General features: G+C 54.6%; 2 protein-coding genes and 1 pseudogene across 4 annotated transcripts in view; 1 reads left to right on the top strand and 2 right to left on the bottom strand.

The window, feature by feature from the left end:
* The window catches only part of LOC139001923 (ovarian cancer G-protein coupled receptor 1-like), a 17,125-nt gene extending 7,839 nt beyond the window's left edge, over positions 1–9,286 (bottom strand). Inside the window, exon 1 of one of the 2 annotated variants that reach the window (XM_070403428.1) lies at positions 9,261–9,286. The gene's annotated coding sequence lies outside the window, so the exon portion shown is untranslated. Of the gene's footprint in view, positions 1–1,733; positions 1,811–9,260 lie in introns of those variants that run through there. The other variant, XM_070403431.1, reaches the window with a different exon arrangement.
* Positions 9,287–22,702: 13,416 nt separating this feature from the next.
* On the bottom strand, positions 22,703–129,287 carry LOC139010408 (protein Daple-like). 2 transcript variants are annotated; one of them, XM_070414820.1, is made up of 30 exons: positions 129,143–129,287; positions 128,249–128,349; positions 121,772–121,880; positions 87,195–87,264; positions 77,207–77,265; positions 76,334–76,417; positions 73,761–73,901; positions 73,205–73,389; positions 72,392–72,473; positions 71,899–72,057; positions 68,036–68,182; positions 67,037–67,181; positions 64,034–64,218; positions 60,664–60,801; positions 58,291–59,331; positions 55,567–55,694; positions 54,231–54,372; positions 53,242–53,424; positions 52,085–52,246; positions 50,368–50,645; positions 49,556–49,699; positions 47,528–47,714; positions 45,684–45,829; positions 42,787–42,876; positions 41,199–41,437; positions 36,243–36,431; positions 33,602–33,673; positions 32,522–32,590; positions 31,346–31,632; positions 22,703–25,401 (listed from the first exon to the last, which is right to left on the bottom strand). In XM_070414820.1, the coding sequence occupies exons 1-30, from the start codon at positions 129,254–129,256 to the stop codon at positions 24,391–24,393; spliced, it is 6,087 nt and encodes a 2,028-aa protein (XP_070270921.1). In that variant the 5' UTR covers positions 129,257–129,287; the 3' UTR covers positions 22,703–24,390. The 2 variants fall into 2 exon arrangements, with proteins under 2 accessions (XP_070270921.1, XP_070270930.1); XM_070414829.1 differs by lacking the exons at positions 87,195–87,264; positions 121,772–121,880; positions 128,249–128,349; positions 129,143–129,287 and adding an exon at positions 82,219–82,301.
* On the top strand, positions 121,901–123,652 carry LOC139008058 (V-type proton ATPase subunit D pseudogene; annotated as a pseudogene).
* Positions 129,288–136,342: the final 7,055 nt, after the last annotated feature.

Raw genomic sequence — 136,342 nt, 5'->3', positions numbered from 1 at the left:
GGTACATGGATAGATGGATTGGTGAGTGGGTAGATAGATAGATGAATGGGCTGGTAGATGGGTAGATGGCTGGGGTGGGGGTGGTTGAGGTTGGGTGCTGGGACAGTGGGGTTTTCATTTATAGAAACAGAAAGGTGACAAGGAGGAATGACTGTAGCCTTGTTTCCAGCCTGGCACCTGCTCAAGCTGCCTGAGCTGCTCAGAGGGTCCTGCTCTTCTGCCCAGGCCTTGTCACAGCCAGTCCTCCCTTCCACCGGTGCCTGAGGACAGACAGACACCACCCTACGCTTAGTTTCGACCCCAGGTGGAAACTACACCTTGCCCGGAGCGTCCCTTCTCTACCCGGTCTCCATAGGAATCTTACCCCTCAAAAATCAACACACAGCGGATGCAAAAGTGTTCTGTAAGCGAAAAGATGCAGATGGGACAGAAGAGCCAACCCCTACCCTCCGAGAGCCCTCCACCTGCTAGGCACCTCTCTTCCAATGCCATTCTCACCTGTGCCCATTTTACAGATGAAGAAAACACAACTGAGGCTGGGAGAGGGATGAGCCAACCTGCTCAGGATTCCACAGTTACCAGAACTCGGGCTGGCCCGCATTGTCCTTTACGCCACGCTCTCTTCCTGTTTGTCTTTATGGGCACTGAGCAGCCACCCTCCTCCTCCAGGCCTCGCCAGGCTCCGGTCCTTATAGCTGCCACCAGAAGGACCACCAGGCTTGGTCCCAGGCTAGCCCCTGTGCCTGGAGGATGCTCTGCCAGGTCACCCATCCCCTCAGCACCCATTGAAGAAAACCTGTGTGTCCAGTCGTGCTCCCCCAAGTGGAGGGGGCGGGGCAAAGAACCAGAGCAAGGAGCTACGGCATCTATTCACACAGTTATCATCCAGCTCCGAAGTAGACATCACACACGGGCAACCCAACACCTACAAGCAAACCTGTAGACAAAAGCACATCAGCATAGAGGGGTCTCTGAGGACTTTAATGACCAAGAGAATGTAAGCCCCGAACGGAAGGAAGGGCCCTTTGACACAGGTAAGGACCGCTTGCACGTTCCAAGCCATGCGGGAGCAGGGCTGGCACATAAACATGATCTAGCCGGTCGCTTCCACGGGGTGCACACGGGCACACAGATCACCGCTCACCGTGCCAGGGTGGCCCTGCTCGCGGGAGCCCTGAGCCCACAGAGCAGGGAGTTTCCTGCAGACCCAGCTTCTCTTCCTTTCTCTGCTCCAACCTCCACATTCTTTCAACAAGGTTGTTTCATTTCCTACAAGTGCCTGACGCAGAGGCTGTTGATATTTCCCTCTGGGGCGGGAGTAGAACGCAGGCAGCATTTTTCCTTAGCCCCCACCGCTCCCCCAGGTAGCCTCACCCCAGCAACAACAAGGCAGACTCTCATTTCTAAAGCCTCGGAACTGTTTCCAAGCTCAACCCCATCTGGGCTCACGAGGCTCGGACGGGCCTGGCGCCGCCAACCCATTTCACAGAACCCGAAGCCCAGAGAGGCTACAACACAGTCGCTCAAGTTCATACAGCAAGTCAGGGCGGTCTGAATCCAGAATCCAGGCACCGAGGCACCAACTCCCTGCCTTTAAGCTCTTCTGACCACAAACCACAGCAAGAGATGCCCTTGACCTTGTAACCCAGCACACACATTCTACACACACATACACACACACACACACGCACACGCATGCACCCAGACACGAACTTCCCCAACGCAGTACTTACCCTACCGTCTGCGACGCCCTCTGATCAGGTCTCTTCTGTTTTGTTTCTCTAAATGCAGGTCATGAGCTACCAAATTGATTTCCTGACCCTCGAAGGCTGACTGACCCCACCTGCTCAGCCTCCAGACCCCAGGGAGGCGACGGCCTCAGCCAGGTGAGGGGCAGGCAGAGCGTGGCAGCGACAGGAAGCTGTCCCAGCGGGATCCTGGGTCCTCTGTGTCTTGCTGAGCTCTGCTCTCAAACTTCCAACAGCTGGGCTTTTTTCTGCGGCTCCGAGAAGGTCGGGGAGGAGCCGCAAAAGCACCTCGGGGCCTGGTGGAGCCCCCCCAGGCCGCCACCAGGACCCACACTCGCCCTCCAGGGATTTCCTGCAGACCACGCCTCCCAGCTCCCGGCTAGAAAACCCCAGCTGGAGGCTGCCCCTTCCGGAGCTGAGGCAGAATCATGTGTCAGGCTGGCGGTGGCCCAGGAACACTTGCCAGCCACAGGACCAGGGCGACGGGACTACTCCCTCCACCTGCTCGGCCTGCTTCCCACACACCCCAGAGGCAGGGAGCAACCTTGGGGTGGGGGGGAGGGTGTTAAGCCAGAATTAGGGAAAGGGGACCTTGGGGGCTGGGGGGCATGCAGAAGTGGCTGCACTAATTCTACCCATCAACCCCCTTTGAGCACCTCCGGGATCCCAGGAGAGGAGCCCTGCGCCAGGGGTCCTCACTGAGCCGCCCAGGTGACTAGCGCAGACCTGGGACCCCAGCGAGAACAACCGGACAACGAGGCAAGGATGGGGCCAGCTGACTGTTTCCACTCCCGCGCCCAGGATGTCACTCTCCAGCCACCAGCAACCAACATCTGGGTCAGTGGGTCTCACGTACCTTAGAGAATACTTGGGAGCTCATAACAAATAATACCAATGCCGGGCCCCACCCCAGGCGAAGGAAACCACACTCGCTGGAGATGCGGTGCCGGCACCGCTGTTTGAAAAGCTCTCTGGGCAACTCGGCGGGCAGCCAAGTGCAGAGGCACCGGGTCTGCGCTGGAGGCCGGCTGGGTCCTGTGGTTCAGACCAGCGGAGCGAGCGCATTGGAGCAGGGCCCTGGGCCACCAGTGGGGCAGTGTTGATGTTTTTAAACAGCTCGGGCCCCGGGTGGGGAGCAAGCACAGGGCTGGGCATCATGAGGGCTCTGGCTCTCGGGAGCATCTGCTAAGCTCTCCCAGCAGAGCAGCTCCACGGGCCCCTGGAGGCTCCCTGGCCCAGCCGCCTCCTCCTTCAGGTGGGGAAACTCGGGCCCTGCCAGGCAAAAGCTCTCGATCAGGGTCTTAGAGCCAAACCACGGAGCGGTGATTCTAGGACCCCGCTGACCACGTCAGAGCCACACTATTTTGGCGTGACCTCCTCCCTCCTTGGACGCTGCTGGTAGGATACGTTGCTGGAGCCAGGAAGCCCACGCCCACCATGCCCGGGAGGGTGTCCCTGAGGATGTTCGTGCCCCTGGCTCTGCTCCGTGATTGTGGGACTCGTCTCCTCCAGAGAGCAAATCACGCTCGTCCTGTCGGGGGCTGTACTGGCAGGGGTCCCAGGAACCCCCCTCTGCGGGGCCTGGGCCCTCTCCAACGGTCTCCTACGTTAGTTACCGAGAAGGCTGCGCCTTGCTATGGGGGGTCGGTTCACACAGACCAAGCGCCATTTCTGAGTTGCGGAAGCGTGGCTGGCTCTCCCCTTCCCAGACGAAAGGACGGTGGGTGAGGAGTGCAGGATCCTCCCAGAACATACGGCCAAAGAGAGCACCCCTGGCTCTGCCTACAGGCAGCCCAGCCACCTGGACATGTGCACACAGGCCGTCTGTGCCGGGAAGACACGGCTGACACGGTGCCCGCCCCCTCCCCCAGGACTCCCAGGCTGCCCAGGGTGCCCCACCTCATCTGGGATGGGAAGCCTTTCTCTCTCTCTCCGGGGCCAGGGACCCCCTTTCCCTCCCCACTGGACCTCTGGGACTGCAGATGGGAGGAAGCTGGCTTCAGCTTTAGTCACATCGCTGAGCCCACGTCCTCTGTGAAATGCCACTCAGGGACAGGAAGGACAGCCTGCGCTGTGACCTACTCTGGTGCTACGATTTCATCTTTGAACGAGAAACCGTGATGACACCGAGCGTCAAGCTGTGGCCTGAGGGGCCTAGAGACCCATAACCTCGATCCTCACAAACCTCTCCAAGTTAACCTGCAGCTGAGCCAAAGTAGTGAGTCTAATCAAAACGTGGCCTCCAGAGAAGCCTGGTTCACCTCCCCCATTCAAACTCCCGGCCCGAAGCCCAAAGTGCCAGAACCTTGGAGCCGTGCTGAACAGAGAAGGGCATGTAGTGAAGGGTGAGAATGTGCAAGCCCTGTGTGTGTGTGTGTGGGGGGGGGGGGGGGGGGGGGCGGTGACCTCATGGGGGCTGCCAGGGCCTGCCGCGGTGGCTCCTCCCATCCTGGAAAGACAGAAGGGCCGAAACTGGGCCAGGCCCACCCCCTGAGTTCCTTTCCCATCTCTCTCGGCCCCAGTGCCTGCCGACCCCACTGGATGACAGACCAGAGGCTTGCCTGAACCCTGGATGTCCGGCCTGCCCCCAACATGAATATTCCTCCAGGAACCTGGGCTGAGGGGGGGTGAAATGTTCTGGAGGCTCGTGTGAGGGCAACAGGGCCCCCAGCCAGAAAGGCACTCATGGGCCCCCAGCGGTCCAGGCAGTCCCGGCGTCACCAGAGGGAGGACTCTGGAGTCTGCCCTGAGCTGGTGGCACCCAGCAAGGCCTTGGCACAGGGCAGGAACCCCGTGGTCAGGGATGGAGGTTAAAAGCAGAGGCTCTGGGCCGGACGGAGGAGGTTGAGATCCTGAGCTGTCACTGTCTGGCTATGTGACCTTCACAAGGCACCTTCCTGGCCAATCAATGGGCTTCTGTGAGGACCCGAGAGATGAGATCTGACAAGGGCCTGGCATGTAGTAGGTTCCTGATCCGTGTTAGTGAGGATGCAGTGACGCTGAGGATGGTGGTGGTGGCAGCATCGATCCCTCAGGCTAGAAGGTCCGCCCCGCAGTCTGATTCACCCTGGGAAAGGGTGGGCAGGCCAACTGGGTAGGATGCTTGTTACAGCGCATTGCCTATTCCCCACGGCTACGCTGCTGACTTGGGGCTGGTGGGGGTAAAGGCCTTGGAGGAGCCTCGAGGGCTCTGGTAAGCACCAGAAGTGTCTGTCAGGAGCCATCGCTGTTGGCCTGTAGGGACCTTCACTGACTTGCGTCTTGAAGGCGCCTTGGGCCTTACACTTTAGCCAGGTTTGCATCAGAGGAGCTGATACCAGGCGCTGCACTGTTGCAGGTGCAGAAGTGCCCAGGTGCGAATGAAGATGCCGAAAGGACCGAGAGGAGGAGCGGCAGGGATCCTCCCAGAGGGCCTGGCGCCGCGGCCCCGAGCGGCTTTGGATCAGGAAGTGCAGTCACTGCCATTCGGAGCACGTGCTCTGTACCACGCCCCGTGCTGAGCACCCTCCCGCCGTTTCCCGTTTGCACCCTCGCATCTGCCGGTGAGGCAGGGTTATCCTGGTGTTACAGGCCAGGCTGCTGAGACTCTGAGAGCACCAGCCGCCTGCCCGGGTCACAGAGCTCGGAAACAGCAGGACTGCTTGGCTCCAAAGACAGGGTTCTTGGCTACTTTATGAGTTTCCCGTTGCTGCTGGAGCAAATGACCACAGACCTAATAATGGCTTAAGACAACGCAGATTTCTTCTCTGTGGTGGTCAAAGGTCTGCCGTGGATCTCATGGGGCTAACGTCAAAGCGTTGGCAGAGCTGCCTTCCTTCTGGGGGGCGGAGGGGAAATGGACTTGCTTATCTTTCCTGGCTTCTCAGGGCTCCTGGCATTCTTTGGCTTGTGGCCCCGACGTCTTCAACGCCAGCAGTGCGGCACTGAGTGCGTCCCACCTCCCTCTGCGCCCACGGTCACATCTCTGACTCTGGCCCTCCTGCCCCCTCTTCCACTTTTAAGGACCCTGTGATCACACTGGCTGAGCGGCCGAGCTGCGATTCAAGTCAGGGTCTGAATTCACTGTGTTTTAATAATTACCAATGCGATGCATGGGACTTTATACAATGACTTGTTCATGCCCATCTTCCCCTCCAAACGGTAGGTTCCATCAGGAGGAAGGACCTGGGTCTGTTCTCTGCCAAAACAAATGCACAACAAAAATGTGCTGGATGTTTGAATCAGTAAATGAACCTAAACTCCATTCGCTTCTGCAGCCCAGGTACAGAAGGCCAGGGTGAGGAGCTAAGGAACTGGGGGAGACAGGATATGGGATGAGGCCACAGGAAGAAGGTTGGCTTTGGCTCTGAGGGCGTGGGTGGGTAGCTATGTATGGAAAGGCATTACCATGGAAGCTTCTGCTGAAAGAGAGACTTTGGGGAGTCTGTGGTCTGTCTAAGGAGAGCTGCTTGGGGCATCATCCTTCCTGTTCTGATACAGAAAGCACAAAGCACAGGCCAGAAGGTTGCCATGGTGACCGCAGGCCTGCTTCCCCACCTGCTTGCCTTCCCACCAGGAGTGCTCCCACCCATCAATTAATAACCTAATAACGTATGACAACAGTCACTCCAACCACCCAGGCAGCAGTCCTCAAAAAACAAACAGACTTCTTCAGGGGCCTAAGCTACACAGATGCTCGCTAGACTCAGCCTGGGCCACCTGCTATAACCTAGCTTTCTGAATCCAGATTCCTCTCTCCCCGGCTTCTCTCTCTTGTTTTAAAGGCATGGGTTTGGCAGAGCTGGGGACTGAAGCCGCAGGGGTTCCAGGGAAACAGACACGAGCGAAGGCACCATGTAGGATGCCTGCACCCTCAGCCCTGCAAGGCCTAGAGAACCTGATTCCCACCCAAACAGGCTCTGTGATAAGGCCCCAGGCAGGGCCAATCGTACGTCTGCTGGTCTTCTAGCAAAGATGGCTTAATTTGTTACACCACGGCACATAGGGGAAAAAAGCAAAAGGGAAGACTTTCAAGTTTTGGTAGATTTAAGATGTTTGGAAACTGATGCTCTTTTCACTGGGAGATGGGTTCTAAGACCGCCCCCTCCCCCCCTTGAATCTAGGTGGGCTCTGTGACTATGTGACTGGAAGAATAAAGTCGAGGCCACACTGTGCCAGCTGCTGAGTCCAGGTCAGAAATGACTGGGAGCTCCCACCTCCTGTCTCTTGGGATGTTGCTCTTAAAAACTTAGGTGCCCTGATGGGAGGAGGCCCTAGTGGCCTCTGAGAGAGGCCCACATGGAGAGGAACCTAGACCCTGGCCAACAGCCCCCGCTGAGCCAGGATCAACTGGTTTACCACATGTTGTGTGATCTTGGAGAAAGATCCCCAGCCACAGCTGGGCCCTCTCAGCTGATGTTGCAAGGAGCAGAGATAAGCCATCCTCACCAAACCCTGCCCAAATCACAGATTCATGAGCAAAATAGATGAGGACTATTATTTTAACCTCCTAAAGTGGTTTTTTATGCAGTAATAGATAACTGGAACATAAGGATTATTTTTTCTCCAAAATCACTTAAGGGCTTATCATGAGTGATGTAGTCATTCATAAGGTTATTTTATTTTAATTTTTGTAAAGTATCTGCTTTTATTTATTTTAGAGAAAGAGAGGAAGAGGGAGAGATAGACACATGAATGAGAAACATCATCAACTGGCTGCCTCCTGCACGCAGTTTCCTACTGGGGATCGAGCCGGAAACCCAGGCATATACCCTGACCAGGTATCGAACTGGCGACCTTCTGGTACATGGGTCGACACTCAACCACTGAGCCACACCGGCCTGGCGATTTAAATTTTTATAACAACTTTGTGAGGTGGGTATAATAATCTCCCTTTCCCCCATGAGATACTCAGAGGTAAGGTATCTTGTTTGAGATAGAAAGGATGAAACCAGTTTCCACTCTTTGTTTTCTGTTAGACGAGTCTTCTCTCCATAGAGTGCACTGTACCCAGAAGGCGGCAGCATAATGGAAACATCAAGAACTCTCATAGCTAACTTTTAGGGGTCACTGCAAGGCTTTTAAAGTATCTGCATGATGTCATGACCATCCTAGGAAGCAGGCTCTACTCTCATGCCCATTTCACAGAAGGTGACACTGAGGCTTAAGAAGAGGGCAGGTGATGATCTCCAGTTAGTATCTCTAATAAGTGGAAGAGCCAAGATTTGGACCCAAGCCCTCCAGTTCTGGAACTGAGCTCTCAACAGATGCGCTGGTCCATGCAGTCTAGTGCAGCCGCATTGCTCCAGCCCCGCTTCCTCTGGGACACGCAGTCCTTGCCCCTCCTGCCTCCTTTTGGAGGCTGAAGCGGGGAGGGCAGGGTTAAGCAAAGCATAACCATGTCATCTCAGATTTGAATAGTTCAAACCAGTCTCACTCCTTTTGCCCTCGCGAGCCCGCTGTGAGGTGGCCAAGCTAGTATTTATCTCCATTTACCGAGGCTCAGCCACAGCAAGTGACCTGCCCAAAGCCACTGGCTCCAAGTCAGCGGTCTCTCCTTTGCCCACCCCTGATCGCAAAGAGGCTTGCTGTGCCTTTCACACCGCATCGCTGTGTTCCACTTAGGGGGCCTGCCAACCAGGGACCCCAGCGGCCAATCACAGTCCAGCTTTGTCCTCCTCCGCCTGCTCCCCCCCCCCTACCCCCGCTGACAGCCGCCCGCCTACTAAGGGGGAACGCACAGGTGTAGGGGGCAGGAAAGGAAATGTGTCACCTGTGCCGTGCGTGGACTCTGGGGAATGAAGGGCTGGAAGTAATTACCAGGCGGCCACGGAGCCAGCCGAGGGGGTGGCTGCTAAACCAGGCAGCAACCGCAGCAGACACCCGGCCCAGAAGAGGAACAGGGACGCGCCGGCGGGCGCTGGGCAGACACCAGGCGGGCCTTTCCGCTGCCGCTGCCGCGTCTGCTCGCCTCCCGGTGCTCCGGGCGCGCCCGCACTTGGCGCCACCGCCCCGCTCGGGCACACGCACACGCACACGCGGCCACTCCCGCACCTGGCCGCCCCCTCCGCCCGCGCACGCACACGTGGGGGCCACGTGCTTGCACCCTCACCGCGCGCTCCCGGGCCGCGCCGGGGAAGGCACAGAGCTGGCTACCGGTGCCGGGATCCGGCGGTCGCCCTCAAGCGGTTTCCGGGGACCCAGACAAGGGGAAAAGGACTGACTTTGGGGAGTCATACCCGTGCGGCGAGGGGCCGGCCACAATCACCCCGCTGGCCGCCCGTAGACCGCGCCCCTCCTACGGCCCGCGCAGCAAGCAGGTGGGCGCTGCGTCCTTGGCGCCTGGCGGAGGTGGCCTGGGGCGCGGGCCGGTCCGTTTCCGGCCAGGCCTTTCTGTTCCTTGGACGATACGGCCACGTTGTGCTCCCATTCACCGCATCCCTCCCCCATCCCCTCCTCCAGTTCTGCGCACCCAGCCTTGCCCTTCCACGCCATGGCTGGGCGCCTGCCCTGAGAAACCCCGGAAGTGCAGACCTGTCCTGGAGGTACAGCGCTTCCATCCTGTCCCCGGGACGGCTCTGGAGCTGCTGGGTGAGCTCAGACTGGGCCTGGCTGCGAAGGGAGGGCCCGGGGTCCTTCCCCAGCCACATCCAGAACCCCTCGGTGAGAAGCTGGGAGGAGAGTGCACGAAGCAGCCCTTCTATACCCTTTCCCTCCGAGGCCTCAGCGTCAGCACACCGGTAGCCACTCAGTGAAGGCCCCTCCTGTTGCTGCTCAGGCTCTCTCCAACTCTCCGACCTCAGCAGGGGGCAGTTTGCTGCCTGCTGGATCCCTGGTGCCTCCCAGGGCCCGAGCATGCCGTGGCAGGGGTGGCATGGACAGCACAGAGGACCCCTGCTGGTGCTGTTGATAATTCAAGGAGGCCTAAGGGTCCTCTGCCCCACTGGCTCACAGACAACAAGAACGATATTCACAGCTCACAGTTTTTGAGTCAGGCACCGTTCCAAGCACTTCAATGCATGAACTCATTGGAGCTTCGCCACTTTGTGAGATGCTATTATTACCCGCGTTGTACCCAAACGGGAATGAGGCACAGAGAGGTCAAGGAACTTGCCCAAAGTCACACAGATTCAAACCCAGGCAGGCGAGTCTACAGCCATCACCACCACCGGCTTCCTCTCTCAAGCCATCAGCACCTCCCGCTCTCTCACACCTGCATACCTTAACCTGCGTCCCTCTCCACCAGAACACCTTCTGAGCGCCTGCCCCAGTTTGAAGACGAGAAAGTCATTTCCCCTATGGAGCCTATTGTTTGCCCAGGCAACTTGTGCGGAGCCCCCTGGGTGCTCCCTGGACTCCCTTCCCAGCATTCTTTGCACTGCCCACTGAGGTCACTGTTCCACAGCGGTCTCTCTCAAGCATGCATGGTCTTCCTTCCTGCCCAGGGCCTGGCTCAGAGCAGGGTGCCCCCTCCTGTCTGTGAAGGGAGTATCTGGGGCCGGGCTCTGCAGGAGCTGGTGCGGTTGGTTGTCAGGAGAGATTCTCCGGGGTTAGGATGGAGGGCAGCTGGAGTGACGCAGGGGAGGTAAAGGCAGAGAGCTACGTCTCACTTTCTGCTAGCTCCTCGGGGCGGCTCAATGCCCCACACTGTCTGACTGGGCCCCTAGGCGAGTGTCTGGAAGGAAATGGACAGTGGGCAGAAGGCAGAAGATACCCGGGCCGGGGGAGGCAGAGGGAGCCAGCAGGCAGGTGGCAGAGGCTGGAATTTTGCTTTTCCTGCTGGGCACACGCCCGGCAACCTCCCAGCAGGCTCTGCTCTGCTCTGGGGCTGGACCAACCTCTTCTGCTGGTCCTCATTTTGAAATGTCTCCTTCTTGCAAAACCCTCACAAATGGCGTTTCTCAGGTTAACAATCCATGCCACAGAGATGCACACCTGCTTTATAAAAACTGCTAAACTGAAAGCAGCTGATAAGAGTTTGGCTTTGAACGTCAGAGTGCCTGAGTTTGAATCCCGCCTCCGCTACCTACTCGTAGGGTGACCTGGACGAGTCCCTAACCCTCGGTGCCGGGTTCCTCGTGTGAGAAACCGGGACACAGCTTCAAAAGTCGGCTGAGATGACTGCCTGAGTTAAATAAAGCCTCAGCTCAACACCCAGCACACAGTAGGGTCAATGGATGTTAGCTGTTATTGTGACTGTCTGCTCCAAATACCCTCTTTATCTATGGCTCGTATCTTGGTAGTGTTTACTGTCCTCAGTGCTCTTTTCATCCCAACCAGCAGTGTTATTCTCTTCCTTGCACAGGTCAGGACACAGGGTCAGTGAATTGTCTCAACGCCGCTGAGTTCTGAGCACCTGGGCCAGGACTTGCACGGAGTCCTGGCTGGAAGCTGCTTCCTGTGGGGGTCATGGCCCCTCACCCTACGCCCCCGGGAAGAGCAGGCGTTTGAAAGCCCAGCGTCATCAGTTGCCAGGTGCAGAGTTCTGACTCTCAGGTACGGTGCCTGCCGTGGAGACGGCTGATTACAAAGTGAATCCTGCCAGGGCGGCCACATGACACAGTCCCCGGGGAGGGGGACACTGCGCAGTACTTGGTGACCCTGTCTCCCTGCCTCTCTCTCCCTTTTTAAAAATGTTTTATTGATTTTTAGAGAGAGAAGATGAAGAGGGAGAGATAGAAACATCGCTGAGAGATCCCCTCTACTGGGGATCGAGCCTGCAACCCGGGCATGTGCCCTGACTGGGAACCAAACCAGTGACCCCTTGGTTCCCGCGTCAACACCCAACCACTGAGCCACACCAGCTGGGCCCTGCCTCTCTTTTTGTAGCTCAGTCTCTTTACAGATGTCCAAGGATACCTAGAAGCTTTCACAGTCTAAATCAGTGGTTCTCAACCTTCCTAATGCCGCGACCCTTTATACATTCCTCATGTTGTGGTGACCCCCAATTTCATTGTTACAAATTGAACATAATTAAAGCATAGTGATTAATCACAAAAACAATATGTAATTATATATGTGTTTTCCGATGGTCTTAGGCGACCCCTGTGAAAGGGTCGTTCGACCCCCAAAGGGGTCGCGACCCACAGGTTGAGAACCGCTGGTCTAAATGTTCTTCAATTAAAACAAGCACCGTTTTGATTTACGCTTCACTCTTCAGAGACAGAACAGCACGGCGCCTGTACCAGTTACAGATCGGAATTGGCCCGTGGGTACAGGCTTGGCGCCTCTGGCTGCGCTTTCCCTATGAAAATGTGAGATTTGGAGAAGCAAAGAGATTCACTTCATTGCTGTGTTTCTTGGTGTCACAATGTCCAATCCTTGGCAGGGGCAGCAAATTTGTTGTTTTGTAAACAAAACCAAGCATTGGCCTTATACACAGCACACAGCTCTCTCAGTTAAAATGAAGCACAAATTGCTTTCCAGAACCTTCCTAGAGAATGGCAAATTATGGCCCAGGCTCATGGAATGCTGATTTGAGACGCTGCTAATAACTGTCTTTCTTACCCACAAAAAAATCACCTCCCACACCGGCCGGGCTCCAGACTCGCGGTCAGGATTTCTCCGTACACAGCGTCAGTGGCATTGATGTCATTCCTTCTCTTCCAGGCTCTCGGGGGTTGCAGCCTTGGCATTTGTCTTTTCCCAGAGCCAAGCCCAGGGAGGCACAGGGCAGGTGCTCAGAAACAGCAGCGATGGCTGGACCAGAGAGGTTGTGGCCCCAGGCCAGCGTGTGCCGAGGACTCGATATGGGCCCCTTCAGGTGCGCTCTTCACCCTTCTCCACCCCACTCGAGCACTTACATCACGGCTCCCCTTGCCATCTGGCCTCTGTTGGGGTTGGCCAACGGGAAGCACTCACTGGGATCAGAGGATGGAGGGTAGTGGGGTCCGGGGAGTACTTATCCACCTGCCAGGCGTCTTCAGGGTGGCTGCCTCCCTTTACGGAAGTCGCCAGCTCCTGTCACAGTCCCTTTCCTGCACTGCCCTCCCCCCTCCTTCCTCCTGTGTTGGTTCCTTTAAGCGTCACCTTGAAAACCATCCCTGTGTTAACCTCTCCTCAGTCGCCCTGCTTGCCTGTGCCTCTGCTTCCTGTCAAGACGCCCCTGCGATAGAAGCAGAGGCACCAGCGAGTCTTCGCTGCACACTCACATTCATGGAGCAATGCATGCAGATTTTAGAGGGCTCACAGATGATCTACTTTAAAAAAAAATCACCGACTTCCCAGTTCATTCTTCCAGTTAGCACAGCTGGCCAGCCTCAGAGGAAATCTCTTTATCCCCCCCGAACAGCAGAATGAGTCCCTACTTCCTCTCTGGGCTCCAGAGCCAGCTCCTCTCGGTCCCTGCTCAGCCCGCACCTCCTCCTGCAGGCTGCCCTGTGCTCCTGATTCCTGCGGGCAGCTCTCCCGCTGAGAAATACTCGCCACTGCAGAGCCCAGCACCTCCCTGGCCAGTTTCAGGCACAGAGAAATTGTTTTGTCTGAGAACAAGTTCTGGCATCAGCCACAGTGCAGCAGGCTGGGGCCTGAGCTGATTAATCAGACGACCTGAGTAAGACGTTTCCCCTCCCATAAGGACACTGGGAGGCAGGAAGCTCTGCGGCTGGTGGGGAGTCAGCTGGAGCCCAGGTGAAGCCTGGGCATCTCTGGAGAGCTGGGGAACCCATGCGGCATCCCTGACTGGATGTCAGACTCCTGGAGGAGGCCTTCAGGCTAGGCTTGCTCAGGGTGAGACAGTTGGGAGGGGGGTAGCATCTGAACATCTGGCTTTGAATCTCAGATGTTCTTTCTGGTTGTTAGAGCTCTGGCAAGTCATGTAGCCTCCCTGAGACTCAGTTTCTTCTTCTTTAAAATGGGGTTAATAATGAAGGCCAGTGTAAGAGTCATATATATAAAAGCCTAATATGCAAAGTGTCCCCACAGGAGTTTGACCGACCTGGAGTTCAATTGCTTGCTATGATGTGCGCTGACCACCAGGGGGCGGCACGGAATGAAGGAAGGCCCCTGCCGGCAGCCAGCAGCCACTAAGGACCCTACCCATGCACAAATTTCGTGCACTGGGCCTCTAGTGAAATATAAATGTGCTCTCAAGAAATCAGGCGGACATCTATGCACTGCCCTCTCCCCAGGAGCAGGTGCAAAGGGAGCAGGTCAGGCTGGGAAGATACAAAAGGGGGCTTGGCCGACTGAGGTAGGGTGGGCTAGGCTGGGGCTGTTCACCCAGTCTTGACCAGCCTCTGCCTTGGTTTCCCTGCTTATGGAGAATGGACCGAATCCTGGTGCTTTACACTGACTGTGTGACCTCAGACAGTTACATGACCTTTCTATGTCTCAGTTTTCTCATCTGTGAAATGGGGATAATAAATGTATCTCACAGGGACGTGGTGAGTGTTCGATGAGTTAGTGAGTATTAAACTCTTAGAACTACTCCGGGGAGTGCGCAACCAACACTGGGCACCCTCTTCATCCAGGGCCGGTTGAAGGCTTGTGTGTGCCCCTCTGGCTCAGTATACTACAGGCTTTTGTGATGGCGAGCTGGGAAATGGCATTCACTTTCTTCGATGTGCATTATAAGATTTGCCTCCTACGGGACTCATATGACCTGGCTGTGTGGGTGCCGGGTGAGGCCAGGGTGGGTCTGAGTGGTCTGGCACCCAGGACTCTGCCTGGAGCCCCTAGAGAGAAGCCCTGGAGGCTCCCTGCATACGCCTGGGGCCTCTGATGGGGTGTGGGTAGTAGGATGGTGAGAAAGAATGGGAATGGGAGAGGACTGGCAAAGAACTGTAACCTGGACAGGGCCCTCGCCAGAGATCTCGGTGAATCCCCGCTCTGTGCTGGGCCTCAGACCTCGCCTGGCCTCCAGGCTGCCAGCTGGTGTCATGGGGGTGATAATGGTGCCAGAGAGGCAGCGTCCCTCGGAACCAGACTGCCTAGGTTCACATCCCAGCTCTGCCACTTGCCAACGCGCTTCCCCTCTCAGCGCCTCACCTGTACCGCGAGGATGACAGCGTGGCACCTGCCTCAAGAGAGCCGTGTGATGTGTGAGAACAGTGCTGGCCCAGAGTAAATTCTCAGTGCATGCCAGCTTATTAACATGCGGACAGCACCAGGCCCTCTGATACCAGGGACAGCCGTGGTGGTAGCCAGAATAATGCCCCCCGCCCCTCCAGCTGTGCATGTTCTAACCCAGGAACCCGTGAATATGTTGCCTTGCAGACACAAGGGACTTAGCAGGCGTGGCTGTGGATCTGGAGTTGGGGAGACGGTCCTGGGTTACCCAGGTGGGCCCACACTCCTCACCAGGCTGAAAGCGGCTGGCAGGAGAGGGAGGGCATCAGAGATGCAGGCTGGGGGAGACGCGGCCGCTGCGGCTTCGTAGACCGGAGTTGGCCACGAGCCCAGAAATGCTGGCAGCTTCTAGAAGCTGAAAAGGCAACGAAATGGATTTTCTCTCCACTTCTGAGCTCCAGGATCGCAAGAGAATAGATGTGCACTGTTTTAAGCCACTGAGTTCGTGGTAATTTGTTACAGAGCAACAGGGAACTCATCCAGCCGCCAAGACCCCACACAGCTGCCTCCTGGCAGGAAGTGCCATGTTGAGTCACTCCCCAGGAGCTATCGAGTCACTGCGGTGTCACCCGTGCTGCTTGCCCTGTGGAGGTGTAGGGACACACCGGACCATGGAGCCGAATGTTCCCTGGGCATAGGCACTGCCAGAGATGGAATATGCAGGAGCAGGAGAGCTCAGGATGGGCTTAGCTGGTTGAAGCTGGACCCTCGGCAGGGCGTTGAAGAATGGAGGGTGTGGGGTTTGGACGGGGAGGAGGAGGAGGAGGAAGGAAAGACAGTGCTGGAAGGGCTCAGTGGGGCCAATGCCTGCGCTCTAGTCCCTGTGGGAGGTACCTGGGCAGTGAACTGAGTAAGATAGACCTGGTGGTGGTTATGGAGCTGACCCTCTGGAGTGGAAGCCAATATGCCATTGCAATAACACATGACGAGTGTTACAGCAGAAGTGCAGCGTAAGGGGGGCACATCAGGATGGGCTTCCTGGAGGAAGTGGCCCTTCAGGTGACACAAAATAGACTGAAGGTTTGTTTTGTACCACTTTGAGCTCCGGTGGCACGTAGCACTCAGCAGGTGCTGACAGGTGGGGATTTAATCACATAGTTTGTTATTCCCTGTCCAATTCCCTCTGAGTCCATTTCCTTACACTAAGGAGAAAGTCTCACTTGGGCACTAGTATGTGCTGAGCGCCAGCTTAATTCTTGCTCATCTCCCCTTGTATCCTAGAGGCTGGTCTGCAGGCAACAGGTGTTCATTAAAATTTAATAACACGGCTTGGTTTTCTATGTTTTCTTGTTTAATTACCGCCCTTCTGTGGCAGGGGGTACTGAGTTGCCACTTATGGGAGTGGGACACAATTACCGTTTAAATGTAAGTGAACTTGCCCTGGCTGGGTGGCTCAGTTGGTTGGAGCATCATCCTGTCCACCAAAAGGTTGCAGGTTTGATTCCCAGTCAGGGCACATAGGTAGGCTGTGGGTTCCATCCCTGGTCGGGGTACAAATGTAAGGCAAATGATGAATGTTTCTCTCTCACATTGATGGTCTCTTTCTCTCTCTCTCAAGTTATAAAAAAAATATCGTCAGGTGAGGATTAGACGTGTGTGTGTGTGAACTGAAGTGTAATAGAACCGTGACTGTACGTGTGGAGGTTCTTCCTCTTGCCCTGGAATTGACCACTGGGCCCAGTTGTGGACAAAGAGGCACTGAGTGCCCCTCAGCAACGGGCCTGATCTCTCCCTTAGGACGTCCACGGCCTAATCCCCACCCCCGGCACACACTCTCCATAGTGGGGAAGGCGAGTGGGAACTGGGTCAGAAGGCAAGCTGAGCGGCTGTGAGGTCTGAGAACCCGCACAGAGCTGGGGGTGGGGCGCTGCGAGGGGAGAGGGGCTGGTTAGACAGGGGCCGAGCTAGTCTGCTCAGTGTGCCTTCCTGGACAGGAAGAAAAGAAAGCTGGAGAGAGGCAGGAGCCAGCCAGGGAACAGTGAGTGGCCTGCACACTCTCCCCTTGTCATGCAGGGTGGTGTGGCTAGGTGGATATGGAGGAGAGGAGCTGAGCACCTCGGAGGGCTGCCTGGTGGAGGCAGGAGCTCAGGGGACATGGAAGAGATGGTGCTGGAGTCACAGCTCCCACATCAGGAGTCTAGACAGCAGGGAAGCCTCAAGGGAGCCACACAGTGGGCATCAGGGCTGGCCAGAGAGAAGAGAGGATCAGCAGTGTAAGGCCCACAGGGGTGGCAGGCTGCATAAGGGGACATGCGTCCCGTCTCTTTCCCTTCTCTGTGGCATGGGGGCTATTCTGAGCTAAAGGCTATGGAGACCCTGTGGGCTCAAGAGAAACATCTGCCTCCCCCTTAACTACCTAGAAGAATTTGAATTCGGGGCCTTGCCCATAATAGGAGTTATCACCAGAAATAACTCTTTTTTTGGTGACCTATCTCTGGGGCAAGGCAAACTATGAGTTACTGAGCATCTGTTCTTATCATCCTGCAATGAACTTTCCCTCTGAAGCCCCAAGGCACCTCAGCTCATTCTTAACTCAGAACGTCATACATACCTCATTTCCCTTCCTGTCTTTGAGCCCCTCATGGATGCGAGGTCTCTGACTCGCTCATGGACGTGGGGTTCCCATGCACACATATGAAACTAAATGTGGTTATTCTCTCTTGTGAATCTGTCTGGTGCCGATTTAATTATTAGGCCAGTTAAAGAACCTAGGAAGGGGAAGGAAAATGCCTTCCTCCCCCACATATGTAATAAAATGAAGTTTGAATGGCGGAGTTTTTGAAACTCTGATTTAGAAGGGAAAACTAGGATTACCACAGCAATTACAATACTCTGACCACAGCTATGATTGGAGGAGGAGGACGAGGAGGAGGGAGGGACCACACTGTGGGAGCCCAAAGTTCAAAAGCTCCTGATCAGGAGGAGGCAGTCAGGGTGGCCTTCCTGAAAGAGGAGACATCTCACCGGAAACCTGCAAGGGAACTAGGAGGTACCTTGGGAATGCTCCCGGGGGTGGTGTGCATGGTGCAGTGGCTGAAGGAGCCCTCTGAACAGTGTAGGTGCGGGCTGAAGCCCAGCAGAGGGCCCATGCGCTGAGAGAAGGAAGGGATGAACTGGGACAGTTAAAGGAGATAATTCGGGATAAGTACCAGGACCAGCAGACAGTCAGTGGATAGCAGTTTGCCCCCCCCCCCCCCGCCCCTCCCCACCCCTGAGCAGGATGACATTCCCCAGCCAGCCGGACTGGTGCCACTGAGGCCAGGAGAGCCCCCCTGGGTGCGTCCTGGGCTCCTCCCAGGTGGGCCTTACCTTTAGGCAGGTGCGGGCACGTCCCCAGGGAACCCGGACAGTGTTGGACTTTTGAGATGTGCCCCGCCCCAGGCACCCTGGGCAGGGCAGCCCCCTCTGGCTTGCTGTGTCCCCAAGTGCCACCCACGTGCCGGAAGGTCCCTGGCATGATAGGGCCCGACCTCCCCGGCCTTCCGTCCTCCACTCGCCGCCAAGCCCTCTCTCGCAGACTGAATTTCCACTTTCCAGCTGCGGTTAGTGTTGGGGAGCGGGCCTCGCAGAAGGCCCGTGGTCCCTCCGCCCCGCGTCCGCCGCTGTCACCCCCTACACCCCCGCCCCCGCTGCCTGCCCCGCTGTCCCGGCCTCGGTCCGAGCTGCCCGGAGGGCGCACTCACCTCTCCCAGGTCCCGGTGCAGGAAGCGGGCGGAGGACGGTCCCACCGGCTGAGCCAGGGCCGGGCCGGGCCGGCAGGAGGGGAGGGACGCGGCGCGGCTGCGGCGAGGGCACCGCGGGGCGTGGTGCGGAGGGGCCCGCGGCCGCCGCCACCGCAGGCCGCGGAGGGGCGGAGGCTGGGCGCGCGCCCGCGGGCGCGGAGCAGCTGCCCCCCGGGCCGCGGGAGGACGCGGCTGCCAGGAGGGCTCCGGAGGGCCATCGCTCTCCCGCGGGGGCACGGAGGGGCCGGACGTGTCCTCGGGGGTCTCGGGGGCGGGGCGATGGGGACGCAGGTGGCCGGTGTTGCCTCTGCAGCGAAGCGGCTGCGTGAACCCCACCTCAGGGGGCTGGGCCAGAAAACAGAGCTAGGAACGGGAATGCCATTTCTCAGCCCTGCTAGGACGCCCCCTCCACCCCCCCCCCCCGCCCCCGCACGTGTCAGCCCTGCCAGGACCCTCCCCTCCAGGCTCCTGCCCGCCTTCCCGTTGTCCACTCTGCCCCACTCTGCCCCACGCTGCAGATGGGAGGTGATGGTTTCCCAGGCCCCTCTTTCCGCTCTACCCCCTGCGAAAGGTCAAGGAGGAAGGAGGGCAGGGGAGAGAAGCCTGGGCATTTTCCAGCCTCCAGCCCCAGCCCAGGGGGCCTCTCTGTGCCGGTGTGTGTGTGGGGGGGGGGGGGGGGGGCGGGGGGTGGTCACTGCGCCCCCACATGCCAGCAGGGACCAGGAGGGCCAGCTGCTCTGCTCTGGACATGCACCTTCTCCTTTGGCCACTTCTTCCTTGTCCCTTCCCTTTCAGCCCAGCCCTCCCCCTGCTGTGCTGGAGCCACCCTGTGCTGGCTTGTGAGAGCCCATCCGTGTTTCCAGAGATTGGAAAGCCAGGTGTTAAACACAGCCATCATTAAAAATGAACTTACATAAGCCTGCGATTAAATAATTTATATTAAAAACAAAGGTAACAAGTACTCAGAACCTGCCACTTGTAATCGCTGGACCAGTACCCATGCTCTTGGGGTTGTCGAGGCCTACTGTACCTGCGTGGAGGTGATATGAGATCGCGTTTCACACCTGCACATCTCTTCCCATCTCCGGGGTTAGGGACTTCATGTTGGCAGCTTGAAATCGCTTGTGGGGAACATATTTACACCATAGGAACTGGCACGTTACCAAACCAGGGCTTGGTTTGTTTACTTCAGTGTCTGCTGCCTCCAGACGAGAAAGTGATGGGGGAAATGTTAAAAGTAAAGATTAAACTTAGAAGTGTGTCTTGGGTGAATATTGTTTTTTAAATATATTTTTATTGATTTCAGAGAGGAAGGGAGGAGATAGAAACATCAACGACGAGAGAGAATCACTGATCGGCTGCCTCCTACACGCTCCCCACTGGGGATTGAGCCTGCAACCTGGGCATGTATGTGCCCTTGACCTGAATAGAACCTAGGACCCTTCAGTCCACAGGCTGACGCTCTATCCACTGAGCAACCCAGCTAGGGCTTGGGTGAATATTAATGTATGTAAATTGTACCTCTAGTTTAAAAAATGTCTGTAGCCATTCCAATGTGAGTATATTACAAGAAATTGAGAGACGTGGGCTGGCATTCAGAAAAGGACTGATTGAGTGGTCACTCACATCATTAACAAATGAGTGAGGTTCTCACAGACACCTCCAGCTTGCTTTACTTGCCAACATAAAAGAAAACAGCATCCAGCATTCACGTTGGAACCACTCTCATCTGTCAGTCGAGGGCAAGCATAGGTGGGCTATCAATACACCTGTTTGGAAAATCAATGAGAGCTTTCTAAGGGAATCGATGGGCTGTGTGCATACATGTGTATATACATGTGTATGTATGTGTGTGTGCATACAGATAAACATATTCCCTCCTCTCCCTCTGGTTGGTTGATAAACATTTGGCTGGATGCCTCCTTCCCAAGGTTTGTGCGACGTTTTCTAATTTTCTCACTTTGCTGTTCTCCCAGGGAGAGCCCCTCTGGTGCCACAGGTGACCCCACCCTCTCTGCAGGCAGACCTCGGCCCTGAGCTGTCACTTGGATGTTTCCCACCCCCCAGATCACACAGCTCCCAGGCCAGGGTAGAGGTGGGGCCCTGGAGCTCCACGGGCCACGGTTTGGGTGCCCCCTCAGCAACGGGACCCCGTGGTATTGCCCAGGGGGGCCCACCACCTGGGTTGGCTGGGTATGTGAGCGAGACATCAGAGCTGGAAGCAGCTGAGGGAGTGATGGATAGGACACGGGGAAGAGAGAGGGGGGTGCCCAACATGGTCTGGGGGAGGGGACAGAGGTGATGAGAGGAGGTGCACAGAGGCTTTGGTGGGGAGGATGGTGAACCATGTGCTGAGCATTTTGAGTTGGAGGTGTCTCGGGACATCCAAGCTGGGAACAGACCTGAAGGTTCCCAGGAGAGGCTGGGGCTAGAGGTGTTTGGAGCCTTCGGGAAGGTTGCAATGAAAGCTGTGGGTGTGTACGAGCTTGTCTCAGGCTGGAGGGGTCGGGGGTGATAGAGGGCTGGGTGCACCCTGAAGTGACCCATGGAGAAGCTAGACCGCAAAGAAATGCTGTAGCTAGTGTGGAGGCTGAGGGAGGGGAGGTTCAAAAAGGAAGGTCACCCAGGGTGAATGCCGAGAGGTGCCATGGGGCCGAGAAGTTGTGGGAGGCAGGCAGACCAGTTGGCAAGCTCCTGCCAAAACCCAGGGACAGGGGTGTCGGGGGGACCTGGGATGAGAACAGTCAGCTAAGATGGGCGGGCAGATTCCAGACCCATTCCCAGGTTCAGGGGAGCTATCACCTGTGGGAAGTGGAGAGAGGAGGCGTCCAGCCTGCACCACCAGCTTTTGGCTTCTGTGATTGACAGCTGGTGTCCTTGGGGAAGTAGGGAGCCCAGAGGAGCCAGGGAGAGTGGAGGAAGCCTGCAGCCCGGGCAGAAGGTCTAAGGCAGCCAACCTCAGGCCTGAAGCTCAGCAGTGGTCAGTGCTAGGGGAGCAGGTGGGTCAGCCCTGCACAGGGGCCTGGAGGGAGCTGCCTCCACGGTGGAACCCGGGAGTGAGCACACAGGAGCGTTCAGTGAGTGTTTGTGGAAGGCATGAGTGAGTGACAGAGCAACTGGCAAGTGTGAGCCCTGAAGAGCTGTCCCAGACGGGCGAGCATCAGGAAACAGAGGCTGAGAGCTCTGAGGGGTGACTGGCCAGTGTCAGATCCTGCAAAAGCCAAAGGCACAGGGGAGGCCTGCAGGTGCCGCTGCTCAGTTTGGCTCCAGGCATTGGGGAGGGCAGCTCGCTGAGTGGGCGGCTCCCACCGCTGCAGGACCTCGGGAAAGAAGGGGAAAGGAGGCGAGAGGAGGCACCTTCCAGGAGAGGTTTGGTGAGGAAGGCAGGGGGCATGCAAGCGGCAGCTGGACAGAACACCATTAGAAGACTGGGTCAGGTGGGGATATTTACATGCCGGCCTCCCTTCCTCCCTCATCTGCCTCTTCCTAGTCGAGTAGCCTTGGAAAAATCCAAAGGATCACTTTATTTTTTCTGCATGGCACACATTTTAAATGTTATTGTACTTTCTACACAACCATTGAATACTGCTGGGCTCTAGTCTAGAGCTTTGGATTGTAAGGGTGAAGGTATATAGTTCGCAATTTACGTTTAGGGGCTGCCCACGGAAAGCAGCGACTGATAACCTAGTTACAAAAACCCATTCAGGACTGAGCCAGGGTCCTTGGTTGCTGTCAGCAATTGGTCCTTGATCAGCCTGTACCAGGACAAACAGCAACACGATCGGTTAAAAAATCTGGCTCTTGACCATTGATGATGAGTCACAGGCAGGAAACCTGGCTGGTTGCTGCAGCTCACGTCCACCATCTAGAGCCAAACAGTGGACCGGAAAAGCCTAGAGGCACGATGGTTATTTCATGTCTCCAACCCTTTCTCCAACCCACCTTCTGGATGCTTCCCTCTCGAACAGAGCAAAGGATCACTTTAAGCTAAGCTCCCGCTATGATCTAAATCCTGTATCTAAATGGGATCCAACTTATAGGAACGTAAACACAAGCCTGGAAAATAGGAAACTGTCGCTTTCCCATTCTCTGACCTCAGGCAAAGGGAGCTGGTGGATTCCAGGGGCTGAGGAGACTGGGGGGCTGCGCTGCCAGTGACGAGTGGTGAGGAAAACTAGGACTCAGTTTTACAACATCTCATTTTATTACAAACCCGTCCTTGTGTCCCAGAATCAATGGCTATTTAATACACAACCCAAAGCACTCCGAAAACCGACCATGTTAACATTCCCATTTCTTTCTCAGGACTTTAGCTCAAAAGGAAAAAAATCTTTATAAAACCCCAATCACCAAGTTGGTACATCCCAGGAAGAGCACCTTAGTAAACAACAGGGAACGAAATGTGTCAGGAACCCGGCCAAATGCACACAGCAGCAGGGGAGATGCCCGATGGGAGAGAATGACTCCCCGTGGGATATAAATATAGGGCGTCCCCCCAAAATGTAGAGGCCAGACTCCCGATGGAAATGAATGATTCCCATTGGAACACAAACACACTTTAACAGCTGATAACTCACCTAATTCCCTTTTCAGGTTTAATTTATTTGAAGCAATGGGTGAAGCCAGACTAAGCTTTCAACAAAAAGAACTTACCCACCAGACTTTTTAGGGGGATACATAAAGGATGAAGTTTACGGTACAAAACCGGTAACAGTCGAGGAATCGAGGGCAGGTATTGAGAGAAGGAGCACAAACACCGAACGAAATGGTTCTCGATGTTGGTGATTCCTCTGCGTCACAGCGGTTGTGGTCCAGGCACCGCTGCCCGTTTCGTACCGTAAACTTCTATCTTTTATGTGAGTCTAGGGGGTAAGTTATCTTTGTTTAGAGCTTAGCCTGGCTTCACCCATTATTTCGAATGTTAACCTGAAAAGAAGTGAAAATTGAGTTATCAGCTGTTAGTGCGTACATTTTTTTTTGGGGGGGGGGGGGGATATCCTGTAGATCCCCATCAAAGAATATATATATATTTCATGAGTGTGTACACATATATGTAATATATTAAAGAAATTTGGTTTCTACCACAGAAATTATTCAGAAATAAATCAACGTCTCACCCTCGATGGGGGGACACTGGGGCGCTGCAGCCACTTTCCAAATCAGGCTGCACTTGCCTCTCGCGCCCCCCGCCCCCCGCCCGTACACACTATGTACACTTGCTGGGAGGGGGTGGGCAAGGCTTCTCTCTACCCACCCCGAGGCCGGGCAGACCCAGTGTTTATAGATAAGTGAGCAGGGAGGCAGGTCCTGGTGTGAAGGCAAAGCCTGAGGCCACCTTGGCCCAGTGGCGAAGTACATGGGGCCCTAGGCCTGGCTCGGCAGCGCCCTGGATTAACAGTGAGCCTGACTCTAGGGTCCACCCAGGGCCTCCAGGTCTTTGTAGTTTGGCCGGTCTGGGCTCCTCCTAGGATCATCTGGCTTCTGGGAGAGGGAGTAGAGTTTCCGGACCAGGGCTCAGCCCTGAGAGCATGTGTGCATCTGCTCACCGTCACACGCACACTTTCATGGAGGTCAAACTGCAAACAAGTGTTCTAAGGGGCACGCTCACATAGTGTCTGCCTCGGGGAAGTCGGTCTGTCATTGCAGTGTGAGCGTCCCCAGGCCAAAGTGGATTTGTTCAAAAGATACGAGTGGCTGGAGGGTCAGACACGTGTCCCACACCTTGGCACAGCATTCTCACTAACAGAACACATGGAAGAGGCACACGGGGACCCCTTTCCTCATTCTACAGCCCTCTCCTGGCACCACAGGCGGACAGGAGAGGCGGCCACGGTCAGTAGTTTTAAGGCTCGGGCTATGGGGCCAGGAGACAGTCACACACAGCCGTATTCGTACCACACAGTCTGCTGGTCCCCGCCCGGCTCTGGGGACGCCGGCATGCTTTTTGAGTTGTTCCCACGACTCAAGTCCTCAGGGGCCCGGCTGGTGCGGGGAGCCAAGTCGGGAGACCTGCCCGGGCTCTTGGCAGGGAGCCCCTCTCTGTGGGCCTGTCCTGGGGCCCCGTCACCCTCTGAGAGGCTGAGCCCCACCCGGACAGGCGCGATGGTGGCCACTTCCCCTGAGTGTTGGGGGGTTGGGGGCCTAGTCCTGACAGCTGGGGCTGGAGTTGGTGAGCGGTGGTGGGGCTGAGAGTTGCTGCCACCACCGCCTCCAGTGGCAATGGCTGGGGCCGTGGCGGACTGTGGCAGGGGAGCCAGCCTCTCCTCCTTTGGGGGAGCCAGTGAGAAGCGCCTCATGTCCAGTGGTCGGCTTCGGGGACCCAGGGCCTGAAAGGAGCCACCAGCCTTTCCCACAAGTGGGGTCTTCTCCCGGGCCAGGCTGTGGGAGCTGAGGGGTATGGAGCTTTGTGGGGTGTGGCTGCCTGTTTCTCTGCCCCCTGAGGCCTCAGAACCCCCCGGCTTCAGAGGACAGTCCTGTTTGGAGGCCTCTGGCCCGCTGGCTCGAAGCAGGTCAGCTGAGGCCAGGCTGAAGGCCCTGCTCAGGGACGCGCTCCGGCTGGCAGGTGAGTGGGAGGTTGGGGGCATTGTGGCCTGCCGGGGTCTGCCCAGAGAAAGGCTCTGGGGAGGCTGGGCCGGCCTCAGGGGGGCACTGGGTGGGGTCTCAGCGTTGGCAGGTCTCAAGTTGGGCTTCACATACTGTCCCGGCTTTAGCAGCTTCCCCTCCGAGGTGCTGACGGCCATCTTGAGAGTGGGGGCCACCAAGCTGGTGGGCATCCTGGCCCCTTCTCTCCTGGCGGGTGGGCCTGGCTGGCCTCCGATGGCTGGGAGGTCATTGGCCTTTCTGAAGTAGTCACTTAGCAGGTCATCCCGGCAACCAGGAGGGTCCTATAGAGAAGAGAGGAAGAACTGAGAGGCAGGAGTGAAGGCCAGGAGGGTCCTTGGAGGTCAGGGGTCGCTGTGATGGTGAGGGCAAAACCAACCCCACCCCCAAGCAGCACGGCTGTACTGTCTTACAGAAGCTGCAGAGGTTCAAGACTGAGAGACCACAGAGGTTAAAAAAAAAATTAAAAATCTTGAGATTCAGTGCCCTCTACTGGAAAATTATAAATAGACCTCTTCAGAGATAAATGCATAAGCAAAGGAGGACAGCAAATACCATGGAGAACCACAGCAATGAGGATGACTAGAAAGAAAATGAAAAGTCCCCAGAAAGCAGGCTGGAACACATGGAAATATGTGATATAAATAACAGAGATTTCAAGATTAAGGTTCTGAAAATACTCAATGAGATGCGAGAAAATACCAACAGGCAATTCAGTGCACTCAGAAAACGAATCAATGAACAAAATGCGTACTTTACCAAAGAGATGGAAACATCAGAAAAGAACCAATCAGAAATCCAGGAAATGAAGCATGCAATTAAGGAGATTAAAAGCGAACTACTGAGCACAGAAAACAGAACCAAACAGAGGAAAGAATTAGTGATATTGAAGACAGGAATCAAGAAATGATGAAGAAAGAAGGAGAGAAGAGACCCAAGCATAAAGAAAAATGAAAAAGCTCCGGATACCTATCTGACTCCATCAGAAAAAGCAGCATTAGAATTACAGGCATTCGGAGGAGGCAAGAGGGAACATGGAATGGAGAGCCTATCCAAACAAACAGTGGACGAGAACGTCCCAAATCTATGGGAAGAACTAGATCCTCGAATCCAAGAAGCACACAGAACACCTAGTTACCTCAATCCAAAGAGGCCCTCTCCAAGGCCCTTGGTATTGAAGCTGTCAAGAATTAACGACAAAGAAAAATTCTCAAAGAGGCCAGGGAAAAAAAGGAAGTGACCTACAAAGGAAAACCCATCAGAATTTCATCTGACTTCTCAGTAGGAACTCTACAGGCCTGAAGAGAGTAGACCAAATATTCAAGGGCTTGAAAGAGAGAAATTACCAGCCACGAGTAATATGTCCAGCAAAATCATCCTTTAAATATGAAGGAGAAATAAAGATGTTCCCAGACATAAAGAAGCTGGGGGATTTTATCACCAGAAAACCCCCACTGCAAGAAATACTCAAGGGACTTATTCTACCTGAAACAAAGAACATAAGGGATTAATTTGTGACAACAAAAACATAAAAGGGGAGGGGGAAAGGTCTGAACTGGCAAAGGAAGATGAAAATCAGATGCACTCAAAAGAACAAAAACTACGTTATATATGCAACTTCATTTTTTTATAAACCTAATGATAACCACACACAAAAATCCCCAAACTAGGACATACAGCTTAAAAAAAGAGGAAACCGAGGAAAGATGAATGGAATACCACCAAAAAAACCCAAATAGAAATATAAAGGAAAAGAATCAAGGGAGCAGAGCTACCAGGAAACAAAATATAAAATGGCTATAGGAAATCCTCATACATCAATAATTACCCTAAATGTAAATAGTCCAAATTCACCAAGAGGAACAGAATAGCAGAGTGGATCCCAAAACAAAACCCAACCATATGTCACCTACAAGAGGCCCATCTAAGCTACAAAGACAAAGGTAAATTCAAAGTAAAAGGGTGGAAAATTATTCTCCAAGCAAACAAGATCCACAGAAAAGCAGGTGTATCCATACTTATATCTGAAAAAATATATTTCAAGGTAACAAGAGACAAAGATGGACACTTTAATGATAAAGGTAACATTACATCAAGAAAACGTAACACTTCTTAATATATATGCATTCAACCAGGAAACACCGAAATATGTAAGACAACTACTCACAGAACTAAAGGGAGAAACAGATCAAAAGACAATCATAGTTGGAGGACCTTAATACTCCATTGATAGCTCTAGACAGATCAACCAAACAGAAAATCAATAAATAAATATCGGCCTTGCCCTAGCTGGTTTGGCTCAGTAGAGCATCAGCATGCAGACTGAAGGGTTCCATTTTCCATTCTGGTCAAGGGCACATGCCCAGGTTGCGAGCTCGATCCCTAGTAGGGAGTGTGCAGGAGGAAGCCGATCAATGATTCTCTCTCATCATTGATGTTCCTATTTCTCTCTTCCTCTCCCTTCCTCTCTGAAATCAATAAAAATATTTTTTTAAAAGAAATATTGACCTTAAGTGAAACACTAGACAAAGGGACATAATTGACATTTATAGAACCGTTCATCACAGAACATCAGATTACACATTTTTCTCCAGCGGACATGGAACATTCTCAAGGTTAGACCACATACTGGTCACAAAACTAGCATCAACAAATCATGAAATTGAAATTATACCAAGCATATTCTCTGACCACACTGCCTTGAAATTAGAAATCAAACTCACAAACAGCCTTAGCCAGTTTGGTTCGGTAGATAGAGCGTCGGCCTGCAGACTCAAGGGTTCTGGGTTTAATTCCTGGCAAGGGCAATGCCCAGGTTGCCAGCTCGATCCCCAGTGTGGGCATGCGGGAGGCAGCCCATAAATGATTCTCTCTCATCACTGACGTTTCTCTCTCTCTCTTCCTCACCCTTCCTCTCTGAAGTCACTAAAAAAAAATATATATATTTTTAAAGCCTCACAAATACATGAAGATTAAACATACTACTAAAAAATGACTGGGGCAATGAAGAAATAAAAGATGAGAACAAAATATATAAAGAGACAAATGAGAATAACAATATACCATATCAAAACGTCTGGGATGCAGCAAAAGCAGTAATACACTCCATTATCATATGATCTTATCAATAGTTGCAGGAAAAAGCATTGGCTCAGATACAACATCCATTTATGATTAAAACGCTCAATATAACAGGAATAGAAGGACAGTACCTAAACATAATAAAAGCCATATGTGACAAACCCTCAGCTAATATCATACTCAATGGTGAAAAACCAAAAGCTTTTCTAAGATCAGGAACAAGACAAGAATGTCCACGCTCTCCACAAGGACATGTGCTGGAAGTCCTAGCCACAGCAATAAGGCAAGAGAAAGAAAGAAACGGCATCCAAACAGGGAAGGAAGAAGTCAAACTGTCACTTTTTGTGGATGACATGAAAACCCTAAAAACTCCACCAAAAAACTGTTAGAAACAATAAACAAATACAGTCAAGTTGCAGGATACAAAACCAAGGTGCAAAAATCCATTGCCTTCCTGTATATTAACAACAAAACTTCAGAAAAAGAAATGAAAAAAAACAAACAAAAACAATTCCTTTCGCAATTGCAACCTTTCTCTTGATCTGAGAAAGGCGGTGGTGGGCACGAGCGAGGCGGGCCCCCAAGGGGAGTGCAAGGCTGAGCCCTGGGTGGCCACCTGCCACTGTTTCCTTCATGCTGCTTCTCCGGCTGAGCAGGTGCCCGGCTGGGCTTCCCTGGCCAGAGAACCAGTGTCCTTTCCCACCACGCTGGGCAGGCAGAGTCAGAAGCCCAGGCCTGACCCTGCTCTGGTAACTGCAGCCCGCGGCCAGCACCTCCCGGCCTGGAGGGGCCTCGTGGTGTCTCCTGAGGTGAAGGGCCACGAGAAGAGGCAAGGAGGGGAGAGCACGCGGAAGATGAGTCAGCGTTCACCGGGGGAAGGAGGCAGGCCACGGCCGCTAGACCTGTGTCAGGCGGCGTCAGCAACCCAGGAGCCACCTGCACTTGCCAACAGCTCCTGGCCCGTGAAGACATCTGGACACTCAACCTGAGAGACACCCTCTGCTGCTTTACGTGCTAGTTAGGAGTCACACATCCCGGGCGTTCGTACAGTAACAGGGACCACTTACCAACTGCTTCCCAGGGGCCAGGCACGATGCTAGAAACCACAGGTATAATTGGGAAAGAACAGAACAAAGACAACCCCCCAACTCATTCAATTCTCAAAGCAACCTTGCAAGGCTGTATTAAAACAACCTTTCAGCCCTAACCGGTTTGGCTCAGTGGATAGAGCATCGGCCTGCGGACTGAAAGGTCCCAGGTTCGATTTTGATCAAGGGCATGTACCTGGGTTGCGGGCACATCCCCAGTGGGAGGTGTATAGGAGGCAGCTGATCAATGTTTCTCTCTCATTGATGTTTCTGGCTCTCTATCCCTCCCCCTTCCTCTCTGTAAAAAATCAATAAAAAATTATTTAAAAAACAAAACAAAACAAAACAAACAAAAAAACAACAACCTTTCATAGGCAAGGTAATTGAGGACAGAGGTTCAGCAGGTCCCGCATCTAGAGAGTGGCAGATGGGGGATTCGAGCCCACAGCTGTCCGACTCTGCAGCCGTCTCCTCTCTGATCCTTTCTAAATCTTTGACACCCACCTGCATGAGTCCACCCTCTCTGGCCACTCACTGGGCCCCTCTCAGGACACCCCCTCCACCCCCTCCCAGCCAACCACACTCGGGGAGCGGAGGTGTTGAGTGCGGGCACTGTCGTGACTACCACTTCCTTCAGGCCTGCTCAGGGGAGGGGGGGGCGTCAGGTTAGTTGGGGGGCACATGGGGGACACGCTGTGGAGGAAGGTGGAGTGGATCTCAGGAGCTAAGCATCAGCTTCCACAACCAACTCCTGCAGTGAGGTTGTTTGGGACCCATTTAGGCTGAAAAGATAGGGCATTGTCTGGGAAGCTGGTCATAATGCAGATTCTAGGGGAGCCCCACCCCGGAGCTCCTGGGGTCCAGCCTGTGTCCAGGCAGCCCAGGGGAGCATGACACCCGCACGAGTTTGAGAACCTCAGCATCGGGCTGTGAACTTAGTGAGGCAGGGCTTTTGTTTCTCTCCAGCCCCTGGCATAGTGCTTTGCAGATAGAAACAGAAATGACGGGAGGGCAGAGGCCATGCATATACTTCCTTTCAGGGCCCACCACCAGACTAGGCACCTAGCAAGTATGTGATGAAACTTGCTGATGAGCTGGTTTACTTGGTGTCTTTGAGAGCAGGCATCATGCGTGCTGCCTAAAACATAGTCCTGCTCAATAAATATCGACTGAACAAATAGTCTGTATTTGCCGACTCACTGGGCTCTACTAAAGCAGGCCATAGGATTTACTATGTGGCCAGAAAAAGTTCAACTGTGTAAGTTTAAGGGGAACGAGACAGAATTACCGGAGCCCTACAATCCTCCGAGGCTCTCAACTGTAACTTCAGCCGTGCAGGGACCCAACAGCTCGTGCAGGAAGTCAGACAGACTACAAGGCGCACGAGCAGCGTCAGGAACGCTACCCCGAGACACGAGGGTTTCCTCCTGCCGCTGCCGCTCAGGGCCAGAGCTGCAGAGCAGCACTCAACCAGCTCGCGCTGCGGGCCAGCTCCTGCTCGCCACTCTGGCCTGTGAGCGAAGGATGGTTTTCACATTTTTAAATGATTAAAAACTTTCATGGATAGACGCCTTGGCCCGCCACCTGCCCCAGCGGCAGAGTGGAGTTTGCAGCAGAGACTGCACGGCCTGAAACGTTTACCATCTGGTCCTTCCCCGAGAAACCTCTGCCAGTGAAGAGTCAGAGTCAGCGGGTGCTCCGAGCTCTGCCACACTCCGAGCGGGAGAGCCTAACTCTGCACGTGGGCGCCGGCCCCCCCTGCAGGGATGCTCCAGGGGGTGGGCAAACACCTCCCACCCTCCTGCTGGCATTACGTTTCCACCGCTCACGTCAGATGGAGAAAACAGCCTCCTGGGTCTGGGCTGGCGGCCAGCGCATGGCCATTTTCTGGCTAGGGGTTATGCTCCCCCATCTAAGCCAGCTCTGCAGCCAGGCTGGGCGGCCCCCGGCCCCATCCCTCTCTGTGACTTCGCTGTCAAGGTCTCTGCCTCTGGTGCTCATCCATCTGAGGGGAGCGAGGGAAGGGGGAGCGAGGGAAGAGAGAGCTCCAGTCACTCACAGCGGTGGGGGAGCCCCGGTTGCTTTCCTCCAGGAACTCCTCCAGGGTGACCATCTCCCTGCTCGGGGAGGCGCAGGGCCGCACCCAGGCCTGGGGCTGGGCCACACCCCTCTTCTGGATGCACTCCGGGGGGAGAGGCCCGTTCCGGGGTGGCGGGTACTCCTGGCGGCTGAGGGCAGTGCGTCCTGGGGCGCTGGCATCGCGGGGCAGAGTGGCTGTGTCCCTGCTGGGGATGAGGTCCTCACTGCTGAAGCTCTCGGGCCTGCGGTGGAGCGGGTCGGAGGAGCCTGGTGTCAGGGCGAGGGGACACAGAGGGACACGCATCAGTCTCCCACTCTCGCTCGCCTGCCTCCCGTGGGCTCCGTGCTGCCTGCAGCTCACGGAACAGAGCCCTGCCCGGGAACCCAGGGCACACTTCTCCCAGGCTGGCACTGTGGATGTCAAGGACATTCTGGAATTCTTTAGAAGTTCACACTGGCATTTTCAAACAAAATAACTTGGGAAAGAAGTGGAAAGCTTCTGCTAAAGCTTAATTTATCAACAGCTGTAAGGCACTGCACTAGACAGCTCTTGAAACAGTGTAGAGCAGTGATGGCGAACCTTTTGAGCTCGGCGTGTCAGCATTTTGAAAAACCCTAACTTAACTCTGGTGCCGTGTCACATATAGAAATTTTTTGATATTTGCAACCGTAGTAAAACAAAGATTTATATTTTTGATATTTATTTTATATATTTAAATGCCATTTAACAAAGAAAAATCAACCAAAAAGATGAGTTCACGTGTCATAGGTTCGCCATCACTGGTGTAGACAGACTGTATTCTGCACCATTAAACAAACTGTGAACACTATAAAGGAACCAGTCACCCCGTGTCCTCTGACCCCTGTGGACGTAACCACTGGTGTCACCCCCATCCGGAAGCTGAAGGAGCTCAGACTCGGAGGATGGGTGGCTCGCCAAGTGCCCGGAGCTGGTCAGTGGAGAAGGGATTTGAACCCAAATCTGTTAAAACTCCCAGGCCTAAGCTGCAAACGGAATGACGTGGCCCTATGAATGCAAACGCATCATGCTTCCAAGAAGCTTGCTAACTGTATTTTTTAAGTTACACAAATAATACCAGCTCAGAGCGGAGATCCAAGTGCACTGAAAAGTGCCCAGCAGGGAAGGCCGACTTACCCTTCAGGCTGAGAGGTGAGCTGTCACTGGACGCATTCCTGCTGCTCTCTAAGCTGCTTGGCCGGGACCCTGAGGGAAATGGCAACGCTTAACTGAAGGGCTGATGACCAGTCTAACCCAGACTAAACCATCCGATTGGACAACAACTGCATCACAAAGCGACTCTGCCGCGGTCCAGGGGAAGCCCCTGGGAGGACAGACCCTGGGATTCCCGACGCTCCCCGAGGGGTCCAGCCTCACCGAGTGCTAGGCCCGTGCACAGAGGGCAGTGGGCCGTGCAGAACGGCAACTTGTAACATCTCTGTCTGTGAGGTCTGGGCTGTGACCTCACACAATTTTGTTAACAAAGGAAATCTCATGCAGACCCCCAGTACAGATTAAAGAAGGGCCGTTCTGGGAAAGGGAACGATTGGGGGGTTGGGGGGAAGCCCACCCTTGCTGCCGCATCGATCTTTCCGGAACACACGTGGGAACACTGTGCCTAGACCAGCACAGGGCCCCCTGGTGAGAGCGGGGGCTAGGACACGCAGTGTGTGCACGTCCACATGTGTACAATGACGTATGTGCCCGAGCAGGTGCTGGGACCCTCAGGACGGAAGGAAGTGCTCGCTTTTTGAGAAGGCTGGTATCGCTTCGGCGGAAACTTCCACTAGGCCTCAGTCAGAGGCCAGTGTTTCTAACACTTTCTAAGGTGAGATTTACCACTGGGAGCTGCTCTGGGCACTAAAATCCAGGTGAGGACAGTCGAGCTCCCTGCAATCAGTGCCGTCTGCAGGGGTCACTAGGCCTCCCTTCAAGCCAGGGGAGTCAGAGCCTCCAGGAGTAGGACACGTGATAGGTAGTGAGTTCCCCATCACAGGAGGGATGTAAGCAGGAGCCGCATGCTTCCGCCCCTAGGGGAGGCAGGGAAGGAGTGTTGAGGAGCTGTGGGTCCTCTGTTCCCACTCCAGCATAACACCTCCACTTTCACCTCCTTTGTGTGTGGGACTTGCACACACGACTTAGCTTGAAGGAAAAGCACAGTTGATGGAAACAGGTCTGAGAACCCAGGCTGAAGGGCACCACGCACCGCCCACTCACCGTGCTGCTGCCTGTGGTTGGCGAACTCGAGCTCCAGGGACCGCTCACAGAGGCTGTCATCTGAGTGATAGCCTGCGGAGAACGTACAGCTGTGAGTCAGGGGACCTGGAACATCCAGGGGGAACCTGGGCCTCTTGCCAGACGCCCACCTCTGACGCTGGCCCAGCCCCTGCGTTGTGTCCAGCTCCTGGAGGAGGGAGGGACGTGTGGACTGTGCCCTTAGGACCTGCCTGTACTCTCTCTCCCCCTATTTCTCCTGCCGACACAGCCTCATACTCCGGACTCTATTTGACTCAACATTAAATCATGCTTCTGCAGGCGCAATGCCTGGGACTCCGAATGAAAGCAGCAGCGTCCTGGCCTAAGGGCAATGCAGCAAAAGCAGCTGAGACTCAGTATCCCGGGAACCCCTCCCACCCTCCAGGGCCAGCTGCACCAGAAGCAGAGGGCCTTGTCTCTCGGGGGGCTGGAAGAAGGAAAAGGAAAGAACCCACCACCGGAGGGAGGATGCGGATTCCCTAGAGACTGAGCCCTGAACCGGCAGCTCCTCACCAGAAACAGTCCGGAACCCAAGGGCCACCAGTCACTGCTCTTTCCTGAGAAGGACTAAGCTGCCCTGTGCCTCAAGCTTGCTAGATTCTTGCTGACAGCAGCCCTGGGTTCCCTCCAAATGACACCAGGGTCTCCCCTTTGCCACAGTTCTACGTCCACCTGAGCGTGAGCACTGGGCTGCCAGGGAGTCGCTGTGGGCAGTGCTGGGTGTGCGGTGTGACAGGCCCTCGGGCAGGCTCCGCAGGATCTGAACAGGTGTGGGCTCTGGCTCAGGGTGGGATCCAGGCTGAGACAGCCCGTGGTCAGCCTGGAGGGCCAGGCCTGGAGCCACACTGGCCGCTGGAAATCCGACAGGACGTGGTGCTCCCGGCTCCTGCTCGAGCCTGAGGGACGGAGGCCGTCTGCTGACTGCCCACCCGGACCCCGGAGCATGCTGCCCGGCCGGCACACGGCACAGCTCCCCTGACGCCCAACAGTAAGTGGCTGCCCTCTGTGTCCGGCCAGGAGTGCAGAAGGGCTGCCTGGCTGCCCAGTGCTCACTCGACTCAGATTCTGAGGGTGTTTCTGATTTGTAAACAAGGGGCCAGGCCCTGAAGCCGACCCAGGCAGCCCTGAGGGCAGGGACCGTCTTTGCTCGGCTTGTCAAACCAGGGTTATGCATGCCATAGCGTCCCGGGTGCAGTGGATGGTACAATCATGAAAAACAATAACCTTTTCTCGTCAATTTCTAACACGCCGGGCCATCATTGTCAGCTCATTCTGCTGTATTCAGATATTTCCATCTCTAAGCTATGAGCTGCATCTCTTTTTCAGTGTTGTGTTATTTTCCCTTTCTGTTAACACCTTTCGTACCGCTCACAAGTTTTCTCGTGTTTCGCGCGCCATCTGTTATGGACCTTAGATGTCAACACACTGTTGTCCATACCGAATGAAGCGATCTCATTGGTGGAAACTGTGCAGGTCAATCTACGAAAAACTATATAATTGCACGAACCCATAAAGCATTGCAGTTACCCTGTATTTTAGTCATTCGAATAGTCTTCGTCTTCAAGTTCCTGGCACTTTTAGAAAATGTTTTATGCAGTACCATACGTTAAAAAAGTACTAGGAGCTTTAATTTGTTTAATTGTTTTTGTAAATAAAAATGTTATAATTATTGAAAAACACCACCTAAAGTGCATTATGACCTGTAGTTATGATGGTTTAAATAACGTGCAGTTTGCCCAAAACCGTGCGGTCCCTGGCGTATCTCTTAGAGATTTCTATGTGGTATGAAATGTGTTAAGTATTTAAAATTTCCAAGTGCTCTCCCCTCGAATGCTCCTTTTTATAGCGTCCTGCTGGTTTCACGAAGGCGTGCAACTTCGCTTGCTCTGATGCTAATGACGGGCATTTCAAAACGTATGTCTCTGCCTAGTGACCGCTGACTCTGCTGCTCTCACATCCGTTTGCCTCTGGTGTTGCGGGCTCTCCTCAGGTGTCGGGGTCCTGAACTCTCACGGGCCTCACCTGGCAAGATGTGACCCGACTGCTCTGCTGGGAATGTCTCCCGCTAATCAGATGCCTTGAAGGATTGTATTAGCACATCTAAGGTGCGGACGCCATGGCTACTGACATCCTGGGAGACATCCAACCTGTCAATCCTTCCCCGAACCCCCTTGCTTTTCAGTTAGGACACCTGCCCTCCACTCTACCAACCGACCTCCAGTTCAGAGACCCTGTCAAGCCTCCTCCCAGGAGAATAAACTTCCAACGTTGCCGGATTTTAGCCCAAGCTCTGGTTCACCTCCGTTCGGGAGCTACTTGGTGCCACCGATTCCGAGCAGTGGTGGTGGGTTCTAGGGCTTTCCTGTGAGCGGCTTAGGCCCAGGCCTCCAGAGGGTGGAGCTATCCGCCAAAGCCACACCGCCATGGGGAGAGCTGAGGTCTGAACCTGTGTCTGAGGGAGGCCAAGCCTGTCCACAGCTTCACCAACCTGCTGACCACTTCTCAGTCTGAGAGGCCCCCCTGCCCCTGAGAGCCAGGCTCTTCGGGAAGGACCCCGGCCCAGAAGCTCATCCCTCTCGGTTCTAAGGGACACGTGACTCACCTTGGGTGCGGCCTGGGTGCCGGGAGATGGGGGTGGAGCTGGAAGGAGCTGTAGTGACGGCTGAGGATGAACAGGCCCGGGAGCCAAGCTCTGACGGCCAGGGCTTGGTGGCTGGCTCAGCGGAGGCATCCGTGCGGTCAAGGCTGCCTCCGTGTGGCGACCCTCGCTTTGGTACTAGGTCCCTAGGGCCTGGGGCAGAGGAGGACAGTGAGTACTGGGCTGCAACATCCCATGCCAAGGTGGGGTGATCACACCGAGGCCTAGAAGCAGCTGCAGCAGGGCACACGGAGCACAGGGACAAAAGCTGGGCTGCGCGCCTCACGGGCTGTGGTCCGAACGGGAGGGCCTGAGCTGGAGGCCCCGGGAGGCCGGCCCTTGCTCTAACCATAGATCACAGTTCGAGCCCCAGCAGCTGGGAGAAAATACTAGTAAAGGGCCAACTCAAGAGGCTCAACGAAACGCTGCTAAAAGTCCAACACATTAGGGACTGGGCCCACCTGCTGAGTAACACTGCCACTCAAATCCCTGATTTAAAAAGACCCTGACTGATGTCTGCTCAGGGCCACTGGAGACCTGTGGCCTGGGCCCTCAAGGCCCAGGATGTGCACCCTTGTGATCTGAGAAAGGTGTTTATTGCCACCCTAACCACCATCTGTTTAAGAAGGCTTCATCACCGCTAGGAAGATTTTTACCTTGTATTTTGCACTTTTCTGCAATCTCTGAATTTTCTACCGTGAACATACTAATATACTCTTGTCAAAGTTAAATAAAATCCTAATTTAAAAAAACAAACACTGGGGAAAAATACCTAAAAGATCTTCAACAACCTCTTAGCAGGAAAGGGGATGGGCTCTCCACATACAAGTGAAAAGTTAATGTGGGTGCAGCTCTAGAAGCATCGGGACAAGGCTGTTTTGCACGGCGTCCCGCTCCAGGCCGCCCAAGGGCGTGGACCCAGGGCCATGTCTGCTGTCGGGATTCTGACCCGTCTCCACTCGCCCAGGACCTGACCCCCGACCCTCAGCCACTCAATGTCTGGACTCACGGTCACGTGTGAAGCACCCAAGTCCTACGACTTCAAACCAAGGGAACTTTTGGATTCTGAAAGGTCACCTTGATGAGAAGCAAGATTCAAGGCGGGTGGAATGAATCGGACAGGCAGCCACTGCATGAAGTGAACATGAGGAGCAGAGGAGAGGCGGAGATGAGCCAACAGCAGCAATGGCAGAGAAACCACACATTTCCAACAGCATGCTGGGAAGACAGGCAGACCAGGACGTGGCCGCCCTGGAACCAGAGCAGGTGCACAAGACGAAATCAGTGCCACATCAACTGACTGAACAGTGCGGCAGTCACGGATTTACGTTGGTGATTACCTTGTTTCCATGGCGATACTGGTTTCCCATTTATAGTACCGATAATCATCTTTCCTTTTAAAATAAAGTTAAATGGAAACCGGGAGTCGATTCAAGGGGAGATATATAAGCGATCACAGAGGTGATACAGACATGGCAAACGCATGGAGATGGTACAAGGATGGCTGAAGACAGAGAGCAAGGCAGTAGCTAAAGGCCCCTGTGGACCAGCGCTCCCGGCTCCCGGCTGACTGGGAGCTGATGTTCTGTCTGTCCACTGCTGCCCTCACAACAGCATCCAAGATGTCAGAGGACCGTAGCTCGGCCCTAAAACGGCACTCCGGCCTGAACCCTGGCTCAGCAACATCCATCCAATTATTCAAAATGCTTGAGTGCAGCAATAAATTCTTCAGAACATGGAACACATCTAAAAAGGGACTTATCTGCACAAGCCAACCATCCCTGCTCCGACAAGGGAAGTGGGGAAAAGGGCAGCGGTTTTAAATGCAGCTGCTTAAAAATAAGTCTTTACAGAGGCCGTACGTTTTAGGAAGCATAGCGACAGCTGATCAGTTCTGCGTGACACACGGCATGACATACAAGCCTGCAGGTGCGGGAGCGGGCAGCACTCGGCCAGGGACTCACTGGGCAGGGCATCCTGGCCACGGGCCTGTGCGTGGCTGTCCCGAGGCTCCCCTAACACTGCGCTGCGCTGGAGTACCGTCCAGAGGGTGTCACAACTCATCTTCTCTTTTGAAATCAGAATCCACGTTGGTTGTTTTAAACTTGGCTTGGAATTGGGTCAGGAGGAGGGGTCCACTATGGGGCATCTGGCCTTTAGGTACTGTTTTTTGTTTGTTTGTTTGAATTTCAGAAATGAAGGAGGGCACATGATGAAGACACTGATGAAGGGAAAGGATTAGAAATCTCCAATTTCTGAGAAAGGGAGAGGGTAGTTAGAGGCGGGTGGGATGTCAGAGGAGGACCAGAACCGCAGGCGTTTAGAGAAAGCCGGGTGGGCTGTTGGAGACTTGTCTTTGTCCTTGCTTTTGCTTCTCAAAAAGGGGCTCTTTTTGCACCGAGTTGCTAAATTGTTATCCCCCGGATAACCCAAGAGAGAAAGGGAAAAAAAACAAAAACAGCAATAAATGAAATGAACGATAACAAATGACGCTACATTAGCTGAACGTACTTGGGAATCAGAATCCTGTCCAGCCAGGAGAGGTGGGAACAACGCCCACAGCACAACCTGAATCAGGACTCGGTGAATCTTTTAGGCTCTGACTCCATTTAGTTAATTCAGTGGCACCCTGTGCCAATGCTTTACTTAGCACGTGAGAAGTCTATATTGCTCTAGGAGCTGATGTGTTAGACCATTTTTCAATTTCAATGTGTTAAATTATTAAACAAGGATGTTTATTAATTTAGGACCTGGCATTTCTTATTCATCCATTTTAATGACAGGTTCCTGACAACGTGGCTCCCACACAACTAACTCCTGCTCCTGTTCAAAGACCTTGGGACACTTAATGGTATGTTCCTGGCTGGCGGTAATGAAATAGCCTGAGTCAACTCTTCACTAATAATTCTCGTACATCTAAATAACCTCTTCTAGCAGGATGAGTTTGAAGGTAATGAAAACACCCTTTTGATACCAAAACACCCTCTCCACCAAGAATTATTCCCATTTAGACCCCTACGCATCCTCTACTCTAAACCTCCCCTTCATGGTCTTTAAATTACAGTCTGACCAGAGCAGACAATTGGTCTTTCTGAGCATGTCATGTACATGAACGTAACTGATTCACCCGATTTCTGATTGAGGATTCAAGTCCATTGAGGAACCTCGGTTACTTCTTTCCCCACAGCGCCACCTGCTGACCACAGCTCCCACCACAGGATAAGGACCCACTACACAATGCTGGGGCCCCAGGCGGGTTCAGCATCTTCAGGGACCAAAGCAGCTTGAAGTGCAGGCAGTGCTCACAGGGGTTAAAGTTCAGGCCCCGTATCCGTCAGACCCGGGTTCGGATCCCAGCTCCAACACTTACTCTCTGGGCCAGTGCTTAACCCTGGCAAACCTCACTTTCCCAGCTCTGAACAGGGACAGGAATGGTGCCGACCTCACCCGGCAGTTAGAACCAAAGGCGATAGATAGAGCAGGTCAACTACCTAAAGGGTGCTGAGCCCAGGAAGCACCATTGCACGGCTGCCGTTACTCATATTTACCACTGACCTGCCCATTCATGGACCCCAACGACAGTTTGGATCAGTCAAGCATTTTTTTCTCTGAAAGGTTTGCCAACTCCATTAGGCTGATTATAGTCATTAAGCCAGTTTAGACAATAACACAAGTTGAGGTGATAAATGTCACAACATGTAAGGAGCCAGTATGAAAGCTTCATTATCGTTTACCTGCACGTGAGCTTTGGACCTAATTCACCTGCTGTGAAGACTGGGGATGCAAGCACTAGTCCCCAGACAGTGGGCATGCGTGTGCACACCTCATTTTAGCCTCTCCAGTGACACACCGGGACTTGAAGTGGTGACTGCCACCCGGAGAGGCTTGTGCACACGTCACACTCAGAAGGCGGCTTGGCACAGGCCCTGGGCCCTGTCAGCTACTGTCACGCCAGCCGCTGAGAGCACATGAGTCTCAGGCACGGCCCTGGTCCTCAGAAAGCCCGAGTGTCCTTCATAAAATTTACTTTCTCAGGGGGCTTGTTGGGCAGGTTTATAGGTAAGTAATGTACACAGTGATATTTAAAAGTGAATTTGAAAACGAAACCACATTTAAGACGATGACTTTGTTTAATTAATTGTAAGATGCACATTTTCACCCCCAAACCTTACATCTCTGAAGTCAGGATGCAGCTTTGAGCATCTCTCGCATCACTGTCGGCTAGGTGACAATTCTGACAAAATCGTCACTGCCACCACCCATTCATTTCCTTTCTATGAGCACACAGTCCTACAGCTTACAACTGCCAGCCTCTTAGATCCGATGAAACATATGCAGCACATCAACTAGAAACCCATTTAGGAACCTCTGGCTCACTCGGACCACAGCCCTAAATGTCCAGGTACAGCGCCCCCTGGTGGGAGGACTCAAGGCCAGGAAGGCGGGAGAAGAGAACCGCACCTGCTTTTCAGAGGGGCCGAAAGCTCAGCCCCGAGGCCGTGCTGAAGACCTTGCACGTGTCCATTCCGTGTTAAATGCACCGGGATCTCCCTCCGGAAATGGCTTCTCCCAGGCCCAGCAGATACAAGGACACCCCAAAACTTACCCTCTGGGGCTCTCTCTGCGGTAACTGTATGGAGATCCGCTCTGGACATTCCAGGACCCACCACCTGTATGTGATGGGCGGGGCTTCTCGTGCTAAAGGAACTAAATTGTTCTGGGACGAAACTGCCACAACACGGACGTGGGTTTATATTTTCTACTTGGCTGTTCACATACCTAATGGGGGAGCACACCCCCTTCAGGCGCCTACACACGTGTGCACACCCAGCACGCCATCTCGTTGGTGCTGCCCTGTCCACGAGGGAGACCTGAGGGCCTCCCCTTCATTTCCCGCCTGCAGCCAGGTCACCCTCCTACCTTTTCCCACAGGCACACTGTGGGCGTCTCGCTCTTCCACCCAGTTCGAGCATGATGGCGTGGCCTCCGGGGGCTCCGGCTGCGACTTTGGAGGCTGAGCAGCACTGGGCGAGGCCGGGTCTGAGGACTCCAGCGGCCAGGGAGGGCTGTCTGTGGTTGACTTCGGTCGTTCTCTGGGACCCTCTTTCTTTGGTTTGATTAATTTGACTAAGGCTTTGGCTCCAATCCAGTGGTTTTTCCTATTAGAAATAGATTTTTAGGACACAGCCAACCCTCACTGCCCTTCCGGTAGGTCACTGGGTGCGCTGACACAAGCTGGGATTGCCATCACCAGCCAGGGAAGTGGCCGTTAATTTGGGGTTCAGAAGGTTGGCGCTCTTCGCCAGCACCACGATCATTGGATGTGGGGCTCAGGGGTGGAACACAGTTTGCGGCTGTGGTAGGGACGGTAGAAGCGTTCATCGTGGCAGGAACCCCCACTAGCCTCTCGGGAAACTGAACTTCAAATACAGCTCTCAGCTCCCGATCGCTGTAAAGTGCAGGAAGAGGTGCTGTGCTGATCTATGTTTGTTGGCACTTTCCATCAAAATGCCGTTTTCAGGAAGAGTCAGGGACCTCCTCATTTTTAGCCAGAGTTAATAACGGGTGACATGGACTGGCAGACTTTGCCCATTCCCGGTATTGAGGAGTCTGGGTGAGGGGGAACAGGGCAGGGCAGAGTGGGCCACTTGAATTAAAAACAGTGAAGTTAAAGGGTAATACACTGCAGCTAACCAGAAACGGAGGCATTCTAATGTAACAAGAAGAACCACACGTGGGTTCTAATCCTGGCTCTGCCACAGAACAGCACCGTGCTTACACAAACGGTTTAATTTCCCCATCGATGCCTCATCTCCCTGTCAACAGAAGGATCAGGCGGAAGGTGGGAAATTCTGTGCTTCTGTGATGCCAACAGAGAGGCCTTGCAGGATTCATGGTGATATGACCGCAAGGCTGGGCTGGGGCAGGACACTCTGAAGGCCCAGCTCCTGGGGCTCAGGCCCGTGTCAGGGAAGCCCTGCTGCACGGAGGAGGCCGGCAGCCTCAGGGACCGAGCCGCCCACCACCGGGGCTGCTGCTCTGCAGAAGGGGACGTGTTTGTGAACCACCCTGGGGTCCAGAGACTCCAGAGGAAGGTAGGGAAGACCAAGAGGTTCCTGTGACAGAAGACTATGGGTGCTGGCCCAGGAGTCCGGCCCACGCTTCCTTCCCAAAACAGAAACATGGCGTTCTAGGTCCTGAAACCTGGAGAAACAGCCTGATAGTCCTGCTTTAGTGGCTCTAAACCACAGACTCTCTGCCCCTTCAACAGGACATGGCAGCGGGCCTTCGCCATCCCTCATAGGATAACGCTGAGTATGGACGGCGGGACCGAAAGAAACTCTAAATTCTTTCAGTGCTGGGAGACCTGAGCACAGCGGACCTGCCATAGAGGGGAAGGTGCGGGCCCAACTAACTGGCCACTGCGCTAGATGCTACAGCTTTCCCCACTCGTGAAAGAGCAAGCTTTCCGTTCTGTGCTTAAGTTACTGCCATTAAATCAACTCACTTCTTGGGAGCAGGATCATAGAACTTGTACTGATCCATGATTTTTTCTTCCAGTTTTTCCTTTTGTCTTTGCAAGGCATTTAATTTGTCTCTGTAAATAGAAAAGAAAGAAAAAACAATTTGGTTTTTTAAAATAAAACATCGGCCCAACCTGGCACCTGGCCCAGAAGGGCCGGCATTTTTCTGGGACTCGGACATCACAGTGCTCATGACGGTCATGATCGCCGAGGGGGAATATGGGGATGGAAGCACGTGACGTGGGTCCGGGAACCTAACACGTAGAGGAGACCTGCTGTAGCACCGAGGATCAGGCTGAACGTCATTTTAGGAGAACAAACCCCCAACCACCTGAAACTCAAGCTCGGAGACCCGGAGGACTTTCCGGCCAGCTCAACTCGGGATGTTGGGCACTCCGGCCCGGCACAGGGCAAGGCTAGCTCCTGCGGGTACAGATGAGCGATACCTTTAGTGGTGGGGAGAGGGCTGCCCTCAGGGAGGTAGATGGGCATTAAGGTTAAAAGAGTCAGTTTAGCCCTAACCGGTTTGGCTCAGTGGATAGAGCGTCAGCCTGCGGACTGAAGGGTCCCAGGTTCGATTCCCGCCAAGGGCACATGCCTGGGTTGAGGGCTCGTTCCCCAGTGGGGAGTGTGCAGGAGGCAGCTGATCGATGTTTTTAACTATCCCTCTCCCTTCCTCTTTGTAGAAAATCAATAAAATATATATATTTTTTAAAAAGTCAGTTTAGCAAAGTCAGACCTCTGACCTCGGCCCGTTCCAATGCTGGGTTTCTGGTAATACTGCCACGGAAGCGAACTCAAAGCCTTCCGGGGGCCGACAGAGAAGATAAGGAGCAAAGCGGGCCTGGAAGGACCAGAGGGAGCGGTGGGGCCTGCGGCACGGCTGAGCGCAGGGTGCCTCGTGGGACTGAACGCAGGCCCTGCACACCGAGCGCTGCTTTAGATGTGGTGGAACTTCTGAACACTTTTCCAGAAGGTTCCAGAAACCCAGGTTGTGAAGCAAAAAATCTCATTTCTGTTGGCAATCAGTTCACATTTTCACAAACACAGAAAGGACCAGAGACACCTCTTAACCCTGGGGCTGCTGGAGGGCACCCCTGCTCACTGGGAGAGGGAGCCTGGCCTTCCTGAAACAGACCGCACAGCATGCTTTGGTTTTCCCTTGTCCCAGAGTGGGGGGACAAGCGCCCTCCACTGGCCGCCAGCTCCTGTCCTGTTCCTCGTGGACTTTGTGGCCCTGACAGCTCAGATCCTGGATTCCTGGCTTGAAAATGAGTCGTCCTCCAATCGAGGCAGCTGCTCAGGCTCCTTCGGCCATGAAGCTGCCGAGGTCCCACCTAACACCAGGGCTTTCCCAAGAGTTTATCATGAAGTGAGGAGCCCATGAAAAGTGATGGCTCGCAAACCGCTAGGCCCTGACCACCCTGCTCTGCTCCCAGTGCCCTTGGCGCTGTTCTTCTAGTCTGTGTTGTTCTCTTCCCACAATCGTGCTGCTGGGCCTTATGCTAGAGCGCTTTCCTGTCTGGCTCTGACCAACCCTCCACTCCAGGCGCACAAACTCACGGAGGGCAGGCACCACCCTCCCAGGACCGGGGAAGACTCCGCTTGGAGCAGGCTCAGCAAGCCTGCCATCTCCCTGGCCTCCTGCAGACCTGTCTAATGCAAAACCATCATCAGATCACCCGCTGGGTACCAGGCCCTGACCCTTCTAGTTGGTACCTGCCCAACCTCTGCTGGTAATTTTTACCCGCTGCGTTACAGAGAGCCAACTTCAGGCCACAGTCATTTCTACCCCAAAACTACAGTGTGGCTTTCCACGTGAACCATCCGGGGTAGGTGCAACCACCTGTAGACGAGCAGAAGAATCCAAGAGAACAGTAAAGCAGCCCCATTACCCAGGGAGCTGGGACAGTGCCCCGGGGTCACTGTGGCCATGTCCCTCTGTCCCACATGGCCAGCCATTCCTGACCACAAGGAAGGACAGTCCCGCAGCACAGCACCGAGGGGGGAAGACCACCCTGGGCCCACAAGATGCATCTCAGGTTACTTGACTTCCAACCACAAGATTTCCAACACCAAGGCTCTTCCTCCCGCCCTCCTTTCTGGCAGCTCCGAGGCCTGTAGACCAGCTTCCCATAAACACTCACTTCCCAGTGAACCCGACTCCTTAGCCGGGCATGGACGCCTTCCCCAGCTGAGCGCCGCCTGCTGCAGCCTTCCCTCCTGCCACTGCCTGCACCTTCCCTGCATCCAGACCACCCGTGCTCCACTGTCACTTCCCCCCACCGGCCAGCCCTGTCCCCATCCGGGTCAGCAGCAGCACCCCAATTCCCACCACCACGCTTCCTTCTAGGCCTCTATGAAGCTCCTCAACGCCTGTCTGCTGTGCACACAGCTCTGCTCACATCCCATCACGCCTACTAGCTCCTGGCCACCAGGTCACTGGTTCTGTGCACCTCGCAGGGCCTACGCCAAAGCCAGGAATGTGTCATGTCGGCAGAGGGAGGACAACCAGGGTGCACCAATGACCCTCTCTCCAGCCTGTTAAGGGAAAACACACAGAAAGGGCTCGGCCCACAATCTCAATTCCTTCCCTAGGCACCACTCTACCGCCATCTTATTTTTAAAACTGAACTGAATTCCAAGAGCAGATTAAGAGCCATCTGGCAGTGGGCAGTATCTTTGAAAAGCCAACCACCCCTACTTGCAGAAATCTAGAACCGTTCCAGGAAAACGAGAGGAGGATGCGCTGGGAAGATGGTCTGACCCCTTGCCCTTGGGACACCAGTGCGCCAGGGGGCTCTCTGCCCAGAATGTCGAGGCCCAGGCGCGGGGCTGGAAGCCAGGGCCCCTTTGTGGACAGGGCAGCCACACCCCTTACATGTACTGCTTCTGTTCCTCGTGGTACTGGTCCTTGTTCTCCATGTTCTGCTCTAGAAGCCTCTGGTTCTGCTCATTCAACATCTGGATCTGGCTCACGAGGTGATGGTTTTCTTCCTCCAAGTTCCCCTTGAGGCGGGAGAGCAGCTAAAACACACACGGACAACGTCTCAGACACCACGGGCCCCTGTGATCCCACTGCGGGGAACCTACTTCCAAAAGAAGAAAAAGGCCACGTGCACAAAGAGGGCCGTTTCAGTATCCAGTGGGAATGACCAACACAGCCAATGCCATGGGGACGGCCAAGTGCACCGTCCAATCAGGCAGCCACTAGCCACGTGTGGCCACTGAGCACTGAAAACGCAGCCGGTCTGAGCTGAGACGTGCTGTAAGTGCCAAGATATACAACAGATTCTGGGGATTTAACAATTTAAAAATATCTCATTAATAAGCTGTCCGGCTGGTGTGGCTCAGTTGGTTGAACATCGTCCCAGGCACCAAAAGGTCACAGGTTTGATTCCTGGTCAGGGCACATGCCTATGTTGCAGGCTCGATCCCCAGGAGGGCGTGCAGGAGGCAACTGATCCACGTTTCTCTCATCAATGTTTCTTCCTCTCTCTCTCTCAAAAAAAAAAAATCAAAAACATTTTTTAAAAATCCCATTAATAAACTTTTTGGGGTTACATGTGCTATTTTAGATATAACAGCTAAATAAAATATGTAACTAAAATTTTCCCACCTGTTTCCTTTTAATTTTTAAAAAATTTTGTATTATGTATGCTGGCCTGCATTATATTCCTATTGGACATCTCTGCTCTAGGCGGGGCTAGCACACTTTTTCTGTAAAAAGCAAGATAGTAAATATTTTAAGTTTTCCAGGCAGGGTGATGGTCTCTGTTGCGGCTATTCAACTCTGTTATTACAGCAGGAAAAAGCAGCCAGAGATAAAATGTACATGCATGGGTGTGGCTGTGTTAAAAAACACACACAAAAAACTTTACTCCTGGACACAGACAGTTAAATGTCATATCATTTTCATTTGTCACCAAATATTATCCTTTTGATTTTTCCCAACCATTAAAAACTGTAAAAGCTATTTTTGGTTCACAGATACATAAAAACAGGTGGGGGACTAGATCTGAATTTCGGGCTAAGGTTGGTCTGCTCCTGCTCTAGAATATCATCCCAGTTGGTGTAGCAGGAAAGTTGCAATGTTGGCTTCACACAAACTGGGTTGCAACCCAGTACTTAAGAGGGATGAGGATGGGAACCCAGCTCACAACATCATTGTGAGAAATAAATGAGAGGACACGGTGAGCCCTGAGCCAAGTGCTCAGCCGTGGGTTCGGAAATGAAATAGGACTTGGCGCCCGGCCAGTGTGGCTCAGTGAGGGGCTGAGCATTGACCTATGAACCAGGTCATGGTTTGATTCCAGGTCAGGGCACATGCCTGGGTTGCGGGCTTGATCCCCAGTGGGGGGTATGCAGGAGGCAGCCGTTCGGTGATTCTCTCTCATCACTGATGTTTCTGTCTCTCCCTTCCTCTCTGAAATGAATAAAAATATATTTAAAAAAACACACACAAAAATACAGGACTTGGCTGTTTCCATGCACCACCCAACCCTGCAAGAAGCAAAGGTCCGGTGAAAGGTGTTTCTAATGCATCCCCTCCCGTCATGGGGTTTGTCCCTTTCAAATGTCCCTGGCTTCCTCTCGGCCTCTGTGTGACACTCACACACGGTCTTTGAGCACAGACGCCAATGAGGACCCATTCCGACCCGGCTGAGCCACGGCTGTCGCCCAGGGCACAGGCGCGGTGTCCTGAGCCACCAGCCCTGGCCTCACCTCGCAGTGGTGGTCCAGCTTGGTCAGCGAGAGGTCCATGCTCTGGTGCTCCTCCTTCAGCTCGTCGTACCGGGCCTGCCAGCGGTTCACCTCCAGCTGCGAGTTGTTCAGCGAGGTTTTCAGCTCCTTGGTGTGTGCGTGCAGCTCCTCGTATTCCCCCTTCAGCTGCTGGTGCAGGAAGCTGACCCTGGAGGGCGAGAGCCACAGGGCCAAGGGATGAGGAGCGCTCCCAGCCTCCGTCCCAGGTGTGCACCTTAATCAAAACCACAACCTCTCTGAGTTTTTTCCATGTGTAAATGAGGGTTGGACAAAATCAGCGGTTTTCAAACTTTGTCTGTTGGGGTTCTATGAGGCTAGCCCAGGTCACTTCTGTGGGCTGGGGGGACAGGACAGGCAGGCGCGGACGCCACTTCAACAGAGCATCCCTGCGGAAGTCCTTTCTGTGTAAGGCTTTGGCAGACCTGCCGACTTGGAAAAAAGGGTTCTATTAAAACTCTTTTAAAAAACATTCAGAACATTTTTGCTGGACACCGACAGTTAAAACTCTACGTCTATGCCCAGCTCTTCTTCCAATTCCAAGCCCCTTTCTAATTTCAACTCCTGAGATAAATAAAATATGAGATTCTGAGTATGATGTAAATCCACTGAAATCATCATCATCATCATCTTATCATCATAATTACCCAACTGGGTTTCCTGGGGGACGATTTATACTAGAAAGCTCACATGACCAGAGGCTCATGGACTCAATTTGAACACAGATGTGTCCAGTTTGGCTCACACAGTTTTTTTGTAAATTAATTAGTTTATCAACATTTAAAAAATTTTAAGTTTCACATCAACATTTCGATATCTAGCTTCTTGGGAGGTGGGGAGAGGGGGGGAAGGTGGGGGGAGTGGGGGGAAGGTGGGGAGCATAAATGAAAGAATGACCTGGCAGCCCGGCCTGCCTCCCAGCTGACAGCCCTCAGAGGGTGTGTGTCTCCCACCAGGGTCTGCTCTAACGCGGACACTCCTTCCCCACCGGCTGGACCTGCCTGGCCACTGGAGGCACCTGAGTTTGTAGCCCCCAATACTTATTAAAACAAGGCTGTGGGAAGGAAGGCTTCATATATGGCCGTGCCTGTGGGTTGAGACAAGACCTGGATTTGAATCCTGCCACTAACTAGGAGCATGAACTTGAGCAAGTTATTTAATCTCTCTGAGCCTCTTTCCTCATCTGTGTTTTTTTTAAAGAGGGATAATAATAATGCAGTTAATTCTCATGGTTCACGGTATAATGTCCTATCAAACCACCGAGAACACTCATTTAGTGGATACTAAAACTGTCCCCGCCGGTTCCTGTGAGTCTCAAATGCCGCTCCTTTATTCCCCATGAGGCTCAGCGCAGACTTGCCCTTGGGGACACTAGACAGCACTGCAGCACTCCACTTAGGGGCCATTTCAAACAGCGACATCGCCACCAAAAAGCATAAAAATAGAACTCCATGGCACTCAATGGGCCACAGAGGGACACTGGTTTGCAGTGTGAGAGCTGAAACAAGGCAGCAGCCAAAGGTCTTGTTCAGCCTCCCCTGCAATGTGCCCATCGGCGACTCCAGTATCTCCCACTCTGGGCAGGCCCATGAAAGGCTACGGCTACCGATTTGGGGGTTCAAGTGCATTTCAGCCAGCAGGTGAATTCACCAAGAGGGAATGCGTGAATGCCGAGGACCGAGCGCCTCTCCCTCACGGGGTGGCTGGTGTCAGAGGATGAAGGGGCCCTCGCCCGATACAATCATCACCATCATCAAGGTGGGAGGGGAGGTCACCAAGCCTAGACAATGCAGCACCCCAGTGTCGCGAGTCCTCCCCTCCCAGCCACCAGCTGGCGTGCCTTTACCTTGTGACCGTCCAGCTGTGACCATGACAGGGTTGTTAAAATACACCATCACCGGGAGACTCGCTTGAGCTTAGCTCAGTGGGTGCTGAGTGAGTTGCTCTGAATGAAACCTGGCAGAGGCCGCTGCAGGGGGCAGAGGCGGTTACCTGTCTAGCTCTCCCCGCAGCCTCTGGTTCTCGCTGGTGGCAATGGCGTTGGTCTTCTGCTCCTGCTGCAGGGCCTCCCGCTCGGTGGTCAATACCTTCTCCAGCTCCTCCAGCTCCGCCTTGTGCTTCAGCAGGTCCTCGTGCCTGAGAAGTTAAACACACCTGCTAGGAACGGAGACCCCAGGAGACGGCACAGCCTCCGTGAGCGGCTTCTCTCTGCAGAGCTGAAGGCGGCGGGGATGGGCAGGGAGCGGGGTCAGACAGAGAACGGGAGGATGGCAGATGGGACACATACTGGGCCAGCGCTGAGGGTCTCCTCCGGTCCCCCTCCTTCCACCTGACGTGTCTCTAGGGTCCCTTCCAGTCCCTGTCAAAGCAGCCTCCCTCCGTTACCCCACTGGGAACCATGATCATATATTCAAAAGTTTCCAAAATTAAAAAAAAAAGCCCAGACTCTGAAACTTTGACAGGGAAGAAAAGGCCTGGAAGCTGGCAAGGCAGGTGCCTGTACATCAGCAGCTGTGGTGAACGTCCCCTCCTTGTTCTTGGTGGGAGAGAAGAGGAAGAGGGGGCAGGAGTCCCCAGGGGAGCAGGGACCCCAATGCTGACACATGGTTTCCCTGAGCTGGGATCAGCTGGGCACACCCTTCTCCCCTCGGGGACCCTCCCGCCCCTCAGCCTCCAGCTGCACCAACCCCACATCGCTGAGGGGGACGTTCCATTCACTTCTCTTCCTGTGAAGCAGCGGGTCCAGGGGAACCACGAGGGGCCAGAGTGAAGGGGGACTGAGCCTGGGGGAGCCCGGCACGCACCTCTCCCCGAGGGCCTTGTGCTCCAGCTCCAGGGACCGATGCAGCGTCTTCAGGCGGCTGTGCTGGCCGATGAGGGCCTCGTGCTCCACAGACAGGTGCTCGTGGAGTGCGCCCAGGCGCGCGTGGTCCTGCAGCAGGGCCTCATGGGCTGCCGCCAGCTGCTCCTGCTGCTTCTGCAGGTTCTCATGCTCGCTCTCCTTGGCCGCCTGCTGGTTCTGGAGCAGCGTGTACTGCGCGGTGAGCGAGGCGCTCTGGGAGCTCAGGGTGGAGTTTTCCACCTGCCGGGACGGAGGAGGTGATGATGCTTCACCGGGCGCAGACCCCAGGGAGCCACAGACTCCCCATCCCCGCACCCCCGCACGCAGTGAGGGGCCAAGAGCAGGGCAAGTGCAGACACCAAAAGAGCAGGGACCCTCGGGGCAGGCAAACCCCAGCCATGCTGAGGACAGTTCTACCAGCACGTAAGGAACTGCACTGGGAAGGGCCCAGCCCCCCTTCTCCTTGTGGCTCGGCCCCCAGCCCTCCTCCTGGTGACCGGCCACCAAGGTCCCTGCAGGGATTCTCAGCGAGTTCTGCAGGTGCTTCCCCTCCGGGCTCTGCCTGAGGGGATGTCCGGCAGACACGGACCATCACATGGTGCTAAACTGAGTCTGGGCCCCTCCCCACACACGTGACCTTCTTTGGGCCAATCATGCCCTTTCTCTGGATAAGCACCTTGGGTGCCCTCCTGGACGACTGTTAAAAGCCTATTAGAAGTTAAATACATAGACAATCAGAAAATCTGAACAACACGACCAACCAATTTAACCTGCTATTTACAGAACCACCCAACATCCAAAACTATCAGGAAAATGAAGAGGAAGAAGCCCGTCCTAACTCATTCTGAGGCCAGAATTACCCTGATGTCAAAGCCAGACAAAGACAGGACAACAGCAACAAGACAACAAAAACGAAATACCAACTAAGACCCCATTTTATTTTAACAGAACAAATCCCAATCTCCTTGCCAAATGGCTTTCTGTTTACTTTCCCTGACCCCCGAGTTACATATTTTCAAACACTTTTCTCGGGCACGGCATTAATAAACGATCACACGTGTTCCCACATCTGTTAACTATAAACCAACGCCCTAACCCAGGGGCCCTCAAACTACGGCCCGCGGGCCACATGCAAATACAAATATTGTATTTGTTCCCGTTTTGTTTTTTTACTTCAAAATAAGATATGTGCAGTGTGCATAGGAATTTGTTCATAGTTTTTTTTTAGACTATAGTCCGGCCCTCCAACGGTCTGAGGGACAGTGAACTGGCCCCCCATTTAAAAAGTTTGAGGACCCCTGCCCTAACCTGTGTGGCCCAGTTCTGCTCGATGCTCTCGCCAGCCCAGGAGCCCCTTCACACCCGACTTCCCTGGTGGAGGTGAAAGACCCACAGTAGCTTTGAAAAGGCTCTGCCGGGCCCGACAGCAAAGAAGCCTGGTCAACTCTTGAGCCAAACTGAGTCGACCCCAGAGACTCTTTTCCAAGTCATCCCTAAGCACGTTTCCAGGAGGAGACTGGGAAACAGACGAGGCCCCAGCCATATGCTCCCTCACGGAACCCGGCTCACCAACCATCGCCACCGCCAAAGACCCTGAGGCGAGGCACCAGTTTCCAACGAGCCTGTTCCCAAGAGGACGCACGGAACCCCAACGCCCCGTGCTCGGCCCTGCGCATCACCTGCAGCTTGGCCGTCTGGGTCTGCAGCGTGGTGTTGTGCTCCTGCAGGAAGGCGCTCTGCTTCTGCAGCGTCAGGATCTGGCTGCTGAAGGCCACGTTCTGGGTCTCCAGGTGCTGCAGCTGGTCCCTGAGCAGCTGCTTCTCGGCCTGCAGAGCCGCGTTCTAGGGGGAAGAACGAGGCCGTCAGACACCCCCTGGCAAACGGCACACGTACTTGAGTTGTAAGGAACCCTCCGAAGGGGATGCTTTGGGGCCAAAGTCAGCGTCCTCCAGGTGAGAGGCTGTTCTCTCTTGGAAAAACAATCCACAGAACTGGGAAAAAACACACCAAGTTTTGGGGGGGATTCTGCTGGAACTGGGGTGCATGAGTGTGAGGCAGAGGCAGTGCGGCCTTGCTCTTAATGCTTTTCTTAGTTTCCTGGTGAACACCTGCGAGTGCGTCTCGGTGAGCTGCTCGCGCAGGATGTGAGGCCAAGCCCGCGGCCAATGAGGTGGCTCGTGCTCCAGGAGGCTGACCAAGACCTCCCATCTGCCACCACCTGGCCAGGAGCCAGGGCCCGGGGGTCGCCAGGCTCCATGGGCTACCTCACTAGCATGGGCCCTTGGTCAGGCCTCAGACTGTCTCAGCTTTCTTGCCGTCAGGTGGTGAAAACCATCACTATCCGCTTCATACAACAACTGGGAGGGTGCAATAAAATCGGATCCACACATACACTAGCTGACTTTTTTCTGTGAAGGGCCAGATAGTAAATATTTTGGGTGCCAGCCCTGTGGTCTCTCCCCCACCACTTAGCCCCGCCCACACGACAGGTAAACCAAGGGGTGTCTGTTCCAGTAAAACCTCCTCACAGGAGCAGGCGCCAGGCCTGGCTTGCCGACCCCGGCACAGAGCATCGACACAGCAGGATGGAGAGTCCGGCATATGAGCCGCCGGCCAGGTCTGATGGGCAGGGGAGGGCAGGTCAGCAAGGGGAAATGTGACCGCGCCCTTACGTGAGGAACGCTGAAGGAACCCAGAGCTCCCAGGACACATCAAGAAGAGTCCAGCTAGACCGGGGTAGGTCAGCAGATTCTACATCCGCTGTGCTTTCCCGTGAGGTGTGTCACCAGGATGAGGAGTGGGATGGCCTGCGAGATGGGGCGGGGCAGCGACTCACGTTCCGCTCCAGCTCGATGGCCCGGTCCTTCACCCGGAGCAGCTCCATGGTGGCCTCCTTGTGGCTCGGCCCCCAGCCCTCCTTCTCCTGGTGACCGGCTGCCGAGGTCCCCGCAGGGTGTCTCAGCAAGTTCTGCAGGTGCTTCCCCTCCTGGCTCTGCCTGAGGAGCTCGCTCTCCTTCAGCTGCGGGCACAGGAGCACAGAAGCAGATGTGGGGTGGGAAGAGGCCGGCGCAGCCAGGGATCAGCCCCACACACACCCACCCTCCCCCGCAGCGGCTGGACAAGGGGACACCCTGCAGGAGCTCTGGTGTAGATGCACACCCACTCTGTCCTGCTCTCCTTCCTCCAAGGATGACAGGAAGGGCAGGCGCCTGGGACCCCATCCTGCCCCAGCCTGACTTTAGCCACACGACAGGCACGTCTCCTCACTCCCTGAGCCTCGGCGGTCCGCTCCCTAAGACGGAGGTGCGCTGGGAGAAGAGGGACCGAGTGATGTCAGAAAGCCCCTATCGGCTCTAGAATCACTTTTTTCTAGATTCCTTATCCAATCACGCAACCAAGAAACGTGCCTGTGTGCATGTGTGCGGAGAGCACTGTGTGGAGAACACATGTATGGACAGCACGCATGTGGACAGCACGTGTGCGCCAGGAGCAGACTTGCATGTCCTTACATGCCTCTGTGCACCTGTGTGTCCCATCGAGGGTGCCCATGAGACTGTCTGGGGCCCCACGCCCGTTCCAGTAGGTTCTCACCAGGGTCCCCAGATCTCGCCTCCTCTCCCCCCAAACCTGATTCACTCTCTGGTTGTCCAGCCCTGACGGCATGATCCGAAATAGCTCCCTCGGACCCTGCGGCTCACCCACACCTGCTCCATGAGGCGGGTGCCCAGGCTGCCCCTCTGCTGCCTGGGCGAGGCACCGGGAGGGGAGGGGCGAGGCAGGGACCTTCCGGCGGGACCCAGCACCGTCCCCGGCGGCAGCTCTTACCACCTGGAGCTCCTTCTGCAGCTCGCGGGTCAGGCTGGCCTTCTCTTCCACCTGAGCCTCCAGGAACACGATCTTTTCTTCTTTCAAGGCCAGTGTCGTCTTTAATGCCAATTCATTCCTGCCCTCCAAGATCTTGTATTTTCTGAAGAATACAAAGACGCAATAGTACCATTTGTCTGCCTTTCCACCCACAAGCTCCCGACCTCCCAGCTGCCACACACCCCTCCCCGATCAGGCAGGTTTCCTCGGCGCCGGGCAGCATGCGGCCCAGACCATCCCGCCAGAGCCCACCCGGGACTTGCTGTCAACACGCCTGCAACACCGTCACACATCACTGGGCAGTTGTATAACCATCGCCACAGGGAAGAGTCATCATGGGCTTTTCACAGAAGAGGAGGAAACTGAGCCTCAGAGAGGTTAGGCCAGCGGTTCTCAACCTGTGGGTTGCGACCCCTTTGGCGGTCGAACGACCCTTTCACAGGGGTCGCCTAAGACCATCCTGCATATCAGATATTTATATTACGATTCAGAACAGTAGCAACATTACAGTTATAAAGTAGCAACGAAAATAATTTTATGGTTGGGTCACAACATGAGGAACTGTATTTAAAGGGCCAGAAAGCTGAGAACCACTGGGTTAGGCCATGTGCCCAAGGTCACCATGCCCAAGGTCACCGTGCTATTATCTAGGACGTGGATGTCGTCAGTTACAAGTCCAGCAAAAAATCCAAGACATTGGAGTCCCTTGAAAAATGAGATCATGTAGGAAAGCAATGCAGGAAAAGGCTGCAATAAGTTTGTTTTTTTTTTTAATTAAAGGGCTGGGGTGTTGGAGAGGGATAAATACTAGTAGGTGGGACAGAGGACTGTTACGCAGTGAAAACAGTATGTATACTACAACGATGGACACGTCATCATCCATCTCTCTAAGCCCACACGAGGCTCACCAGGAGTGGTCGCTAATTAAACTACGGCCGTGTCAGTGCAGGTCCATCAGGTAACAAGTGGGCCACCATGGTGGGTGCTGGTGATGGTGGGGGGGGGAGGGGGTTGCACCGACGGCGGGGAGCAGGGGGCATATGGGAAATCTCCATACCTTCCCCTCGATTTTGCTGTGAACCTGAAACTACTCTAAAATAAAATCGTCTATTAAAACAGCAAAAGTAGCCTTTTTATGGACAAAAGAGTGTCCGTCCTCTCCTCCTTGGGAACCTCCAGGAAGAGGACCTAGATGTGAAGGACGACAGGCCCTGGGCTGTGAAGGCGGAGCAGAGCTTGGAGCTGGGGCGGGGCGCACGGCTGCGGAGCCTGCAGACCTCCCGGGGAGGGGCCTCACCTGTCGCCGTCGCTGTTGTCGTCCTGCAGCAGCAGCTCCTTGCAGAGGCCGACCTTCTCCAGCTCCTGGCCCAGTTTGTCCAGCTCGCTGGTCAGCCGCTGACTCTTCAGCTTCTCCAGCACCAGCTCCTGGAGAACAGGGAGGGGACGAGCATGGGCCGGGAGCGCATGGCCCTTCGGAAGGCTGAGCCAGTGCCTTCCCAAGTCACCGAGGCTGGGCAGGCGGTTGATGGGGACGGGTGAACCCCTCTTCCACAGAGAAGGGTGAACACACCCCTGCAGCCAGTGCAGACGACCGGGCCACACGGCCGTGCGCCAGGATGGATCCACTGAGCTCCAGGCACAAACGTGCGTTGGAAATACCGTTACGTCGATCTGATTAGTAGGTTCACATCCTAATGATCTCCTCTAGGGAGGACTGTCATTAAATGCTCGTTGCAGAGAATTCGGAACAAACACCAAGTCCGAAAAGGAGGAAGATTTCATTTTAATTTCTGGTTTTGATTGACTTTTCAAAAGTGGGTGCTGCTCTCACTGAGGTGGTTGGCGTAGCTAGTCCACCTGCTCCCACAACTCTTTGTAGCTCTCCAGTAGCTACAACTTTCTACCTGCATGCATGCCTACCCGCTCCAAACCCGCAGGCTCGGACCACCTGTGTGACAGAGAACGGTGCTCCCCAGACATCCCACTGGCAAATCTCAGCCACCCTGCAGTTAGGTGAAGCCAAGTGACCGGTTCCAGCCGATGGGCTGTGTGTGGAATAACCTGGGTCACGTCCCAGCTGCAGCTGAGAAGAGCTGGTGTGTAACCTGCCAGCGGCCTTGGCAACTGCCCAAACATTGTGTTGAGATGGTGGCACCGTAAGATCAAAGCGGCTGAGTCCTAGTACAGGTGACAGGCTTCCAGGAGAGTCACCTGGACTCTTGTGAGTGAGAAGTAAGCCTGGATGTGGCGGTCCACTGCGATTCTGGGGCTACCTGTTACTGCAGCAAAACCTAACCCATGCTCACAGAGGCAGGGACTATGGGTTGCAGCTGCAAGGATTGTACTCTTGCGAACATGAGACCCGTGCTCACCACATCTATTTCCCTTTCTTCCTGGAACACACTTCCCAGCCTCCCTTGTCGCTAGGTTCAGCCGTGTGGCCGGGTTCTGCCCCGTGAAGGGTGGTCTTTCTCACTCACTCTCTTTCTCCTCTACTGGTCACATGCCAAGGAGCCAGGAGAGGACTCCACCAGGGGATGGCCGAGCCCCAGGATGGAAGCCTGGTGCCCCAGGCGCTGCACTCAGGGCCACTTGGGAACAGCCACACTGAACTCTGACACGCTTGAGGCTCAGCTTCCATGTCGGGCCATTCGGATGAAACTGCACCAGAACAGTATTCCCTCCAACACGCTGCAGAAACGCCCAGGTGGCCCAGGCCGAAGGTTCCGGGGAAGCACGCCACCCATTTACCAAGAAACTGTAAGACAACCCACACCCTTTGGTCCTGTAATTATACTCGTAGGCTAATCCTAAGGAAAAAATATCTCTGTGAAGGTGTACATGTCCAGTGTTCCTTAACATAGTGGAGGCCCCCCGCCCCCAGGCCAGAGCTGCCCGGAGGGTAGAGATGTGCCAGGAAGATGTCCCCAGCACTATGGGGGGGATGACTCCACGCAGGAAACCAGGACGGCTGACGTCCAAGCGCTCACCCCACAGCCCCCGGCCCTGGGTTCTCCTCACACAGCTCCCGGCCACTCGGCCCTCCCTCGGCCGGAGCCCTGGTTAAGGGAGAGGAGACACACAAGTAAAAAGTAGAAGGAGAAGGAGATGGCTGAGAACTGAACGGGGGCATGAAAGTGTGGAGGAGAATTCAAACATCTTAAAAGACGGAGAGCAAGGGATCAAGATGAGGACGTGCCGACTTAAAAACCATTGGTACATCCACACCACGGAATACTACTCGGTCACAGAAAGGAGGAAACTGTACCCTTTGCGACAGCACGCCTGGGCCTGGAGAGCATTATCCTCAGTGAAATAAGCCAGTCAGAGAGAGACAGGTGCCGTATGATTTCACTCATATGTGGAATTTCATGAGCAAATAGAACTACCAAGCAAAACAGAGACGAACTCATGCATAGAAAGCTGGCAGGCAGCTCTGCTGGGGGGTGGGTGTTCGGGAAGTGGTGGAGGGATTGAGCAAATCAGAGAAGAAAAAAGCGAGAACAAATGGACATGAGAGAACAGTGTGGTGATTGTGGGAGGGTGGTGGGAGGAGGGGAAAGAGGGCATAACGGGGATAAATAGTTGATGAAAAAATAAATTAAATAGAAAAAATAGGAAACAGCCCAAATGCCAAAAAAATAATTACAGTAAATTATATGTGGCTTAAAGCCTATTTAATGTAACGCAAAAAAGCCCTAACAAATACAATAGGGTTAGGATGCAGAGAGTAGGTGTCCTGTGTGTGTGTGCGCGTGCGTGCGTGTGCACGTGTGCACGGATATGCACGGGAGGAATGCTGGAATAACTATAGTCCGTGGTTATCTCCGGGCAGTGAGAGAACAGCCGAGTTTCACCCGGTTCTTCTTACCTTTCGGCTCTACCCTGTTTAGAACCAAGGAAGACATCGAAGGAGCACACACAGTCCCGGTTCTGTCTGGAAGCACACCCCTCGTGGCACACCTGTGCGGCTCTGGACAAAGACGTCAACCCCGCGTCCCCCTGCCTGCACCCCGCTCACCTCTCCCAGGGTCGTCAGCGTCCTGGTGTGCATGGTGACTTGCTTGGTGAGGTCCCTGTTGTCCTTCTCCAGCTCCTTCAGCTTGGTGGCCGCGTCCCTGCAGCGCGCCAGCTCCTTGTCCAGGGTGCGGCTCTCCTTCTCGGCGGCGGACAGCTTGGTGGTGATGTCGTCCAGGACCGTGTCCTTGAACTCCACCTGCTGCCACAGCCGGTTCACCTCCTTCTCCAGCAGCTTCTTGTCTTTTTCCAGCTGGGCCACCTCCTGCTGCAGGGCCTCCTTGTCCTTCTCGGACATCTCCAGCTGCTTGCTGGCCAGCCGCTGGGCCTCCAGGTCCCGCTGCAGGGCCTGGTTTTGCGCCTCCAGCTCCCCCCGCTCCCGCTCCAGGGCCTGCTGCAGCCGCAGGTTCTCGGCACTCACGCTCTGGTAGCTGAGCTCCAGGCGCTCCGACTTCTTGCTCTGGGCGCTCAGCAGCTCCACGTTTTTCCTCAGCTCCTCCTTCTCCCGCTCAAGCTCCTGGTTCTCCCGCTCGATCTGAGCCATCTTGGCGCCCGTGAACCGCATGGCCTCCACCATCCGGCGCAGCTCCCGGTTCTCCTCGTCCAGCTGCTTGTTGTCCCGCTCCAGGCCTGCCAGCTGCACCGACACGTTCTGCAGGGTGTCCAGAGACTTCTGCAGCTGGCGGTTCTCCAGTGACAGGCCCTGGCTCTCGCGCTCCAGGGCGTCGACCTTCTCGGTGGCCGTTGTCAGGGAGGTGACCTCCCTGGCCAGCCTCTCGTTCTCCTTCTCCAGCCGCTGCATCTCCTTCTCCAGCCCCTCCGCCCGCGCCACCTTCTCCTTCGCCTGCTCCAGGTCCCGGTGCAGCTGCTGCCGCTCGGACTCCAGCGTGCTGAGCTTGCTGCTGGTCTCCGTCACCGTCTGGTGGAGGACTCTGTTCTCCTTCTCCATGTCCTGCACGCGGACCTCACTGCTGACCTCTGACCTCTCACTCAGCGTCTGCACCGTTTGGTTGAGATGATCCTTTTCTTGCTCGAGATCCTTGATCTACAGGAAAACACAATGGAAATGACACAGGTGGCTGCACGAACGTATTTCGGTGATTTGGTCCAAACCGGGGGACTAAAGAGTAGGCCTGGAAAGACACCCCACCATGGACCCAAAGGAAGTCATAACGTTTCCCAGAGGCCTGATACGGACACAAGGTGAAGGGCACAGAGATCCCCGAGACAGTTCAAGTCAAAACACATTCACAGCAGCCAGATGACTCAGAAACAGAAACGACATCTCTTCTTCCTTAAAACAATGGAAGTGATTTCCTTGATGCTTTTTATCCTGGTCCACAGGGGCCCGACGAGCTGGCCGCCCACCCCAGTGGCTGCTCCTCACGCCACACTCCCCCTGCAGACATCGCACGTTATCTTCCCTCTGCCTTGAATATTCACCTGCCTCCACCCTCCGGCCGTCAGCATCACTGGCTCCTTCTCATCCTCCCGGGCTCAGTGCGAGTGCCAGCTCCTCAGAGAAGCCCCGCACCACGATTCTAAATGCCCTGCACTTAGTAAGACTTTCCCTGGACCCACGTGTATTCCCTCAATAGCACACGTCTGAAGTCACCTGGCTGGTCACTTATCATTCTGCCTTCTAAACTATAAGCCATACAAGAGAGGGGGCCCTGGCCTGTCTCTTCACTGTACATAGCACTATCCCAACCCCACTCTTTTGCTCTACTAGAGAAGCTGAAAAATTCAAGTATTTGATTCCCAGCCTCCCTTGCAGCTAGGGGTAGTCACATGTTGGGTCTACCCCTAGAGGGTAGCCCTGGGGAGGCCTTCCCTCTGTCTCTTCACCCGCCACCTTCTTCCTGCCCACTTCTTGGGGAGACACAACAGCCACTGACAATGCTGGCAGAGCGGGAAGAAGGAAGCCCGGCCTCTGGGTGGCATCACTGAGCCGCTGCCCCAGCGCTGGGCTGCCTTCCTTGCTGTAGTGCCAGGCGAATCCACCCTGGAGGTTTGCCAGGGTTCTCAGGGTGACGCTGGACATTTGGAGCGGGATCATTCCTTGTCCTGCGGGGCTGTCCCAGGGGCTGCAGGACACTGAGCAGCATCCCTGGCCTCACCGCACCACAGCCAGGAGCACCTTCCCTCTCCTCCCCCAAGTCCTGTCAATCAAAAACAAGATGGCCAGTGTCCCTGGGAGGCAATACCTGTCCCCATCCCCCTGCTGCAGCTGAGGATTGCTGGTCTGAGCTGCAGGTGAACGAGGAAACTGGTCACCCAGGAATCACTGATCAATGACCAGGACACGGCTGTGATCCTGGACACTCCCCCTTGCCGGCAGGGGCGCCAGGGGAGGCCTGCGCTCTGGAGGCCCTACCTGCCTGGCTTTGTCCGCCTTCAGGGTCTCCATGTCACTGTGCAGCTGTTCATTCTCTTTGATCAGCTCCTCACTGAGGGTCTCCAAGTCCTGGTTGCTCTGCTTTTCCTTCTGCAGCTGGATCTGCAACTTTTCAATCTGCAGAGCCGAAGACCCAGCCGTGCAAAGGTCAGTTTCAGGAAGTGAACTGTGTTTTACAGCAGACCCGAACCCTGTCACCCCACAGAACACTGTAATTCTCAAGGAAAAGCCCTCCTGACCACTTCCTGGGGAGACACAACAGCCACTGCCAAGACTGGCAGGGCGGGAAGAGGGAAGCCTGGCTCCAGATGGCATCCCTGAGCCGCTGCCCAGGTCAGGCCTGGCTGTGCAGTGAGCTCCCCACACCCTTGACCATCACCTCTCAGCCCATGGCATGCACTTCCAGCTCATGGTAGAGAAAAAGGTCATGGGCACCAATCGGTCAGCTTCCCTCCCAGCTCACCCCTGTTCACTCTCACTGCTTCCGTCTTAGGCCTTGTCCACTACTATCCTGAGTGTCAGGCGACATGCCTGGGGCCAGCAGACTCCACTGCTGGATGTCCCACAGGGACTTCATCCAGTTGGTGACATTCCTATTCACCCAGCTGCTCAGAGAGGTCCTCTGCCATCTCCCTCCCTCCTTTCACCCTCCAAATAAATGTGTCACCAAGGCCTGTCCTTGTCCCCCATACGGCTCCCCTCCACCCCCCACTGCCTGCCCCAGGCCAGACCACCTTCCGTCCTGCCTGGACGATGACCCAATCAGTGGCCCAACACAGAGCTCTTCTGCAGGGCCCACCAAGCCCACTCTCTAAACACGGACTGCCTGAACCCGCACATCTCACGCTCTGTGCCTGACACCTGAACACCATGATGGACGCAGATGCAGGCTCAGTACCTAGGGCGGGACCTGAGGTGGGGCTCCCAGGCCAGGCCCCTGCTGCTGTCCCTTCCCACTGACGCCAAACTCAGGAGGGGGAAAGGGTTGCTCCCTGCTAACGATGTGACCACGAGCGGGTGTCCCTAACTGACAGGGCAGCAAGCAGCAGGCATGGTCACCAGCTCTGTCAGGGGGAGTGCTCAGCACACACCTGGCAGGTGGCAGGTACGACAACCACCGCTGACCCCTGTGAGAGCGCCAGCGCCACCTCCCCCCGAGCTTCTGACAGGCAGGGCTGGCGCCCAAGAATCTGCATTTGGACTTGTGACCCTGATGCTGCCGGTTTGGGGTGGCTGCTCTAAAACTAACACAGTGGATCTCCATGATCAAAGACCAGGTGGTTCTCAGAGCTCCTACAGACCCTGGACCCCAGGTCCCCCACTGGACCCTCTCGGGGGAGGACCCTCAGATGCCCAGTGACCCAGTGAGTAGCCAGGACCGAGAGCCTGCTCGACTGGCCTGTCTGGGGCGCAGCCTGGCACAGGTGGGTCTGCAAAGCTCCCGGAAGGATCGCTGCTCTAATGCGGGCTCTGCCTATTTCTCCCGGGGTGAGGGACCCCTGCCTTTATCTCATAGGTGTGGGCACTGTCTCAATACTCCTCCAGAAGCAGGAGCCAGGCGAGCTTCTTCTCCATGGGGGTCGGGCACGGTGGGGCTCATAGTCATGTCCTCACATCACCGTCAGCACACCATGCCCCCGCCCCCCAACATGGAGACCTGAGCACGGGGCCAATAGCCAGTTGCTCTGTAACATGCCACATGTCTGAGTCTTCCTCAAAAGCGAGAACATCTTTCTGCTCCTTCCTTATCGCGGCCCCGCTTCCTAGCACCAGGTCTGGGCTCAGCAGGGAACCAGCATCTGCTCTGAGGGCGGTGCCTGCCCGGGAGCCTGCCCCGAGGAGAAAGCCGGGAGCAGCTGTCACTCACCCTCAGAGAAGGGCACGGGGCTCAGAGTCCTCGAGCAATTTTCCCAGAGCCCCACAGTGAGGATGCGGCAGAGCCCAACGCACAGCCATGGGCCGACCCAGCCCTGCTCTCCCTCAGCCGGGGCCTGGGGTGTGTGTCCTCCAACCCCCACCATCTTACTCTTAATGCTTCACCTCTGCCGCCCCTTCCCACACAGAGAAAGGAATGTGATTCCAAACCTTGGCATTTCTGATTGTTGTTGCTTTTAGCAGGAAGATGAGATTGCCCATGTCCCACCCACCACTGCTAGACACCCCCCATCTTTCTTCGCCTGGTTCTTTCTGCCATGGAATGGGGGCCCTTAGTCCTGTCCATCCCTGATGGACCTCCATTCCCATAGGGAGAGCTCGCTGGGCTGGGATGGGAGCTGGCCCCAAGGGGTTTCCCATCCTCTCCGGGTGGGCACCAGGCTTGAGCCGAGGACTCCTGTGGTGAGGCTCTCGGTCCCCAGAGCGTGCAGGGGCCAGGGACCTGCTCAGCAGCCCCCATGTCGGGCTTGTGTTCCCATGACAGGCCTCCAAAGACTGTCCCTCTTCCTCTCAAAATCAGGATTCCTGGTTGAAGGAATGGACTTAGGATAGCGATACAAATGAGGCAGGGAGGGCGCCTTCTCTGAGGCCCACAGAAGGGTGGTGAGTCTCAGGGAAGGGCGTGGACTTCGGGAACTATGGTTTACAGATGTTTCAGGCAAAGTCAGACTACAGCCTGGGCGACACTCGGGTGGTGGGAGAGCCGAGCAGGCACCAGGGTGCCTGGGACTCCGGGCAGCCGTGTCCTGGCTGACCCTGTTCCCTTCTCAGATGCCCCGAGTGACCATGCCATCTGGACGTGTCCAAGGCTGTGCCCTGGCTCCAGGAAAGTCAGCGTCGGGCCATGTCCCCTATGGTCCTCAGCTGACGGCCGAGACGCACCATCCACCCAACGTTTGGGAGGACCCATGACGTGCCAGGCTCGGGGGAGAAAGCAAAACCAGCCCCGCTGGTCAGGACAGAGGCAGCCAGGCCCCGAGCGGGCTGAGCAGGACAGGGGGGAGGAGCAGAAGGGCCACCTGGCCTGGGCTCCTGGAACCGGACCCAGGACAGCTCTGGTGTGGGAACTGCAGTCCCTCCCTTCTACCAGGACTCGGAGCCAAGACAGGCCTCCCGAGGGCTCTAGCAGGACTGCCATGGTTTCCTACAGGGAAGTGACCCAGAGAGGAACAGGGGTGGGGCCTGAGAGGCCGGGGGCTAAGGAGTCATGCCCATTGCACAGGTGAAGGCAACGAGGCACACAGACGTCCCTCAAGTCTGGTCGCACTGCTGCAGGGACAGGTCATGCTGCCTTGGGACTCTGCTCCATGAGGACGCGTGTCCCGCTACCATAACTGTGGTGGCCCTGCATCCCACATTTCTCCCAGCTGAGCATCCTCACCGACACCTGCTTGCCCGAATGTTCCACAGTTACCTTCATGCTGAGCTGCTGGTTCTCCTTCTCCAGCTCCCCGCACTTGAGGCTGTTCTCCTCCAGGGCCAGGGAGGCGTCCCGCAGCCCCTGGATGGTGCTCTGAAGGCTCTGGTTCTCCTTCTCCAGCTTCAGGATGCGGCTGGAGGCGCATTCGTTCAGCTCAAACACGAACGACTTCCTGGAGGCTGAAGAGCAAAGTCGGGTCAGGGCCATCACCCCGAGCCCTAAGTCTGAGGGGCCTGGGGTGGTCGGCTGGGTGCCCTCCGTTGTCCACAGGGTGCTGTTGCTGTCAGCACCTGGCTCAGCTGGGGTCTGGTAGGGGAGTAACCCAGAGCTAAGAAGAAAGAAGGTGACGGTGGAGAGGCCAATGCAAAACCTCAAGATAGAACTGCTGGAACCACTTTTTACCAAGTTCTAACCTGGCCATCAAGTCAAGGATTTCAGAGAGTAAGAGATGGTGTTTTCTGTGCCAGCCCTCAGAGTGGTGGGGGTCTGGGTGGCTCAGCTGAGGGTGTGTGTGGGGGGGTGATAAATGACCAGTGTGTCTGCAGGTGGTAGAGGCTCTGCAGCAAGTATGCCCAGTACTTACCATCCCTGGGCAGGGCCTTAGGACAGAGATTTCATTTTGTGCTTTCACAATTGCATTGAAAAAGAATGAGACAGTATATCTAAATTGCTTGAGCAAGTCTAAGCGAGATCAACATAAGGTAAAGATAGAAGAAGGCAGATTTCCTCCTTTGCTTTTAAACAGCTTGAACGCAGAACAGAAAAGGGAGCACAGACCCGAGAAGAACCAGAGTTCTCGGCCCCTTCCTGCCACAAGCGGGTGCGTGACTTTAGGTAAATGAACGTATGAGGGGTCAGGGTGCTCCCTCACCTGTCCCTCCAGGGCCACATCCTCACCCGGGAGCCTATCACACTGCACTGCTCCTAGGGCTGCACCCCACCTGCTTCCTATTCACCCCCTCGGGGCTGGAAGGACCTAGAGGGGACGCCGGTTGTCACCGCAGCACCTGAAGCTGGACGTTCCCATCGCCCACCAAGGACAGCAGCACAGACCCAAGAAGCCAGAACGAACTGAAGACCCGAAGCAGCAGGCAGCTCAGCAGTGGAGCAAATGAACCTTCGTGGCCCAACTCCAGCTCAGCGCACACCACAGACAAACACGCCTGCTGTCAACACACGGAAACACGCCATGGGCTTCATCCTGACAAGGCCACCAACGACACTAACAGCTGAAAACTCCACTAAGTCACAACCTGTGCTCATTCAGATGGCACCTTCGCAGCATTCACTTTAAAAGTAACATTTTTAAGTGTATGGTTCTGTGGCATTAGATGGGTCCCCACTGTCCTGCAACTCACCCCGCCCAACTCCTGTCTCACTCAGTGCCTCACACCCGGCTCTGTCTCCTGGGAAATGATCGTGAAGGATCTCCAAGTGCAGCAGTGGAGCTGATGACCAGCCTCATTTCCTCTTCCCTAAAGGCCAGCGCCTCAGAGGCTCTTGAGATGACACAACAGTTTATTGGGAAAACAACCAATGGTTCTCTACTGGGTGCTGCGCTCACAAGTACCCCCAGAACCAGAGCAATGGGGATCTTTTCATTCAACAAGGGCGATGAGGACAGCCATCCTTTGTTGGGGCCCCGGGGGCCAGGCCCAGCGTGAGGCTTCACCGTCTCCTCTCACGAGACACGAATAGCAATCCTGGGAGGCAGCTTCATTACCCCCATTTTGCAGATAAGAAAACGGAGGTTTAAAAGAGGTCACCTGGCTAACAGGTGGAGGAGCCAGGACTTGAAGCCAGGCCTTTCTGACTCAAGAAGCCACCACACCATCCACGCAAAAGTCCATTCACGCTTTGTCATGAGCTACCAGCTAAGCAGCAGGCGTGGGAACACCAAGAAGTAGTCACGGGCACTGACCTGAAAGGGCTCACACACTACACAGAGGGCCTGAGTCAGGGAGGCTGGCTTCCCAACCCAAGAGCCTCCCTGGTCTCTAACAGAAACATTAGGTCTGAGAGGTCCCTGCCAGCCGGCACCACTCCTGCGTTCCACCAGGGGGCAGTGTCCTCCCCATGAACCTGAGCTCCCAGAGCAGAGATCCCTGTTGTGCCCACCCTTGGTCCCAGGAGTGCTGAGACTCCAAACCACAGAGAGAACGGACTTCTCACACAGATTCACAGTTCAATGAACTGATTTTAGGTTTGGAACTGATGGGGACCCTTGAAGAGGACTATCCAGCTGCTCTCAACAGCCTCTCCATGATGCTTAGGAATGTTGATCAGAATTGGAAAAGCAGCACCTCCCCCACCCCCCCAAACCAGCCCAAGGCCCTTCTGCGCGCTGCAGAGATCTAAGCGCACCTTCGCCTGCACCCTCAGGTGCACATGTGATGTTGTTGAGCACAGGGACTGGCTACTTGTTTGCCGGGTGCACTGCCTGCCCCTGGCCAACCCCACACCTCCTCTGGGGGCTGTGAGGGGGCAAACACAAGAGAGAGGGGAAGAGGCCTGGCTCTCCTGAGAAGCAGACACTTAGCAGGCCCTGCCCAGGGAGACAGAGAACAGACTGCACCCATCTTCCCGATGACATGAACGGAGGAAATCAGCCCAGGCCTCTGTTATAATGCAGGTTAGTGACCACTGGGGAAGGCTCCTGCCATCCAGAGCTTTCAATCCCCCAAGGACAGATCTAAGACATCCTCTGGGTGTCAGCGTGCTGTCATCTGGAAGCTCCTGGGACTGTCCACATGGGAGCTGAGAAATCTGGCAACACTTACTTTGTAGTTCATGTCCTGACTTCAAGGCTGCCAAACCCTTCACGTTCTCCTTGGGGAGAATTGCAATGAAACAGTTCCAAATGGCCCTTGAATAAAATCCTGTTCACTTGGGGTGAGGATGGGCTGACACATGAGATTCAGAGCCAAGGGCTCAGCTCCCTGGATGAGGGAGAAGCCGCAGCCAGCCTGGCTCCCAGGCCCCAGGGGCTCTGCCTACCGTCTGACAGGTCTGCATTCTTGGACAGCTGCTCCAGCTCCCAGCCCAGGTGGGCGGACTCGTTCATGCTCTGCTTCTGTGCAATCTCGAGGACCATGTTCTCCTCCAGCAGCTCCTCAATGCGCTTCTTGTCTGTGTCCCGGTCCTAGTACAGGAAGAGGGGAGCAGTGAGGATGCCCCCATGCGCCCCTATGGACAAGCCCTGCCCAGTGCATCCACCCTCATTCCCCCAGGATGAAGGGCCTCCGTGCACCTGCTCACTTCCAAAAGCACAGCTGCACAGAAGTGACTCCAACAGAGGGCCCAGCTGGGAGACCTACAGCCACTAAAAGACATGCTGACCCAGTGGCCCAGGTCAGTGGTCGGCAAACTGCGGCTCGCGAGCCACACGTGGCTCTTTGGCCCCTTGAGTGTGGCTCTTCCACAAAATACCGACTTCTGCGCATGGGCCACGAAGTTTCAATCGCACTGTATGTGTGCGCCCGCACGTGGTATTTTGTGGAAGAGCCACACTCAAGGGGCCAAAGAGCCACCTGTGGCCCACGAGTCGCAGTTTGCCGACCACGGGCCTAGGTGATGAAGACACCCGACGTCTCTGAGTGGTGTCTAAACAAAGTGGCGTACAGCACAGGGCTTTAAAGCAAGTGATATGATAGCGGGCAGCTCTGCGGCCCCTTAGCAGGCCTAATACGTCTTGGAAAGACTGCAGGAACTCCCAAATCACAGCTCAGTCCACACCACAAATGCCCTTTTTTGCAAAAGACGCCCATGTACAACCATCCTTACAGAAAAGCAACACGACAGTCAGGCCCTCTCTCTTTTGAGGGCCTTAAGTGGTGTCCACTCAGGCTGGTGAGCTTTGCAAGCAACTCTCCGCAGTGAGCGGGTCACTGTGTCGGCAGCAGCACCAACCCAGGAGCAGGAAGTCAGAGCAGGGCACAACATGCACCTGAAATTGCCCCGATCTGTCGTTCACATGCTGACAACAACTTGTCATACCAATTCCAGGTCATGCAGCTTCGATTTCAGCTGCAGGTTCTCCTTCTCCAGCTCGTACAGTTTATCGACCCGGGCCCGAGCCGCAGTCAGCTGCTCCTCCAGAATGGACTTGGTGTCAATCAAAGTGAAGTTATCTTCTCTCAGCTCCTGGTCAGCAAACACATACATGAGAACCATCAGACCCAGGCCCCCGGGGTCCTGAGGTCCGCGTTCTTCAGGCACCTGGACCCAAACCTGCACCTCAGGGTGACGTACTGCCGCGGACGTTCTGTCTCCGCTTTTGAGCACCTGCCCCTTCTCCACTAGGCCAGGCCCAATGCACGTTCTCTATGGAAAAACTCTCTGAATCGAGACACTGTTTAAATTTGGGAAGGGGACACCTCTTCAGCGTCTGCTTCCTGCCAGCCCTGGTGTTGGAGTGTCTGACATGTACAGCCTCGTCTACTGGACGAGTGCGCCTGCTGACAGGTATGGGACTTTGCTCAACAAGGAAGGGGTGGGAGCTAAGAGTCTGTCCCATATTCCAGGGCCGAGTCCAGGCCTCTCAGTTCAATAGCCATTCCTCTGATCTGGGTCCTGGAAATAAATGGCTGTGGGTGAGCTATTGTTCGATACCCAGTTCCTATTTGAACATTTCACTCACGTCCTCTTAGAAAAACAACAGCTCTCGGCCGTTTCCTGGAAATGAGGGCTAAGGCACAACAAACAATACTATGGGCCTCTGGGTGTCAGGCACATTCTGGGTGTGGGACGCCATGGCTGGGCCCTCACAGGACCCCTCATGGGAGGAGTCTGCTGGACTTACTCCTGTCCCAGGGCCCAGCACACACGGGGGAGCCGTTCAGCTCTTTCCCCTCATCTCTGCTCCTGCCCCAGGAGCCTCCCAGAACCACTGGTTGTCTTAGGGGGCTGAGTCTCCCCCAGGTGCCTTCACAGTCTGGGAACACACATACACGGGATGTGACCGTTTCTCTCGGTGGGCAGTTTTCCAAGGCTGGCTCCACTCATGGGTTCTAACGACTGGGAGTGGGTGGTAGCTGCTGCTTTTCCATCTCGTGTTCATTTTTCCCACAGGGCCCAGAACCCAAGATTCTTGGTAGGAGGGAAGCCGTGGACCTCCCATCAGTGGACACATTTCTGATCAAAGCCTGGCAGCGCGAAGGGTTTGCTCACAGGCTCTGGAGTCACCTGGGCACTGTCTCTCTGCCCATCCCCAGCTCTGCACTAGGTGCCCTCTGTCCTTGCACATTCACTCTTCACAGCAGCCCCGAGGGGGAGGCAGGCACAGTTCCTTCCTACACACTAAGAGGCTGCCGTGGGTCAATTAAGGAATGAGCCCCAAGCCATAAAGACAGCGAGAGGGTGAAGCTGGGGCTTGAACTCAGCTGGAGAGCTCCAGACCTGTGTTCTCTAACAGAGCCCTGAAGGGTGGGGGGGCGGGGGGAGAGGGAGAGGAAGAGGCTCAGACTACTATCAACGATGTGAGCTGGAGCCCATGGAGGGGCACAAGCAGGAAGGAGGCCCGGCTCTCCCTCTTTGGCCGCGGCCCCAGCATCCTCACCTTGTTTTCCAGCCAGTCTACCCACCAGTACTCACCAGTATCACCACACGCTCAGGCCCTGAGCTCCCAGAGCACAGCCTGCCCCTTCAGCCTTACAACCAACTCCTACTCGGCCTTCAGAACCCAGCTGGAGTTGCCCCCTCTGAGAAGTGCTTGCAGCTCCACTCTGTCCCACCGGGTGAGTCAGATGCTCGGGCTCCCCCAGTGCCCACTCTGAGGCAACACTGAGCTGGCCTGTCCCCCTCCCGTAGGCTCTATAGCCTGCAGGACAGGACTATTCCCGTTCTGTTCTCGTGGGCCTCCCAGAAGTGTTCAGTGACACTTGTCAGCTGAGTCACGCCATGAGGGGGAATCAGAGGTGGCGAGTGAGTTGGGCCCTGCAAGGCTTGGAGACAAGCAGGGATGGACAAGTGTCCAGAAGCAGAATACAGCGTGGAACCAAGTGATTTACAGCTACTATTCAAATATGTTTCCATTTTCTGGCGGCATCAACCTTCGCCATATATTAGGCATCAGAAATATCTAAACTTGCTTTGCACACCCTGCCACCTCAGAAGTGAGAGACCAGACCGCAAGAAGCCGTGCCAGGGTTCTAGAGCTGGCAACGGGCGTGGCCAGGACGAGGGAGGAGCCACACCCCTGCAGCTGCCCACAGCCAGCCTGCCCCCCGAGGGCCTGACCCCAACTGAACCGGAGGCTATTTAGAGGCTAGACCCAACCCAGCGAACAGCTGAGGGGCCACGTTGAGGACGTCACAGGCCAGGCCTGACGGCTGGTCCCCCAGTGGAGGGGAACCGTCCTCGGCTCTCTGACCCGCTGCCCATCGCACCCGAAGCGTCACCATTTGGAAGGAGACAAAACCTGGTGACTTCTCCCCATCCTTCTCCCCAGATTTCAAGTGTTTTCATTGCTAGGGGATGGGTTTGTACTTGTGTGGTGACTACCAAGTGCCCTGTGTGCGCCAGGCCCCAGGCACGCAGTCGCTGAAGACCCTGTCCCTCCCCTCGGGGGCTCGAGGTGCACACAGGAAACCTGGCCGAGCAGGGCTGACCGGGGGCCTGCGCACAGTCTGCGGGGCTGGTGGAGCCACCACGGTCTAAGGACGTGAGTGCAGCACCGTCCTCACGGCTCCCTGGGCCCTGGCACATGGGCCCCGAGAACAGTGTGACTCACCCTCTACCCTGGCCTGGGCTCCATGAACCACACGCTTTCTCTTGTAACTCATTAAACTAATGCAAAATTTAAGGCATGACTAATATTTTCTTTTGTTTTTTCGTTTTTGTTGTTGCTATTCCTCACCCGAGGGTATTTTTCCATTGATTTTTTATTTAAGGAGAGTGGAAGAGAGAGGGAAAGACAGAGAGAAACATCGGTGTGAGAGGAACACATCGACTGGTTGCCTCCTGCACGCAAGCAACTGCACGGAGCCTGCACAGAGCCTGCAACGGAGGTACGTGCCCTTGACCGAATCGAACCCAGGACCCTTTGGTCCGCAGGCCGATGCTCTATCCACTGAGCCAAACCGACCAGGCCTAAGGCATTACTAATTGGACAGCAAAATGATTAATCGTTATGAAAAACATTGCCGTATCATCCAGAGGCATGGAAGCTGAGAACACGGAAAAGGAGTTCCCGTTTGAAACCCTCCAGAAGCCCGGAAGCTCCCGGCGCAGGGCTCGGGCCACACAGGCCTTCGGTCACTGTGTCTGTGTGACTGAGCAAGGCAGCCTGCACGGGCCCCGAAACGCCCCCCCATCCACGGGGCAGTTCCAGGGTGAGGTGTGGGGGCTGCATCCGGTCCCGGTGTGCAGGAGGGCTGCGGAGGCAGCGGTCTGGGGGAGCTTGTACATGACTGTCTGGGACCCTCCCACCTGTGGCACTTCTGGTGAAGTGAGTGTGCCGTGTCCCAGAACCTGTCTGCTGCAGATTGATGCCTCTCATCACCAGCAGGGCCAGCGGACCATTCCCAGGCAAAGCCGAGAGCGGCCTCCCACCCCAACCCTGCCCGGGCAACTATCTCTGTTTTATAGATGACGGAACAGTTCTGGCAAGATTTAGCCACAGAAATTACAAGAGTCTTAATAATAATAATAAAAAAAAGATTTGTGAATAGAAAGGTCATCACTGTGGCATGAAGTAAGAGAAGGAAAAATCCTAAAAGAATCAGGGCCCTTCAACCATATTCCCAACCCTATTCCTGCCACTCACAGAGGGAGGCCCAGGGGTCGTGCAGACAGGCCTGGTGCAAGGGCAGCTGGGGAGGCATCGCGGCTCCTCCCCCTCCTCCAGGACAGAGGCTCACCTCCATGCGGGCCTTGTAGAAGTCCGCGTCCTTCAGCTTCTCCCTGAAGCGCATCAGCTCCATCTCCAGCCTCTCCACGCGGCTCCCCTTCTCCCTCAGGGAGTCCAGCTCGTCGAGGTAGGCGCGAGCAGACCGGGCGCTGGCAGCCAGCTGGATGTTCTGGGAGGTGGGCAAAGGCAGGGGACCTGGCTCAGGGCACCTTCCGGGCTGGGGAGAAAGGGGCCCAAGTCCCTGCAGCCCCAGGAGAAGCCAGGTCCTGGCGGCCGAGCGGCTCCATGTGCAGGCCCCTGGGGGGGGCCCCACACGCCGTCACTGAAACATGTCACCCCCACAGCAACTCTCAGGACAACTGGCTCTCAGGCAGCGCTGCTTTGAGCGGGAAGGAAACAGGCCTTTGTTGGAAGGTCCCGCGGTTACATTCCTGGACCTCGGGCCATGGTTACTGGGCGTCCTAGCCCCTCGCCCCTCCACACACAACAGGCTTTCCACTCACCTCCTGCTTGACTTTCTGCAGCTCCAGCACCAGCTGATCCACCTCATGCCTGGTGTCCGCCAGCTGCTCTGTCTTCTCCTCCCTGGCGTGATGGGAGGACGTGGTGAGGGCTTCCTCGGAAGCGCCCGGAAAGCCCATCACCCTGGGAGACCACAGCGGGAAAGGAAAGGGGACCTGGCTTCTGGGCGTGAGAAGGGAGTCTCGTGTGGGGCTTGCGAATCGCTCCCGACTCCAATGTCATTTTTAAGTTTTCAATGCCTGCTCTCGGACTACACCCGCCAGACAGCGAGCTTTCCTCTGAGGGTGCGGGACAGGGAAGGAGACCCCAGGAGCCACTGCGCCCCTCCACAGCCAGGCAGGCGGCGAGGCCCACTGGCGGGCAGGTGAAGGCGGGCAGCTCCCGAGATGACGGGCAAGGTGACATCACAGCTGCAGGAAAGAGGGAACAGGCTCGCCATGCGGGGCGAGACACATCCTCCCTCCAGCCAAGAACACACACACCAGCGTGTGGCCATTCAACCCCCACCCTGGGCCTGAGGGTGAACACAGGCTGCTGCTCTGTCTGTAATGTCTGGACTGGCAGGAGCCCTAAAGGCCCAGCAGAACCCCTCCTGTGCAGGCCCCGGGGGTGGGGGGACAGAAAGTGGACTAGCCACGATCAAACAGGGCCCGAGCTCGGAGCAGAGCCTGCACTCCGGGGTGCTGGTCAGAGCTCCCCCATTTGCTGCATCGCATGGCAGTGAACCAGGCGTTAGAAATGGTGTTGGTGACACACGGCCAAGAGCAGAGAGAACAGGTCACCGGGGGACTCACAGCTCCTGCCGGACGCGGCGCAGCCTGGCCTTGGTGTCCGCCAGCTCCACGGCCAGGTGCTGCTTGTCCTCACTGGAGAGGCTGCTGGTCGGGCTGGGTGTGGACTCGGCGCTGGAGGACTTGAGGGGGCTGGGCGGCTGCTGCGCCTGGAGGTAGTCCCGCTCCTGAGTCAGGTCCACGATCAGCTACGGCGGGCAGAGAGGGCTCTCACTGGCGTGCTCCTGTGCCTGGCACAGTGCCCGCCCTGAACTTGGTGAAAAGGACCAGAACATGGAAGCAAAAGAGATGTCAGTCGATACTGCAAGACCAGGAGGGAAGCAGGAGGAAGGTGGCGTACGTTTTTAAAAAGCGAGGGTATGTTTAGTGAGACCGAAAGGGGCGTGTGGATGGAGCAGGGCCCCCACCCCAACGTCGATCCTCACACAGGTGCCTGGGAGGTGACTGTGCCCTGCAGGCCCCTGGAAACTGGACCATGAGAGAAAGAGAGGCTTGAGAGGAAGAGTCAGGAGGAGGAGCTCGGCCCCACGGGCTGCTGGGCCACCTGCCGCAAACCCACCTCCCTGCACTCATCTCGATCGTCTATGAGCCTCCTGAGGTGAAAGACCATGTTCCGCGAGAGGGCCTCCAGCTCCTCCAGCGCCACGTCCGGGACCTCCAGCCACTGCAGGTCAAACACGTTCTCCTGGTTGTGGGTCACCTGAGGGCACACACGGGTCCGGGGCTGCAGAGGCCGGGCAGGGAGCAGCTGCGGGGGTCCCCGAGAGCACCCTCCTCCCCTGACAGGCCCAGCCTCGGGGGCCCAGGCTGACTCCGCCACAGCTGACCCATCTCACTGACGTTAACCCTCAGCCATGAAGTTTCCGTGGCGGGCGGGCGGGCGGGGGGCTCCTTAGTAAGTGCAGCCACTCTCCCTGCCGCCGAGTTCTTCATGCACACAAACCACTGCGCTGCCACTAGTTTGGAGCGGACGGGGGTCCCCGATCATCTATGAGCCTCTTTGTAATACCACAAATGCCCCCTACAGTGCAGTCGCTCCCCAAACTGTCCTCAGAGGTTTTCAGCCGAGCACCATCCATCTATCACACAAAGGAGGGAGGCCTTTGGGAGTGGGAGTGGGCGGGTGAGGAGAGGAATAGCACCTTACTCCTTAGAATCTAACTCGAAGATGGCAAAATATTAAAACGCTTATGTCCGAATGTTGGGTACGTAACAATCTTGTTATTTTTCGGGGAAATATTTCATAATAATTCCCAGGTAAGCCTGTATCTCATCTCCACAGGCCGCGCAGGCCCACCTGGCTGTCCCCTTTCCGCCAGGTCCTCGCCCGGCAGCCTCTCCACCGACTGCCCACCTGCCCTTCTCACCCTGACCCCCTAGACCAGCCGGAGGCGGCAGAAGGTCTGTTTCCGGTCCCCGTCTTCTCAGTGTGGGAAGATGAGGTATTAGTGCACTCGGGCCTCAAAAGGGGAAAACAAACGGGAATCTACTCAGTGAGGTGCACCAAAAAAGTTCTTCCATTTTTCAGAGAAGTAAATGGAGGTAGAAAATAACTTAAAAGACAAACAAACAACAACAAAAAACACCCCACAAGAAAACAGGGCCTTTTGCATTCTCAAATGACACCCATGTCCTTACCTCTCCCCACCTCTCAAAGGGAAAAGTCGGGCTTGGCAGATCTCGGAGGAGCACGAGAAATCTCAGCCCATTACCCGGCACCCTAAAGGCCCGGTTCCGGGGCTCAGGCTGGCTCGAGGCCTGCGCCATCCCCATGCTTGGGAAAGGCCTCTTATGTCTGGAAAGGGGACTTGGGACACAATCGCAGGGGCACATCGGTCACACGAGCAGCTTTATTAAAGGCTCATGTTGCTCCCCCACCCCCGCCCCCCATGCTGCCTCCGTGGGCCTCCTGTGGGGCCGGGCCCCTGAGTGTTTTCTGAAGCCCTGTCCCCACAGCCAGCCCTGAATGTGTAATCACTAGGGACTCCACTGGCTGCATCCCACCCCCCTTTCATTGTAAATATCCTACTGGCTGAGCAGGGAAGGCGGCGAGTGGCAAAGACCTAGTCCCCAGACACACACATTTTCAAAACACGTGGACACACAAGGAAAATTAAAAGGCAGAACGGTTCTCAGGCTAACAGGTGGCCACTCACCGCCACGAATGGCTAAGTGCATTTACGACGATGCTCATTTCTCCTCGACTGCGACAAGCCGCTCCCACCTCCGGCTCCAGCGCTGACTCAGAGCCCATCACCCCATGGTGCCTGGGGGCTGGGGACCCATCAGCCCGGCCTGTCCCCGGTGCCGGCCTGGGGAGCTGTGTGCAGCTGCCCCTGCCAGTCACACACCTGCTCCTATGTGCTCCTGCTCATGTCTTTTTCATGCCTTCATCTCATCTGTCCAATGAGACTGAAGGCTGAACCACTTCTCCTAAGATAATTAAAACATACAGTACAGGCTTCTTCTGGAGGGAGGCGGGGAGGATGTCAGGGAAACACACTCCCAGGTCGGTGCTGCCCCCACAGGCCCGGTTTCCAGGGAAACCACTTCTGATGTGACCACCTCCGCCTGGCTCCATGGCGGAGGGACTGCCCTCGGTGCAGAGCCCTCCGACCCCACGCCAGGGGCCGAGTCGACAGCGACAGCCCTTCTAGGACTTGGTGGTTTCTCCCTTCCCAAGGGGGTGGCCGCCCGTTTCTCTGCCATGTCACTGACAGAAACGGAGAACCTTTCTCCCTGATGATCAACCGTGTGAGGCAGGGCAACATTTGCCAGAATATATTTTCAGGGCCTGTAAATCAAGTTCTGAGTCCAAACCACTTGACAGCACTTAAAAATAGTCTGAGTCCATATTAGGCAAGAAGAGGAGGCAAAAGAAGACTTGATTGAGGTATTTTTTAAAAATTTTTTTTTTTTTTTCAAATTTTTACCCCCATTTTCTTTTAACTTGCTGATGACTACCTTTTCAAACAGGTTCAATATTTCTGTGGTATCTGAAACCTAAAATCAGTAAAATCGCTAATGGGTGATGTCGTCTTTCAATGTTTCCTTGGTGGAGAGACCTGCCTCCTGGCTGACACGGGAGTGGGGGTCCACAGCCGAGCCCCACAAAGCCAGCCACACACCTACCTCCTGGATATGGGCCACGATCCCGGCCTGGGTCTCGATGTCCAGCTGTTTGATTCTGTCGATAAACTCCTCTTTCCTCTCGCACTGCGGGGAAACGCGTGTTATGGAAGCATTTTGCGAGTGAGGGCAACCTGAGCCCACCACAGCCACAGAAAGGTTCCAAGTGACCTGCCCACCAGCCCCTGGCTTCCTCCTCTGTAACCAAGAATTTGTCCTCCCCACCGCCCCTTAGACTGAGGTTTCTCCGATCACCTACATCAGAGTCACCTGGGGTGCTTGTTCTTAAAAAGCCCCATCGGGCTGAAGACGGGGGGGGGGGGGGGGGGGGGGGGGGGATGAAACATAGCAATCTGCACGTTAACCAAGCTCCAGTGATTCTTAAACCAGGAAAGATCAAGAACCCCTGGTTTCAGCCAGATGGCGACAAACGTTTTCTTCAAAGGGCTGGATGGTAAAAACATCTCAGAGTCTGCGGGCCACTTAGTCTCAGCCCTGCCTGGTGCTGTGCTGCTGTGCGAGCAGCCGGAGACAGTACAGGAAGGAACCAGTGGGGCTGTTCCCTCGAACGTTTATTTCCCGAGAATGGCGGGTCAGATGCGGCCCCAGGCTGTGTGTGGCTGCTGCTCTCTGCTCTAGGCGTCCCTATACTGGGGACGATTTGCTGAGGCACCCTGGGCTGAGGGATCTCCACCTGCTTCTTGCCAAAGGTGTCCCGGTATAGAATCGGCTGCCACCTACTGAGTGTTCCCTTCTCTCGAGAAGCCGGGACATGTCAGCTTCCCTCCGACCTCACTCACTAAGGGGGAGTCATCCCCACAAACCACACACAAGATGGCTAAGGCCAGGCCCCCTCCACCCTTGCCCACGCCATACCTGGACGGCACAGCCCAGCACCAGCAACAGCACCTTCTTAATTTCCTCCATACTCTTCCCTAAATCAAAGGAGCAACAGATTTAATTAGACTCATCTGTTCACAGTATCTCACCAGTGACATACCAGTGTGCCGTAGAAAAGCTAAAAACAAAAATCGTTTCTCTACCCAGTGATTTCGACCTGGGTGTACACACGCCATCTGTTTCCTACATATGGGCTTGTATATTATTTAAGCCAAATGGGAATTCTGTACATAACTATTTGTGGTCCTTTTCCACTCAGATATATCATAAGTATCTTCCTTCCCATGATGCTCCACGAACTTCACCATCAGCATCTCTTCTTAGTGTGTGTGGGAAGCAAAGCCCAAAGGCAGAGAGGCGTCTCCGCAGGAAACACTGCGTCGGCTCGAAGACGAGGCTGCATACAACGCTCCCTTTTCCTCGTGTAACGTTTCAGATCGATAGGCCCCCGGATTCACCCCCGGCTTCACGTTATCAACATCCTGCACAACTATCCCACCCCTCACCTCCCCGTAATTCAGTACCGATGTTCGGCTGAAGCATTCCAAAGAAAACCCCGACAACATGTACGTGTCACTTGTGATGGCCTCATACTTCCTGCGTACAAAGGCCACAAACTCACTCCACCAATCCCCTCCCAGAGGCTCCGTTTCTCAGTGCTTTAATCTAAGGCAGTAGTTCTCAATCACCTGGGAATCTTTTTAAAATCCTGATGTCTGGGCCCCACCCCATAACAAAGAAACAGAATTTCTGGAAGATGAGGCCCAGACATCAGGATTTTTAAAAGATTCCCAGGTGATTCTAATGTGCAGCCGAAGTTGAGAACCACTGGCCTAAGTGATGCTCAACGACACCTTAGTGACCAGTGCTTTGAGAATAGAGAAGAGCGGACACAGAAGGCAGAGTCCATACAGGAAATCTTTATGAATTCTGTTCACAGCAGAGGAAGACAGCGTTGACAGTGGGAACAAGCATTGCACAGGCTCACTGCTGATAGCAAGAGCATAAAAAAGGAGGAGACCAGAAACCCTGCATGCACACCACACACACACATACACGAGCTTAAAGTTACAGTCGGAGGCTGCTCAGTGAAAGAGCAAAGGGTTCTGCTCCCTTGGCACCCTGCAGTTACACACTGACAACCATGAGCCATTCATTCATTCATTCATTCATTCATTCATTCGCACCCAGCAGGCATCAAGGCAAACCTAAATCTGATCCAGCGCACCATTAGAAAAATATGGACTTCTGTTTGCTGAGTTTTATAACAGAGGAAGGAAAACCATTTTCTAGGTGGAGAGTTAATTTTAGAAAAATCTTCATTCTGGGGGAGCAGCGCTGTGCTTGTTCTCACTACGCTGAGTGAATAAAAACGTGCTGATCACAAGTGCATCCTGTGATTTTCATCCCTACATGGATTCCTATGAAACATATAAAAAAAGAGAGAAAGAGAGAGCAGCACAAGTTCCCTCATTTCTCATGGGAGGCTGACACCCAATTTCTCACAGAATTTCAGGAATAGGAAGAACTGCTATTTTCATCAATCTACCAGATTGTGGGTTTTGAATAGTTTCAAAACATACATACCACTCTCTCCTGGGTCCCTGCCAATGAGATTGGCTCAGTGACACAGTTAAGCAGTCAAAGAAGAAACAAATCTACACACAGCTCCCTTCCAGGCACCCATGTGCTCTGGCCGCTGGGAGCTTTGTCGTAATCAACACAGTCCTCTGCGTTCAGACCAAGAAAATCAACAATGAACAAAATCTGAAAAATGTCGAGGGAACCTGGAAGGAGGACAGGAGTCTGCAGTGAGAGTCAGGCAAGGCTTCTTAAAGGAAATGGCCTCTGAGCTGAGACCCAAAGTGAGGAGGGGAGGTTAGGAGGTAGGTGAGCGAGAACGTGCCAGGCACAGGAACAGCCCATGCAAAGGCCCAGAGGTAAGAGAACATGGTGTTTGTCCAATTATAAATGCTCTGTGGCCCTAACCGGTTTGGCTCAGTGGATAGAGCATCGGCCTGCAGTCTAAAGGGTCCCAGGTTCGATTCCAGTCACGGGCATGTACCTTGGTTGCGGGCACATCCCCAGTAGGGGGTGTGCAGGAGGCAGCTGATCGATGTTTCTCTCTCATTGATGTTTCTAACTCTCTATCCCTCTCCCTTCCTCTCTGTAAAAAGTCAATAAAGTATGTTAAATAAATAAGTGCTCTGTGGTTAAGCTTGCTTACTAGAGTTGGTTTTTAGAGAAATGGGGGGCAGGGTATGAAGCAACGTGGATTTTGGTGAATGAGTCACAGTGGGTGGGGGAAGGTTAGGCAACATCAGGCACCCTCCACATCATCTACCCACAACCTCACAACTCGGGGAATCCCACGACTGCCTGAGCTACCGGCTGAATCTAAGAAAAACCTTACTTCCTCTACTACCTGCTTCCTGGAGTGTTGACACAGAGAAACTCACCCCGTCTTTCTTAGCAGAAATGGAATTCACTTATGCTGATCTAAGCTGCACATAGGCTACAGATGTCTGCAGCATTCAGCTCCCACAGAAGGAAAACCACCTGTTAGCACGCGTGCTGTGCTGCAAGGCGGACGATTAAGCCACACCAACCTGTAGAGCAGTGGTTCTCAACCTTCTGGCCCTTTAAATACAGTTCCTCATGTTGTGACCCAACCATAAAATTATTTTCGTTGCTACTTCATAACGGTAATGTTGCTACTGCTATGAATCATGTAAATATCCGATAGGCAGGATGGTCTTGGGCGACCCCTGTGAAAGGGTCGTTCGACCGCCAAAGGGGTCGCGACCCACAGGTTGAGAACCGCTGCTCTAAAACGTGCAGGTTGGGTCAGATCAGCGCTGGACAATTCCCTGACTTCCTCATCTCCAGTCCGTGGCAGACATGGCCAATCACACCGCTTTCTTACTGAGCCCGGCCTGAGGCCTCTGGGTCCTTCTGAACACAGCACTCTCGGCCACTGCCAATCGCATGGAAAAAAACCGAGCTTCGGGGCCAGGTCCACGATCCCTAGCGCCCCCCCTTTTTGGTCCTACTCTTCGATTCTCTCAGATGCAGCCATTTGCATGTTCTCACTTCCTGGTCTCTGGGTGCGGAAAATAAATCTGGTCTCGACATGATCACTTAGGTCCGAAGGTGGGGATTAGGTAAAGAAAGGTAACAGCCCTTCCCGGGAGGGAGCTCTTCCTGCCCCAAGCGGCACACACTGCCGTGCTGGGGGCTGGGGTCGGCGGGCACAGTGAGCCAGCCGCAGGGAGGGTCGGAGAGACGCAGGCACAGGAACGCCTCCCCCTGGCTAACTCAGCTCTCCACAGCCAGAGGCCCAGGATCTGCAAGTCCACAGTGAGGCTGAGGGTTTAAGCCTCACACCCAGAAGTGCTAACCCAGTCCAGTGGCTAGTTCTGCCCTCCTCCGTGTCCGTCGCTCCCCCAGACCATCGCTGCACTGAAATGGAACATGCTACCGTTGGATTTAACTCCCTTTTACAAGCAAGAACGGGGCTCCAACAGGCTGTTACACACTGAGATCTGGCCCCAGGTCTGTCCCCACCTGCTTTCCCCTAATCTCTCCTACCCCCTTCCTCCCGAAACTGTCGTCCCTCCTTCACATTCCTTCCAGGGCGGGGCTCCAGCTCGCCCAGCTCCCGATCCCAGGGCCGCGGTGCAGCAGCTCACCAGCGTCTGCCGACTGAGGGCCTGACGTGAACTGTCAGCATTGAGTCCCAGGGGAAGGGCACAGGGACGGCACTTATGTCCTCAAATGTCATTTCAGTCAACGCCACTTCATTATAACGATGGTGAGATGCTGTAGGAACTTAATTCTTGATTATATCAATTCACCTAGAGTAAGCCTGGTTTCCGTATGCGTAGTTTCACTTAAAGTCACAGAACCTACAGGCAACGTTAAGTGAGAAGTCAGTGCATATATGTATCCTCTTACTAATCCTACATCCTGCCTTCCTCTGACTTAGGTGCCAGAGTCAACCACTCACCACGCTTTCCCTGGCCTCGTATGTGAAAACCAATCCCCTCATAAGGATGGTGACGGGGCTGCCTCGCTGATTTAAAGAGAGCACTGCACTGCACATGGCCATGGCCCCGTGTGTATGTCTCCTGAGTGAGTAACGATATCCCAAGCCTCACCCCACAGGCACAGCTCTGGGGGCCCTCCTGGGGGCCCTGCTTACGACGAGAACAGCTGTCTATGATCTCATCAGTTGGGGCCACCGTGAGTTAGTGCCATGGGCACTGCTGAGAACAGTGTGGATAGCAAAGTCCTCGTGGGTGGGCGCATGGGGATCCTTCATGCCCACCCTGGCCCATGGGGTACGAGGCAGGCACCTGTACACGCCACCTCACAACCTGGACAGCAGCCCTGGGAAACCCTCCCCTAGAGTTCTTCCACCAAGAACGCCACACAGGTGGCCCCCCACAGGCATCAACATAAGCAGGCACTCCCATTTGTTTAATTAGTCATTCAACAAACGTTTACCAAACGCAGACTTTGGCCGGCCCCGAGTCACGTGGGCAATGGTGCCTGGGCCCCCCCGAGTGCACCCAGGCCGGCGGCCTCCTTATCCCAGCGTCTGTCCGTCACCCGCACCAACGTTGCCACCCTGCCCCCAGCACCGCTGCGGGTGGGCAACGGCCAGCCTCTGCCGGAGGACGGAAGGCTGCTCTCCCACATCCCGTAGAACAATCTGAAACAGCCACCTCGGCCCTCAGACAGGTCACCACCAAGAATGACTCCCTACCCGCCGGCCTGCCCCGCTGCAGAGGCCGAGAGCGAATCCGCCTCCTAAGACCAAACAGCTGAAGGTCAGCAAAGGAGACTCAACCACAAGAGTGCAGACCGTGACCCAGGGGCTGTGCCGGCTGTAGGCGAGGTGGTGGCGGACAATCTGAGAAAGGGTCCCTCCCAACCCCCACGCAGAAAACTCAAAGCCCAAACATTGCCGGGAACACAGAGACCTTTGACAAATAGCATCTGGTCCCTCCTCGGCCGGCCACAGAGGACAGTCCTGCCGGAAGCCATGGCGAGGTGGCCGCAGCCAGGGAGCATTCGCTCTGTGTACGGGCACTGCTGAGAAGTTGACTAAACAACGTCTGGTATCCAGGCAGGTCCCAGGGGCCGTTCACAAGGCCGGCGTTTGGCCGAGTTGCCACGCTCGCCTGGCCTTGGGGTTAAGCAAGCTTTTCGCGTTCCTTGAAGAGCAGAGTGCTGGCTCTTGGCTCCAGCGCCAGCAGCCCTGCCTTCTGGGCGGACTGAACAGCAGCGCAGGAGCTAAGGAGCGGCCACACGCCTGGCACTGGGAATAGCGTTTCGGGGCTTTTCTGAACCTGCTCCCTCCAGGACGAGACAGGAAACAGTAATAGGATCGAATGCCTGAGGATTCGTCTCGCTTACTTTTTCTTCCTCATTCAAAGGAACTTAGATTTTTGCAAATGCAAAAATAAAAAAATGTATCTTGGAGAGTTGAGATGAGAGAGTTAGGGAGAAGTGAAAAGGGTAAGGCCGGGGAAAAGGACATAATGCTCGTTAGCCCCCACGGGAGACGCTGGACCCAGCAGGTCACGGGGCCAGCAGGGCACCGGGGAGGGCAGAACCCCAGGCCCACGGCTGGGAAGGAAGGCAGCCCTGTGGCTTTTTAAAGGAACATTCTCAGCGGCAAAAAGACTGCCCCTAACCAATCAGATTCTGAACCGCCTTCCTCGGTTGCCACAGGGCCGGGGAGCAAACCACTGGGCACTCTGGCCTCTGGGTTCCCAGCCCGTCACCAGAAAGCAGAGCTGTGTGGTGTGGGCTGTGAGGGACGGTTTCCATGGGACCCGGAAAGCACTTCAAGGACACTCTTGACAGGAGAGCAAGTAAACACTGAGAGGGTTAAACATTAAATTCCGAGCAGCGTCAGGAGTTCCGTTCCCCTCCAGCCTCTGAAACCTAAACTCCGCTGGCGCAGAAGACTGCCTCCCTCCCTGTGCCCTGAGCCTGCAGCTCCCCAGGGGACTCCCCGCACATCTCCACTCCTGAGCTCCTCCCACCTGGACTCCTTCCCTCTGCTCTCTGCTTGTCACACGGCCCCTCCTCCAGGAAGTCTTCCTGCCCTGCCCAGGCAGAACTCATGACCTGCTCTGCACTCTGTGCACAGCGTGCTCACCCCGCTCTCACCCTGGAACAGACCTGGTTCTGGACGCTTTCTCCCCTCCCTGCCCCCACACGGGCTCGGGGCTCTGGAGCAGAGACAGCCAATTCACCTCTGGGACCCCAGGACCAGCAAGGTGGGCATCCGACAACGAAAGCTGGAGGATGAACCGCTGGTCGGGCAGGCTGCTCAGAGGAGGAAGGCACAAAGGCCTCGGTCTATTGGGAGGGTCAGGAATTGGCCCTCTGGTTTCCTGCACCGAGCTGTGAAGGAAGGCCATTCACCGCCTCTGTGGACTCAGAGGCTCTGACTCCTTAAAGTGTTTTGTCCCTTGAAGGCCCTCCTGTAACCACCATAAGAGGGAGGACAGGAAGAACGGAGGGCCAGACCACGAAGAGCAATTAGTGGGACCCCAGGCCATTCTCAAAGGTCCCACTGGTATTCACTCGGTCCTGCTGGACCCCCAGCCGGGCTCCAAGAAGTGGGGTCTACAGTAATGAGGGGCGGACAGACGCTTCCCCAGGGACGGACATCCCATTGAGAGAGCTGGACCACGCATGGTTAGAGAGGAAATCCAGAGAGCCGACCCGAGGTTCAAAACAGGAAAGGAGAGTGAGGATTTGGGGCCAAGAGGGGCAGACACTGAGCAAAGACTTTAAAGCAGTTTAAATCAGCGGTCGCCAACCGGTGGTCTGTGAGGTCCGAAAGGCTGGTGACCGCTGATCTAAAGTGTACGAAGGGTTGTTCACGTTCACCGGGCTGCCCTCAAATCCTCGGGCAGAAGTAAACAGCATCCTCCTGTCCGGTGGGTGAGGGGGATGCGGGAGACACACTGGAAAGCCTTGTAAGCTTTGTATGTGTTGTGACATCTCGCTCCTTCAGACAGAGCAAGGGGCGCGATGCTTGGTGGCTCAGGCGTCCACTGTCACTGTGTGTGAGGGGGAGGGGCGGACCAGGAGCTCTGCTGGATCTGTCCCGCCCCTGGCACCGAACTCCACTGTGGTGCATTAGCCAAAAACAAGAAATAACCCAAAACTTTGAAATGTTATAAATGACAGGACACCACTGTCAACACCCACAGAAAGAGCTCCACATGCTCCCAACACGCGTGCGACAGGATTGGTGAGAGCGCCCCGCCTCCCAGCAACACGCAGAAAGAAACCGACTTTGTTCTCTATTTACAGAGAAACCCCAAATGCTTCACACGTCTATTTTTAAAACGTAAAACAGAAAGCCCTGCCCCATAAACACGTCCCTCTGCCTCTGGCACTCAGGTCTGCATCTTCTCGCTGGGGGACCCGCCAACCTCCTTTGCTCTGGGAGCCCCTGTCCCCCAGGACCCCTGTCCTAACCTCCCCACGTGCGCATCCAGCTCAAGTCCCTCTGGTCCCGACATCACGGTGAGGCAGCCCGCCCCGAGCCTGCTGCCTGGGCGGCATCCTCCTCCTTCACTCCCAGGCTCATCTCCCCCTTCCTCAGAGCAGGGCCACAGCCTCTTTGATTGATGTCTGTCACTTCTATGCGATGCTGGGCACACCAGGCGGCACTCTATTCACCTGTCACAATTTTAAATCAGGTTCCCACAGATGTTCTGAAACTGGATTATGGTGAAGGTTGCATAACTCTGTGCATTTATGGAAAAGGTCACTAAATCGTACATTTAAAGTGGGTAAATTTTATGGTATGCAAATTACACCTTCATAAAGCTGGGTTTTGTTTTTTTTCAAATCAGGGTCCACATCTCTGCAGATGTTTCCATTCAACGCCCGACTGCAGGAGCGGACCTGTGTTCTCTAACATGAACAATTCCTACAGCCGCGTGGGTCATGAAGGGGCTGGGACCGAGACCGCCGAGGGAGGGCTGGAGCCAGGGCTGGTGTGGAGGTGCCTGGTGGATCAGGGGTCCCCAGAGGGCACAGGAAGTGGGGACACCGGCAGGGATGGGGAAGAGGAGGCATCGACAGGAAGGGAGCCAGCTCTGCAGTGTGATGAGGCGGCAGGGCGGCTGGTGGGGGAGGTCGACACGTTTGTTGAATATTAGGTCGAACCAGACCCACTGCTGCTTTTGTAGGCAGTCGCCTAGAGTTCAACCGAACACGGGCCTGTTTGCGTGGGACTCAGACGGGGAGCTCAGGCTCTGGGGAGGAACGGAGCAGATTTCAGTCAGCGCCTCTGCTTGTAGACGGAGGGACCGGGCCTGTCACTTCCACCCTGTGAGCCTGTTTTCTCATCTGTAATGGGGGTGGCACATCACATCCCATAAGCACCTTTCCACTCCCACTTTGTGGTACATGTGCCACGTCCACCACGTGGTGGGCTCACCAAGGGCTCGAGAATGGGCGTTCCCCTGCCCCGCTCCTCAGCCTTCCTCCTGTCACCTTACGCAGCCACTTCCAGATCAGACGGCAGAGCAGAGGTGAGCCTGAACCACCCACCTCTCTCGCACCTTTCCCCTCTCCCCGTAATACGGCTCCCACAAAATCAGGGGGCAGCAGTTCTGCTCAGCAAAGCAGACCCCGACTTCATGAAGTTACTACAGAAACCGAGAGAGGCCCCGCCGTCCCGGGCCCCAGGGCTGTGGCTGGGATGGGCTGCATCTGGGGGACCGGGAAATAAATCCGGGAAGCAAATGGCCCAACGGTGGGGTGGGGGGTGGGGGGCGGTGTGCATGGCCGGGAGCACAGCCAACGTGCAAGGGTGTGAGGCTCCTGGGCCAGCTGAGCAGAGGACTAACCGGAGGTCAATAAAACCTCTTCCTTTCCGCGCATGCAGACAAAAGGCAGACACACCAGCCAGCGGGCTCAGGAGAAACCACCCCCCCTGCCCCCCCCACCCCCCCCCCCCCCCCCCAGCAACAGGAATAATGCTCAGCCGCACCTGGCCCGGTGCCCCTGAAGCGGCTGCTGCTGGTCTCAGGGCTGTGACACTAACCCAGAGCGGCTCCTCTCTGAGCAACGTCCTTGGCCGGCCACTCGGCGCACTCCCCCTTCCCTCTCAAGGCATCTCTAGCTGCGGTCACATTGTCAGGAGCAGGACGGCCAGCCCCAGTGACAGCACGAGGAGGAGCCGGCCACAGAGGGCAGCTGTTCCTTCTGTAGCAGCCCCTCCCGTGGTGGACCTTCCTGCACGCCCTGGCCTACCCCAGGAGGCCCCAGCACCCCAGCAAGGTCTCCCCTGGACACGGGAAGTCCCTCACCGCGGGACGTCTGTCCCTGGGGCCTGGGAGGTGGTGGCCAGGAGCCATGGTGCAGGAGCCACCGGGCCAGTGGGAATGAAGCTCCGACGCTCTGGAAGATGGCCAGGAGCACATTTCATTCCGTCTCTCAAGGTCCAGCCAAGTGTCCAGGCTGTGACTCGGAACCCTTGCCCTCTCGGGCCTCAGGTGCGATGGTGATGGTGATGGAGAGCATCACAGGATCCCCGAGGGAGAGATGCGAGTTCCCTCAACAGATTCTTACTTTTTCCCAGAAGGTACCCGCCCGACTACAGCGTCATGGATTGTGGAAAAGAGATCCCCCTCCTCCTCCCCAGGCCACCATACAACTCCGGCCCCTGAGCCCACCAAAGCAGTGGCCTTGCCTGCCTCCGCACTCGTACGGGAGGGGTCGCACGGATTCGTTCTTAAGGAAGAAACGTGCTCTTGGCTTCATGCCTCAGGGTAATAAGCCCACCCTTTAAAATCTCACCGAACCGGTCACGTGTTTTCAGCGTGCTGGCTCCCAGCCGGCAGCCGGAGCTCTGTGTCCAACAGCTGCCCAGAGCCACTGGCACGGGCCAAGCACCCGGGGGGCGGCTTCCACTCACCAGACAGCGGGTCTTTGCCAATCATCAGAACATTGGGCAAGTTCATTACGATCAGCTGCTGCAGAACCTCCTACAGAAACAAAGAGGAAAGACCCCATTAACAACAGGAAACAAAAATAAAGGATGATGAACAGAATGAGAGCTTATCAAGTCACTGGATGCGTGCGGAGCCACTACGAGGCCACGGCGAACATGCCACTATGTAACAGGAAGGAACCGTTAGGACATAAACGAGTGTGAGAAGTCAAAGCTAGCTGTACTTCTGCCCCGATCGTAACTACATGCACATTATGTCTGCACACGTACAGGGACCTGGGGGAGAAGGTACGTTACATGCCAGGACAGCAGGACCAGGTGTGAGAGTCTTTTTAAAAGACGGCTTTATTTTTATGGCGTGGTTTGCTTGTGCAATTAAAAGTACAGAATGAAAATTAAGGAGATGCTGCGGGGTCTCTGTAACGGACGGTTCGGGATGCTGCGTTCGCCAGGTCTCCAGTCCCCGGTACACGCTATAAATGCTAAATGTGGAGTCTCCTCCTGCTTACAGCGGCGGCTTCCCCGGGGGAGGGATAAATCACAGCTAATCTGCGCCCGTCAGGGAGGTGGCGCGGGAAACGAGCTGCCTTCTGGCCCTCACACCAAGGGTCTTTGAAAGCCGGCCCAGCACCAGCCATCAGTCATGCCCCGCGTCGGGGGCCTTTGATGAGCCCTCCTAGGAGGGTGCCGCGTGCACCCTGGCCACCACGGCCTCCCCAAGGCCTCCAGGGCAGGTCGCCTTCCCCCTCCAGATGGGCCTTGTTGTTTATAAATCAGGAGATAGAAACCGAATTTTACAGAAGACAAGTAAGGGAGTAGGTTTCATAAGTGGTCTTGGCCTTACAAAAGTGGTCGCCAGGTGGGGGGGGGGGGGGAGGTAGAGGAGGCCGGGGGGAGGTCAATGGGGGGAAAGGAGACATATGTACTACTAGTTGTAATACTTTAAACAATAAAATAAATAAATAATAAAACTCCCCCCCAAAAAGTGGTCGCTATAGAAATTCTTCACCAACAAAAGCTCTCCTTACGCCTTTTTAAAATGTTGCCAACTTTTTTCAGGACTCACTCGATTGCGTAACGTGCTGAAGCTCTGCATTCAGTACCTTGCCAGCTAGCGCGGATACAGAAAGGGGGGGGCGATTACACAATCGGCCCAGCAGAACACCCCAGAACTCTCGCTCTGAATCATCGGGTTAGGATGGTGGCCTGGGCACGCAGGCCGGGAGATGCCAGCGCCGTCAAACAGTAAGTGCACTGACTTTATCCTCCCTTCTTATCATCTTCCCGTGGCTCCTGCTCACACCAGAAATTGGGGGGAAGGGATGCTAACACATGAGGTGTACCCCACTCCCAACACACCGGGCTCCTCTCCACTTGGCGTTGGAGAAAGCTTTTCTTTGCTACCGGGGGTCACATGTCCCATCAGAGATGCCTACTGTTTTCTTAAACTGTCAGTGGGTAAATGCCTGTGCTGGACAGAGGTCTGAGTTGTGTAACAGCCTCAGTCCTCCTTCTGGCCTTGGGAAAATTCAACATGAAAAAATTGTCTCTCAAGTGAATGGCTCACCAAAGGATTCCACAGTCCACCCTGGGGCAAAACACACGCCACGAGCAAAACCGGCAAAATCCACTTTCCAGCTGCTCAGCCAGCATGAGGGAGGACTCCCACCAGGTGAGCCCTGAGTCCGGGAGGCTCTGCCCGCCTTCACACACAGCTCGACGCTCAGCCCAACTTCTAGAAGACCCGCTCGTACCACTGCCCCGCCATCCTCAGTCCCTTCTGGTCTCGGCTGGTTTCCCTCTGCCGTTGTCCACGCGTGTGGCGCAGCAGCCCCACCCATGCTCAGGGCGCTCGAAGGGCACAGGTTTCTAACGGAGGCACAGGGTGGGCGCGCACCTGGAAGGTCGCTGCAATCCTGCACAGCGGTATTTCTGTGCTCACGATCAAGCCAAAGCCGCCGGAAACACTGCTAGAAAGCCCATGGGTGTTCAACTTTGTCTCATCAGTACTTGCTAATTTTGCCCAAGAAATATGTGTCACGTGTGCAGTTAAGAAGTAATGATTACAATACACAAAATAAAACTGAAAGTAAATTGTAGAAAAAAGAAGTTATGTTTTATGAACAAACTATATTTTGTGTGTTTTTAAAATGTGTTCCTTTCAAAACAGCAGGGGTCTCCTAAGATCTAATCCTGTGGCCCAAACCACTCCAGGACCCCATCCAGGATCCCCTCGCACATTCCCGGCAAAAGCAGGCTCAGGGGTGTGAGTGACCAGGACAGTAGAAATATGATGCGAGACAGTAATTTCAAATGACCCAGTAGCTCCCCTCAAAAAGTAAAAAGAAACGGGTGAAAATACTAATATACTGTAATGACGCCAACACACCCCAAGCATTACCACTTCACCACACAATCGACAGGAAGGCGTGAATACTTCACATTGTCGCTGCACGCCGAGTCTCTGAAATCCAGTGTGTCGTTTATACTCACAGCACATCTCAACTCGGACACTACATTTTCCTTGGAAACCCTTGATCCGGGAAGTAGCTTCGCATACCCAAGTTCTCCCAAGCACACTGAAAAGCGTCCCAGTAACTGAATCGAGCACCGCTTTTTAAATTTAAATGAAAAACGCCTCAGTCACACTAGCCCCTTCGGGAGATCCCGACAGCCACATGTGGCCGGTGGTGTCACGCACCCCAACACCCGTGCCGAGGGGCCTGGTGGCCATCGGTCCCTAGCTAACGGGTCCCCTCGGGGTGGCAGGGCTCCAGGGCAGCCGGCCAGGCCCTCCATCCAGCGGGGACGTGAGGAGGTTGCTGACGAGTGGGCCTTCCCGCCTGGCACTGGGAACAGAAAGCCACTGTGGAGGCGGCAGCTGACGCTGGCTGCTCAGCGGGCACCTGGCCACACCCCCGCTGGCATGGGGTGGGGCTGAGCGAGGCCAGGGAGTGCAAGCCCAGGGGTGTGCTTGAACACTTCCCCCGCAATGGGGCCCCTCCTAGTGCCCCCCAGGCCTTCACAAAGGCAGTCACATCCCCAGGCAGGGACGAGGGAGCACACAAGCCTCCACGCAGCCTGTCTTGTCACCCGGTCCTTGTGGCCTGACTCAGGCAGGAGAGAGGAGGCAGGCTTGAAGTTCAGCCTCCTGGAGACGCCCCTCCCCGCAGAGCGTGGGGGGGTTACCATCTGTGAGCCAGGGTGGGCTTGCACCATGTTTGCTCGTGGATCCTAATCCAAGATGCTGGGAGACCCCAGGTTCTCCTGTTCATGAATGAAACCGGACGAACGGCATTTATCCCACCGGTAACTGCTTCACACGAATCAAAGGAAAAGTCACAAAAATGGACCAGAGGCGGGTGGGAGCGTTTGGATTCTCAGCAGCAGGGGGCTGAAAAATCTAAATCTAGGACCTTATCCATCCCAGTGTCTCCCCGGGGGCGGTCATGATCAAAACAAGGCCCCACACGTGTCCGGGAGGGAGGGCACAGGCCGGGACACTCCCCAGGAAGCGTCTGTCACCCCAGCTGGCGGGTCCCAGGGCTGCATCTGTGCCGGCAGAGGTGTCAACAAGCCAGCCAGCCGGCCACCGTCAGATTCCCAGCTCCCTGATGGGGAACCTTGGAGGCAACCAAGGGTGAATGGGGCGTGCGGGGGCCAGTCTGCAGGCCTGGGGCACTGGCTCTCAGGCGTCACCGGGGAGAGAAGGTCGAAGAACAGAACCAGGAAGGCGAGTGGCAGGAAGACACCCCCTTCCCACTGGAATGGTCTCGTTGTGACGGGTACAGATGTTCTCGGTGGGGAGAGTGCAGCACACGGCGGGGTGCCCCCTTCCAGGCTCTGTAGGTGGTGAAGCCCTGCTAGTGGCAGGAGGACAATGCAGGAGGGAGGCAGGAGCAGACTCCAGAGGCACCGGGTTACATGCAAAACGCACACCTGACAACCCAGTGGTCGTGGATGAGGGGGCCTCTCTGCCACCCACGGCAAACGAGACGGGCACCCAGGTCCACGGCTTCGCTGTGCCCACGGTGCCAGATGCTTGCTCCCCTGGGCCCTGCATTTGGGGCTACGGCAGGAAGCTGGGAAGAAGGGTTCCCAGAGCACCAGCCATTTGAGACAGAGGCTCGGGGATCCCAGTGCCACCCGCCACCTAAGGTGATGCAGGGGCCCGGCTGAAAGGCTTCAGAGTCCTGCCAGGGCCCATGCTGACCTCTGCGCCTGCTCACAAGAAAGGCCGTTTTCTCCGCTGGTGGAAGAAGTGCCAGGTCCTGTTAGAGCTGCAGGGTGTAAACACTTTTGTGTGTGTGCCCGGCAAAGGTTATCTTGTTTCCATTCCGAACACTGGGATTGTTGGGTTAAGAACAATGATTTCATAAAGAAACGGGAAGAAACCTTTTCTCCCCCTAAATGAAATGGAATGTTATCTCTTGACATTTTGCTGGGAAGGAAAAATAAATGCTGCTAAAGGCCAGAGTTTAGGTCCAGGGAATAACCCTCCGTGGGGGTTTGCATAGGAGCTGCTAGTGCAGAGTGAATGAGAGGGAACGCCCAGAAAACTTCAGACAGACACCCGGCAGAGGCCTCCAGGTGCAAGGTGATGCTCACGGTTGCCAAGGAGATCAAGATGGTCCAGACAACACAACAGGCCTTCCACACAGCCACACAAACACAAGGGGCCTAGCCACGCTTTCAGAGTCGCTACTGAACATCAGAAACACGAGGGCGTAGGTTGGAGTGTGCCCCCCGCACTCACACGCATCTGTGAGCGGAGAGCTCTCAGCCTCGCCAGGAAGGCAGGCAGGCACACAATCCTAGCACAGGTGACACCTAGAACAGGCGTCAGCACGGCACAGCAAGGAGCACGACCAAACGCTGCCCAGGGAGTCCAGGGCTTCCAGAGAGGCGGCAGCCGAGGAGCCCAGCAGGTGAAGCACAGAGCTGGGACGTGTATGGACCACCTCCTCCATGCAGCCACCCTTGAAGCCCTTCATCTCATATGATTTCCTTTCCTCTCAACACCTAACGCCTCTCTGCCCACTTCGTGGCACTCTTACATTTTGCCTTGTCAATCAACTTCCCACTCAGAGGCAGCAAAACGCTGCTAATAGTGACAGCTAATGAAATTAGACTGATCAGAAAATATTCCTCAAAACTTGTATTAAGTTTTTGAAAAATAAGTGTCTTGTTTTTGGAAGAGATGTCTTCTCTCACACACACACTATCGAAGGAACCAAGTCATGAAAGCCAGCGGCTCTGCCCCCGACCATGATGGTGGGCACCGTCGGCCACCAGGCAGAAGCCCGAAGATGCCACAGCCCGTAGACATGAACGCAAGTTAAAAACACCCCAGAGAGAATCTGTGATGCTGGTCTGGATACACCATGCTTCCAACGGTAAGGTCCCCAATGGGACAGTTCTCTGAGCCAGGATTCAAAGCGAGGTTAATGTTCCACTCCTGGCCTGCAGCAGTGACTCAGACAGGAACTGTCTGTCCCGGGCCCTGAGGGAGGCCCTGTGGGAGGAGGAGACCTCTTACCTCACAGCGATGACACCTCCCAGCTGAGGGGAGAAGCCCCTGGGCTGCTGAAAGGCTGACACCCACAGGGCACAGCACCCACAGAGAGACCAGGAGGTCAGGGCCCCTGCGCGCACCCTGGGGCGTGCACCCATGCCATCCCCTCGCACTGCTCCAGGTGACACACCCCACACCTCCCACCGGATCTGGCCGAGCAGCCTGGCCTTGGCCAAGGCAAACACACCCAACCACAGAGACATCCCATCTCTATGCTCAGCCCGACACGCGTGAGGAGGTCAGGAGGAGAACGGCTAGGATGTCCCACCTGAGGGAACCGCAGCACAATGCTGGTGGTGGGGTTTCATGGCAGGACCCAGCGCAAGGCCGGGGCGGACACTCTAGGCTGGTGAGCTGTCCCCCGGACCGCACCGACCTCTGATGGCCAAACCACGGCACTTCCTACGGCCAATCTGCCTCCTACGGCCAATCTGCCTCACAGCGCCCAGTGACCGTGGCAGTTAAGCCTGCTGCCCCCGCCCCGCCAATCATGCCTCCCACCGTGCCACCCCATCTGAGTACAGCGGAGACCTGACCCCCAGACCAAGCGCCACAGCAAATTCCGCGAAGAGCACAATTTTCTAATTTAGCGGCCGAGAGGGGGTGTGAGCCTGATGATTTATCCTCGGCCGTCTGTTCGGAGCCCGGCCCACGGGGCCATCCGCTTTAAATCCATCAGGACAAGGGGCTGTGGCTGACTGCATTCCCGCCTGCACCGGGGCGGGGCCCTGGCGAAATGAGTGGGTAATGAAGTGCTTTCGTGTTAAGAGGCTGTCTCGGAGCGCTGCTGATAGACCGGAGCCATCTGCTCCACCTTGTCTCTCAGTTAATCTGGGGTCCCCCGGGCCTGAGACCTGCTCGAGCCTCGCAAGCCCAGGAGGACCGGCTCCCCTAACTAGGCCACACAGCATCTCGGGACCCAGCCATCTAAGGCCACAGTGCAGGCCGCAGGCTGTCAGCAGTTCCCCATCATCAGAAAACCCCCTCCGGGGACCACTGCTCTAACTGCAGGTCCTCAGGGCTGCGTTCAGAACCAAACCCAACCCATTCTTTGTTTGCAGAAAGGAAAACAAGTATTTCCTTTGAGCTGAGGGAGGAGGAGGAGGAGATTTGTGGGAAGGAGCACCTGTAAACTCTAACGCCACCACGGGAGGGTAAAGCTGCTTGCTGTGTGACCGCGGGCACCGCCGTCCCACTCTGAGCCATACCCTCATCTGTAAAGGGACTAAGACTGTCTCTAAGGATGGGCCCTTTAAGAAGAGGGAGGCTGGAATCGGGGACACGGGCCTGGCACAGGAGCACAGATCTTTACGGAGTTACTGACATAGAGCAGTTAACTCTGAAAACAGGCAGTGCCCACGCGTCCTGGAAGAACCCAGGGGAAACCCAACAGGACGGGACTGGGGGACACCTCAAGTGTCCCCATGAGCGCCTGCCACCCTCCCCCTACGGCTGGTGTGATGCCTGGGGTTGCTCTGTGGGTGTGGCCAACTTATCTGATGCTAGGAGGGCTTGTTCTGAGCCTGCACCATGGGAGGTGGTGGGGAGCCCCGGAAGCAGGGGCGGGCGCTGCTTTCATCTCCCCCGAGAAGAGCTTCTGCCCATACATGGTGCTTCAGGAGCCACCTCACACGGCAAATCTGAGCCTGGCCACCTGCAGCCAACACTGGGCATCAGGAACGAACTTCAGTAGATGCCCTCACAGCCACAGGTGCAGGGGGGAGGGCACACGGGGCCAAGATGGACCTACAGGTGGACGCACACCCTTGCATACAGATACAGCCAACAGCAGGGCGTGTAACAGTCAGCATTTAAGACCAGAAGAGCCTTATAGATTCTCTGTAGAGCAGGGAGACTGAGGCCCAGGGGAGGAAATCATGAAGGCACAGCATCACATCGAGATCAGGTCTAAACACCCAGATCCCCTGGGACCCACTTCCATTCACCAGCGTCCACTGAGGGCCTCCTACGGCCAGGGCCACCCTCCGGTGGGGGCTTTAGGGGAGGGTGAGGAAGGACTGCGAGGATCAGGCCAGGGATGGGGAGAGGCGTGGACCTGTCCTCACACTTCAGTGCGGGGGGGGGGGGGGGGGGGGGGGGGGAGTGGCGGGGGAAGGGTGTGTGGCAGCTCTGGGGCACCCTGTCCCCGCCTGCCCTGTGGCTGGGGCTGATGTGAGGAACCCTGTTTTATGGTGGTGAGGAATCTAACACTTTGAACCAGCAGCTGTAAAGCCCTTTTCTTTGAGCTTCTTGGAAAAGTCAACAGTGTTGTTGATGGGCAGGCAAGGGAAGGGCTGAACAGCCCGCACCACCGCAGCCAGAGGTGCAGGATGGGGAGGGCACACGGGGCCAAGATGGACCTATAGGTGGATCTACAGTGCAGGGCCCACAGCAGGCAGGGCCCACCAACACCAGCAGGTCCACGGGACCCAAACTGCTCCCCTGCACCCTCGTCAGGTGTGTGGCCGACTCCCTGGGTACCTTCTGCCCTGGGCATGGCCACAGAGCTCAATGGGACAGGCCTGGCCTTTTTGTGTCATCAGGTAGCTGGGCTGGGGGTAACATGGCATAGAAAAGAGCCACTGTGGCCCCCTCTGTTCACCCCACCACTCATCCCAGGCCTACAGGCACCCCCTGGCACGCATACCCGCTGCCTCACAGTGCTGTAACCAGCTCCCTCTCCCAGGGTACATGTCGGAGTGGCAGAGTGTGCCAGGGAGCCTCCGGCTTTGGGTGGCAGCCTGCCGGGACCTGTGAGGGCAGGGAAAGGCAGGCAGGGAAGCCAGCCTCCACCCCCATCACCCACAGTGTGAACCTCACAGGACGAAATGCACCAAGGCTCCTGAGTCAGCCAGGCCTCCAAATCCATCTCCCCAGGCAGGAGGCTGGGGACAGGGAGAACAGCGGGCAGCCTTTCATTCTCCTACTTACACCACTGTCTCTCCTGGGCACCACCTGGGTGGCAGGTAATGGCTGGTTGGAGGTGGGGGTGTAAGCAGACAAGACCTCTGTCCTCAAATCCAGGAAATGCAGACAGACAAACTGAACAAAACTGACAGGAAGCAGCGAGGGTGCCCAGGATGTGTGCATGGGGCTGGGCCTTGTCCTCAAGGAACCCAAAGCCTGGGAATAGACAGACCCGCTGGCAAGTCCGGGGCCCTAACAAAGGGGATGTGAGACATCTGAGCCAGGGGATAATGGGAGCCCCTGGGAGGGACTAATCCAGGAAGGCTTCCAGGAGATGGTGCTGCGCTGAAATGGGAACAGAGAGGAGCAGGTGCCCTCCAGGAGTGTGTGTATGTACAGGGTCGTGACGGTGGCAGGGAGAGGTGGCAACAGAGGCAAAGAAAAAAGCAGAAGGCACTCCCCCAGCTCATGACCCCACACAGTGCAGGACTCCTCCTGCCCCCTGCAGTCCAGGGGGAAGGACCAGAAACCCTGCTCAGGTGGCAGCAGGGCTCTGGTCCACCCCAGCCTGTTGCTGCTGGGCCTCAGCTCCGAACCGTGTGCTCCGTCTGCAGGGCCGGGTGGGCAGGCATCACACCCAGCCTAGAGACCACGCAGAGCGCCTGGCACGTGGCCCTGGCGGGGCTGTTCCAGACGACACTCGGAGAGCACACGCACGCCTGCCTCCTGCTTCAGGGTCCCAGCTCAGAACAGCTCAGCGGTGCCCAAACGCAGGAGGCCTATGGTGTCAAAAAAGTGAAACCCATCAAGGAAGGCGTGAGGGTGCACCCTGGGGGGTTCCTCAGGACACAGAAATCCTCCCACCCTGGCTCACCCCAAACCCTTTCCTCCTCGCTCGCTCGCTCAGGGCTTAGGACGAGGCAGGAGGGAGAGCTAGACAGGAGCGTCTGACGGCCCCTTCCTCACCCTCACTTCCTGTCTTTTCCCTCTCGTCTCAAGAGGAAAGGCCTGGACTGGGCAGGGCGGGCAGGTGCGGTGCTGGGAACTTAAGGGTCAGTCCTGGCTCTGGGGAAGGTGCGCCTGGTTGATGAGTGAGATGCCAACCGCGGGCAGAGCCACACAATCCGCACTCAGGAAATAGGAAAAGCTGAAGAGCAGTCAGCCAAGTCCTACGTGAGCACCGAGGGAACTGCGAATGCTCCACGGTGGGCAAGTGTGCGAGGTAAGGCTGCTACCGCCTCTCTGGCCGCCCCACCCGCCGCGGAAGCTGCAGATTGAAATCATGTGACCTGGTCCCTTCTCATCTTGGGGGTTTGCAGCAAATGACCAGGCTTCCTCTAGAGAGCAAAGAAACTTGGGAGAGCTCTTCTATCACCAAGAGTTTATTCTATAGCAGGAAACCAGGGGAGGGCGGCTCAGGACACAGTTGAAAAACTGGGGAGGAGGGAGATTAAGAAACGACAAGTTTATAATGACTAACATCACAGCAGGAAGTGAAATCTCAACAGATGGTATCGCCGTCAAGCTGCCCACACTGGGGGGTGGGCAGGGGCTTGTGGGTGGCCTGACCTCGCCCTCACACCTAACGCCATGCTCTCCACCTTGCAACTCCCCTCCAATACCTTTACCCAAGACCCTTGGCTGGAGACGATCACTTCTTCGTCTGCCCTCCAAAACCCCGGCGCTCTGTACCCCACATTCGAGGGGACTGGGAACCTCAGACTCTCGGGCACAGGTGCTGTGGCGTGCTCACCCCTGAACCCTCCCTGCCCCCAGGCCTCTGCAGGTGCTGCTCACAGCAGCTGCTCACCAACTGCTGGCTACACTGAGCCGACTGACCGCAGGGAGGAAGGGTCTGGTGCGAATGGGCACCTGAGGACCTCGGACAGACCACTGCGCACACCTTCCTCCTTCCAGAGGACAAAGAACACTTTCTTTTGAATGATCGTTAATCGCAGTGTTTAATAAGCCAGAGGCTGGGCTAGATACTGTGTGTATCACCCCACTTCATCCTAACTGGCCGCGGTACTCCTGGTGCACCCGCAGTTAGCCAGCGCAAATCCACCGGATCAACAAGTGTTTCTGACCACTGGGGACGCTGTGATACATGCGGGGATATGCAGAAGCATATAAATATGTCACATGCATGTGCCAGGAAGGAGTGGGTACTAAGAAGAAAAACAAAGCAGGGTAGGACAATCAAGAGTGACGGAAAAGGAAGCTAATACAGGCAGGTGATCAAAGAGGGCCTGCCGATTCAATAAATGACAGTTGAATAAACTGTGGAGGAAAGGTGTGAGTCAGGAGAGAGGTGGAACAAGAGAATTCCAGGCAGAGGGAATACGGCGAATGGGAAGGTGTTGCAGCTGGAACAGGCTGTGCGGTCCTCCCGAGCACGAGGCTGGCGGCCCGGCCTGATCTTTGAGGCCGTTTCCAACAGTCCCGGTGCGTCCGCAGCTCCTGTGGTCAGATGCCCCGCTCTGAAGCCCTGGGAGGCAGGAGGAGCTCTCACTGTGACACCAGAGGTTATGGCGGGTTCAAGCCTGTGTGCCAGGCATAGGTGGCTGGTGCTGGCTACATGGAGCGCAGTTCTGTGGAGGATTCGGAAGCGAGATCTGGGCTCAGAGGCAGAGTGCCACGATCGATTAGTGATGTCTGCCTGAGCGGGCGTGAAGACACAGAGACCCTCCCTTGTGAGAATTACACTTCCAGAAATGAGTGTTGGGGCACACAGCACTCAACAGCTGACAATCCAGGCTGCTGAGCTCTGGTGTGCCCCCAGGCACGGCCCCGAGCTCCCTGAATTAGTGGAGTTCAGTGGGGTTAAGGGACTTGCCCGGGTCACTTGTGGGTGAGTGGAGCACAGGACCCAATGCCAGCTCCTTGGAGTCCAGATGCCACTTTAAGATCCTGCTGACCTTGTGAGCCCACAGGACTCGTGGTGCAATCATTAGGTACTCACCGTGCTAGGACCACGGGGGTCAGAGGTGGTGATGCGATATATCCCGAGAATTACAGTACTCTGAGAGTAACGAAGACCTAAAAATAGTGACTCACACAAGGTTCAAGATCTGAGAAGACAGGCAGACCATGAGAGCTCCACCTCAGGGTGTCAGGGACCCGGGCAGAGAGGAGGAGGAAGGGGAGGAGGGCATGCTGCCACCTCCTTTTCAGAAGGCTTCCCAGAAGCAGCCCTCAACACAGCCCTGACATCCCCCTCGACCCACCTGGGTGGAGTCTAGCTGGAGGGGAGGCCGGGTTCTATTAAGGAAGAAGGGGGTGAACAGGAGCTGGGGAGTAATCGGCCACATAAGAGGGATAAAACCCGCCCTCTGGCCTCGGGGAAATCAGAATCTCATTAGAAAGACACACACATGTGGAGATGATTAGTGGGCGAGGCCTCTGTAACAAGGCACCGATTGTGTGACAGATAGGAAGCAAGTGGTTAAGGAAGCGCAAAGCCCCAGGTGGCCACGGCCACTCCAGCCAGCGGGCACTGCGGAGGGAGACCTGAGCGGGATGGGCAGGTGGCGGGGCAGAGAGAGAAGCAGGGGGGAGGGCAGCTACGGAAAAGTATACCACCCCCCACCCCAGTGAACCCTGGGCCACCGCAGCCCCAGCTACAACTGACTGGGGTGGGGAGGAGTGCTGGGCCTTACGTGCACAGAACTGGGTTAATTATTAATCATAATCCTTGGCTCCTGACACTCATCTGTGGTCACACACGGCTCATTTTCAATTAGTTACTTCTCACAATGTAATAACCACCGGCAAAGCCAGCACCCAAAGCAAAGGCTTGGACTTTGACAATAACCTCTAACTAGATGGGGCCCCAACCCCACCCCTGCCTCCTCTCATCCAAGACACCATCTACCCGAATCACAGGGGCCCGATAAACGACATTCAAGCACTCGGGGTGGGGGGTCCCCTCAGCAGAGCCTGCGCCCTTTAGCAGTCCGGGAGCCCTTGGGGGATGTCCAACTGACAGCAGTTGGACATCCTTAGCGCTGCCTCGGAGGCGGGCCACTGGCTCACCAGCCATCAGCCCAGCTTGTGGCTAAGTGGCGCTACCCCTGTGGGAGTGCACTGACTACCAGGGGGCAGCTCCTGCATTGAGTGTCTGCCCCCTGGTGGTCAGTGTGCGTCATAGCGACCGGTCGTTCCGCCATTCAGTCGATTTGCATATTACCCTTTTAGTATATAGGATTATATAGGATGTTACACCAATAAATTCACTAAAAATGGTTTTTAAAAAAAGCACACTCCCTCACTCTCTGTTACAGTTTTACTGGATCGGTAAATATTCCTAAAAAGTACATTTATTTTAGTTGCTCTTAACTTTGTAAGGAAAGGAACAGTGCTGTGTGTAACCTTTGGGAGCCCCCGCTCTTTCTGCCTCAAATTTATGCTATTGCTAAACCCATCCACATCGCTGCACGTAGCTGTCGCTAACGTGTTTGGACAGCTGTATAATATTCCATTGTGTGGCCACGACTCGGCGTATTCATCCAGTCCCCGTTGATGGGCATCTGGGCTGTTTCCAGGCTTGGCGGCTGTGACCAGAAATGCCGTGAACATTCTTGCACAAAGTCTCCCGGGTCCGTGCAGGAGTGTCTCTCGGGTGTACGCCTAGGCCTGAAACTGGCTGGGCCGTAGCTCACGTGGATAGTGAACTTCAGGCGTTAAAGCCAGACTGTTTTCTAGCGACGGCACCAGTCTGCCTTCCCTCTGGATGCTGGAGTTCAGCCAGCGCTTGGATCCTTCCCAGCTCCCTTGTGTCAGTGCCCCCTTCACAGGGGGCAGACACCGACCAGCATCACAAACTCCTGTGGGGTCCTGACCTCCAGTCAACCCGACTCTGAAACCCGGTGCCCCTCCACCATGACCTCCCATTCAGGCCAACTCCTGCCGGAGGGAGAGGCTGAAGGGGCAAGGATGACATTGCAGGCAGAGGGTTACACCAAGGAGGACACCTCCACCGGGTCAAGTGCAGGGTCAAGAGCAGAAACACAGAGACCCAGGCCAGTCTGTACAGGACCCAGCCTTCGTCACCCAGGGCCAGGGAATGTGCCCACGGATGAGCCTTTGCGAGGTCTGACTGGTCTGGTATGGCCGGTGTTTTCTCGTTACTTACTGCCCCCGACTCATGTGCCACCTCATAGCAAGCCCATGTGAGTGAGACGCTCACAGTGCCACACGAGTGTGAGCTCACCCCCTTCCGCTCCATTCCAGCGCCTGCTCTCCTTCTGGGCTAAAGGGACAGGTGCCAGCGATGGCCTGCACAGCCAGGTCTGGTCTCTGCACCCGTGCTCGGGCCTCCCATTGGAGTGCCTCACTCACTCCCCATTTCCCGTGGGCGTGGGCCTGCTGGAAACCAACAGGAAAAAACCTGAGCTCTCTCTGCCCTTAAGAAGTTTCATTACTGGAGAATGGTCTACCCTGAGAACAGGGTAACGGCAAAGGGGTCGGGGGTTGCAGGTAAGTGCTATGGGATATCAGAACAGGGCGAGACGGCCGGGCACTGCACAGGCCCACTGTGAGACAGCACCTCCGTGCTATTGGGTGGGACCCTGAAGGGGCCCTCCTCCTGGGGCTCACCTCCCCGCTTCCGGTGGGATCTTGAGACCAGCAGAGTTGTCCCCCCACATCATTCATGTCCTCATGTTTTTGTCTTCATGTGTAGATGCTCAATAACCGTTTGTCCAATAAACTCAAAACTCCTATTACTATTGAAGCGTAAGTACTCAAAAACCTGCATGAAATGTTCCTGGTAGAATTCTGGGCACCTTGGGGTGGAGGAGTACACCAAAAGCTTTCAGGAACCGTCACATAAAGAAGCCCATCCGTGTTCAACAAGCGGAGGAAGCAAGGACGTAAGAGCCAGTGCTAGCGTGGGAGTCGGACATGCGTCTCTAGGCAGGTAAAGAATCTATGAAAGAGCACCAAAAACGTACACAAGCCGGGAACGTTTCCAGGAGAACCCTATACATTTTTCAAACGATGTTATAGTGAAAAGTTTCAAATGAAAAAAACAAAAGGAGAGAGAACAGTACAATAAACCCCTTATACCCACCGCTCCAATTCAACGAGCAAGATGTGCTTCATCCCTCTCTTTCCCTTTGTTATAAAACAAAAAGAATTTTAAAGCAAACTCCAACATGATGTCATTTCACCCTCCATCAGGATCCCCTCTAGAGAACACTGGCATTTTCTTACATAACCACAATGACATGCTTTAAGCATTTTTCCCCTATGTGCTCCTTAAAGTGAAGCATACTATGCTTTGGGAGGGAGGCCGGCCTGGCAGTGGGAGAGCAGGGGAGCAGGAGGGAAGGGAGGAGGGGGGTGGAGTGCGGATATAGAATCCTTATTGGTGAACCCTGCAGACAGACACAAGGGGGGGGGGGGTAGCTTCTGATTTGCAAGCCCCGTGCAGGTTTCCATTTTCTCCTCTGTGACTCTGACCACTGGCCAAAGAGAATGAGACACTGGGGGCTGAGGACATGTCAAGGTGGAATAACAGGGTTGGTGGAGAAATCAAGCAACTCTTGTAAGTGCCAGACACCCTGTCCAGTGCAAAAAATGAGCTAAAAATTAGGACAGGAAGCAGGGTGTGCCCCGACCCACCCTTTGTTTAACCTGCTGAGAGCAACTGCTCCCACCTCGGAAAATGTCGCGCCTGCATCACACAATGGCTGCACCCTGTGGGGAGCCCGAGTTCCCCACCCCCCACCTGCCCTAAGAAGGGTGCTGTGAGCCACCAGAGCCATCACATATTGCCGGCTGTCCTCCCTCCTCGCAGCTCCGCCTACACTGACCACAGTCTGAGGCCGGATTCCTGCTGCAGGACGCCAGGGCTCTGGCTTCCGTGCTCCACTGCGCCCCTCTGCCCCTGGCATGCTGCCAAGCCCCAGGGCCTTTCTGCCAGACCCAGGAGAAGCTGCCTGCAGAAGCCCCCGCTTCCCATCATCAGCTCACAGTTGGAAATGGGGTGAAAGGGGCATCCCTGCGCTCTGCCTCTGCCGGGCGCCCCAGTCAGTCAGTTTAGCAGGAAGGCTCATCTCCCAGGCAGCTGCCTAAAGCCCAGGCCTGCCGGGCCCCAGTGGGGGGTCGGCCAGGAACTTCGGGGGCTGCGTGGGCTCCAGGCAAGACCGGCTTTCTTTGATCAAGCCCTCCTGCCCAGCCCCACCGCCAAGGAAAGGCTGGCCCTCCCTCATTCTCCTTGCTTGCTCAAGTGTTAAGGAGCCAGGAGAAGGGGGTGGGGAGGAGAAGGGTCACGCTGCTTCCTCCAAGGGCCAGTAACTTATTAAGCCCCACATCCTTATTCGAGGAGGAGACCTGGAGGTATGGAGGTGTCCGTTTACTTTGCAAAACCAGTTCTTGCTGCTTAAGGACAGTGTGGGGCTTGGTAAATGGTGGCGGGAAACCGGACACCCCTGGGAACAGCGCCATTCCATTCTCCGGGACGTGAAGCGCTGGGAAAAGACACCAGCACCCCTGCAGGTCATAAACCATGTTACTGTGGGCGGCGTGCGGGGACAGAGAGCCGAAGTCACCAATGGACGGGATGTACCACCGACATGCGATCGCCCCGAACCACACGAGGCCCATTTTTCTCACAGTGAGACAGAAACAATTCATCTGTGCGTGTAAACTTCCAGCAACAGGGGATGCTGTAAATCCTGCAGATAAGCAGCACCCTCTGCTTCTGCTCTGAAGGCCAACTGTGCACCCCGGGACTCATAAGGCCTCCTGGAGTGCCACACCCGGGGACCCAGGGCACTGGTGCAGTCTGGGCAGACGCTCTGCGGACCCACATCTGGGCACCCAGGGCACTGATGCAGCCTGAGCAGACATTCTGAGCTTCTGAGGACAGCACACCTGGGACGCCTGTGCACTCGGACATTCAGTAAGATTGAGGTAAGGGACTTGATGCATCAAAACCAAGCAATGCGGATCATCCCCTTTTCAGGGGAAAGACCCTCCCTTTGACTACTGTGCTATGAACAATGTACCAGCACAGGGAAGAAAGGGCAGCCCCCCAACCCCCTCCAACCTGCATCCACCGCTCTCTTCTGCACTCCCGGTGGCTCCGAGGGCCAGCCAGAGAATTAGGCTGGTCAGCGTGGCGCTAACCAGGCACATGCTGGACTCTGGGCCCTGCAGTCCTTACTTCCCTGGTCACACAGCCCCAAGCCCTGCCCCTCAAGTCCACAGCATGGGGTTGCTCTTAGGTCACCATCCACCCAACATCACAGGACAATATGGTCTCCAAAGACAAACTGTTTCTTTTTCTTTCAAAGCAACGTCTCCACATGAAGCAATGCGATGCGATCACGTAGATTCCCAAGAGCTCTTTCTACTAATCCACATGGGAGGCCAGCATCACAAACCCTCCCTTCAGACCCAGGGACAGGTCCACGGGAACACAGCACCCTGGGCTGATTTTGCTTTGAGGCTTAGGTTCCCGAGTCTGCAGGACCCCAACGTACAGAACGCCGGGTGCAAAGTGCAGTCAGTTGACGAGGAAGTTTATCTCTCGAACTCTGGACATTTCTAACAACCTCGGGGAAGAAAAGTCTACCAACACATGTCACCCAAGTCAGGTCCCAGAGTCCTTTGCATCTCTCCCCCACACCCAGAATTCTCTAGTCCCACCTCAACCAGGAACCTGAACACCAGAAAGGCCCCGGTAGCTGCACCTCCCACCACCCCCACCCCTGTGGGCCCACAGCCCACACGTCCTCCAGCTCTGACAGTCAGTGGTACCCAGGCATGCAGCACAAAGGTGGGCGCCTCCCGCGGCCTCGCTGAGGCACCGCTGGGCAGGAGCCAGCAAGGGGCAGGTGTCTTGCATGCCCAGCCATCTGAGGTGGGGATTCCACCCCACGTGTCACACAGGAAACCTGTGATTGCAGATGGGCTTCCGGTCACCAGGCGTGGTGGCTTTGAAGCCAGAAGCTGTGCCCTTCCTGGGTAGTTGGGGTGTACCAAACGGGGGTCTGGGTATTCCGAAGTGCTAAAGGCCTGTTTTTCTACTGGACTGGGCAAAGGGCTGACTGCCCATGGCACATCTCCACCCACTTCCTTGTCTATCTAGAGAATTACCCACATGCATTTTTGTATCAGAGGCCACAGCACATAAGAAAACACCACACCAGGAGCAGAAAGGCCTGGGTTCCCATTTGAGATCTGACAACCCACCAGCTGTATGTGACCCTGAGCAAGCCATTCACATCCCAGGGCCTCGTTTTCTCATCTGTAAAAGGGGATAATAATAACAGAACCATCTACCTAACACGTTTTATACATCTTTTTTTTTTTAAATCCTCGCTTGATATTTTTCCATTAGTTTTTTTCTTTTTTAAAAATACATTTTTATTGATTTCAGAGAGGCAGGGAGCGGGGGAGAGAGAGAGAGAAACATCAATGATGAGAGAGAATCATTGATCGGCTGCCTCCTGCAAGCCCCACACTGGGGATCGAGCCCGCAACCTGGGCATGTGCCCTTGACCGGAATCGAGCCTGGGACCCTTCAGTCTGCAGGCCGACGCTCTATCCATTGAGCAAAACCGGCTAGGGCTCCATTCATTTTTAGAGAGAGTGAAAGGGGAGAGGGAAGGACAGAGAGAAATATCAATGTGAGAGAAGCATATCGATCGGTTGCCTCCCACACAAACCCCGACTAGGGCCCGGGCTGGGGAGGAGCCTTGCAACCGAGGTAACGAGGTAACGTGCCCTCGACTGGAATTGAACCTGGGACCCTATGGTCCGCAGGCCGACGCTCTATCCACTGAGCCAAACCGGTCAGGGCTTATACATCTTTTGATGACTGAGTGTTCTCTCTCCCTCTCCTATGACAAACCTACAGTTAGCACAGTAAATGCAGCCAGCAGACTCGTGTCAGAGCTTGTGTATATCTGCACGTGAGCACATACATGTGTCTGCGAGCTCTCTTTCTATCTCCCCCAAAGTTCCAAATCCAGACGAAAACCCAGGCACCCTTGTCCTGTCTTGTTAGGCTAGGACAGTGGTCGGCAAACTGCGGCTTGCGAGCCACATGTGGCTCTTTGGCCCCTTGAGTGTGGCTCTTCCACAAAATACCATGTGCGGGCGTGCATGCGCAGTGCGATTGAAACTTCGTGGCCCATGCACAGAAGTCGGTATTTTAGGGAAGAGCCACACTCAAGGGGCCAAAGAGCCACATGTGGCTCGCGAGCCGCAGTTTGCCGACCACTGGGCTAGGAAGAGGCACAGGAAGCAGTCTCAGGTGGTCTCCAGGTGACCTGTCCGCAACTCTGCAAGCCAGCCAGAGCCGCCCCCGTGCACGGAGACCCCCGGTCCACGCCTGATGGGAAGCAAGGCAAGGAGGGGAGGAAGCGACCTCAGTGGACAGGAGCTGGGACCCCAAGCCCTGGACACACCTTCTTCCAACGGCCGAAGGGACAAAAGAAAACCACTCCACGGCCTGTCTTTGTGTTTTCCTATCTGTAAAAATGAGTTGCCGGCTGAACAGGATTAGTGGTTCTCAGCCTGGCTACCAGCCAGAATCATCTAATTAAAGCTTCTAAGAGAGCTTTTCAACAATATTGACACCCACGCCCACCGGACCACTTAAATCAGACTCTCGTTCTGCGGGGTGGGGTGCGCAGGGGAGAGAACCACCACCCTGGGCCACTCTCACACCAGCCACACGCCATCAGGACTTGTTCTGAAGCAACCCTCATTGGCCCGAGGGGTGTGCCAACCTTCTGGCAAGTGGGAGAGGATGGGGTGATATGGGAGTCCCAACCAACTTGTGATCAGATTTGTCATGTCACATGGGAGCTGGGGCCCAGTTCTGCTATAATTACCCACCGTGTGGCCACAGCCACCCCCCAGCCAGGCTCCCCATCCTTCCGCCCCAGTCCGCCATCCCTGTAAAAAGAGGGCACTGGGCCTCGGGGCTCGGGCCGCCTCAGCCCAGCTCTCCCAGGCCCTGGTGCTGACTCACACTGGCCTCCTGCACGCGGAGGTCCAGGCGGGTACCAGGCAGCGCCTGCCGTGGAAACGCCCCGGGCTAAGGCTTCTGTCATGCGCTGCCACAGCGACTAGAGATCCTGGCTGAGGGCCCCTGGCCTTCCCTGTGCGACACAAGCTACTGTCACCTCCAAGAGCAACCGTGACCGCGTCTGCTGCTTGGGGCTTAGCTCTGATGCTCACAGTCAGCTCTCAAACTCATCCGTAAACAAGAAACACACATGGCAAGCTGTCAGCCGCTAGTGAAACGCAGAAAATGACTAAAAAAGGGCCGATCCACTCCAGCACATGACGTTGGAACCAAATAAAGACAGAGCTCTGCTCTCACAGCGGCCGTACCTCAGAAGCCCCCGAGGGGAGAGATGTCGGCTCCTCCCCTTTGGGCTGGTGTAAAAGGGCTTCCTCGGGGTATTAATAGCCCTCAGCTGTTCCCACAAAAGCCACAGATTCCCTTCCCAGGAAAGGGCCACAGGCCCGGAGGACAATGAACTATGAGCCACTTTCATGTGCGGAGGTGGCAGGATGGTGTGGGGACATCTGCCTTCTCTCTCTTTCTGCAAAGATTTATTCTGATTACTATCACTTATGTGATAAAAATAGAAAGCAGGAGAGGAAGCCTCCAGGTTCCTGCCTCTGCTTAGTCAGAGCTCCTGGGGAGGGGGTGGGGGGTGGGGGCTCACTGCCAAAGGGAGAAGCCCTCTTCCCCAGCCATTGTTGGCCGGCCCAAGGCAGGACATTAGGCCTGGATGCCAGGCCAGCACCAGATCCAGGGAAACCAAGGTAGGCAGAAGGCACTCCTGTCCTCCCCGTGGATGGGGCCAAATAAGTCAGTTTAAGGGCTCAACTGCTAATGGCCAAGGAGAATGGGGTCTTTATGGGCCAGGTGGGGGTAGGTGAGGTGAGAAAGAAAAAAATGGCTCCATCCCCCCTCCCTTCCTAGAACAGGGGAGCTGGTGCGTCCTGACCCTGCTACCGCCTGCCTCCTCACCCTCCCCGGCTTCGTCAGGGGGAGTTGCCAACAGCTTTTCTAAATCGATGTGATTCCAAGTTCAAAGCTGAAGTCACGGACCTAGGCCCAAAAGCCTTCAAGGGGAAAGGATGCCTCTGTGGCTGACAGTTTAATCCTGGTTTGATTTAAGCACGAACTTCTAAAAAGTCCTCAGATCCCAGGACTATCTATCCATCACCAACAGGAGTATCCTGGCTGTCAGGGCTTAAGATTAATTGCTTCGAGGTGGAAAAACCCCTGTGCTGACTCCAAGGGAAAAGGTTTTTCCTTTAAACCAAACAGGAGAAGACAAAGGGGGGGGGGGGGGGGGGGGAGGGGAACGCTGACTGATCCTGCTCAACCAGCCATGAATGTCATTTAGCCACGTTTAAAGCTGGGGTGGGGGTTTCAGGCCCTTTTATGATTAATGTCATGTACATTTTCATTAGATGCCCTCTTCACTCTTCTAGAAAATATCTGAGTCCCATGTCTGGCACAGAGCCATATGTGACATAAAACCTTCTATCCTCTTAATTTATGCTTTTAGCATCTCCCTCTTATTACCATATTCAAGAGGGTGGGGACCCGTCTAACTCAGTGCAACACCTGAAACATGGCACTCGCTCTGTGCTAAATGCAGAAATAACACAAGCGGGCATCCCAGAAAAGTATCAGTGTTAATTAGAGTCCCTCCCCCCCGCACCTCCTGCTGAAAACGCTGGGGCTGTAATGCAGACACTCACTAGTCCCACCTCTCGGTGTGCCGACTGGCTGTCCCAAACCTGCACGGCCGGACCCTTGGAGAGAAAGCCCACAGCTACACCTGCCGCTTCCTCCTGAAGGTGCCACCAAACCACCTTCCAGGTCCCATATGCAAGAAGTCAACAGCCGGTCTCCTTCTATTACAGGATTCCCAGCGTCCGAGTAAGTTAGAAAACAAGCAAACAAAAAATCCACATCGACCCAGAGGTTCGCAAAGTCCAGAGAATGGAGCGGAAACGTCCTGCTTCCTTGGCCCGAGTCACAGGTCACCCATCTGAACCGGAGAGTGGAGCCAGAGAGGCCGCCAGGAAGAAAGGGCGTGGGGTTCAGCCCCTTTCCCGGTGACATTATGGGAGAATACACATGAACACAAAGCCACATAAAACACACGTTAACGTTTACCATCTTCATCGATTTTAAGAGTCAGGTTCAGTGATCTCCAGAGTTCTTTCCATCCCGGAAAACCAAGCTTTGGTTTTGATGGGTTAACAATAACTCCCCATCCCCCGCCCTCGGCCCCTGGCAACCACCACGCTACATGGTTTCTAGGAATCTGGCCACTCCAGGGACCTCATGGACGCGGACTCATACAATATTTATCTTTCCGTGGCGGCTTATTACAGTCAGCACGCTATCCTCCAGGGTCACCCGTGTTACCGCCTGTGTCAGATGTTCCTTCCTTTTTCAGGCTGAATAATACTCCGCTGCACGTGTGCACCGCATTTTGTTAATCCTCTCGCCCACTGGCGGGCCCTTGTGTGCTCCCAGCTTTGTGAGTAATGCTGCTCTGACTACGGGTGCAGTTCCTCGCTCTTTTAAAGTCAAAGGTGACTTCTGAAATCAGGCCGCTATCTAAAAGACGCAAAGTTGGATTTTCCTGAGCACACCATATCCCTCTTTCTTACTTATTTTTTTTTAGTTTTGGTCTACTCAGGAATTTAAAGTCAACTTACCCCTCACACTTTCTAAACTCTTTCCAACCCAATCTGAACATAGACATCATGGATTCTACCTCCCAACTCCATCTGGCCCCCCTCCCCGCGCCCCCGGGGTCCACCGAGACAGCTGCACCCCGTTGACCCCGCTCCTGCCAACTGGGCCATCGCCAGTGGCTCAAGCTCTCCCTTCCCGAGACTGTACCTATGAGACGTTCAAACAGACCCAGGAATTTAAATGGCCTATGAACTGTGCACTGGATCACCCACTCCTGCCATGTGCCACCCCCACCCCCCCATAAAACCCAGCCCAGGAAATTCGGGGGTGGGGGTGGTTAAGGACATGGAACTTGAGGTCCTGACTTGACCTCCCAGAGCAGTGGAGACCTCGGCCAGACCTAGAGGAGAATCCTTTCCAAGGGATAAAGAAAGGAGGAAGGCTTCGCTGGTCACACTGCCAATTACCTGCTGTTTAAAAAGGCTGTTTGAGTTTAAAAGGACAAGCTTGAAAGGCTGTCGAAGTGGCTTTGCCTTTAGAAATTGATGTATCCCACCCCTTTGAACCCCAGGGTCAATAAAGTCCCAAAGCTTCAATACAGGGGATGCATTTAAGTAGGAACATTTTACTTGTTTATTTATTTATATTTTAGAGAAAGGAAAGGAGGGAGGGAGGGCAGGAGAGGGGGAGGGAGGAGAGGGGAGAAAGAGAGAGGAACATCAATGTGAGAAACATTGATCGGCTGCCCCCAGTCTACACATCCAAACTGGGGACAGAACCTGCAACCCAGGTATGTTCCCAGATCGGGAGAGAAGCGAACGCCCCATCTTTCAGTGTACAGATGCTCCAGCTAACCGAGCCACACTGGCCAGGGCTAAAGTAGGAACATTTCAGAGGGCAGCCCATCGCACTGCCCTGACCTGGGGGTTCTCAGCCTGGTACTGGGCTGCCACACTCCCTGGGCAGGGGTGTTGGGGCAGTCGCACTGCTTTCAGACACAGTTCATGGGACCACAGCAAGGCTCGGGAATCCAAGCAAGTATTAGGGCGACCCTTCAACTGGCAATTACTGGGCTCCTAGTCCGGGAGGGGGCGGGGGGGCAGGGGTGGAGGCAAAGGCCACCCACCATAGTTCTGGCCAGAGGAAGCCTGCACACTGGTGCGGGGCACAGAGAAAAGCAGGTGAGAGCTGAGAGATGTGATGACGACGATGATAAAGATAATGAGACTCAGGTTCCGAGCGTCTGCACGGGCAGGAGAAAGTGCCCAGGGAAGGCGCAGGAGTGCGGGAGGAGGGAGCACAGCCCCATCCTGGTGACAGCACAGTCCAGACACCCACCTCCTCAGCTCGCAGCGGGCACCATGTGAGCACTGAATCGCCACCACCAGGGAGTCCATCCAGTCCCGCTGTCATCCCCACGTGACAAAAGAACCGGCGTGGAGGGGTCAGGACGTTGTCCCAGGTCAGGGAGACTTGTGCAGAGGAAGTGAGGCGGCTCTGGGGAGGCCTGCTGTTTGCAGGATGGACAGGATGATGCTGTGCTAGGCATCATGGGGGTGAGGTGGGGTGAGGGAGGGGGTTAGAAGACCAATTAGCACCAAAAGTGCTTCAGACTTTGATTCCTTAAGCAGCCCGTTCCCATTGGAAGGAAAACAGACTATTTTGAGGGCTACAAGAACAGGAGGATGACTTGTTGTTAAGTTGCTGAGGTTTGGATGGGAGGCATTTATTTTTAAAGTTTTAAAGTCATTAAGCCTAAACATTAGAAAGCTCCAGGGAGCCAAGCTGGCTAGACAAAGTTGAAAACAATCAATTTCGTTTCCACCCCCCAGGGACGGAGCCTCCTGTACCTGACATATGGCATCTCCATCAACAAAGCAAACACCACATGAAAAGCCTGCAGGTTGGTGTGAAAGCCGCAGGGGAGCCTCTGAGAGTGGGATTCAAAGGCTCCAGCCCCCTCCCCCACCCGGCATCTCCGTCCCTGTGCCCCCATGACCCCCGGAGCAGTCAGGTCCCGGGTACCTGACAGGTGTCAGACACTCAAGGGACACAGAGTGAATAAAACAGGGCCCTGCCCTCTGATTACTCAACAGGCCAGGGGCTCGGAAAGGTCACTTCAGCCTGGAGAGAGGGGCCCGGCCTCGGACCGGAACAACAATGTACTTTCTGAATGGAATGACTTAGTCTCTGAACTACTTACTCCTGTGAGTCATGGCTTCTACTGTCACTAACACACGCTGAGGGCCGACACCTTTCACCGTTGGTGACACAGACGCAGGGCCTGCTGTTAACGAGCTGCATGCTGGCGGCAGATAAAACCCTGAGGCGTCCAGAGATACCGTGCCTCAGACACCCGGTCCGCTGTGAGCACACAGTAGGGACGCTGTGAGCACACAGTAGGTACGCTGTGAGCACACAGTAAGCGTGAAGCAAAAGCTCGTCGTACAGGACTCCGTGAGGGTGGAGTCCAGCACGCAGGTGCGTGGGTACTGGACCAATCCCAACCTCGGAGGGCAACTCCTGGAAGGGCCTCCCATCATCTGCTCACTAACAGATGAGTGCAGCAGGGCCCAGAGAGGGGGCCTGCCCACACCCCCCTGTGCCCAGCCGGGCAGGCACCATGGGCATGGGTACCTGCACCAGGCCCTGGCATCCCTCCCCACAGCCGAGGCAGGCACTGGTCACTGGAGATGGAGGTGCCCAAGGCCACAGTCTGAGCAGGAGCTCAAAGGAACCCTCCTGTCCCTCCTGCCTTGTCAGCAGATGGGCTGGCGTGGCTTTTCTTACTCTGTCTGTGCTTGGATTTGTACTCCTGTCTCCCAAGCCTCCATTACACAGGGACACGGCCCTCCCCCGGCAGAACACAGACTAAGCTGGGCAGCCCCTGCAGAGCGGGCCTGGGAGCGCGAGTGAGCCACGGTTCACTGACTCAAAAACCTGGCATGGCTTCATCCGTGCCTCACAACAACCTACAAGGTAAAGCTGAATGATGCACTGCAGGTCGCCTTGCTAGTACCAGTGACACACAAGTTTCTGGACTCCTGAAAGAATTAGATGCCCCAGCTTAACCACGTGGTGGGTGGAGCTCGTCCTTATTTCTGCCCCCTCCCCCCAACCCCCACCCCGTGCCATCTCCTCCTTCCCCGCTGGCTGCACCTTCCTGGCCACCCCACAGAGCACAGGGCAGGGGCTGAGCTCCGGTCCCCAGCTGAGAAAGCAAACCTGACCCGCTCCCTCAGGAGCCTGGGTGGCAGCTCACGGCCCCCCAGATATGCTGCGCCCCATCTCCTCCCACGGGGAGTGGCCCCCCATTTGGAACACCATCCCTTCCTCTCTCTCTGCATAACCTGCTACAAACCCAATCGCAAACCAACGGGATCCCTGCAGCCTACAGCTGGCAGCCTCGCGGCCCTTCTGAAACCTCCACGCCCCCTCAAAATATCACCAACAAACCCAGGATCGGGAGACAGGGGGCAGCCTCTGCAACTGCCCCCCTGCCCCCAGTCTTGGCCGAACCCATCAACTGAAGACAAGCACCTTGTCCTCATCACTGTCTTTCCCCTCACCGCTAGAAAAACAGGACCAAGTCCCCGAACGCCACAGCAAAGCAGCAGAAAACTCTGCCTTTCCCAAAAGAACAGTTGAGTAACAAAAACTGTTATTAGTCCTGGATATGAGCCACGCGAGCCTCGCAGCCAGCTTCTCGGAGGCAGAGCCTGCCCGGGCAGGTTCTCCAGATCTCCTCTGACAAACCAGCTATAACATCAAACACGTTGGTCTTGGCAGGAACACCAAAACCCAAGGCAAAGGAGAGGCAATTTTTTTTTCTTTTTTAAAAACCTGAAGAATCCATGCCCCATCCATTTCCCTCCCTTTGGTCACAAACAGAAGTGGTACCTCTCACCACTTCCTACCTCCCTGGCGCTCAGGATACCGTAAGAGAAGCTGTGTTTGCAACTTCATTCACCCAGCGACGTGCTCGAGCCTCACACCTGGCCGCTCCGTCCTGAACACACGTGGGGGACAGGGCCTAACGGAGGCCAAGGAGCTCCCGCAAAGAGCGGCAGCTTCTCCGCAGTCACGGTTTCAGCTCACGTTCTGCCCGCGGAGCTCCTGCCTGATGATGGGCGGCCCAGCTTCCCAACCCCACTCAGCTTGGCTGCTCTCTTCTGTGAAGGGCTCGAAAACAGCCCGCTTTTTATTTTAAACAAAAGGCTGCAAATTAATAGAAAACTTGAGCAAAAAGTGAAAAGTAAATATACGCTGAGGGCACACGTATCAGAGACACGAGAAAGTCCAGATTTGTAGAAACGTGAAGATCTGAGTGGGTCTTTGGGGCCACCGTGTATTGGGCATTAGGGCTCAGTTTGTGCAGAACAGACCACAACACAGGGGCAGCCCACAGGGACCCTGGTGGCATCCTGGGCGCAAAAGGTAAGACTCTGGAGCTGCTCCCTCTCTGTGCAGGCAAAGGAGGGAGTGGCAGCTCGGGGACAGAATGGAAACCCCCAGCAATTCAGGGTTGGACTTCAGGCCAGGAGGAGGGACACACACACACACACACACACACACACACACACACACATCCTCCTTCCTCCCAGCCCCCTCTCCCCATCTCCTTGCTTTAAGCCTCCATGGCCTGGCGGAATGCCAGCTCTGCTAATTACCTCAGGCCCACCTTTCACCCCTCCCGGCCCCTGCCATTAGCCCTGATTCTCTGCTTCCGGCTGCTCTGGGGGGTGCGGGGTAAAGTCTGGGGCCAGCTGCTCCCTGGGTCCCACCCTGGGCCCAACCCCGGAAGTGCTGGTTTCAGAGGTGCCTGAAGCAATCCAGTCCTTCCTCTGGGGCTGGGCTGGCGTGAAATCGGGTTAGCAAGGGGGAGGCGAGCAGGAGCCCCCACACAAGCGGCACTCCTAGGCTGGCGCGGCAGGCGAGGCATCTGGCTCAGGGCGGATCCTGCCAACCTCCCCAGAAGGCAGCAGGCCACCCCCCTGCATCAGTGACTGTGGAGAGCTTGAGTTTTAGAAAGAAGCTTCCCCAAGTGACTGAGGCCCCAAAAATGTGTCGCTTCTGGGGCCGTTTCCTTATCAACTCCTTCCTCACAGGAGGCTAGAGAGCTCCTGCAGAGCGCCAGGCGGTCTCTCTCAACCTGGTGCCTGGGGCACAGAGCTGAGTCCCAGCGTTCTCAGCTGCCGTTCACTAGGTCCTGACAGCTTTTCTTCTAAACACACAAAGGAGAGAACAGAAGGAAAGCAAGGGCCACCGGCGGGCTCACGTCTTGCAGAAACACCTGCCCCTGGGAAGGTTTGGGGCCAGGCAGTACGTGACCAGGCGTCCCCAGCCCTGTCTGCTCCGTCCCTGGCCAGCAGGTGAGGAGTAAATGCCTTCCTCCATTTAGTGTGGAAGATGCCGGCAGGCCTGAAAGCTGCCCCCGCCTGTGGCCTGTCCGGCTGACCCAGAGCCACTACACGCAGCCCCTGGGAGCCCTGCCCGCAGCTTTCGAGGGATCCGCAGTTCTCAACCTGTGGGTCGCCACCCCTTTGGGGGTCCAACGACCCTTTCACAGGGGTCACCTAAGACCATCGGAAAACACATCTATAATTACATGTTGTTTTTGTGATGAATCACTATGCTTTAATGATGTTCAATTTGTAACAATGAAATTGGGGGTCACCACAACATGAGGAACTGTATTAAAGGGTCGCGGCATTAGGAAGGTTGAGAACCACTGGAGTAGATGGATTCTCCCCACAGATGCTACGCAGGTGGGGCACCGAGCACGCTGCTGTCCACGCCCCCACGTGGCCAATGCCCCACGTGAGTCTCGTGGAACTCAGCCCCTCTCCTCTGCCCGCGCCTTGGTCCAGGGCCCCACCACCTGCCCTGACCCCTCCTCCCTCCTCCCATAATCCACTCTAACTATGGGCACCGATGATTTCTTTCCTAAACTTCCCCTTGTAAAGGTTCTCCAAGGACTCCCGAGGTCTTCAGGGCGAAGTTCAACTTCGTTAGCAGGGCACTCACCCCCTGGAACGCTGCCACCTTTCCAGCCTCACCCGTAGGCGCTCCCCACAGCCACCCTGAAGTGACTTAGTCTTCAGGCTGTTTTATGTCCCCACAGTATGCAGGTGCTGTTCCTCTCCCAGGACACCCCATGCACCCCATTTTCTGCCAGTCTAGCTCCTTGACAATCCTTCAAGATTCGGGGCAAGGGCCACCCCTGAGAAAGCTCTCTGTGAGCTTCGCCCGTCCCTGGCTGGGGAGCTCCCTCCTATGTCCTGTGCACACGCAGGGGTTACAGCAGTTGGTTTACCAGGCCTCTCTCCCACTCACCAGATGTGAGCATCTCTGGGCAGGAGAACAAGAGACAGAAAGAAAAAGAACCCGGTGAGCCACGCCCACCGCTCCAGGCCACCAGCGCTTCCTGGTTTCATCACTCCAGGGTAGAAAGGATGCGAGGCCGAGGCCGGGAGGCGAGAGGAAGGAAAGAGGAAAGGAGGGGTCCACGCAGACCACTGCCCTCCTCCGGGTCACTTCCCCACACAGACGGGAAGGCTCTCTCTTGGATTTTAGACTGAAGGCAAACATTCCCAGGGAAGTGGGGACCTGGGTCGGGTCCCTAGCAGATGAAGGGCTCCCATGGCTGATATGGGGGACCGGGGTGGGGGGGTTGGGGGGTGCACGGGCGTCTCTCTGGTCCTGGACCACCCAGCTCACTGCCTTCTCTCACCAGGGCCCGCTCGCCTGTGGCGATTCCAGGGTGGCATCCAGCCACTCACTCTCCAACACAAGGATGGTTGCCCGGACATACAGTACAAATCACCCCAGGCCTTCTTCCCCATGGCAGGATCAGCCCTCAACAGGAACCCAGAACCCTGCATCCTCGCAGGTGCCATCACAACGCACGAAGGGCACGGACACACCGTCCAGCAGAGAAAAACCAAGGCCTATAACAGTGATGGCGAACCTATGACACGCGTGTCAGAGGTGACATGCGAACTCATTTTTTTGGTTGATTTTTCTTTGTTAAATGGCATTTAAATATATAAAATAAAGATCAAAAATATAAGTCTTTGTTTTACTATGGTTGCAAATATCAAAAAATTTCTATATGTGACATGGCACCAGAGTTAAGTTAGGGTTTTTCAAAATGCTGACACGCCGAGCTCAAAAGGTTCACCATCACTGGCCTATAAAAAAGGCAATCTGGGCAACCAGTAGCACACGTCCTCAAAGTATTCACACCCTCTGACCCAGGAATTTCATGCTAGGAATTTATCCTAAGGAAAGGAGAACAGTTGAAAAATTTATGTACCCAGTGTGTTCATGGCAGTCTTGGTTATAATTCTGAGACAGAAATAACAGCATCAAAGACAGTGGTACAGCCACATGATGAAATGTCACGAACACACTAAGATCCGTACCATGAAAGGATATTTAATGACACAGCAAAATGCTTACTACACAGTGAGAGGAAAGAAAGGTTACAGTTAATGATCTCCACACCTTGAAACACGCACATACGCATGGACAAGAAGTCAGAAAGCATAAATACCAATGAATGGATTTAACCGTCTTTATATTTCCCCATCTGCAATCAGAAAATATTTTTATGATCAAAATCTTACTTTGATCCCTCCTCCCCCTACTTTTTCTCTTGACTCCTTCCCTTCTATATTGGCTACTCTTCTTCAGAATACAGATATAGGCTATAAAACCAAGAATATCCACCTCACATTCCTCCTCTTTAAGCGTTAAAGTTAGAAGCAGAGCAAGTAATTCCTCCCCTGCAAATTAATACCATGTGTAATTCATAAAGCAAATGCTGGTGGTACCGGGAGATATGGCCAAAGTGGCGGACAAGCTCCTGACCACTGTCACAACCAACCTTCACTGCCACCGACCCTCCAGGCCACACGAACGAGGCCGGACTACGTGACTTTACCACGTCCCCACCAACAATGTACAAATGTACACTTCCTACTATTCTTACTTTTGAACAAAAGTCTTTCATTTTTGAAACCAAGCTTGCACATTTCTAAAGATATTTCTCATGTTTAGTAGCCAGCCCAGGCTTATCTAAGACGAGGGCCATGCAGAGCTGACAGGCCTCAAAAACAAGGCTGAGTAGGGAAAAGGTACCGGCAAGGTATGGAAGTTCTACCTAAAGATGTCACAGTAATGCTTGCACGTATGTATGCACGCACACCTACATATATGTGCACAGATATATGTATACACACACACACGGCAAGAGTATAAAAATGTGAACTGGATACCCAGCAAATGAATGATATGGGTTATCTCCAGGGAGGGAGGGAAGGATACCAGGTATAATGGGGACTTCTATCAGAAAATTATTTCTTAAAAAAAAAAACCAACAAAAAAAAACCAGTCTGAAACAAATATGAAAAATATACACATATGTTCATATTCATTTGAATAACAGATACACAGGTGTTCATGATAAACACTGGTACTGTTTTATTTTTAATTCTTCAAAGCAATGAAGGAAAAAACAGATCACAGAAGACAAAGAACCCCAGACTACTTCTTCTGCTGTTTCTTCTGAGATAAAGAACACTATTTGGGGGGAGGGCAAAGGGGGAGAATGAGGGACATCTGTAATACTCTCAACAATAAAAATTTTTAAAAGCCCAACGAAAACAGTCACATCAGCTAATAGTAACAGCTAACATGCAATAAAAGCCTACTCAGTGCCCCGAAAAACGAACAATAGTTTGGGTCTGCTGTATCTTCTAACCACGGCGAGAGACCAGAAGCCAGAAGAGCCAAGTTAAAGGAACTCACAAAACCAAGCTTCCCTGAGGTGATCATAACTCTAAATCGTGGCCATCTCTGGTCACTGTGGGGCTGCAGAGTATCGGACTCCCAGGGCCCATCCTCTTCTTGATGGATGCGAACTCAGAGGCCCAGAGAAGGACCGCACCTGCCCCAGGGCTGAGGAGGTGCCATTTCTGCTGTTCGGGATGCAGAGGAGCCACTGGGAGGACTGAGCTCTCCCTGCCCTAGGGGAACTGGCGGAAGGCGCTCTTCCAGACATCACTAGGCACTCTCCGTAGCCCGGAGCTCCCATGTGAGGGCGCAGCAGCATCCTCTGCAGGGCTTAAGCCGGAGGCAGGGCCTCCACAGCAGGTCTTGAGAGGGGCTGGTTAGAGACGCAGATGTGTTTCTAACAAGTTCCCTACTGCTGGGCCGGGAACCCCCCTTTGAGAACCACTACTCCAGCCCACTGATTCCCAGCGTTACAGGAAGGACAGTAAGACTCAACAGCTGGGGAACTTCTGAAAATACAGGGTCCTGGCCCCAATCCCAGAGGAGTCCAAGCCCCAGGCCAGAAGCCCTCAGCCTGAGGTCCTGGCTGAGACACCCGCCGTCAGACTGCACCTGGCCGTGTGCCTCCCACCCACCTTCTGTCTTCTGAGAAAGGTCAAGGACAAGGTCTCCACAGGCTTTCAGGGGCAAAACATAAGCTTCTTGTGCAACAAGACCACGCTATTGGAGAGAGACGCCGGCCCTCCTAACTGCCCCGGCCCCACGGTGCCGCAGGGAAGGACGGGCAGGGTGAGAGCCGCTGCCTGGCAAACAAGGCCCAGGGCTGGATTCCGTGACCTTGACGCGTCTGACTGAAAAGCCAGGGGCAAGAGGGCATCCCACTCTACTTGGGGAGGACCGCTCACCCTCCCTGGTCAGAGTAAGGCATGTTTTGTCTCACTTCATCCACGCCCCTCACAACAGGGGGCGCTGGGCAACACTTCTTTGGAAAACTTGCTTGAATGTCGCTTGACAATAATGACCAATTATGCTTCTGCCACAATGTCAGGTGGGAGGGAAAAAAGACAGGATATGCGATTGTGTATAAGGCACGACCACGACGGCGAGAAACAAAAACTATTCATGGGAACACTGGGAGGAAACGCTCAAACTGCTCACGGGGATTGCCTTTCAGTGGTGGGACCCTGGGTGGGTCTTTTTTCTTGCTACCTGTTTGTTTTCCACGCTGTTTATAAAAACCACGTATTACTTATACGACCGGGACTTAACTTTACTTTATAATAAATCAGAAGAAAAAAACACACAGCTCAACCTTGCCCACGCCTACCGGTGTCAGCCCAGCGGCAAGCGCCCTGCGGCGGAGGCTTGGTCCACGTGAGCAGGACTGAGGCGGGGACGCTCTGCGGCCTTTAGCGAGTGCTTCAGCAAACATTTACACTGGGCGCCGGGCTGAGGCTGCCACGCACCCCAGCCCTGCCCTCGGCGCAGAAGCCACAGTGCAGAAGCCACAGTGCAGATGCCGAGCTAGGAGGCAGGGTCCTTCCTTCTACCTCGATTCTCTCTGGGCCCTGAGGGTGGCCTGGCCGTCTTTTCCTTCCCGAAGTGGTTCCCGTGCTCTGGAGCTCTACACAGTCCCCCCAAGAGCGGCAAACTGCTGCAACTCGACAAGGTCCCCAGCAGTGCCAAGCCCCCTTGGCCAGCCCAGACCTGCCCAGCAGGGCTGCTGCCCACCATCAGCGTGCACCCTCCCCAGCCAGCGAGAGCAGAGGACGGCTTGTGCATGCCACACAGCCTGCACCGAGCCCGACTGCCCGGGCTGCTCACGGAGAGCCTCAGAAACCGCACCTCCACCTGAGGCCCTCATCGCTGACACAAGGGAGGGGCAATGACCTCCCAGCAACACCTGAGGCGGGAGGCCTGCCCGTCAGGAGTTCCACGGTGACATCTCCCTGGTGTTGATTCATCTGAAACCAGGAGCAACAGGCCTTCGTCCCAGCAGCTGGGGCAAGTGCTGACTGTGACAAAGGACAGGACTGTCTTGTGCCTCCCGGACTCCCTCCATCTCAACACCTTTTCTCCTGTCTCCTTCCCATAATCCTCCAATCTTGGAAACTCAGTTGTGCACCATCTGTCCACTCAGGTGCCTCTTCCTCCAAGAAGCCTTCGCACATGCCCCCCATGCAGCCCGAGTTAGGGTGCTTGTCTATAGCACTGTTAGCCCCATCCGCTTCCCTGGCACCGGTACACAGCATCAAAAGCCCTTGCTTACCACGAATGGTGCCTGCAGCCAGGAATCAAGCCCCTCCACACCCAGACCCAAGTTCCAGGGCAGCACCACCGCCTCTGCCCAGCTTCCCCTGGCCGTGGCTGTCCTAAGGGCAGCACTAGCTGAAACCCACCAGCCTGTAGCTTGCCCGGGCCTCAGTGTGGCTCCCCTCAGACAAAGAAACGAAGCCACTTCGGCCCCACAGTCCCCGCTCTCCCAGGCCCCGCCCTGGCTCCCGGCCCCTCCTCAGCGCAGCTGGCATTTCTAACTGAAAGGATGGGGCTGGTTGTAAGCCTCCCAGAGGCTGCTCGGAGAGTCACGGTGCTGTGCGGCCAACAGGCCATGGAATGAGCACAGACAGTGCTTGGCCCAGGATCTCAGTGAAACCTCGGCATGAATCTGGGGCTTGTTGATGAGCACTGAGTGGTTCTTAAACCATGTTCCCTGGGGTCCCAGGAACCCACAGGGATGCCCTGAAGGGAGAGGGGGCTGAGCAGAAGGCACCAGGGGCCCCCAACCCCCAAGTCAATCAGAGTCATTGGGTGTCACCTGAGATCTTAAAAAAACTCCTATGGGGGAAGGGGGAAGTTTCAGTGCTCAGAAAAAGTGTGAAAACCAGGGGCCTGCAGGGCAGTTTCAGTCCATATTGCATCAGCGCTGGCCATGTAAAGACCACAAATATCAAAGATTTCACCCCACCTTCCCACGGCTGGGGTGGGGATTTTAACAGCCCTTCCCCATCAGGTCCTCCTACCACGGACTCTCTGCTAATGAGGTGTGGTGAGCACGGACAAGCGGGCATTCCACACGGTGAACTCCAGCGCTCCCATCTGCAAGCTGGAGGCTCGCCGATTACAGTCCTGCCCCAACATAACCCTTCTGTGGTCCCGTATCTCTTTCCACCCCTTGAACTGCTGCTGTACAAAGACGCGCTGAGCTGTGGGTGATAACCACCTCAGGGTGCCCCTCCCGGTGCCCATCCAGCCACTCCCCGAGCGACTGGTGCTTGGGGCCACAGTGGCGACCCGAGGCTCATCTCTGGGGCCCTCACAGCACCAGACCCAATGCCTCGCACACCGCTCTACCGACATTCCCTGGACGAGGTAAAGCAATTCAACATCTGATCCTCCTCACAATGCAAAAAACAGATGCCAGTGAGAAAACACACCAACTGTCAGCAAGCAGAAGCCTGACCGTGAACACATTTCCTCCGGGCTTCCTGTGGGGAAACCGTTTGAGTGGCGGCACTGCCAGGAGCACAGGACCCCTGGGGAGCAGAGAGCGGCCCTTACCTGGTAGTAGGTCTTGATGTTTCTCACCAAGATGGTCAAGTTCTGAATGCGGAGGTTCACGTCGTTGTTCACGTGCTGGTTGATGCGCTGATTAGTCGGCCTGGGGTCTCTAGGGGAAGAAGCGCGAGAATGGAAATGGCGTCTCCCAGCGCTGACCGCACCTCCCTTCCCAGCGCTGGGCAGTCCTCGCCAAGCCTAGGTGAGTGTGGGGCTATAACCAGTGGGGCTCCAGTCAAACCCTAATTCTGCCCCTGCTGAGCTGTGGACCCGAGACACATCACTCCAGCTCCCACAAGCCCCTACCCTCCTCAGGCCCTCAATCAATGGGCATTTCCATTCCCACTGCTAGCAGCACCCCTCAACCACCACCAAATGCAACGCAGACCCAAAAAGTTACAGGGTAAAAATCAACAACCTACCCCAAAATATATTTCAAGATTAAAAGCTGAACACACAAAAATATATGAGTCATCAAGAAAGTAAAAGGGGAAAAAATGGTCCATGTTCTGACTTAAGTCAATAAAAATCATTGATGTTCTACTTCACATGGGTTCCCTTCCCCTGGCACCAGAATCGGTCTCACACTGATCCTGCCTGTGGTTTACGTTCTAGGGACACGATTCCACCGGGACAAACGGACATCAGTCCGTGGCACTATCTGGTGTACCACGCAGCCTACGGGAAATGCTAACCGTAGCGAGACAAGTGATGCACGTGGGAAACCCCCAAAGCGTCATTTATTTTCCGCTCTCGGGCAAAAGTCCGGCCTGGTCATGATGAAAGCAGTCATCTGAACCCAGCGACTTATAATTTCACTCATCTGTGTCTGTACAGGATGCGTCTCAAAAGTCTCCGTGTGATAACGAAGGTTTCCTATCTGACGAGAACAGGCATAATAGGACAACTCAGCTGCCACCTCTCCTGCTTTTCATAACAAAGCCCTCCCCCAGCCTTACTGTCCCAAGACACAGGAGGGAGGTCTAATTCAAATGAGGGCTGTCTTCATGGTTTCACCTGTCACCCGAGCCCTGTGATAAGGGCGCTGAGCCTCCTGGGAGCCGGTCTGATGGAAGAGAGGCAGGCCTCTTCCTCTGTCGGCGGTAACCCGCCCCCTCGATACATGAAGGGGGGTTGGGGAAGGTATGAAATCAATCTCAATGACACTCGGCTCATTTGGAGTCAATAATTAATACAAAATTGACAAACAGGAAAAAAAACAACAACTACAAGTAGAAATCATTTCAAATGTCACTGGAAGTACATTTAAGAAAAACAAACTCTTCGATTTCAACGGAGCCTGAAGGTTACAGAGACTGAGACTAAACCGCTGAAGGGTGAAGTGATGAGAGAAGCTGCCTTTCGCTCTCTGAGGCCAAGTTCACAGCAGGGATCTTGAGCACCACAGTTATCCAAAATGTAAATGAAGCCCACGTGAAGATGTGCACGAAGAAAGAGAATGTAGCAGGGGTCACTTTGCCAGGATTTGAACATTACCATGAAGGAAATGACAGTAACGAACTGACTGGCCTAGCCAGAGGTGGGGAACAATTGGCTAAATTAATTGAGGAATTGTGCCGAAGCAATGGGACCACTGGTGGAACTAGCCTCGTTGCAGCCTTCTTTGTTACTTAGGATGAAGCTATGAAGATAACCAACAGGCGTGTAAATGCCATTGAACGTATCATTCCCCGCATTGAACGTACCCCTGCTTAGATCATCATGGCGTTGGATCAGGAGAGTTCTATAGATCAAAGAAAATAGAGAAGAGAAAGATTCTCAAGGAAAAAATCTGAGAAGGACATGGAGCAATGAAGGGCAGCTAGGGAGGTGGCGGAGCCTGCCAATCTTTTAGCTCCGTGGTCGGCAAACTGCGGCTCGTGAGCCACATACGGCTCTTTGGCCCCTTGAGTGTGGCTCTTCTATAAAATATCACATGCGAGCGCGCACGTACAGTGCGATTGAAACTTCGTGGCCCAAGTGCAGAAGTCGGTATTTTGTGGAAGAGCCACGCTCAAGGGGCCAAAGAGCCGCATGTGGCTCGAGAGCCGAGGTTTGCTGAGCTGCAGTTTGCCAACCACGGTTCTAGCTGAAGGGACAGATGAGGTCTTCCATTTGAACTATCTTTCCTGCGCTGGTTCTTTCGGAAGTCCTAACATGGCACCATTTTAATTTTTAAAAAATTAATTAAATTAAACTCAGCCATGACTATTTGATAGCTGCACTATGAGTCCCCACCTTGCACTGTATCTGAACCCCTTTACTCATTACGTGCAATACTCAGCCAGGGATCTTATTCAATCACCCTACAGCCCCTAAAATAGTCAGTGGGTCCCATGGGGAAACCAGAGGACCTCTTTTCAACTGTCGTGTGACCACATTTTTTTACTATCTCCTCACAGTAATAGAGTCTGGCCAGGCTACACATTTCATGTCTCTCATGGAACCTTTCATGCATAGAAAAAAAAAAGTTAACGGTTCAGTGGGAATTAATTTAGGAATAGAGGAGGTGTTCAGAGTTTAAACAGCAAAGGCACTTTTAGCTGCAGAAGTGCACCTACCATTACAAAACGATTTACCTTGACGATGCAATTCTCCCTTGACGATAGTACATTAAAAGATAACAAGCAATTTCTCAGAGTGACAAATGTGCTTCTTAATGTAGCAGAACTTAGGGAACGTGCAAGGCTTTTTCTGTTTTGTCGTTACTGTCACCTCAGCTTTCATTTACGTCAGACGGGGACCACCCCAGGGGTGCCAGGAGCCACAGGGCCTCAGCACACACAGGGACGCTCGCTGCACCTAGAAGACACTCCACGCACCAGGGTCGGGGCCTGGGCTCGGACCATCTCTGCTTCTCCCATCAGTTCTGAAGAGCAGTCACTAACTGAAACTACACTCCCCAAGAGCCCTGACGTTTACTATACGAGCAAGTAAACTAATTATCACGATCATTAATACTCCCTCCTTTAAGGCTCTCAGGGTAAAGGAAGGTTATTAGGAACCAAATCAAAACAAGCTGAGTATGGTCTGTTCCCACTCTGCCCGGGACTGGGTAACCCCCTCCCCTCCGTGCTGCGGGAGGTACAACAAGGGCTGCCGATTCCGATCTGGGTCACATCAAACGTGTCCACTCCCACAAACACACACACACACACACACATAACACACACAGTTCTGGGCCCCACATTAATGACAACGATGATGACATTTGTTGGGCATTTTCTATATACATGATCTTTTATAATCCTCTCCAAACCTATAAAGTACCATCCCCTTCTTACAGAGCAGGAAATGGAGGCACAGAGAGTTGAAGTAAGGAATTTGCTCCAAGTGAAAAACTAGTGCGTGGCAGAGGGGGGATTTGAACTTGCCTGCCTGATGCTAGAATCAAAGCTCCTAGGTAACTTTGCTACGAGACAGTGAAAAATGTGTCCGACGTGAATCAGACACCTTCTTTTCCCTTGGGTACCAGGAGGTACCCAGAGACCGCATTGACAGAGGAGCTATTCAGCAAGTTTCCCATGCGTCTCCATCCGCGCCACCCAACGCCTCACTTCCATTCAGGAATTCTCCTAGACTGGGGCCTCTCCTCAAAGCTGAGCTCACAGGGCTTTCCTGCTTCCCGGCACTGATGTCACCTCACCGGGAGGCCGGGGCCAAGAGACTCCTACCGCAGCCTTCTTCAGTTGCCAGAGACAATGCCCAGGTGTAGTCACGTGAGCCCCAGCAGCCTCCATATGGCTCTGAAGTGTCAGGTAACATGCCTCTTTTCTGAGCTCCAGCAAGCCAGTTAGCATACTGCTCTCTTTTCTCAGGTCCTACCAACCCCGGGGAGAATTGATCAAAGCAGGTGAACGGCACACAGGCGAAGCTCCCAGCATGGGTGGTACAGCAGAACAGCCTGACCTGCTGGGTAGCCGACATTTCTCCCATTTGGCAGAAGTGAAAACAGAAGCTTAGCTTAAGTACAGTGTCAGATGTGGGGCTAGGACGTGCCCCCCCCCCCCCCCCCCCCCGGGCAAACCTCGACCCCACCCCTCCTCCTCCTCGAGTCCAGTTCTGCCCTAGAACACACTGGGAGAGGGCGAAGGCTAAGAATTATCAGCAATCTAGGAGACTAAGATGTGGGAGAAAAGACTGAAGAAAAAAAACCCAACTCATAAGGGATGCCTCAAATCCTTCCTGGATTAAGATAGTATACATATAAGTGAGTAACTGACACTAACACCTTCTAAGTGGCAGGCACTGTGCTAAATGCTAACACATCACCTCATTTAATCCTCACCACCATCTCGTAAGGGAGGCACTTTAGTTCCCATTTCACAGATGAGGAAACTGAGGTGATGAGTGCCATGGCCAGTGTCAGGCAGCTAGGAAGAGAGACACCTGGACTTCAAACCCAGGCTGGCTCCCTCTGTGTTGACACTGGGGCTGGAATTCTTTTCTTTTTTTTTTCTTTGTAATTGAGGGAATTTTTACATAGAGTAAAATGCATGTATCTTAAGTTACAGCTTGATGAGTTAAAAAATGGAACTTACTCCAGTCATTATACAGAAAACTTCTACCCCTCCCAGTTCTCCTGCACCCCTTTTCCAGTCAATCCCCACCACTTCCAAAGGCAATGAATGTTCTCATCCCTACACCTGGAGCAGGGTTATTCTCAGCACCAACAGGTACACTGTGCTGCTGGGGCACTCCCTCCTGGCTGTGCTCGTTCTGGAAAGCCACCCCAACGGCTTCCCTGTGGTCCCTTTTCTGTGCCTGGCCCTGACCAGAAAGGCCCAGAAGCCCTGCTTACGGCTTTAAGCCCTAAAGCCCAAACTAGTGAGCCCTCACTTCTAGACTGGTTACCCTGGCAAATCACTGAGGAGAAAATCGCATTTGAAATTTTCAAGGAGGAGGCAAGAAGCCCTACAAACTGAATTTAGCCGCGGGCCCAGAGTGGATGGGCAATGAGCTGGCATTTCTCAAAGGAACGTCCAACAAGCTTTCCTGATTTACAAGCAAGTGGTAAAAGCGTCAGGAATTCCAAAGGTCAGGGAAGAAAGAGAAACAATCCCCGGGCTTTTGTTCTCCCTCTGCCTGGGTGTGAAAGCTGAATGAAAATGCTGGGGATACTGCTGATTTTTTTAATCAACAGTCTTGGGCTTGGGCTTGGGTAAGGAGAGGTTGAAGTTTCACTGGCCACTGCACCAATAGAATCCAGTAATTTTGGGGCGGGGGGGGGGGGGGGGGGAGGGTCCTAAGGGAATGGGGAGTAGTTGCCAGAACTCAACCATACCACCAGACAACCCAAGAAAACTCACTGTCGTCAGCGTCCTGGGAGAAGTGCTGCCAAAGCTAACTGACGTGTCCTTTAGAATCTAATCAAACACAGGATTGGTACGACTGGTAGTGCTTTTGAAAAAAACCCCATTAGAACGGAAGTGTCTCTCCCACAGCCCGATTCCACACGACTCATTAAAACAAAAGGAGCAATGTTCTTGGGGAATGTCTTAAAACAGATCTTTTCAGGTAAGTCTACTTAAATCACTTTCTGAATATGCCAAAGCTAACTCCTCCTCCTGCGGGGGCCACAAAGGAAGCTGATTCTCTTTAGCTAAAGGGTTTATTATGCTCAAGCCTGACACTTAGCTGCAGGTGAGCGTAAGGGATTGATCCACAGAGAACCCTAGGATGTTTGCTTTTCCTGCAAGAGTCTAAGAATCAAGTGCCACTGACACTAAGCTCCAGCATCTCCCCTGCCGTTTCTGAGTTAAAAACAGAGTGCAGCAGGAGGAGCCCACACCTACAGGTGGCGGGCCGTCAGTCAGACGGGCTCTGCAGAGCTCAGCTACGAGAAAGGATGTGGTCACACATTCTAGCAAACAAGTAGAACTTCCACCAAGACCCTGTTGAAGGGGCATGCTCCAAGTCGGTCCCACAGCATTCTGACTCCCTGTTCCTGTCCTCACACAGTGACTTTCAATCCAGCTCATGAGAAGCGACTTAACCAACGGCACGTGCTACGGGGCCACTGAACATGGAAGATGAAATGAAAGAGAGCTCAGAAACACAGGCGTCCCAACCAAGAGTGAAACCTTAGTCACTCACAGATGCTCTCGACCCACCCCTGACACTTCCTGTAACCAGACACTGTCCGTTACAGTTCCCTGCTCCCTAAAGACATGTGTTTTTTTTTAATTTCATTGCTTAAATCACATTAGGTGGTTTGAAGTTCATTGCACCATCTATATCAAGTATTTGGTAGTCCTTCAATTCCCTATTTTCTTCATCAAACAAGCTGCCAACCTTGCACTGTCCTGGAGTTCTTCTTACCCCAACGAATGGCAGCAAAAAGGCACTTGATACTGAGATGCCATTGGCCCCACGTGCAAAGAACCCTCCCATAGCAACCACAGGCTCCATCTCTACCACCTTAAACCAAACCTCCTGAAGAAGCACTGTTTCTGTCCTTTGTCCGTGGAGACCACTTACATTTGCAACATGATTTGGTTCAAAAAGATGCCATCCACTAAATCCATATACAGAGTCAGGTTGTCGTGGTTGTTGCTTCCAAATGGGCCCAAAGTTTTCACCTGCGAGGAGGGGGATGTGGAGAGAAAAGGCAGGAAAAGTCACCCCACACGCGCCCATTTGAAGCTCTTCAGGGCAAAGGCGGGGAGGGCTCGGGTGGGCTGAAGGGGTCACCCCATCCCCACCCCCACCCCCACCCCCACCCACTGCTTCAGTAGGCACCAAGCCCACCTTTCCCCATGGCCTGTCTCCCTGCCCCGCTCCAGGCAACAGACGCGAGACGGCAGGAGGAAAACTTCCTCGCCACTTTTCTCCAGCGTCCCAGAGCGGGGGAAAATAAAAAATAAAAGGGACTTTTCAACACATTTCTCACGTCTCAGAGCTACTGGAAATCGCTGCACCCACCCCAGCCTGTACACATGTTCCCACTCGGAGACACCTCCCTCCCCCACCCCCACCCGTCACCGCCATTCACCGGCTGGTCTCGGGTTCAAACACTACACGAGGATATGTTGGGGAAGTGAGTCCTTTTCCCGAGTGGTAAAGCCACAGAGGCCGGGGGGCCACTCGGACCCCGTCCGCTCCTGCACCGGCAGCCCAGTGCCCCGGCGGGAACAGGTGTACCCACTCTCAGGGCAGGCAGCGCTACGGGTCCTGCAGCGGGCGCGCCGCTCCGGAGTTGGAAACGCCTCGGGACCCCGGGACACGGACCCCGACCCCAGCCCGAAACACCTGCTAAGACCCCCCGAAACGTGGGGCTGCCCGGGGCCGGGCGAGTCGGGTCTGCGGCGACCGCAGGCGGGCGGGAGAGCGGCCGGTGCACTAACAATGGGGCGGGGAGCCAGGCGCACTCACCCAAGTCACCAGCGGGCTCTGCAGAAAGAGCTCCATGAGCTCGGAGACGGTAACGTCCATCCTGAGGCTTCCCCCGTCCTCGCTGCGCCCGTCGTCTCCGCTTCCCGAGCTCATCGCGCCGCGTCCACGGAGCGGCTCGCGCGGCGAACTGCGGCCCGGGGCTACGGCGCGAGCCGCCGGGAGACAAAGGCGGGGCGCGAGCCCACGTTCCACGGCTGCGGCGGCACCGCGCCCCGCCCGGGGCTGGGGAAGGGGAGGGCCGGCCTCTGGGGAGGAACAATACGGGGGCGGCCCCGCCCCTCGGCAGCCTTAGGCGGGCGGTGCGCCGCCTTGCGGTGCCGGGACCAGGATCCGGTTCCCGCTGGGCCGAGTTGGGCTGAGTGGGCGCGGGGAAGGGGCGGCGGCCCGCACTTGCGTGGCGGTAGGTGGCTTCCGTCAGGCGGGTCCCGGCTGCCCGCACGTGGGTTCGCCGCGGCGCGCCAACGCCGAGCGCAGCCTCCGCGCGCTCGGGGCCCCAGCACGTGGCGCCTCCCTGCGCGCGTGCGTCTTCGTGAAGCCCGGGGCAAAGCGCCCCCCGGAGCGCGCGGGCACTGGCCCCCGCCGGGGCCTCCCGGGTGCGTGCGGGGGGCCGGGCCGTCCTGCCTCCCGAGGTCGCCCCCGCCTGGCCGACCCTGAGACTGCGGTCCCCAGACAGGTGCCGCCGGTGGGGCGCGAGGAGCCGCAGCCCTGGTACCACCTAGAAGCCCCCTTGGCGCCAGTGACGGGAGAGCCAAGCCCGCGCCTCACGCGCCTTACGCGCCGGGGTGGGTCTCGCAGGCAGATGGGGCGCAGGCCGGGAGGGTAGAGGAAACTTTGAGTTCCAGCGGTCGCTGACCTTTCGGACCCTGGGAGCGTGACCTCTTTCTCACCACAGTGCCACCTCCCGGGCTGTCAGCCTTCTAGAAGTTCCTTTAGGAAGCCGGTAATGTGGCCACATTGACCTGGGCCAGGCCCAGCTGACACCACTTCCCCTGCCCCCACCACCACTGCCACTTTGCCAGAGAGGAGCCCAATTCCGGACTTCAAAGTGGGGGACATCGCAGCAGCTTGGTGGCAAGCGACAGGAAAAAGGACAAGGGCCCCAACTGAATGGAAAGCAAAGGCCCGGTCCTCCCTGCTGAAACAGCTGCAGCAGACCCGCGTTCCGGCCCTTCTTTGCCGCCTCACCGTAATTCGGTCATTGTTCAAAGCACTTTAAACGATTTAACTAATCTCATTGTCACGTGTTACCCCACCGGTGCAGGGTTGACCTGAAGCGCCCACCATAATGCTAGGCAAGTATACAATAGGCACCAAATGGCTTCCCGTTTGTTAGTAATTTGAAATTTGGCTGTCAAGTGTTAGGGCTGCGGCATCTGCCGGCAAAATGTGGCATTGCAGCCGAGTTTTGTCACACCTTGTTGGACTGGCAAGGAGGTGTGTGGTCCCAGGAGCCTAATGGGCAGTTAGGGTTTCCTAAAGGGAAGGTGTGACAGAGAACAAAGTGGGGAACTGCGCAGGAACTAAAACTTCGAGCCTATGTGGTTTCCCTGTGCACCAGAAATTCAATAATTCCTTAATTAATGCAATAGCCTGTTTCGTAAAATCAGTTAGAAAATGGGTAGAAGTTGTATCCACACTCATCTTTATTTAGAAGGCTTGTTCTGTAAAGTAAGGGATGCCCGTATGGCCAGAATTTTTTTCACATTGACCCTAATTCGTTTGGAAAGAGGAAGGGATTTTCAAAAGTTTATTTTACCATCATACATACACAGGACAAAAGCTTTCTACCAGTGGTGAGACTTCCCACCGTGGGGAGAGAATTTGTCCCTAGTTGACAGTCCCTAGGCCGCAGCCAGGTCAGGAATTTGTTTTGGGGGCAGATAGCTGCTGTGTCTTGGTTCATGATCACTGATGTTTCAGCAGTTCATTGGCTGGAGATCCTACCTCACATTCAGAAGGAGCTGACTCAGCATTCTTTACTTCGTTCTGTAAACTGAATGGTGCCCATGTGTTGGAAGGTTTCGAATAGCTGGATGAGCAGGACAAGTTCTTTAAGAGAGGAAGGGAGAGAGAGAAACATCAATGAGAAACACTGATTGGCTGCCTCCTGCACACTCCCTACCAGGCATGGAGCCCGAAACCCAAGCACATGAACTGACCTGGAGTTGAACCAGCAACCTCCTGGTGCACAGGTTGACGCTCAACTGATTCATACCAGCCAGGGCGACAGGTTACCTCTTAAAAGTCACTTAATCCCTAAAATCAGAATAAGAACATTTTCCCTATGATTTTATAATTTTGAGGTTGAAGGTGATGCATGTACTAGTAAAAGGGTTTATAATCATCTTTCTCATCTTCTCCCTGTTCTACCACTACTTTAATAAGAATTATTTCCTCCTAAGTCTCTATCCAGTTAGGACATACGCTTTAGGGAACACACAGATCATATACTAATCACTAAGCAGTGGCCCTCCATTTCCCTTACCCCGTCCACCTCTGCATAAAATAAAATTTCTCTGCTTCATACGTTGCCTCCTAAACAGAAGCAGTATTGTAATTTTGATCTTAATTCTGATAAAGGAATGTTTACCCCTCTCAGAAAATGTTGGCTTAACAGTGTAAGCTAATGGCATCTCTGTTATGTGATAGAAGCTTAAATTATTTGTACAAGTTGAGGGAGGAATGACTATTTGTTAATGTGTCCTTGTATTTTTTTGTTATGAGCATATATTACTTTTATAATTTTGTTAAAATACATAAAATTTACCATCATCCATTTTGAAGAGTACAGTTCATTGATATTAAATACATTCACATTATTGTGCAGTCATCATCCCCATTTTATTGTGTAAATAACTCTAATAAGAGAAACATGCAAATTGACTGCACCTTTGCTATGCCCAAGCCACACCCACCAGCCAATCAGAGCGACTGTATGCAAATTAACCCAACCAAGATGGCGGCCGGCAGCCATGGAGCTGGAGCAAGCAGGAGGCTTGGTTGCCCCGGCAATGGAAGAAGCCAAGCTTCTCACCTGCCCTGGCCAGCTGTGGCCTCTGCTCAAAGCAACAAAATTTCAATTATATAAGATAAATAAATCCCAGATACCTGCTTCCAGCCAGCCTCCACTGGGAGCTTGGGTGGCTGGGGGCTGTGGCCAGCCTGCAAACAGCCATCAGCCCCTCACCCAGGCTGGCCAAGCACCCTAGCAGAACCCCCCTCCCTGAAGTGGGTGTAGCCAGTCTGAAAATGGCCCTCAGCCCCTCACCCAGGCTGGCCAGGCACCCCAGCGGGAACCCACCCTGATCTGGGACACCCTTCAGGGCAAACCAGCCGGCCCCCACCCATGCACCAGGCTTCTATCCTATATAATAAAAGGGTAATATGCAAACTGACCCTAACAGCACAACGACTGGGAATGACTGGTCACTATGACACACACTGACCACCAGGGGGCAGACGCTCAATGCAGGAGCTGCCCCCTGGTGGTGAGTGCGCTCCCACAGGGGGAGCTCTGCTCAGCCACAAGCCAGGCTGATGGCTGCCAGTACAGTGGTGGTGGTGGAAGCCTCTCCCTCCTCCTCAGCAGGGCTAAGGATGTCTGACTGCAGCTTAGGCCTGCTCCCCACTGGCAAGTGGACATCCCCCAAGGGCTCCCAGGCTGCCAGAGGGATGACTGCCAGCTTAGGCCCAATCCTCCCGGGGAGCGGGCCTAAGCCAGCAGGTGGAAATCCCCCGAGGGGTCCCAGACTGCGAGGGCACAAGCTGGGCTGAGGGACGCCCCCCCCCCCACCCCCACAGTGCACACATTTTTGTGCACCGGGCCTCTAGTACCTATTAATAACTCCCATTCTCCAGCCCCTGGCAACACTTCCACCCCCCCCCCCCCCCGCCCCATTCTACTTTGTCTTTATGATTTTCACTATAATACCTCATATAAGTGGAAACATTTAGTATTTATCTTTTTGTGAATGGCTTACTTAATTTAGCCTAATGTCCTCAAGGTTCACCCATGTTGCAGCATTTAACATTGAAGAGCATGAGATTTGCAAACATCAGAGCAAGGATAAGTGGTCTGTGAAACCTATAGCTCATGGCTAGGTCCAATGATAAAAGGGTCTGTACTTATCTGTAAGACCTATGACCAGAGGAGTAAGAGGTGCTGAACCCAGGACGAATAGACCAGGAAGATTTAAGTAAGAACTGCAGTTGTTGAAATGAGTCAAGGTAATTTTCTGAACCTAAAATTCCCTCTGTTCATGCTACTAGCTTAAAACACAGTGGTACAAAGGATAGAAATCTCAAGCCCTCCCTTTATATTCACCAGAGGGAACTTTATGGTAAAAAATGAATCAGCTAGGTGTGGAATACTGGGTATAGATGGACGTGTTGTAGAGTTGTGCACCTGAAATCTGTGTTTTGTTAACCAGTTATCACTCCATAAGTCCAATTAAAATATGAATCACTTTTAAATTTTAATTTTCACCTGAGGATATATGTATATTGATTTTAGAGAAGGGAGAAATATCAATGTGAGAGACACCAACTGGTTGCCTCCCATGTGCGCCCCAACCTGGGACCCAACACACAACCTAAGTATGTGCCCTGATGGGGAATTCTTTTGATCATTCATTCAGTAAACATTTGGAGACCCATCTGTGGGCTTGTGTCATACCAGATACTATGAATACATAGTTGAAAGGCTGTAACATACCCTTCCTTCCAGGAAGAAGTGCAGTGTCAGGGAACATTTCTGAACATTGGAAGGTGAATATGACTTCATCAGCAGGTAAGGCAGGAAAAGCATTGAGAGGGGCACCTAAGTTAAGGTAGTCTTTTAGGTCATAGCATGACTGGGTCAGGGATATACAAGTAATGTGGCCTGGCTAGTGATTGGGAAAATGGGTACCCAAGGTGCAATCCTAGTGAATCCTAGCATTGAAGGGATAAAGGGGGCCATGAAAAGAAAGTCATGAATGTTAAAGCACATGGTGCAATAGAAGCCAAGAGAAGTGATCAAGGAGATAGTAGTAAATGCTGTAAAAGTATCAAGTAATGTAAGGATGGAAAGGTGTCCACTGAATTGGCAGGTCGGGTATGACCTACACCAGGCAGTTTTTGGGGATAGTGGGAATAGAAAGAAGCGAAACAAAAACCCATTTATCATCATGTTGAAGAAATCACTATTCACTGAGCCCATGGAATAACTTACCTAGAAGAGCAAAAAGTCAAGGAAAGTTGTCTCTAATCAGAGCTATTTTAAGGAACAAGACATCTGACTCCAGTAGTTAAGACATTTATCTCTGAAGGCTAACAGTTTCGTTATAAAGAGTCAAGAAGCATTAAGGCCAAGCAGAGAAAAATCAGTGATTTAGCCTTGGATCAGAGATGATTGCCCCATTGCCTCATGCGCCTCAATGTCCCAGTATAATGGTAGACAATAACCCATCCCTTAAAACTTTTTAATAATCCTCTTGCTCAAAATGTCATGACAAATATAACCTTGTAATAATTTTTTCATGTTTTTTAAATTTTATTTTTAGAGACAGAGGGAGGAGAGAGAAACACTGAGAGAGGAACATCATCCATCGGCTTCCTCCTACACATACCTCTACTGGAGACTGAGCCTGCAACCCAGGCATGTGCCCTGGACTGGGAATCGAACCAGCAACTTTTTGGTTCCTGGGTCTATGCTCAACCAGAGGAACACAGGCCGGGCATATATAAGAATTTTGATGGACCCGTTTCCCTCCAAAGTTCTAAACAAAGATTTTTATGGTAAATACTAGAAATTGTAGACCATTTGAAGTTTTCTACTTTAAGAAATCTTCCAGTTTAAACTTGCTGTTCTGAAGAGAGACTGTTGCTTAAATCAATTTAAAACAGAACCAGGAAGAATATTAACCCCTGCTCTATGCCTCCCCATTGCCAAATTCACAAAAATTGACTTGCAAATTGGAGTTCCTGGGGACAAAGTGCAGGATCTGAATACAATCAGACAGGGAAAAACCATCAGGCTTCTTCCTGTCAAAAAAAAAATGCCCAGGTAGCATTTCTGGACAATTCAGGATGTCAAGGTGTTTCCTGCAGCAATTATAAATGTGTCCTCAGAAATCGTTTGGTAATCACTCCGAGTTGTTTTTTATTATTTTAAGCATTACAAATGAGCCAAAGAACCAGTATCACTGAAATGGAAAATAATCTAGTCACATCATTATATTTATATCAATTACCAAGACATTATGCTTAAGAGCATGGACTTTTGAGTCAGATGGAACTGTGGCAATTCAAGTGTTGTATTTCTAGCTAATAGTCTTTTTGCTAATTTATTGCTAACAGTCTTCCTCGATGAAATACAAGCTATTTTAGACCTCACTTTTCCTATTATAGCAACTTGTGTTAAGTTTCTGCTTCAGTAACCATAATCACTAAAGAAATAAAACAATCCATCAATTAAAGGGCATCTCTTAAATGTCCAAGGCCAATGGTATCTTTTTAAAAAATATAGTACACCATAATTGATGAAGGCAAAACCAAGAACGCTCAGAATATGAAGGCAAGTAAGTATTCCAGGACTCAGAAAGGTGTATTTAAACTGTATGTTTAGCCTTGGCGGGTGTTGCTCAGTGATTAGAGTGTTGACCTGAGCAGTGAATGGTCTTGGGTTCAATTCTTATTCAAGGACACTTACCTTGGTTGCAGGTTAGATCCTGGCCCCAGTCAGGGCACAACCAATTTCCACCCCACCTCCCTTCCACTCTCTCTAAAAATCAAGAGGAAAAAACAGCCTGGGGTGAGGATTAACAAAACAGATGCAAAGTTAACTCAATTTGTGTTCAAGAAAGACATCCTGCCTGGGATTTTTACAATACCTACATGATGCCACCAGAGCCGATAAGCTATTGCAGCATTCAATATGTTGTCATAAAAGTACAAAAAGAGAGATACCAGAATTAAAAACTAAGTTCTTAAATAAATAAATAAATAAACATAAACAATAAACTGTATGCTTAAAGCAAAACATTTCACAAGGTACTTTCATTTCACATGGAACATGATATACTTAACTTAGATCCTATTACATTTTTCTTATCTTTATTTGCAAGATAAGTGGATAAACTTCAATTATTAATAGCCAGAACTTGTGACTCAGAAGTAGCCCTATACTGTAGTGAAATA

The sequence above is a fragment of the Myotis yumanensis genome, unplaced genomic scaffold, assembly GCF_028538775.1.
Source record: "Myotis yumanensis isolate MYYU_CA2020_CCGP unplaced genomic scaffold, mMyoYum1.0.hap1 SCAF_1, whole genome shotgun sequence".
Taxonomy (NCBI): domain Eukaryota; kingdom Metazoa; phylum Chordata; class Mammalia; order Chiroptera; family Vespertilionidae; genus Myotis; species Myotis yumanensis.
This window is presented reverse-complemented; position numbering and strand designations above follow the sequence as displayed.

Bases quoted from the DNA above. Each gene is read 5' to 3' on its own strand.
- LOC139010408 (XM_070414820.1), bottom strand. From the start codon at position 129,256: ATGAGCTCGGGAAGCGGAGACGACGGGCGCAGCGAGGACGGGGGAAGC. The intron at 128,350-129,142 runs GTGAGTGCGCCT...CCCTCCTCGCAG, and splicing joins AGAGCCCGCTGGTGACTTGG to GTGAAAACTTTGGGCCCATT. The intron at 121,881-128,248 runs GTAAGTGGTCTC...TTCTTCCCCTAG, and splicing joins AACCAAATCATGTTGCAAAT to AGACCCCAGGCCGACTAATC.